The sequence below is a fragment of the Papio anubis genome, chromosome 2, assembly GCF_008728515.1.
Source record: "Papio anubis isolate 15944 chromosome 2, Panubis1.0, whole genome shotgun sequence".
Lineage (NCBI taxonomy): Eukaryota > Metazoa > Chordata > Mammalia > Primates > Cercopithecidae > Papio > Papio anubis.
In genome coordinates this window covers 91,350,111-91,489,816 of record NC_044977.1, presented here as the reverse complement: position 1 = coordinate 91,489,816, position 139,706 = coordinate 91,350,111, and the positions used below count along the sequence as shown (strand labels likewise).

Below are 139,706 nucleotides of genomic sequence, written 5' to 3'. Positions count from 1 at the left end.
GTCACTGCCTCCCCCACTAGTCACTACGGTAAGTAGGCACGAGAAGTGCTGCCTGTTTCCCAGTATGGAAATAGGCTCTGGGTGGCGGACCCTGGACCAGAGCTACGGCGAGCGACTCCGGATCTTGTGGCTATTTGTCCGCTCCAGACTTTTTGGCCTGCCGGGATCGCTAGAGCCCGGGATTGGAATGTGCGCGGCGGCGTAAGGGGGGGAGAGGAGGAGGAAAGTGGGTGGGAAACATGGGGCGCGCCCCACCCAGGGCCCTGGGAACGGGAAGTTGGGGGAACCGTGGGGTCCGCCGGTCGTTAGGGCTGGGTCTGGCCTGCCGCCTCCGCAGTCATGGCAGGGAGTGCCCTGAGCTGCCATCCAGGGAAGAAAGCTGGTGGGAGGTCTCCAGTCACCCTGAGGATCATGTAGTCAACCTGGGGGATCAGGGATACTAGAGATTACTGATAATTCTAAATTTTTAATTATTTATTTATTGATTTATTGAGACGTAGTGTCGCTCTGTCGCCCAGGCTAGAGTGTAGTGGTGAGATCTCGGCTCACACAACCTCCGCCTCCCAGGTTCAAGCGATTCTCCTGCCTTAGCTTCCCAAGTAGCTAGGATTACAGGCGCCCACCACCACACCCAGCTAATGTTTGTATTTTTAGTAGACATGGGGTTTCACCATGTTGGCTAGGCTGGTCTTGAACTACTGACGTCAGGTGATCCTACTGCCTCTGCCTCTGAAAGCTCTGGGATTACAGGCATGAGCCAGTAAATAGCGCCAGGCCCTGTTTGTTTATTTTGAGTGGAGAATGCCAGCACTGTAGTCTCACAATTTTAGATCACTCAGAGATAAAGTTGTATCAGGGTCTGGGACACTAGATAGCCTCAGGGAGTTACATGATCTGTCTGCTTTCTCAAGGTCAGAAGGCCGTGGGGCCACATGGGGGGGTCACTCAGGGTCAGTGGGCACTCAGGATCTTTGGTCTCCCAAGGCCAGGAGATTCCTGGATCACTTTGAGTTGCCCAGGTGATCCCACAGTCCTTCTTGCTGGCTTCCATAGACAGTAATCAGCAGATGGTGTACTTACTGGTGGCAAAGCACATCATGTGCCCAAGCAGCTCAGCTGCCTGCTGCTCCAGGGCCTGCAGGGTGGCTGCCTTCTTGCCCAGTGCCTGTGCATTCTGTGTCAGGTGGCACTCCAACCCTGGGGTCAGGTCATCTGAGCCAGGCTCTGACCCCTGGCTCTAACCTCCGATCCTGGCCCCAGTCTCTATCACAACCCTGACCCTGACCCAACCCTAACATTAAATAAACTCTGAACCTAATCAACACTTGATCCCTGGTCTAAACCTTGACCCCAGCCCTGATCCCTACATGAGTCAAGACCTGATCTGGACCCAGCCTTAACCCTTCCACAACATCCCTGTTCTGGCCCTGACCTTTCCATCTGACCCTAAACCCTTCCCCGTGCCTGCCCTACTGCAGGCCAGCCACGCACCATGCAGGCAGCTGAAGCTGCTTTACGCCTTCTTCAGGAGCTCCTGGGCCTCAGCTCAAGCCTGCTGCACCCATTCTTTTGCATCCTGCACAGTGGCTACCAGGCCATATGTGTCCTCCTGCAGCTCACCACAGGCAAAAGGGCCAACTGCAACTCCTAGGGCAGGGCTGGACCTGAAACCCCACCTCACCCAGAATATATTGCCCCAAATATATTACTGCCTAAGGTTCCTGGAGGAAAGGAGAATTTAGAACTGAGATCCCGCCTCAGTCCAGTGTAGCCCAGCCCCAGCCCAAATCCCACTTTCCACTGTTCCAGAGGGGGTCCCTGAGACCCCAGTGCCCACTCTTCTCCATTTCATCTTGCCCAGGCCCTCAGCCCTGCCTACGACTCATGCTGCCCATTCTTCTGCCTCCTGGGCCTGCTGCTGACTCAGGACAAAACATGCCCTGAACACCTTAGCTACACTGGACAGACGCCCTGGGACTGGGGTACCTCAACTGCCAGTGCCATCTGGGCCAGGCACCCTGCCACCTGGGGCAAAGGTTAGGGGGTCACAGAGAGGACACAGTAGCAACTAGGCTGAGTATTATCATGGTCAGGGTACTTGGTAGCACTGTGGTATCATAGTGAGTCAAGGATCTCAGGGAGAATGGAAATCACAGCAGTCATTGAACAAGGGATGTAAAGGAGCTGAGGGTACAAGTGGGGGTATCACCTCCTGTACAGTGGCCTCCAGGCCTTCAAGTGCCAACTTCACTTCCTGTAGCCCTTGCTCTGCGGCCCTGCATGAGTTCCATTCCCCCCTCAGCCAGCACCCCCTAAATATCCAGTGCTTGATGCTGGGCCCAGGCCGTACCCTCCTTGAAGAACACAGGTGTTCAGTTAGGCATCCCTTTTCTTTTTGAGGCAGTCTCACAAGCTGTATCTCCCAGGCTGGAGTGCAGTGGTGTGATCTCGGCTCTGCAAGCTCCGCCTCCGGGTTCCGCGCCATTCTCCGCCTCAGCCTCCCAAGTAGCTACAGACTACAGGCTCCACGCCACCACGCCCACGGCTGGTTTTTGTATTTTTAGTAGAGCCAGGAGTTTCCTGTATTCCAGCCAGGATAGTCTCACGTCTCTGACCTCGTGATCCACCCGCCTCGGCCTCCCAAGTGCTGGGATTACAGGCAGCCACCCGGCAGCCCGGCCTAGGCATCCCTCTTCTGCCCAACCTCTGACTTCCACCTCCAGCCTCCTGGCTCTTCACCTGGTTCATTCTGCCTGATGGAGGATGCCTTCAGCTTCAGGCAGCTTCTGGCTCATGGCATCCAGTACAGGGAAAGCACCCTGGATGTGACCCAGCAGAAGAGCAATGCCTACTGCCCCCACCCTGGGGAAGGGGCACTGACAGACCACACCATAACACCAGCTCCACACTTGTGGTGTCCACACCTTTGTCTGTGGGGAAAAGAGTAGGGATCTTAGACCTGAACCCTGAACTCTGACCCAACGAACCCTGACCCTAATCTCTCACTGATCCTGCCTCAGACACAACTATCCAGTGGTGTGCTGGAGGCTTACAAGAGCCAACTGTTGGCCGGGCGCAGTGGCTCACACCTGTAATCCCAGCACTTTGGGAGGCTGAGGCGGGCAGATTGCCTGAGCTCAGGAGTTTGAGACCAGCCTGAGCAACACGGTGAAAACCCATCTCTACTAAAATACAAAAAATTAGCCAGGCGTGGTGGCATGTGCCTGTAGGCCCAGCTACTCAGGAGGCTGAGGAAGGAGAATTGCTTGAACCTGGGAGGCAGAGCCCGCAGTGAGCCAAGATCACACCACTGCACTCTAGCCTGGGCAACAGAGCAAGACTCTGTCTATAAAAAAATAAGAAATAAAATAATAATTAAAAAGGGTAATCCCAGCACTTTGGGAGGCCAAGGCAGGCAGATTACAAGGTCAGGAGTTTGAGACCAACCTGGCCAGTATAGTGAAACCTCATCTCTACTAAAAATACAAAAATTAGCTGGGTGTGGTGGCGGGCACCTGTAATCCCAGCTACTCAGGAGGCTCAGGCAGGAGAATCGCTTGAACCCAGGAGGTGGAGGTTGCAGTGAGCTGAGATCGCGCCACTGCACTCCAGCCTGGGCGACAAGAGTGAGACTCTCTCTCAAAAAAAAAAAAATAATAATAAATAATAATAAGATAAAATTTAAAAAGCCAATTGTTAAATTTTCAGGAATTTTGCAAATAAGTTGTCAAATGGTATGGTAGACTGAAATCAATCATGATAGCATTACTTACATCATGGATATTGATAAATGCTACAAATTCAGTTTCCCCTGACTCACAGCCAGTTGTTAAAAATTTACCCACACACGAGTGTTCTCACTTGACCCCTGTCAGCCCCGATGAATATTCCTCATTCTGGAAGGAGTATCATGATAGTGTCCTGGATACCCTATTAACCCTGCCCTTGGCTGTGAACAGACATGCAACAAGCAGATATGTACCCATGAGGAAGCGCTGCATGATCTGCACGGCTGCTTGCATATGGGTCATGGTAGTCATGCCCCAAGGTCTCCTTTCCCAATGCCATGTCTCCTGGGCCTGGATACCTGTGGAGCTTACTATGGCCTGGATTTGCTGCAGCTGGTGGGCGTGGGTCAGATGTGGAGTATGTCTCCTACAACCCCACGTCCAAGCCATGGTTTCCTGTGACTCCCCCATGGCTCCCACCCACAGTCCCCCTGGCTCTGTACCTGTTGCTGATGCTGCTCCAAGGCTGTGACTGTATGTCCAAGCTATGGGAGGAGTTGTGGAATGCCAAGACCAGCTCGGTGGGGGAGACCCTAACCCAGTGGCGCTAGAGAAATTAAAGACACACACACAGAAATATAGAGGTGTGAAGTGGGGAATCAGGGGGTCTCACAGCCTCCAGAGCTGAGAGCCCCGAACAGAGATTTACGCACATATTTATTAAAGGCAAACCAGTCATTAGCATTGTTTCTATAGATATTAAATTAACTAAAAGTATCCCTTATGGGAAACAAAGAGATGGGCCAAATTAATTGCAGCAGGAACATGCCCTTAAGACACAGATCACTCATGCTTTTGTTTGTGGCTTAAGAATGCCTTTAGGCCGGGCGCGGTGGCTCAAGCCTGTAATCCCAGCATTTTGGGAGGCCGAGGCGGGTGGATCACGAGGTCAGGAGATCGAGACCATCCTGGCTAACACGGTGAAACCCTGTCTCTACTAAAAATACAAAAAACTAGCCGGGCGTGGTGGCGGGCGCCTGTAGTCCCAGCTACTCGGAGGCTGAGGCGGGAGAATGGCGTGAACCCGGGAGGCGGAGCTTGCAGTGAGCCGAGATCACGCCACTGCACTCCAGCCTGGGTGACAGAGTGAGACTCCGTCTCAAAAAAAAAAAAAAAAAAAAAAAAAGGAATGCTTTTAAGCGGTTTTCCACCCTGGGCGGGCCAGGTGTTCCTTGCCCTCATTCCGTAAACCCACAACCTTCCAGCTTGGGCGTTAGGGCCATTAAGAACGCGTTTTAAGTGCTGCAGAGATTTTGTTTATGGCCAGTTTTGGGGCCAGTTTATGGCCAGATTTCAGGGGGCTTGCTCCCAATAGTGGAAGGCAGCAAGAGCCCACTGAGCAGTGGGCAGGGTCCCAGGTTGGAGGGAGCAGCCTGTGCCTGCTTCAATACCTGATCTAGGACCTGCAGGTGTCCGCCCTGGCCCCTAACACCCCAACCAGGCATCCCCTAGCATAGGGTGGCCACCTCTTGGGCCACAGCTTCCAGCTTCGGCAGGAGCAGAGCCAGGAATTGGTCTCAGAAGGTGAAGCAGGTGGGACAGGAGGTGTAGTGTGGGAAGGCACCTCTGGTGCCATGAGCACATGCCTGGCACCTCAGCCCTAAGATGCCCTCTCTGCAGAAGCAGGTGCCCATAGGCCGGGCGCGGTGGCTCAAGCCTGTAATCCCAGCACTTTGGGAGGCCGAGATGGGCGGATCACGAGGTCAGGAGATTGAGACCATCCTGGCTAACACGGTGAAACCCCGTCTCTACTAAGAAATACAAAAAATAGCCGGGCGAGGTGGCGGGCGCCTGTAGTCCCAGCTACTCGGGAGGCTGAGGCCGGAGAATGGCGTGAACCCGGGAGGCGGAGCTTGCAGTGAGCTGAGATCCGGCCACTGCACTCCAGCCTGGGCTACAGAGCAAGACTCCGTCTCAAAAAAAAAAAAAAAAAAGAAGCAGGTGCCCATGTGTGAGTCACAGCTGGGCAAGATGGAGCCCTGTGGGTCACAGGCACAGGCTGCAGAGGAGAGATAGGGTCAGGATGTTGCAGGAAGTCAGGGACCCCGAAGGGAGGGACTGGCTGAAGCTGCAGCAGAAGAACATACATTGTGAAGATTTGATGGACATTTATTTGTTCCCCAAATTAATACTTTTATAATTTCTTATGCCTGTATTTACTGCAATCTCTGAACATAAATTGTGAAGATTTCTTAGACACTTATCACTTCTCCAATCAATACCCTTGTGATTTCCTATGCCTGTCTTTACTTTAATCTCTTAATCCCATCATCATCTTCGTAAACTGAGGAGGATATATGTCGCCTCAGGACCCTGTGATGATTACATTAACTGCAAAAATTGTTTGTAGAGCATGTGTGTTTGAACAATATGAAATATGGGCATCTTAAGAAAAGAACAGAATAACAGCAATGTTCAAGGAACAAGAGAGATGAGACTTCTGGCCACCGGTGAGCCAGAGGGAAGAGCCATATTTATCTTCTTTCAAAGGCAAATAGGAGAAATATGGCTGAATTCTTTTTCTCAGCAAGGAACATCCCTGAGAAAAGAATGTGCCCTGAGGGTAGGTCTATGAACGGCCCCCTGAGGGTGGCCGCCTTTTACAGTAGAAGCTGGAGGGATGAAATAAGCCCCGGTCTCCTGTAGCGCTCCCAGGCTAATTAGGATGAGGAAAATTCCCGCCTAATAAATTTTGTCAGACAGGTTGTCTGCTCTCAAACCCTGTCTCCTGATAAGATGTTATCAATGACAATGCCCAAAACTTCATTAGCAATTTTAATTTCGCCCCATCCTGTGGTCCTGTGATCTCGCCCCGCCTCCACTTGCTTTGTGATATTTTATTACCTTGTGAAGTATGTGATCTCTGTGATCCACACCCTATTCGTGCACTCCCTCCCCTTTTGAAAATCGCTAATAAAAGCTTGCTGGTTTTACGGCTCGGGGAACATCACGGATCCTGCCGACATGTGATGTCACCCCTGGACACCCAACTTTAAATTTCTCTCTCTTGTACTCTTTCCTTTTATTTCCCAAACCAGCTGAGACGCCTAGAAAATAGAAAAGAACCCGTGTTAACCATCGGGAGTGGGTTCTCCCGATATCAGGGTAGAAAGCAGATGACACTAGTTTTAGCCTTACCTTCGAGAGACCTGAAGGATGGGCCAGGTGCAGTTACTCACACCGGTAACCCCACCACTTTGGGAGGCTGAGGCAGGAGGATCACAGGAGTTTGAGACCAGTCTCAGGAGTTTGAGACCAGTCTGAGCAACATAGGGAGATCCTGCCTCTACAAAAAAAATTTGAAAATTAGCCAGGTGTGGCGGCGCCTGCTGTAGTCTTAGCTACTCAGTGGGATGAGATAGGAGGATCACTTGAGCCTGGGAGGTCGAGGCTGTAGTGAGCTAAGATCATGCCACTGTACTCCAGCCCAGGTGACAGGAGACCCTATTTCTTTTTCTTTTTTCTTTTCTTGTTCTTCTTTTTTTTTTTTTTTTTTTTTGAGACAGAGTCTCTCTCTGTAAGCGATCTCGGCTCACTGCAACCTTTGTTTCTCAGGTTCAAGTGATTCTCCTGCCTCAGCCTCCTGAGCAGCTGGGACTACAGGCACCAGCCACCACACCTGGCTAATTTTTTTTTTTTTTTTTAGTAGAGACGGGGTTTCACCATATTGGCTAGGCTGGTCTTGAACTCCTGACCTCATGATCCACCCTCCTCAGCCTCCCAAAGTGTTGGGATTACAGGTGTAAGCCACCATGCCTGGCTCATGAGACCCTATTTCTGAAAAAATAAGAGGTCTGTGAGAGGCTCAGGTGGGTGGATCACTTGAGCTCGGAGTTCAAGACCAGCCTGAGCAACATGGAAAAACCCATCTCTACAAAAAATACAAAAATTAGCTGGACATGGTGGTGCACATCTGTAGTCCCAGCTCCTCAGGAGGTAAGGCAGGAGGATCCCTTGAACCTGGCAGGTTGAGACTGCAGTGAGCCAAGATCATGCCACTGCACTCCAGCTTGGGTGACAGAGTGAGAGCCCGTCTCAAAAAAAAAAGTCTGAAGAAGCTGAGTGTGTGGCTCACGCCTGTAATCCCAGCACTTTAGGAGGCTGAGGCGGGCAGATCACAAGGTCAGGAGATCGAGACCATCCTGGCTAACACGGTGAAACCCCGTGTCTACTAAAAATACAAAAACAAAATTAGCAGGGAGTGGTGGCAGGCACCTGTAGTCCCAGCTACTCAGGAGGCTGAGGCAGGAGAATGGCATGAGCCTGGGAGGCGGAGCTTGCAGTGAACCAAGATTGCACCACTGCACTCCAGCCTGGGCAACAGAGCGACACTATGGATCAAAAAAAAAAAAAGACTGAAGGATGAGAATGGCCCTGTGCAGGTGCGAGGGTGCACACCAACCCTTGCCTAAGCCACTGCTCAGAACTGCCATGGGCACTGGCATTCACTCTGGACAGAGAGGCCATACTGCATGGCAGTATTTGGGCAGGAAAACAGCACAGGGTTTCAGGGGCTCTACAGCCCCGTCAGGGGTCAACCAGGGTCAAGGGCTGGCAGGCAGGGTGAGGAAAGAGCCACCTGATGTGTCCTTTCTACAGGCATCCCTTGCCTAGCCTTGCTGTTTCCCTTCAGCTGTTTTCATGAGTATTTCTTTAAGTTCTTTGGGGAAACAGCAATAAATATGCTGTGTTCTCCCTCAGGAAAACCCCTACCACTCCCTTGCTATTCCACATTGAGCAGCCCCTGCAGGGCAGCCCCACCCCTGGCTGTGGAATGTGCAAGTGCCCCTCTCACCTCTGCACTCCTGCTCAGGGTCACCCCAATTCCCATTATGCAACCGGGAGCATGTGCAGCTCCCAGACCCTGTCCAGCAGGGGCACTGACCTGTGACTTGAAGGAAGAAAGCATAGGCTAGTGAGCAGGGCCAAAGACCCTTCTTTGGGAGAGGGAAAAGGACATGAGTGCTTAGACATGCGTGGCACACACATACTTGTATTTCCTCCCAGCTGTGTTCCTGCCCAGGGCAGCATCCACACTTGCATTTGGCTGAGAGCCTCTCCCTTTCTGCTTTCTCTGGTGTTGTGGGAAGTCAGGGACCCCGAACGGAGGGACTGGCTGGAGCTGAGGCAGAAGAACATAGATTGTGAATATTTCATGGACATTTATCAGTTCCCCAAATTAATACTTTCATAATTTCTTTTTTTGTTTTGTTTTGTTTTGTTTTGGTTTTGTTTTGTTTTGTTTTGTTTTTGAGGCGGAGTCTCGCTCTGTCCCCCAGGCTGGAGTGCAGTGGCCAGATCTCAGCTCACTGCAAGCTCCACTTCCCGGGTTCACGCCATTCTCCTGCCTCAGCCTCCCGAGTAGCTGGGACTACAGGCGCCGCCACCTCGCCCGGCTAGTTTTTTTTGTATTTTTAGTAGAGACGGGGTTTCACCGAGTTAGCCAGGATGGTCTCGATCTCCTGACCTCGTGATCCGCCCGCCTCGGCCTCCCAAAGTGCTGGGATTACAGGCTTGAGCCACCGCGCCCGGCTAGCTTTTATAATTTCTTACACCTGTCTTTATTGCAACCTCTGAACATAAATTGTGAAGATTTCATGGACATTTATCACTTCCCTAATAATACTCTTATAATTTCTTATGCCTGTCTTTACTTTAATCTCTTAATCCTGTTATCTTTGTAAGCTGAGAACGTACGTCACCTCAGAACCACTACTGTACAAATTGATTATAGAACTTGTGTGTTTGAACAATATGAAATCTGATTGTAAAACGTGCGTTTGAACAATATGAAATCAGTGCACCCTGAAAAAGAACAGAATAACAGCAATTTTCAGGGAACAAGGGAAGATAACCATAAGGTCTGACTGCCTGTGGGGTCAGGCAGAATAGAGCCATATTTTTCTTCTTGCAGGGAGCCTATAAATGGACGTGCAAGTAGCAGAAATATCGCTTAATTCTTTTCCCAGCAAGGAATATTAATAATTGATTCCCTGGGGAAGGAATGCATTCCTGCAGGGAGGTCTATAGATGGCCACTCTGGGAGTGCCTGTCTTATGCGGTCGAGATAAGGACTGAAATACACCCTGGTCTCCTGCAGTGCCCTCAGGCTTACTAGGATTGGGAAATTCCAGCCTGGTAAATTCTAGTCAGACCGGTTGTCTGCTCTTGAACCCTGTTTCTTGTTCAGGTGTTTATCAAGACAATGCGTGCGCAGCGGGACATAGACCCTCATCAGTAATTCTATTTTTGCCTTCACCTTGTGATCTTTATTGCCCTTTGAAGCATGTGATCCTTGTGACCTACTCCCTGTTCATACACCCCCTCACCTTTTAAAATCCCTAATAAAAACTTGCTGGTTTTGCAGCTTGGGGTCGCCATCATGGTCCTACCAATATGTGATGACACCCCCAGAGGCCCAGCTGTAAAATTTCTCTCTTTGTTACTCTTTCTCTTTACTTCTCAGACCAGCTGACACTTAGGGAAAATAGAAAGAACCTACACTGAAATATTGGGGCTGGTTCCCCAGATACTCTGGCCTGCTCCCTTGGCCAATCTGCACCTTCCCACATTGCCAGCCCTTGCTTCCCATGGACCCACTCGTTCTCATCTCCTGACCTGTTGCCCTTAGTTTCCTCATGTCCTGAGTTGCATACCCACTGTTTCCATGCCCCTCCTCCTATGCCTCCCTCACTCCCTGAGTCTGACTCCCACCCTTCTCCTTGCCAAAGACACAAGAACACGCTTCAGGCTTCATCTCATTCAGTTTCTGACCACTTTCCTCCTGGAAACACTTGCTTCCCATGGCCATCTTTCTCTGCCTGCACCAGATCTCAATCCTAATCCTCCACCTGTACCTCCTCAGTCTCCTTCTCCTTCCAGCCCCACTCCGTCTCCACCCCTCATCACGCTCACTCTGCTTGCCATGACCTACTCACAGTGGTTCACTCACACACTAGTGCATGGCTGCATGTGGGATTGGGCACATGCAGCCTCGCGTCCATACTCCCCCTACACCCTGACACCACCTCATAGTTAACGTCACATGAGAGCAGAGACACACACAGCTATTTGCAGCCCCATGTACCAGTACTGGTGCTGGTGGTCACATTCACTCACACCAGCCAGAAGTCACATTGTGTCACAAACAAGTGCAAGTTCACTCACACCTGGCTATGACCACATGCTATGTGCAATATGGGCTTACTCACTGGGTGGCACATTGGTTGCAAAGTGTGTTGAGCATGGCAGCCACAGGGCTCACAGCCCCAGGGATCTCCCAGGTTCCAGAAGAGGGGGGCACAGTGGCTGCAGTCTTGCCCCAGAGTGCAGGGGCAGCACAGGCTTCAGCCCCAGATGGTTACCACATGAGGACATTGTTTCAAGGGTCACAACTGCAGCCTGGGGAGAGGAAGGCTTGGCCAATCTGGGGAGTGAAAATCCCACCCAGTCACCCTGGGATGTCCACACCCACAAATTCATGCTGGCAGCCCTCTGAGCACAGGTCACTGCTGTGGAAGCCAGGCCTGCAGCAGGCACAGCCAGGGACATGGCTGTAGTACACAGAATGCTGGCAGTGCCCACTGTGGGGGTCACAGGCAGCAGGATTATGGAGATTGATATTGCTGCACTGGAAATACCAGTATGGATTCTTCTGGGGTCTCCTCCTGGCCGGGTGCCCAAAATAGTCACAGAAGTGGTCACAGCTGAGGCCTGGAGAGGACTGGGGTATATGTGTCTTCCTGTACCCTGGGGGCCTGTGGGTCTCAGATACGCAGTCAGAAAGTCTGAGGTCTGGCTAGGAGGGACACAATAGGAAATTATAGCCCATCCTCTTGGCTTTCAAGGTCTATACCTGTAATTCCCCCCATTCAGCCCTCCTTCCTCAGAACAGGAACTCCTTGAAGATGGTGCCCAGCTCAGCATATGGGTAGCATTGGGAAAATTTGTCATGTGGACCTGACGGGATTGTGAACAATTGACCAAGGCTGTGGCTTTGTCACTGCCAACCATGCCTCACCTGCATAGCCAGGTAAACAGAAGAATAGGACATGCCCATCATGCTGTCCACATGGCAGGAACTCCCATGATAGAGGCAGGAATCAGGGTGCCCAGGACAAAGGCAGAGCCAGCACTGCTGGCCCAAGCCTGGAGTGGGGTCTCCATAGTAGTCATCCAAGCACCTGGGAGCAGTAGCACGTGGTATGGGGCCTGTTGAACCCATCCAATGACAGTGCTCACTTTTTACAGTGCCAGTCTGTATAGTGCCAGTCTGGCAGGCCTGACAGATACATATAAGTGGGTGGCACAACTCAGCATGCCCATTGCAAGCAGAGGACTGGCAGTGCCAAAAGCCTCAGTAGCCAGGGAGGCAGCAGTCATGGCAGCAACCAGCAAGTCATGTCTGGCACATGCACTGCCCATTCACAGGGTTATAGATGGCACTGGTGGTAACTTCAGCACATCAGCGGCACTCTGTGGAGAGTGACAAAGCAATCAAGCCATGCAAGGACAGGAGATAGCTGGCCCCCAACCCCATGCCTACAGGCCCTGAAGGCTCATTACTGCAGCCAGAGGCCCAAAGCCTGCTTTCCAGGCACACAGGGGTCACAAATATGACTAATGATATGAAGATGGCAGGGATACTGCCCACACAGCAGGCCCCACTCAGTGCTCAGTGAACCTTGCAGACGGCACTCACATGCTGGTAGAGGAAGGAAAGATTAAATGAACCTCATGGTGCTCCTGCAACCCGTACCCTGAAGCCACTTCAAGCCTGGAACATACACTCACTGAGGCCCATCCCCATGGAGCAGGGCTGAGATGCTGCAGAACAGGCAGGCACAGCCTTCAGGCATGGTGCTGGAGAGGCCTGGCCTTGCCGCCTCCATGAGCCTGCCTGGTGGAACTCCTGTAAATGCCTGAGGCCCCAGGGTACAAAGACCCTAGCCCAGGCAACGCGTTCACCCATGGCAGGTGCACAAGCTAGCAAGAGGGTCAAGGGGAGCCAGCAAGAGGCAATCAGCCCCACTCATTAACACTTGCCACCTTTCTTGGATTGGCCCTCATCCAAGAGGAACATCCCTACCCCCACCCCTTGGCGCCCCTTCTGTTTTCTAATCTCTCTCTTTTTTTTTTTTTTTGAGACAGAGTTTTGTTCTAGTTGTCCAGGCTGGAGTGCAATGCTGTGATCTCGGCTCACTGCAACCTCCACCTCCCAGGTTCAAGTGATTCTCTTGCTTCAGCCTCCGGAGTTGCTGGGATTACAGACACCCACCACCACACCCAGCTAATTTTTGCATTTTTAGTACAGACGGGGTTTCACCATGTTCACCAGGCTTCTCTTGAACTTTGACCTCAGGCGATCCCGCCTTGGCCTCCCAAAGTGCTGGGATTACAGGCATGAGCCACCATGCCCAGCCCCTCAAACCCCTAATGTCTTTTGAGTCAATTTTTCCTCCATCTCCAGTGGCCCCAATCTAGTCGAGAGAATGCCATCTCTTACTCAGAATCATTTTGGCAGCTTCCATCTGGGCCTTCCGCCAAACAATACATTCTCCCCACATCTCTTCCCTGCTTAAATCTCTTCTGTGGTTCCCCACCTTCCTTGGGATAAAGGTTAAGCCCCTCTCCTGGCCCAAAACGTCTTGTGAGATCTGGCACGTGCCTCATTTTATCTTCTGTCTTTTGCATGAGCTGTTTCCCCTGCCTGGGCTCCTCTGCCTACACTCTCCATCTATGTAGGTCTTAATTCTCTTGCTGCAACTCCAGGCCTCTATGATCCCTGCCTCGCAGCTTCACTGCATCAATCTTGTCTTGCTGTAATTTATGTCTCTGAGCCCGGGCACAGTGGCTCACACCTGTAATCCCAGCACTTTGGGAGGCCGAGGCAGGTGGATCACCTGAGGTCAGGAATTCGAGACCAGCCTGGCCAACATGGTGAAACCCCGTCTCTACTAAAAATACAAAAAAAACTAGCTGGATGTGGTTGTGGTGGTGGGCGCCTGTAATCCCAGCTACTCCAAAGGCTGCAGCAGGAGAATCACTTGAACCCAGGAGGCAGAGGTTGCAGTGAGCCGAGACTGTGCCATTGCACTCCAGCCTGGGCAACAAGAGCGAAACTCTGTTTCAAAATAAATAAATAAATAAACAAACAAACAAGCAAACAGGCCAGGTGCAGGTGGCTCATGCCTGTAATCCCAGGACTTTGGGAGGCTGAGGCGGGCAGATCACCTGAGGTCAGGAGTTCAAGACCAGCCTGGCCAACGTGGTGAAACCCCCATCTCTACTAAAAATACAAAAATAAAATAAAATAAAATATAAATAAAATAAAATAGCTGGGTGAGGTGGCCGGCACCTGTAATCCCAGCTACTCAGGAGGCTGAGGCAGAAGAATTGCTCGAACCTGGGAGGCAGAGGTTGCAGTGAGTCAACATTGCGCCATTGTACTCCAACCTGGGTGACAAGAGCAAAACTCCATCTCAAAAAATAAAATAAAATAAAATAAATAAAATTGGCCAGGTGCAGTGGCTCACACCTGTAATCCCAGCACTTTGGGAGACCAAGGCAGGCAGATCACAAGATCAGGAGATGGAGACCATCCTGGCTAACACGGTGAAACCCTGTCTCTACTAAAAATACAAAAGAATTAGCCGGGCATGGTGGCAGGCACCTGTAGTCCCAGCTACTACTCAGGAGGCTGATGTAGGAGAATGGCGTGAACCCAGGAAGCGGAGCTTGCAGTGAGCCAAGATTGTGTCACTGCATTCCAGCCTGGGTGACAGAGCAAGACCTCATCTCAAAATAAATAAATAAATAAATAAAATAAAACAAAATAAAATTTATGTCTCTGAGCCAGGCGCAGTGGCTCACACCTGTAATCCCAGCACTTTGGGAGGCCGAGGCGGTCAGATCACCTGAGGTCAGGAGTTCAAGACCAGCCTGGCCAATATGGTGAAACCCCAACTCTACTAAAAATACAAAAATTAGGAGGGGGGCCCGGTGCAGGGGCTCATGCCTGTAATCCCAACACTTTGGGAGGCCAAGTTGGGTGGATCATGAGGTCAGGAGATTCAGACCATCCTGGCTAACACGGTGAAACCCCACCTCTATTTTAAAAAAAAATTAGCCAGGTATGGTGGCATGTGCCTGTAGTCTCAGCTACTCAGGAGGCTGAGGCAGGAGAATCGCTTGAACCTGGGAGACAGAGGTTGTAGTGAGCCGAGATCACGTCACTGCACTCCAGCCTGGGTGACTGAGCGAGACTCCGTCTCAACAACAACAACAACAAAAATTTAGCTGGGTGTGGTGGTGTGCACCTGTAATCCCAGCTACTCAGGAAGCTGAGGCAGGAGAATTGCTTGAACCTGGGAGGTGCAGGTTGCAGTGAGCTGAGATTGCGCCATTGCACTCCAGCCTGGGCGACAAGAATAAGACTCCCTCTCAAAAAAAAAAAAAAAAAAAAAAATTATGTCTCTGCCAGTTGTAGGGTGGAGCCCCTAGGACCTCACTAAATCCAGATGGATGAAGCTTCCCTCAGTCCTCCATACTCCCTTGGTCTACTACAGCCTGTGTCCTGGAGTAGCACATTCCTGGATCAAAGCAGAAAGTCTGTACAGAACCACAACCCTGCGGAGAATGGGGAGGGGAGAAGAGGTGAGGTGATGCTGAAATAATCATGTGATCCCAGAGATGCCTCCTTCCTTTTCTTTCTCTGCCTCCCTCCCTTCCTTTCTTTCTTCTCTTTCTTTTTTTTTTTTTTTTTTTTTTTTTGGATGGACGCTCGCTCTGTCGCCCAGCCTGGAGTGCACTGGTGGGATCTCGGCTCAGTCCCGCCTCAGCCTCCTGAGTAGCTGGGAGTACAGGCACACGCCACCACGCTCGGTTAATTTTTGTATTTTTAGTAGGAATGGGATTTCAGCCGGGTACAGTGGTTCACACCTGTAATCCCAGCAGTTTGGGAGGCTGAGGCGGGACGATCACAATGTCAAGAGATCGAGACCATCCTGGGCAACATGGTCAAACCCCATCTCTACTAAAAATACAAAAATGAACCGGGCATGGTGGCATGTGCCTGTAGTCCCAGCTACTCGGTAGGCTGAGGCAGGAGAATCGCTTGAACCCAGGAGGTGGAGGTTGCAATGAGCCGAGATCGCGCCACTGCACTCCAGCCTGGTGACAGAGCAAGACTCCATCTCGAAGTCTCAAAAGAAAAAAAAAAAAAAGGCCACGCGCTGTAGCTCATACCTGTAATCCCAGCACTTTGGGAGGCCGAGGTGGGCAGATCACCTGATGATGAGAGTTGGAGACCAAACTGACCAACAGGGAGAAACCCCATCTCTACTAAAAATACAAAATTAGCTGGGTGTGGTGGCACATGCCTGTAATCCTAGCTACTCAGGAGGCTAATGTAGGAGAATTGCTTGAACCCGGGAGGTGGAGGTTGCCGTGAGCTGAGATCCCACCATTGCACTCCAGCCTGAGCAATAAGAGAGAAACTCCATCTCAAAAAAAAAAAAAAAAGGAAAGAAAGAAAAATAAATACCCAGATGAGTGCTCATGGCAGTGGCAGCCACAGAGGTGGGGGTGGGATATGCAGAGACTCACCACTGCAGAATACCTGAGGTCACTGCCCAGACCCTAGAACTCGGGCTGTAGGAGACAGTAGTTGGGTTGGGGAAGGCAAGAAGATCTGGACAGGAAGAGGAGGGGAGGGGCCTGAGAAGTCTTATATTGGGTCTGCCTGTGGTGGGAAAAGTGGTGAGAAAGGGCCTGAATGTTCCTCTGACTGCATCTGAAAGTGAGAGAGGCCGGGCGCGGTGGCTCACGCCTGTAATCCCAGCACTTTGGGAGGCCGAGGCGGGCGGATCACAAGGTCAGGAGATCGAGACCATGGTGAAACCCCGTCTCTACTAAAATACAAAAAATTAGCCGGGCGCTGTGGCAGGTGCCTGTAGTCCCAGCTACTTGGGAGGCTGGAGGCAGGAGAATGGCAGGAACCCGAGGCTGAGCCAGTGAGCCGCAGATCGCCACTTCACCGCACTCCAGCCAGGGGACAGAGCAAGACCCGGCCTCAAAAGAAGAAAAGCAGAGAGAAGACCATGGTGCACTCCTGAATAAGTTCACAGAGAGACATAAGAAGGAGATGAGGACACAACCAGGGTTAAATAAAAGTTAAGCAAAGGCCTGGCCGCTGGGTGGCTCAAGCCTGTAATCCCAGCACTTTGGGAGGTCGAGATGGGCGGATCAATGAGTCAGGAGATCGAGACCATCCTGGCGAACACAGTGAAACCCCGCCTCTACTAAGAAATACAAAAAATAGCCGGGCGAGATGGCGGGCCTGTAGTCCCAGCTACTCGGGAGGCTGAGGCCGAGAACATGGAACCTCGGGAGGATGGAGCTTGCAGTGAGCTGAGATCCGCCACTGCACTCCAGCCTGCTACAGAGCCAGACCTCGGCTCAAAAAAAAAAAAAAAAAAAAAAAAAAAAAAAAAAAAAGTTAAGCAAAGAGGCCAGGCACAGTGGTGCATGCCTATAATCCTAGCACTTTGGGAGGTCAAGCGGTGATCACAGGTCAGGAGTCTCGAGACCAGCCTGGCCAAGATGGTGAAACCCCATCTCTACTGAAAAAAAAAAAAAAAAAAAAAAATTAGCCGGGTGTGGTGGCGGGCTCCTGTAATCCCAGCCACTTGGGAGGCTGAGGCAGGGAGAATAGCTTGAACCTGGGAAGCAGAGGTTGCAGTGAGCTGAGATTGCGCCACTGCACTCCAGCCTGGGCGACAAGACTCCATCTCAAAAAAAAAAAAAAAGTTAAGCAAAGAGTTGGTAACATTCCAGGCAAGGAGAGGATGGAGTCATTCCTTGGACTAAGTCTTCCTCTAAACATGTTTGCTGAAAAAAAAAAAAAACCTTTGGCCGGGGGTCATGGCTCATGCCAGTAACCCCAGAACTTTGGGAGAACAAGGCAGGCAGCTCATTTGAGGTCGGGAGTTGGAGACCAGCCTGGCCAACATGGTAAAACCTCGTCTCTACTAAAAATACAAAAATTAGCTGGGTGTGGTGGCACGTGCCTGTAATCCCAGCTACACAGGAGGCTGAGGCATGATAATCGCTTGAACTTGGGAGGCAGAGTTTGCAGTGAGCCGAGGTTGCACCACTGCACTCCAGCCTGGGTGACAGAGCGAGACAAGACTCTGTCTCAAAAACAAAAACAAAAACAAAACTCTTTAAATCCAGTGTATAATACACGTTTAATTGATTTCCCTTTTGTTTCCAAAACTCCCACCCGAGGGCATATGTTGGTTCAGCTAGCCAAAGTTATGCTGACCCTGGTGACCAAGTCAGTGAGCGGCACCCACCCAAGTACAAGGCTCAGTCCACAGTCATGATAACTACAGCCTTATACTCATTATAAGGCTATAGCTCCAAGAAGCTCAGTGCCCTAGGTCAAGGTTAAATCAGAAAGTGGGTCAAGCCTCACCAGACAATGGCGACAGTCCTGTCCAGAGACAAAGCATTTGCAGTGACAGGTACCACTGGAGGGATCACAGACATGAGTACCAGGGACATGACCCCTGGGGTCACACCTGCAGGTGCAGGCATAGGGCTCTCAGCTTGCTAATGGAACTGCAGTGGGGTGGGTAGGTGAGTGTGGCAGTAATTGGGGCAGAGCCAGAAGGACATGGAGGCGGGGGCCCCCCCTGAGTGTAACTCACACTGGCAGCTCTGAGGTTGGGTGGAGCTCAGGCCATAGCGACCAGGCCAGCAGGAGTCACAGTGCTGACCCCAAACATACACTTTGCAGCAACACTGCCCAGAGAGGAGGCCATGGGTCTCATTCACATGAGCATCACACAAATCCCCTTCCAGGACACCCACAGGGTCACAGTCACAGGCTAGATCAGAGGTCAGAGGTTAAGGATGGAATTTGGTCGGCGGTCACTATGGAGCTGAAGGATGAGAGTCAGTGTTGGGATCAGGGGTTGAAGGACTCATGTCTGCAGGACTGAGGGGAACAGAGATCCTCTCAGGGATGACAGTAGAAGAAGGGCCAGCAGAACTAACAGTGGCGCCCAGCTGTGTTGTGCTGACACGCATCACACACGCCTCCACTCACATAACCAGACACACAGCCGTGTCAAAGTCACAACTCTAGACATGCCCATGGCACTCACATTCTGAGGCAGAACCAGAAAGGTAAATATGGGGTGGGCGGACCTGTGGCAGGTATGGCCAGACAGAGTGGAGCATGGCATTCATCCCAGCAAGCATGGGGGTGCCCAGGCTCTGCTGCATGTCATGGATGATCCTGGTGCAGGTCTTGGCAGCACTCACAGTGGGCACCGACTGGTTGTGACAGATGCAAAGCCCATGTACCTGGTAGGGAGGAGGGCAAGGCAGGCCTGCTCTGGTGTCCCAGCTTGCCCACCCCACCGGCCACAGAATGCCCCTCTCATTGTCTTCACTACATTGGCTGGGGTCCAAGATGCAGACCTGCACTCAGAGGAGAGGTGTGCCCAAGGCACAGGCAACTGCCTCTGGCCACAAGCTCATAGAAGGCATAGTAGTAGAAGTGGTGTCCCTTGAGGCCTCCTAGGGGCCTGTCACCCAGTGTGTATAGTTTGGAGAAGTTTACACAGAGGTTAGTCACATGCAGGAGCTCTGAAGACACAGACGGTCAGACCTTGGGTGCCTTGGTCCTCACTTTCTATGACTGGGGAGGAGGGAAGGGGATGGGGGGAGTCTCTCCCCTCTCCACATCCTTGCATCCACTCCTCCTGCACTCATGCTATGGGCTCTGTCATCCCTGCTTCCCTGGGCATGTTGTCTTAGGATGACCACAGCCTTCCCCATGGTGATAATTCCACTTCTGTAGTGAGCATCCCCTTTCTCCAATCCTGATGTTACTCCTGAACTGAGACCTGCACATCCCACTACTTCCTGGACACCCCACCATGGTATCATCAGGTATCTGAAACCTGCTTCCCTAATTCAGTAAAGGATTCCACTTGCCAGCCCATAGTCCAAACTAGAAATCTACTATCATTCAGCTAAACCACATAGGTATTACAATCGTGCACCCATCAGATTACAATGGAGAGGAAAAATTCTTATTGCCTAGGGACATGGTGGTTGTCATAATGTTGTAGCACAATACGTTACTCATATTTGTGATGACACTATGTAAACAAACTTATTGCATTGCTAGTCATACAAAAGTACAGCACATACAATTATGTACAGTAGGCCGGGCACAGTGGCTCACAGCTCCTAGCACTTTGGGAGGCCAAGGCAGGTGGATTACCTGAGGTCAGGAATTCGAGACTAGCATAGCCAATATGGCAAAACCCCATCTCTACTAAACAAATACAAAAAATCAGCCAGGCATGGTGGCAGGCGCCTGTAATCCCAGCTACTCCAGATGCTCAGGCAGGATAATCGCTTGAACCTGGGGGGCGGAGGTTGCAGTGAGCCGAGATCATGCCACTGCACTGCAGCCTGGGGACAGAGTGAGACCCTGTCTCAAAAAAAAAAAAAAAAAAAAAAAAAAGGTACAGTACATAATACTTCATGATAATAAATGACTACTACTTGTTTATGTATTTACTATGCCATACTTTTAATCATTATTTTAGAGTGTGTGTCTTCTAGTTGTCTTTTTCCTTTTTTAATCTTTTAAAAACAATTTTTCAGATGGAGTGTAGTTCCATTGCCCAGGCTGGAGTTCAATGGGGCGATCTCAGCTCACTGCAACCTCCACCTCCCAGGTTCAATGGATTCTCATGCTTCGGTCTCCCGAGTAGCTGAGATTACAGGTGTGCACCCCACCACGCATTAATTTTTCTACTTTTTAGTAGAGACGGCAATGGCATTTCGGGCCACGCTGGGCTGTGGTTGGTCTTGAACTCATCATCTCAGGTGATTCGTCTGCCTCGCCTCCCAGCAGTGCTAGGATTACAGGGCCAGCCATCAGCCACCGCTGCTTTTTTTTTAGATAACAGCCCGGCCTTGCCTGCTGGACTGGGACTCCTGACCTACAGTCCTCCCATCTCAGCCTCTTGAGTAGCTGAGACTACAAGCATGTACCACTATGCCCAGCTTTCCATCTACTTTTTCTTTTTTTTTTTTTGAGACGGAGTCTGGCTCTGTTGCCCAGGGCTGGAGTGCAGTGGCCGGATCTCAGCTCACTGTAAGCCCCAGCCCCGGTTCACGCCATTCTCCTGCCTCAGCCTCCCCGAGTAGCTGGGACTACAGGCTCGCCACCCGCCTCCGCCCAGCTTAATTTTTTTGTCTTTTAGTAGAGACGGGTTTCACCGTTAGCCAGGATGGTCTCATCTCCTGACCTCGGGATCCACCCGCCTCGGCCTCCCAAAGTGCTGGGATTACAGGCTTGAGCCACCGTGCCCGGCCCCCTTCTACTTTTTAAAAAAAGTAATTGTAAAACATGGTCGAGCACTGTAGCTCACGCCTGTGATTCCAGAATTTTGGGAGGCCAAAGTGGGCACATAACTTGAGCTCAGGAATTCAAGACTAGCCTGGGCAACATGGTGAAATCCTGTCTCCACAAAAAAATACAAAAATCAGGCCAGGCACAGTGGCTCAGGCCTGTAATCCCAGCAATTTGGGAGGCCGAGGTGGGTGGATCACGAGGTCAGGAGATTGAGACCATCCCGGCTAACACGGTGAAACCTCACATCTCCCACTAAAAATACAAAAATTTGCTGGGCATGGTGGCGGGCACCTGTACTCCCAGCTACTCAGGAGGCTGAGGCAGGAGACGGCTGAACCCAGGAGGCAGCTTGCAGTGAGCCAAGATTGAGCCACGCACTGCAGCCTGGGCGCATAGAGCAAGACTTCTCGCCTCAAAAAAAAAAGGCCGGGGACTCACGCCTGTAATCCCAGCACACTTTGGGAGACCGAGGCAGGTGGATCACCTGAGGTCAGGAGCGAGACCAGCCTGGCCAACATAGCTAAAACCCCGCCTCTACTAAAATAATAAAATTAGCTGGGCATGGTGGCGGTGCCTGTAATCCCAGCTACTCTGGAGGCTGGAGGTAGAATTGCTTGAACCCAGGAGGCAGAGGTTGCAGTGAGCCAAGATTGCGCCACTGCACTCCAGCCTGGGCAACAAGAGGGAAACTACATCTCAAAAAAAAAAAAAAAAAAAGAAAAAAAAAAAAAGAGAAAAAACTTAGCTGGGCCTAGCAGCATAGGCCGGTGGTCCCAGCTACTCAGGAGGCCGAGGTGAGAGGATCACTTGAGCCTGGGAGGCATAGATTGCAGTGGGCAGAGATGGTGCCACTGCACCCCAGCCTGGGCAACATAGTGAGACCCTGTCTCAAAAAAAAAAATTAATTGTATAACAGTCTCAGGCAGGTCCTTCAGGCAGGAGGTATCCAGAAGGCGGCACTGTTATCATAGATGATAGCTCCATGCATGTTACTGCCCCTAACGATCTTTTTCAGTGGGTCAAGATCTGGAGGTGGAAGACGGTGATATTGATGATCCTGATCCTATGTAAGCTTAGGCTAATGTCTGTGTTTGTGTCTTAGTTTTTAACAAAAAAGTTTAAAATGTGAAAAAAAAAATTTTTTTTAATAGAGAAAAGCTTATCAAATAGGGATATAAAGGAAATATTTTTGTACAGCTGTACACATGTTTTAAGCTAAGTGTTATAAAAGCTGTAAAAAGTTAAAAGTCTGTAATGTAAAAAAACTTCAGAAAACTAAGGTTACTATTGAAGAAGGAAAACATTTGTTTTTATATGTTTGGTATAGCTCGTGTACAGTGTTTATAATCTACAGTAGTGTACAGTAGTATCCTAGGCTTTCACATTCACTCACCACTCCTCACTGACTCACCCAGAGCATCCTCCAGTCCCCCAAGTGCCATTCATGGTAAGTGCCCTAAACAGGTGTACCATTTCTCATCTTTTATACCATGTTTTTACTGTACCTTTTCTATGTTTAGATACACAAATACCATTGTGTTACAATTGCCTACAGTTTTCAGTACAGTCACATGCTGTACAGGTTTGTAGCCTAGGAGTAATAGGCTATACCAGATAGTCTAGAAGTGTAGTAGGCTATACCATGTAAGTACAGCCTAGATGTTTGCACAGCGAAGAAATTGTGTAATGACACATTTCTCAGAATGTATCCCCATCATTTAACAATGCATGGTCACAGATGGATTATTTATCAACTGTCTTTCTGACTTGATGCCTGCTCCAAGAAGGCAGATACTTTTTCTGTCTGCTTCTCATCAAACACTGCCCAGAAGATGCCCGACAGAGCGTACAGCTCAATGTGCTTGTTATATGAACACATAGATAAAGGAATGGGTCCATGGCTCCTCTCCCTGCTCCACACCTTAGGTCCCTTACTAGGATACAGGAGGTCCGCTACCTCCTGTATCTTTCCTCTGCAGGCCTCCCCTCTTTTCTCATCTGAGGTGAAAACAGCAGCAGCTTGCAGACCTACCACGAGGGCTCAGGGTGAGCAGCTGGTAATAACTGCAGTTAAGGGGGGCAGGGAGTGCCCAGTGGGTGTAGAGAAAAAACTAGTTCGGCGTTTGTCCTGCTCTGGTACCCTCTTGGCCTGATTCTGGGCTCTCCTACTAGGTTATTGTTATGTGGCTCTCTTATCCTTTAACAAAAGACTTCTTTGTAAGGAAGGTGTTACATCCAGAGATGCCCTGGTGCCACCTAGAGGCAGCTGCAGGGACAAAGGGCAGAGGTCAGGGTCATGAATGGAGTTGGAGGAGCAATGACAGGTAGACCATGACAGGGACAATGAGGAGGGCCCACAAAGTGAAGAGTTATAAGGGGCAGTGATAGGAGTGGAGATGGGGGACAGGTATGAGGAAATGAGGAACGATGATTGGGCCTCACAAAGGGATTCAATAATGGGGCAGAGACGGGAGAAATGGAAACTGTTCCCCATGCCAGTCCCTATACACTGGGTACAAGTATGGGGAACAGTGATGGGGCATAAATGGGAGGCCACAAAAAGGACCATGATGGGGCAGGGCTGGGGAATGGCCCTGGGAGACTGCGCTTGCCTACTTGCCCTGTCCCACCAGTGCCCACTCCAGGCAGGGCCTCTTTCCCCCAGTATCTACAAGCTCTGCCCTGACACACAAAGGATACAGGACTGCTGGGGATGATTACCCTGAATCTCAGGGTTGTTTGGGTCCTCTACTGGAATGGCTGGGTCCAGAATTTTGAAAATTACCTGGGACAAAGAAGCAGGTTTGAGCCTCTTATTTCACCCCAGGGCCCAACCCCCCTTTCTCTGGGCCTGACCTTGCCCTCAGTGGAAGGCTGGATGTCTGAGTAATGCTGGTCACAGACAAGGTCACTGACTCTGTGGCTAGGGGCAGGAGGGATCCCAAGAAAGAGGCTTGGGCAGTTGTAGACAAAATATCTGTATATGTGCCAGGAGCGGCATGGTCCACTGAGTGCTCAAGGAGCACAGCTGCTAGGTGGAATGTCTGGGGAGTCGCCAGGGACAAGCATCACTGGTGGCCATCAAGTAGGGAAGCACAGGGTCAGCACTTGCTAAGCAAGCCTTCAGGATGGGGCACTGGGTCACTGGGAAAGTCTTGAGGTGGGTGAAGTAGAAGGCACCCTCTAGGTCCAGCTGGATGGTGACGTTTTCTTTCTTTCTTTTTTTTTTTTTTTGAGACGGAGTCTTCAGCTTCTGTCACCAGGCTGGAGGTACACCGGCCGGATCTCAGCTCACTGCAGTTCGGCCCCGGGTTTACGCCATTCTCCTGCCTCAGCCTCCCGAGTAGCTGGGACTACAGGCTTCACCACCTCGGCCTCGGCTAGTTTTTTGTATTTTTAGTAGAGACGGGTTTCACCGCAGTTAGCCAGATGGTCTCAATCTCCTGACCTCGCGGATCCACCCGCCTCGGCCTCCCCAAAGTGCTGGGATTATGGCTTGAGCCAATCGCTGCCTGGCTGTTTCTTTCTTTTTTGAGATAGCCTGCTCTCTGGCTACCCAGTGGCTGGAGTGCAGTGGGAAAGGTATCTTGGTTCACTGGAATCTCCACCTCCCAGATTCAAGAGATTCTCCTGCCTCAGTCTTCTGAGTAGCTGGGACTACAGGTGTGCCAGCACGCCTGATAATTTTTAATTTTTTTCAGACAGACCACCTGTCGCCCCACGCTTGGAATGCAGTGATCTCGCTCACTGCAAGCTCTGCCTCCCAGATTCACGCCATCCTCCTGCCTCAGCCTCCTGAGAAGGCTGGGACTACAGGTTGCATGCTGCCACACCTATTAATTTTTGTATTTTTAGTAGAGACCAGGTTTCACTGTATTAGCCAGGATAGTCTCTCGATCTCCTGACCTCGCTTAACCGCCCCACCTGGCCTCCTGGAAGTGCTGATTAGCGTGAGCCACTGCTCCCCGGCCTTGATGGTGACTTTTTTGTTTTTTGAGACAGAGTCTCACTGCCGCCCAGGCTGGAGTGCAGAGGAATGATCTCGCTCACTGCAACCTCCGGGCCCCCGGTTCATGCCATTCTCCTGCCTCAGCCACCTGGAGTAGCTGGGACTACAGGCACCTGCCACCACGCCCAGCTGATTTTTTGTATTTTTAGTACAGACGGGGTTTCACCCTGTTAGCTAGGATGGTCTTGATCTCCTGACCTCGTGATCCACCCGCCTTGGCCTCCCAAAGTGCTGGGATTAAAGGCATGAGCCACTGCGTCCAGCTGATGGTGACATTTTCGACACCTGCAGCCATAGGGCTAGTGACCAGGCCCTGATCCCCACACCTCCACACATGGGCACACTGCACTGTCACTACTCTCTGCCTGCCAGGTCTTGTTGCCACCATGGCCACTACGGGAGATTACGTTCTTAATGTCATGGCCTCCCTGGTCGCAAGAGTCACAGAGGTAATTCTGAGTCCTGAGTTAGGACTCAAGGAAACTGACTAGACAGCTTAATGATCAGACCTCTACTCTAAAATTTCACAGCACAGGTTTCTCCTTCTAGCTCCCAGCAATGACCCAGACCCCCAACAGGGCTGAACCAGCCCAGGACACCCAAAGAAATCAGTCTCCAGAGCCCTCACCTGCAGGTGACTGCCAATGAAGTAGGGCTCAGGGCCTACTGGATGAAGTTCAAAGACTCTGGCTCTGGCCCCAGTCAACAACCAGGATGCTGATGCAGCCAGGTTGGGAAAGGATATCTGGCACTCCATAGGCAACTGCTCTAGGAGCCTGGACTAGGAGGGGCAGGGTCTGACCAGAGATCCCAGGAATACCCACCGCCCTCCACCCCACCCCACAGGGAACCTTGATTTCTTTTTTTTTTTTTTTTTTTTTGAGACAGTCTCACTCTGTCGCCCAGCCTGGAGTGCAGCGGCGAGATCTCAGCTCATTGCAAACTCCACATTCCAGGTTCAAGTGACCTTCTAGCCTCAGCCTCCCAAGTAGCTGGGACTATAGGCATGCACCACCACGCCCAGCTAATTTTTGTATTTTTAGTAGAGACGGTGTTTCACCATGTTGGCCAGGCTGGTCTCAAACTCCTAACCTCAACTGACCCACCTGCCTTGGCCTCCCAAAGTGCTGGGATTACACGCGTGAGCCCCAAGCTAGGCTGCCCTTGAGGAGCTGAGTGTGGCTCTCAGGTCATTCCCCATATTCACATCATTAATGAAGAGTTGTCAGAGGCAAGTAGCACGCAGGGTAGTGGGGCAATAGCACAGCTGGGAGCAAGGTCCCAGAGCTTGGAAAACCAAGGGAGGACACACCCAGGGGAAGCATGCCACAAGACGCAGAAGGGGCAGGAGGGCACCAAGAAGCACAGAGCTCCTCCATAGGTCCATCACCCAGGGCAGCTGGCAGGTTGTGGGGCCCAAACCCAGAAACAGAAACCATCTGATTCTCACTCAAATGATGTCCCTAACCCAGGGAGGGGAAATGTGTACCCCTCCCTGCCCACTCCAGGCACTGCCATTCAGCCTGGGCAGCCAGTGATGGACTACAGATGGGCAGGACAGTTACCTCCTTCAGGTCCCAGGACCCAGCCCCCTCTCTAAAAAGCAGGAAGGGTGACAATGTATTTTAACATATGGACCATGTTGGAGGGCATGAGGCTGGACCTAGGAATAGAGAAAGCTCTTCAAATCCAGACAGAAAGCACTGCTGATGAGGCAGTCATGGAAAACCTCACCCAATCAAGGAGAAAATTATTTGGTCATTGAGGGCAACCTCTGTGGTCCTGACTCAACCACCAGTACCTTGCCACCAATCAAAGTTCAGGATAGTTACTCTCTCCCAGGAGACCAGAGAGGGAGAAGCACCTCAACCCCTTTGGGCCTGGTCCCAAACCAGAAAAGCCCAGGCTAAGCCCCAAGATTTTTTTTTTTTTTGAGACGGAGTTCGCTGTAGCTCCGGGTTGGAGGCAGTGGCCGGATCTCAGCTCACTGCAAGCCCTCCTCCCAGGTTTACTTATTCTCCTGCCTCAGCCTCTCCCGAGTAGCTGGGATCCCTACAGGCTCAGCCACCACCCGTTTTTGTATTTTTAGTAGAGACGGGGTTTCACGGTAAGTTCGCCAGGATGGTCTCGACCTCCTGGATTCCTGATCCGGGCCTGTCTCAGCCTCCCAAAGTGCTGGGATTACAGGCTTGAGCCACCGCGCCCGGCCAGCCCCAAGATTTTAGCCAGGCTGTCTGTTTGGTCCCTAAGGAGAAGTACCACAAAGGCTCCATTCCAGGACCTAAAAACCCACTAGCTGCAAGGTTCCCCATGGAACCTACTGTCCTACACGGGGCCTGTCTGGATCACAAACCAGAGCAGCCTCAAAGGGAAGTGTCTTATTTCATAGTGGCTCTGCTCCTGTCTTCAGGGGATGCCTCTCAGACACCCACAGAAGCCAATTTCCCCTCATGTCTCCAAAGGGGCCCAGGAGCTGCCTCCTCCCACAACCCCCAGAAATAGGCATACCTATTTCTGGGACCTTTTTCCCTATACCTTCAAGCTGGCCTGCCAGCAGCCACACATACAAAAAAGACCATGGAGGGTGGGCAGGGAGACTGGAAGGTGGAAAGGTATAAAACGTGATAGATGGAACAGTAGACATACAATTTGAATAACAAGTCACAGTGCATCGCGCCATGAAAACACCCCTCCCACCCACCCACCCCACCCTAAGGTCACAAGGGCCCTAGAGAGGTACCCGGAGTCCTCAAGATTGTGGAGTCCACGGGCATAGCACACTGTACCACTGGCCACACAGACAGCTGGGCTCAGTTTCCCCAAACATTGCCGTGTGAAGGAATCAGACTGCTGAATGTGGCAGCAATGGCTGGAGCCGTATCTCAGGTGACAGGTTCACGCGGAGAATCCGCTGAGCCCGCTGCCGCACCTCATCATCGGAGGACCGCCTATCTACCTTTATGGCACGGAACTTGAGCAGCTTTGCTGTTCCAGGCCCTAGCCATGCCTTAGGAGATCGGGGCCCAAGCCGTGTTCTCTTCTTGGGAGGAAGATCTTTTGCCTCCTCAGCCCTTTTCCTCTTCTGCCCAACAGTCTCAGGGCGGTATTTCTGGACCTTCCTTGTAGTTCTGGTCTTAGCAGACCCCTTTGGCCTGCCCCTGCCCCTGGGCTGGGTCCGAGCCACCTTGGCCTTGGCCCGTACTGCCTTGGCTTTAGTCTTGGCCTTGGCCCGTGCTGCCATGACTTTGGCCTTGGCCTTGACCCGTGCTGCCTTGGCTTTGGCCTTGGCCTTGGCCTTGGCCTTGGCCCGGGCTGCCTTGGCCTTGGCCCGGGCTGCCTTGGCCTTGGCCCGGGCCTTAGCAGCCTTGGACTGTGTTCGAGCCACCCTGGCTTGGGAACGAGCAGCTTTGGCCAGTGTTTGAGCTACCTTGGCCTGGGCTGCTTTGGTGCCCAGGGCAGAGCCCCCTTTCATTCGCCGGACACTGGGGGACCCAGTGGCTCTGTTGGTTTTGCTCTGGTGCCCAGAGCCTCGTCGGGGTCCAGCCCCAGGGCCTTTGCGAGTCAGACACTTGGAGCCCTTGCTTGTGGTTTTTCTGGGAGCTTTGGGCCGGGGGTTCCCTGGACCCTTCCCTGAACTTTTCCGCAGTTTCAGAGGAGAGTCTGCAAGTGAGAGATGCAGTGACTGTGCCTTGTGCTTGGCACCCAAGCAGGGCATTGTAGTCTTGAGTGGAACCAGGGCCTCAAGGACAACAGAGAGCCGCATGGCAGGGTAGACACCTGGATAAAGGTGGGTGGGGAAGCCCACTGCTGCGCCCCGGGCATGGCTGGCACTTGATTGCTTCAGAGAGCTCAGCAGCAGGTTGGTGGTAGCATGCTTGGCAAGGGCTGGTGTGGACGCTTTAGCCAGCCTACCAGATAGTGGCATGGGAAGCAGTGTGGCCCGACCTGCAGGCAACCGCATGGCAGTTCGGGGAGCACTGGCTGGAGGTGATGTGGCAGTTGGGTTAGGGGCACGAGCTTGCAGTTTCGTCTGGCTTGGGGGATTAGCTGTGCATGAACTATAGCCATAGACATCACCACTGCGCAGAATGGTAGGTTGGAAGCCATCATCTCGCAGGCCCTGCAGGAAGGCCACAAGCTGGGCCTCTGTGGCACTGAGATCCTGGCTCATGGGGTTAAAGACAAGCAGCGCCTCTTCCAGGGCCTTCTTCCCAGCCGTGGAGATGCGCGACCAGGAGTGCACAGCTTTTTCCTCCACATGCTGAACCACCACACTCATGGCATTAGGCACTGCAGATCTGCCTGGGTATCCACAAACCAGCGCTTGGCACCTCCAAGACAAGAGGAAAAGAGTCAATAAGAATGGCACTAAGACAAGGGGCCAGAACACATAGACAGGTCAATCAGTGCCCCAATCTCCATGACACTGAGGAATCTGGCCAGAGTGAGACACTTCCTGGTGTAAAACACTGGTCTCCTGACCCTCTACCATGCTGGGGTGGGAGGAGAGGGTAAGGGTCAGGGAGCTTCTTCAAGATACACACCCAGAAACTCCTCAGAGCCATCCAACCTGCTGCCGGGTCCCTGAAAAGATTTGAGCCTGGTACATTTTAATTCAACTCTGTATTTTCCGAGGCCAGAAACCTAGAATTACTCAGCTCTGGGAATACAGGCAATATCCCTGTCCTCAAGGAACCCAGGCTAGAAGGCAAGAAAAATACACCATTAAGATTCTTGGGAGTGAATGCTGGCACTCAGCTCAGTTTGCCAATGGGTCAGGAAAGGATTCCTGAGTGAGTTAACACCTAGCTAGGATATGATGAATGAAAAAGGATCAGATGGAAATGGAGCAAAAAGGGGAATAGCTAAAGCAATGGCTCCAAAGTGAGAAAGAGTTAAGGCATACTTGGTGTGGGATCTGGGATCTAGGTGAAAAAACAGGCGAGGATAGAACAACAAAGAACCTTGAATGTTAGCCAAAGGGCCCAGACTTACACCCACTGCCCATGCCCATCTGTTTCTCCAGCTGCTGCTGTTCATGTGTGGAGCTGGACTGGGGTGGGGGAATCTCCCTGCCCACCAGAAGTTCTGTTTTCAGTCTCCAGACAGGGTACTCAGCAACCCATTTTCTAGCTCCAGAGGCATGGAGACCAAATCCAGGGAAAGAGTCGGATTTTTCTTCAACAGAAACTAGAAAGCTAACGAGTAGCAGGTGCCAATGACATCTCCCTAGGCAACCAGGCAGACCAGGGACCAGGCAGCCAGACGAAGAACCCAAGGTTTAAGGACAATGGGAGCCAAAGGCTGCAAGTAGGATGGTGAGTTAAGGGGACATTCGCGGTATGAACTGTCCTACCTAAGACTTGGAGGGCCACAGACCTCAGTACAGCCCAGATGGAGGTGACTGAGAACATCCAACTAGTTTCAGACTTCTTTAAGAAGCTGTGGCCATCAATCATAACATCTAATACCCAACCTAACACTGAGGGCTCCCAGAAGCAGGAGGCAGCTCCCCAGCTGCACCAGAGCATTAAAAGATCAGCCAGGATCAGGCAGGTCCCTCGGGCCATGAGGCCCTTCTGTGTAGTTTCTTCCCACCGCTCTAAGGCAGCAGATGAAGTCTTCAGAATACCCTGGAGGAAATGCCCTGGGGCTCTTTGTTTGGAGACATTCTTGGATCCTCAGGTGTCTTGGGCACTTCCCCACCCCAGAGACCGTTCTCCAAGCACAATCCTTGCACATGACTTTAGTTCTTTATTAATATTTTTTGAGGGGATGTAGTTCCCAGAGCTGTGAACTGTAGAAGAGAGAGGGACCTATTTCCCATCCTCACACGCTCCCCGACGCAAATATTTGGGGTGACCTGGGGGATCTTCCACGCAGGTTAGGCTGGGCTCTTGGGAGGGGTTTTCTGGGCTTTCGAGAAGCTTCGGAAACAGAGGCTGCTGCCCGGCTCCCGACTTCCCTTCACACGTGCCCCCGGGGGAGGCAGGAGAAGCTGACGGAAGATAGGGGGTGAGAGAGTGAGAGAGGCGCCATACAGGCGGAACGGGGGAGGGGGCAGATCGGGGCCCTCAGGCTGGGAGTGCGCGTCCTTAGGGCCCAAGCCGTGAGGCGGGGGTCACTGAGGCAGCGAAATGTACAGGGTGAACGATGCTAGCCCGACCGGGACCGCGCAGCCCCAGGGTGGGGTCGCTGGGCGCGGGGTGGGGGTGGGGTGGGGGTCTCGGCCAGGCCGGCGGAGGACGCGGGTCCGGGAAGGGTCGGCCGCTTGCCCGTCCGCCCTGCCGCCTCGCGGGCTACCCCTCCGCGGCGCGGCTAGGCCCGCGGCTCCAACCTACCGGCGCCGCCGCGGGGACCCAAGACGCGCCTCTGCGCCGCCTCCGCTGCTCCAACATGGCCGCCCGCTGCGCGCCGGAAGTGTACTGCGCTTCCGCTTCCGGGACCCAACCCGCCCTAATGACCCTTGACCCCCGAGACCCCATTTTCCCCCAAAGTCTGGGGGCGGAGCAGATTGGGTACCAAGGAGGACTGCCTGGAGGTGGTGGCCGCGGTGACCGCTCCAAACCCGTTCGGCCCTGTGCAGAAAGCTGAAGAACAGAGGTGCCCTCTGACGTGGCCCCAGGCAAGGACTCACTACAGCCCGGCTACGACTGGATTAGGGGTCATCTGACACCTTTTCTGAGGGGAGCTGGTGGTGCATTGACATCTGGGAGGGGCTCCTGGCAAGGTTCGGGCCATCTTCCACCCTCTGATCTTCCTTTAGCCACTGACAATGCCCACTTCAGTCCCAGACACCTGACCAGAGGGTGAAAGAGGAGTGCCTCCTGACAGGGAGTTTGTTTTGCAGTAAGGGTATCTCCTCCAAGGACAGCAGGCCTTCCTCTCTTCCTGAGAATAGGGCCCATGGCACATGGCATGAAAGGCTGGTGTGCACGTGATCACAAGTGGTGCATGCAAGCCCAAATGCATACCGAGTCTGGGAGCTCCAGTATACCACTGTGGGCCTGAGTATACTTGCTCAGGCAGGTCAGGGCAGGTATAGTCATTGGCCCAGCCTCAGCCCCTCAATGGAAGGAAGTCCTGCCTCCAGTCTTAACACTGCTCAGAACCCCTTTCCTTTTGCCTAGGAGTCTGGGACCTCAGTCTTTTTACCCGTGCTCTTGGGCTAGTACAGGGGTGGTGGTTATAGGATACAGGTCAAAATCAACCCTAGGGGTCTGTGAGTTCAATGAGAGGTCAGAGTGGTCTCCACAGCTCTGACTGAAGGTCCCATTAGTCACAGGTTCCCAAGTCCATGTTGGGAGCCATCCTGGGAGCCCTGGTTTCATGGATGAGGTAGTGGGAGCATTTGAACTAGGGTCACAGCATGAGCCAGGAGGCAGAAATATTGCCACAACTCTTGGACCTTGACCCTTGCAGTGGTGCCTTATTTGGTAGTTAGGGTCAGGTGGAAGCCTATTGGCAATCACAGGAGGGTGGTGGTATGCTTCATTTAGGGACTGGGTACTAGCCCTTTTTCCTGCCCATGTGACCCCAGGATCCTCTAGTTGCTCTGTATTTTCCCTGCTTATACAGCAGGGTCCAGGCACTCCTAAAGACAAGTGCCTAGTTCACCCAGCAGTGCCATAGGCCTCATCTGGTGCCTCTTAGCTTCCCAGAGCCTCAGCACTGATGGTGAGGTCCTTGGTGCCTTTAAGTGTAGCCAAGGTATCTAGCAGGAACTGCAAAATCTCCTGTTCCTCTGGGGTCAGTGCTTCTAGCCTTTTTTTTTTGCTGGTGGAAAGAAAGGAAGAGTAGGGTCCCAAGGGCCAGGGTCTCATGGGGTGCAGTCAGGAAGCCCCATCTTGACACCCCCAGTCCCCAGCTGTGGGTGAGTCCAGTCTCTGGCCCTGTCCATGGTTGAGGATTGACTGTTCACTCTCTCAGGACCGATTCAACCAGTTGCCTTGTACAGCTTCTCCAAAGCCAGCAGTGTTGGCCTCCTGTGTGCAGGTGGGCCATGGCTGTGCAAATAGGAACCCCTTCCATAGAGAGTGAGAGCCCATCCTCCAGGGATGACACCAGTGCAAGTATATCCAGACCTCCCTCTGGTGATGTTCAACTCAGAAGTTAGGGCAAATGGAGAACGAGGAAGGGTAGGTCCAATCCTCTGGCTCTGCTGTGTCCCTTCCAGACATGAGAACTGGGGAAATGATAGAGATTAGGGGTAAGGATCATGGGGTACCTAGCTCCCTTTGGGGGTGGTAGGGCCTGACTTTTTGCCTCCTGGTGCCCAGTATGCCCTAGATGGAACTCTTTGGGAGCACTCGTCAGAGTGCAGTCTGACTTGACCTGGACTCTAGTGGATGCTGAGCCTACAGGCACAACTGGGATCAGACGGGATGAGATGAGAGAGAACACAGGGTGATCCCAGAACCCAGTCCTTGCTTTCCATTTGGCATCTTATATGGTTCTTTTTTTCTTCTTCCTTTTTTTTTTTTTTTTTTTTGAGACAGAGTCTCTTTTGTTGCCCAGGCTGGAGTGCAGTGGCATGATCTCAGCTCATTGCAACCTCTGCCTCCCTGGTTCAAGCAATTCTCCTACCTCAGCCTCCAGAGTAGCTGGGACTACAGGTGCCTGCCACCGTGCCTGGCTAATTTTTGTATTTTTAGTAGAGGTGGGGTTTCACCATGTTGGCCAAGCTGGTCTCAAGCTCCTGACCTCAAATGATCCCAAATGATCCACTCACTTTGGCCTCCCAAAGTGTTGGGATTACAGGCGTGAGCCACTGCGCCTGGCCAGTGTTTTGTATTTTTAGTAGAGCCAGGGTTTCACCACGTTGGCCAAGCTGGTCTCGAACTGCTGACTTCAGGTGATCTGCCCACCTCAGTCTCCCAAAGTGCTAGTATTACACGAGTAAGCCACCTGCTCCTCCAGCCTCATATGGTTCTCAGTGGATCCTGGACCCACCTCTGTCTGAGCAGAGAGATCTGATGGAGATCTAGATGTGAATGAAGGCAGTAGCTTGGGAGGTATTGCCTCAAGAGGAAATATGTGTGCCAGGGAGAAAAGCCAGGGTTGAATCTTGAGGATCCAATTCCTGGTGATGGAGAAGAAGCAGAGCCTGCAAAAGATTCTAGGCCGGGTGCAGTGGCTCATTCCTGTAATTCCAGCACTTTGGGAGGCCGAGGTGGGCAAATCACGAGGTCAAGAAATTGAGACCATCCTGGCCAACATGGTGAAACCCCGTTTCTACTAAAAATACAAAAAAATTAGCTGGGCGTGGTGGCACGTGCCTGTAGTTCCAGCTACTCAGGAGGCTGGGACTACTCTGGAGAATCGCTTGAAACCACCGGAAGGCAGAGGTTGCAATGAGCCGAGATCGTGCTTAAAAAATATATATATATATATATATATATATATATTTATCTGAGAGGTGGGCCGGGCACGGTGGCTCACGCCTGTAATCCCAGCACTTTGGGAGGCCAAGGCGGGCGGATCACGAGGTCAGGAGATCAAGACCATCCTGGCGAACACAGTGAAACCCCGTCTCTACTAAAAATACAAAAAAAAAAATTAGCCAGGCGTGGTGGCGGGCGCCTGTAGTCCAGCTACTCGGGAGGCTTACGCAGGAGAATGGCATGAACCTGGGAGGCGGAGCTTGCAGCGAGCCAAGATCGCACCACTACACTCCAGCCTGGGCGACAGTGAGACTGTGTCTCAAAAAACAAAACAAAAACAAACAAAAAGGATTCTGAGAGGCAGGACAAGCAGCAGGAGGAAGTTGAGGTCACAAGGGGCAAAACTTTGAAGATGCTAGCAAGATTTAGTTAAGGACCACAGGCACATATAGTTTTAGCTCTATAGTATTCCATGATGACTTTTCCAAGAACAATTTTTTTTTTTTTTTTTTGAGACGGAGTCTGGCTGTGTTGCCCAGGCTGGAGTGCAGTGGCCGGATCTCAGCTCACTGCAAGCTCTGCCTCCCGGGTTCACGCCATTCTCCTGCCTCAGCCTCCCGAGTAGCTGGGACTACAGGCGCCCGCCACCTCGCCCGGCTAGTTTTTTTTTTTTTAGTAGAGATGGGGTTTCACCGTGTTAGCCAGGATGGTCTCGATCTCCTGACCTCGTGATCCGCCCGTCTCGGCCTCCCAAAGTGCTGGGATTACAGGCTTGAGCCACCGCGCCCGGCCTCCAAGAACAACTTTTGGGGAGGAGTGGCAGCACACTGAGGTGGCAAGTAACAAGAAGGTGGAGGCTGTGAGGACAGATGGCTTCAAGAGTTTGACTGGAGGGGAGGAAGGGGAGACTAGAGGGACTTGGGGTGTTGGGAGGTATCTAAAGGCAAGTGGCTTGTAAGTGCTTAATTGCTGGAAAGTAGGGGGAAGGAACTTGGAAAGGGAACAGTAGCAAATGTGAAGGGGACTGCAGGGCAGTGTGAGCCTCTTGGAAGCCTATTGGCAATCACAAGAGGGTGGCAACAGTGCCCCCAAGTGAGGGCACTGAAGAGCAAGTCCAGGATGAAGTGGGACAAGGAGAATTGAGGCCTTCAAGTCAGGGTCTGTGCAGTCTGTAACCAGTCTTGGCACCACCATTTCTGTGCAGGCCGACTGAATCCAACTGACAGTCCCTGAAAAGGGCGAAGGCTCTCTTCTCTGGTCATGGGGAAGGGTCTACCCATAGACTTCTGGGAAGGCCAGATGTGAGGTAGGCCAGGGAGTTAATAGGTAATGCCCCCAAACAGCTCTCAACCCATGACTAATGGAGACTTGAGAGTGAGTACCTCAGCTCCCCTTGCTCTTGGGGGCAGCAATAATGTAAGGCCTATGTTCTATGCTGGCTCCCAGAATCCCCAGCAGGATTTGGTCCCAATTGCCCACAGTGGTAGCTTGCTTGATGACACTTCCTTTATTGGCTGCTTTCCTTGTCTCCTTGCCACTGCTGGTGTTTCTTGGCCTCACCTCCCATACTAACTATATGCATGTATATCTTTGTCCAGGTCTACTTTGGGGGAACTAAGATAAGCACTGTCCATGAAAGGGGGACAAGGCAGTGAGCAGACACAGACAACTGCAAGGACCTCTTCCCACAGGTACCACTGACCTGTACAAATGGGCCCCCAGCTTGAAGACTTAGCTAATACTCTGAATGCTCAGAAGATAGGCAGGGCCAAGGTCTGGGCCTGATATAGGTGGGCCCCTGTCACACCAGTTTGCTCTTGCTTGACCCCAGAGTTGGTTAGAGGCAAGCCCAGGATCCTAAACATGTATAGTAGCCCAGGTCTCTCAGGCCCTACAGGATAAGGCCAGAGTGACCCACTTGGGAGGTCCCTGGTCTCTGACTCTTCCAGCACATCCTCTGCTCAGTATCACTCCCTCCAGGAATTCTCCCCACCCAGGTTTGTAGAAGGGTCGGTACTTTCTGTTCCTCCACCCCCGCTAGCCTCAGTGTACACTGTAAGACCTATTCCTGCTTTATGCCCAGGTAAGGGCGACCCAGGCTGCCCCCACGTGACAGAGGCCCAGGCCATGCCCCCAGTGGCCTCCAGGGGGCGCCGCCGGGAAGCCTGTCATTGGGCTCCTGGGAGCTCAGCGGAGGTGGGCAGGCGCCGGCCCCCCAAGCCCTCGGGCTGGGTAGGGCTCAGAACTGCCCCTTGCCATACACGTGTTGTGTCGCTCGCCGCTGCCTCATTTCTACTCCTGCCCGAGGTCGGACGCTAAATTCTGTCAGGCCCAATGTCCACGTGTCCGTTTATCTGTCCGTTTGCGTGTGACCGTGGATCCGCACGCCCTGCTCCAGCTGCGGCATGTGCAGGGTTAAGGCGGGCGGAGGTTTCTCTGAGTCGCAGGGGGAGGGGGGCGAGGGGCGGACCTGGCCCAGCCCCGCCCCGCGCCGGAGCAGTGCAGGAGCCCCACCAGAGCCCGACTTCAGCCCCAGCCAGATCCAGCGTCAGCGGAGGCCGAACGGCGGACCCCTTGCCCTAGCTGCATCGGAGCACCGGCGGGTGAGTCCCGCGGGAACCGCGCTCAGGGGAAGTTTGGGGCGCGGGGTGTAGCACCCCAAGCGCGTTAGCCCAGACCCGCCCCCCACATCCTTGAACTGGAAGTTTGGGGCCAGGAGGCCCTCCTGCCAGGGGTCCAGGAGTGTAGCCCCCAAGAGAAAGGGGTGGCTGGAGAACTTGGGGATCTGCTGCGAGGGAACCCAGAAGTCCAGCTGCCCATTCCTGCTGGAAACGCCCTGAACTCGGACCCTGGAGTCCTGTGGTCATGAGATTCCCCCAACGGCCCCCCCCATCCCACTTCTGGACACCAGGAAATCTGGCTTCTGGGGGGTTTGGAATGGGCAAACTCCTGTGGGGGACCTCCAGAGGAGAGTGTGGAACCCTGGTGTGCAGTCCTTCCCCTAGTCAGAAACACAGCCTGACTCTGGCCTTTTACTGGTGGGAATAGTTTAACCCTCTGGAATGGCCCCCAGGATGTTGTAAGGATACTCTGGAGTCTGACCCCTGACAGTAGGCGTGGGGACCCCTAGGCTGCCCAGGGCACTCTGGAAGCCAGTAAGGGGAGGATATAGTAGGACTCCCCTCATGCAGGACCAGTGTGAGGCTTGTTGAGGGGAAAGGAAGGGTCCTGGATGGAGAGTCCTGTTCTAATCACCTTACTACCGCCCGCCTAGACCCAGATTTGACCCAGTTGCTGAGTGGTTAGGGTAGTGGGTGGGAAGCAGAATCCTTCATGCCCCAGTGGGAAAGGGGAAAAGCTCCTGGGTACCTGGGGTCTACCCTCCTTCCCACTCCAGGAGGGCCTCCACAGTGATGTACTAGCCAGAGGGGTTGGGTTCTCCCCCTGCCTTTTCCACCAGTGATTTTGGGCTAGCCCTGCCCTCAGCTATGGGCTGCTTATCTGTTTCCTGAGGGGATGGTCAGTGGCCCTGACCCCTGTTTTCCCTGTTTCCTCCAGGTGAAGGCAAGGTCCCTGGACTGGTCATATACCTCTTGTGGCCCTGGCAGAATCAAGATGAGGCCCTGTCATGCCTCCCCAGTGAGGCCTACAGTCTGAGCAGACAGCATGGCCTGCCATTGGCAGTGAACACCATGTCTGCAGGAGGTGGCCGGGCCTTTGCTTGGCAGGTGTTCCCCCCCATGCCCACTTGCCGGGTCTATGGCACAGTGGCACACCAAGATGGGCACCTGCTGGTTTTGGGGGGTTGTGGCCGGGCTGGACTGCCCTTGGACACTGCTGAGACACTGGACATGGCCTCGCACACATGGCTGGCACTGGCACCCCTGCCCACTGCCCGGGCTGGAGCAGCTGCGGTAGCTCTGGGCAAGCAGGTGCTAGTAGTGGGTGGTGTGGATGAGGTCCAGAGCCCAGTAGCTGCTGTAGAGGCCTTCCTGATGGATGAGGGCCGCTGGGAGCGTCGGGCCACCCTCCCTCAAGCAGCCATGGGGGTTGCAACTGTGGAGAGAGGTGAGTGGCGTCCCAAGGAAGGCACTTCAGGTACCCTAACACCTTTTATTATTTCCTGACTTAGTCCCTTACCCTCAGAGACTGAACAAGAGCTGTAATTTTTACATGGGTGCCCAGGATGTGGTCTCATCCCCTGTATCCTTTCCAGCCTAGCTTTGAGCTAGGCTTTCAGCAGCCTTCTATTAACTGCCTTTTCTGGCTAAGGTGGGAGGCAGAGCCCAAGCCAATCCCAGGATGATGGGAGACCCTAGCCATGTTCTTGCCCCACTCCTCATTTCTAAGAGATGGGGGTGGGATGGCCTAATGACTCCCAGGCTTATAAATAGTCTGGGATTGGGGAGAGGAGTAGGGCCTCCGCTCAGAGCCTGTGCTTAGACTTCCTGCCCCACCCCCAACCCTTCCCACACACCAGAGAGCCTGATATGGACAAAGGCCAAATGACCTGGGATGGTTCCCATGGAAGCCCCCAGCTGACTGGCCCATTACCCCAAGGCCCCCAGACATATCATAGCTGACTCTGAGGGTTTAACAGAGGGTGAGAGCCTACTCTAATGAAAGAGTGTCACATACAGGTGCTGGCAGGGATCCTGGGGCAGAAGGCTTGTGGACAGTATCTTTACCCAGCAGACCCAAGCCATTCCTCTCCCAGCCCCATCTCCAACTCCAGCTGGTCCCCAATCCCCCTCCCCAGACTGAGCTCTGTGCTAAGCAGATTGATCCCCATGTTTCTCACCCCGGCTTAAGCCATCCCCCCATGTTCCTCCCCGAGGGGAGTCCCCACCTTCTGGCCTCCAGGTCTGACCACCAGCCCAGGCCAGCCCTGCTTGGATGCCAGACTCTGTTGCCATAGCATCTCCAGGGAGACAGAGTCGGATTATAATTAGATCAGCTGCCTCCTGCTCTTTACTCAGAGGGGCCCTGGCCAGAGTAGGAATCCCAGCTCTCCCAGCCCCCACTGCAGGCAGGTAGTAGAGTGTCTGTTCCTGGCGAGGGATGCCATAAACACATGGGTCTCCAGCCACCCCCAGGCCTTACCAGGGCAGCTGTCAGGGTGGGGTACCCTGGCAGGCTGGGGTACAATCTGAACTACTCTTTTCTATGCAGATGGTATGGTGTATGCTCTGGGGGGAATGGGCCCTGACACGGCCCCCCAGGCCCAGGTATGTGTGTATGAGCCCCGTCGGGACTGCTGGCTTTCGCTACCCTCCATGCCCACACCCTGCTATGGGGCCTCCACCTTCCTGCATGGGAACAAGATCTATGTCCTGGGTAAGGGCCTGGGGGATGTGGGAAAGGGGCTCAGAGTTTAGAAATCCTCATCCTCATAGGTTGGCTGGGATAGGGATCGGGCTCAGTCCAGGATGGCAGAACAAAATAAGCTTTGTTGGGGTGATCCATGCCTGCTCTGAGGCTCTGACCCCTGGTGGTCTTGCTGTGGTTGGAAAACCAAACCCCAGTATCTGAGGGACTGTAGGGTGGATGATTCATGTGCAAGTGTGCACACAGCAGGATGTGGGAGGCTGAGGCAGGCAGATCAGCAACCTAGTGAGGAGCACACCAAGCCTCCTAGGCTCCTTCCCAGGTACCCCAATTCCATTGACAGGGGGCCGCCAGGGCAAGCTCCCGGTGACTGCTTTTGAAGCCTTTGATCTGGAGGCCCGTACATGGACCCGGCATCCAAGCCTACCCAGCCGTCGGGCCTTTGCTGGCTGCGCCATGGCTGAAGGCAGCGTCTTTAGCCTGGGTGGCCTGCAGCAGCCTGGGCCCCACAACTTCTACTCTCGCCCACACTTTGTCAACACTGTGGAGATGTTTGACCTGGAGCATGGTGAGCAGTGGCTGTCCTGGGCTGTCCTGCCACTCTCTGTGGGATGGAGGGGCATAGTGCATACGTCACTAGATCTGACCTCCCCTCTCCTGCAGGGTCCTGGACCAAACTGCCCCGCAGCCTGCGCATGAGGGATAAGAGGGCAGACTTTGTGGTTGGGTCCCTTGGGGGCCACATTGTGGCCATTGGGGGCCTTGGTAAGTCTCTATGGGGCTGGGGAGAGGAGGGAGTCCCAAGACAGGCAAGAGTAGCCCCCAGCATGTGTGCCACCTTCTGCCCATCTCCAGGCACTCCAGGGGTCAGGGCTTTGTGAGCTCTTTTCCCTATCTGTGAAGCAGGCAGGATGTGGTCTCCCTGGCCCAGCACTCAGGGTGTTCCTCAGTGACTGGGGGCTCTGTCAAGCACCAGCAAGGGTCTACGAGACAGCAGCAAGAGAAATGACCACTGTATGCACAGTCAAGAGGACATATAGAAACATGAATGAATGAACAAATGATGAACACAGGCAATGAAGAGCAAGGCACTGATAGCTCATCCTGGAGTGATACCTACTGGGCTATTCTCTGGGCTCAGGGAGCAGAAGGGCCTGGAGTCCCTACAGCCTGTGCCTCTCACAGCCTTCTCTCTCCTTCTTGCAGGAAACCAGCCATGTCCTTTGGGCTCTGTGGAGAGCTTTAGCCTTGCAAGGAGGCGCTGGGAGGCATTGCCAGCCATGCCCACTGCACGCTGCTCCTGCTCTAGTCTGCAGGCTGGGCCTCGGCTGTTTGTTATTGGGGGTGTGGCCCAGGGCCCCAGTCAAGCCGTGGAGGCACTATGTCTGCGTGATGGGGTCTGAAGGCCTGGTGGGAGCTGTCCACTGGAGCAGCTCATTGCCAGAGGCAGCTATTTCTATGGCTCCTTTTGCTGCTGAGGACACTCACTGTGGCTCTGTCGGATGAGAGAGGCACAGGGGTGAGCACTTGAGACACTGCCTTGGGGCCTTGGGTTAGGGGAGCCTTTGCCTTTAGTGCAGGACACACATATGCTTACACCTACCTTTATCACCATTCTTTCATGAATCATGCCTAGCTCCATCCTTGCCCTGGGACCTACTAGGCCTTCCATCCAACTGGGAAATGGGGAGAAGGAAAGCTGGCCTCATGTTCTTCAGGGTCAGTTCCTATCTGGAGTTGACCAGGCCCACCCCAGGTGCCATTCCTGAAAAATCCCAGATGCCAGGCTGCCTTTAGGGTCCCTGTAAACCCAGGAGAGTTGAGAGGGTGGGGGACACAGAGAGAATAGAGAGGATGTGGGACCTGCCAGAGGGCCAGAGCGCAGGAGTTCAAGCAGAGGAATGCTGGCTTTGGGCCCTCTACACTGCTGGTTGTATGACCTTGGACAAGTCACTTCACCTCTCTGTGCCTCAGCATCCTCATCTATAAATGGGGATCTCTGAAACCTTCCTACCCTACCTACCTCACAGGGCTGTTGTGAGGACCCAGGGAGTTTGGATGTGGAAGTAAAAGTGCTGCTAAAACCTAGTGTGTGGAACCTGGTGTGAACTCCCTTGTTGCTTCCACTGCCCCTGCCTTCCTTTGGGGGTCTCAATGCTCCTAGGGATGAGGGTCCAGAAGGAGCCTCTTGGATCTGGTCGGTGTTCCCAAAGTGATTTGGTATTTCTGTTCCATCTAAGCCAGAGCTTATTCTTTGGCAACATGTGATGACAGCACCTCCTTACTGTCATGGGGGTTAGAGAGCACTAGGACAGTAAGGAAGGGCTGTCACATGTCACCAAAGGATGGCAGGATAGGATGACCAGAGAAGTGCTCAGAAAACAACAACAAAATACCACAGGGTTAGGAAGACCTCCAGATCCAAGTTACAGAGTGTCTCCTTAGGGTCTCTGCTCACCCCCACAGGGAGGGGTGGTTCAGTGGGTTTTGTGGCCCAGGGCAGTCTCCTTCTGCCTCAGCTGTGGGGCAGCCGTCTCTTGGACAGGACTGTGTGGCCATCCAACAAACCCCGCGAAGGCAGCTGCCTCCTGAGAAAGCTGCTAACTCTTCCTTCTTCCAGCCTTTGTTGCCTGCTAGTACAGGTCTCTGGGGTCTGCTTTCCCCATAGCTACACTGAATACTTGGCCTGCTTCCCCAGTGATGCCTTTCATTCTAGGGTGAAGCACCTAGAAAGTCAGCAGCCCACAGGATATTTGCACATTGTCTGGCAAGCTGGCAGAGGAGACCAACACAGAGACGTCTCTGTTTGGGGGAATAGGCTGTTTCCCAGAAGAGAAAGGTTGTGGGGAAGATAGTCACTCTGCTGCCTTCATAAGGAGCCCTCCCTCAGTGTCACCCCCTCCACCCTACCACCTGCTCTGTCCTGACTTCAACTTAGGCTGGGGACTGCCCTCTAATCTTCCTCTCTACAGCTGGGTTTGCTACAAGAACAGAGTAGTATTTGGGACCCTGGAACCCACCTGCTGTGGCTATGGCAACCCTCCTGGACTCTTAGCCTCCCCTTTCTCACTTAGTGGCAGGGATCCCAGAGCAGCACCTCCCACGCCCAGCACACAAACACCATGGGCACAAGTGCCATGGAAGACAGGCACAGGACCTGGCAGCCCATTACTACCTTTCATCCTCTTGGGCTGCATCCCATTGTGGGCTGCAAGCACAGAGAGGCTGCTGTGTCAGCTGTCCTTGTTTAATGCTCTGGACCAGTTTAGACACTCAGAGACCCCAGCATGAAGGTAGTGCTGCAGCAGCTTGGGTCTTGGGATCACTGGGAGGTCAGGCAGTATGTCTATGACTGGCGCCTGGGGCCCTACCTTGTAACTGCCACAGTGGCCACCCCGGGATGGGTAGCAGAAGTTCTGCTGGTAGGTGGTCCTGGCATGGGAAGGCTGGACCTGCACAAAGTGGACGAGGCGCTGGGGGAGGCCACTGAGTCCTGGGCCTGGTCGGAAATCAGCCTGGTAAGAAGATTCCAGGGGCCCTTGCTGGCGCAACTCTATCTCACAGGGTGCCCAGCGCAGGAAGGTGTGCCGCTGCCACAGGCGCTCCAGGTCCTTCCGCCTTCCAATTCCCTGCAGCAGGCAGTAGGGGCCCTCCTCAACGGTACGGGCCATTGGCCCATATTCCTGGCACCAAGCACCTTCTTGGACCCCTCCTAACCCCAAGTCTGCTTGGTGATGCCTGTCCTAGGCCGGGCTGTCTTGGCCTGTACCCTGGCCTCCTTGGCCTGTCTCCCCAGTGATGTCTTTCATTCTAAGGTGAAGCACCCAGAAAGTTAGTGGCCCACAGGATACTTGCACATTGTCTGGCAAGCTGGCAGAGGAAACCAACATAGAGATGTCTCTGTTTGGGGGAATAGGCTGTTTCCCAGAGGAAAAAGTTTGTGGGGGAAGATAGCCACTCCTCTGCCTTCATAAGGAGCCCTCCCTCAGTGTCATCCCCTCCACCCTACCACCTGCTCTGTCCAGACTTCAACTTAGGCTGGGGGACTGCTTGCCATTCTTCCTCTCTTCGGCACTCACTTTGTCAAAGGAAGTACGGTTGTCATGCTTGGAGAAGAAGTGTTGCTGCGCCGGCTCCTTGAAAGATAGTGAGAAAGAAAGTGAATAGGGAAAATGATGCTTATTTACCCGCCCTTACCCGGATCACTGCCTCAGGGTCCCTAATGGAGGGAAGTCGCCAGGAGCCACTGCCCCTAAGCTGCTAAACTGCCAACAGACAGAGGACAGAGACTAATTAAAGCAACACTTCAGTCCTGGGATATCTCAACCTGGGACTTTCCCTGAAGCAGAAGACCATGGAACCCTTATTGAGGAGGGTCCTCGATAAGGAGGCATCTGCCAGGACATCCTCCCATCAGGGGAGCAGTGGCTGAGTTTCAAGCTGGGCCTTAACTCTGATTGCCCAGCACTTGAGTCCTCTCCTCCCCTGCATCCACACTTACTCCCCCATCAACATACCCAGACTCTTGGCCCTAAATGCCATCTGAAAACTGGAATTTCTATCTCCAGCTCAAATTTTCTCCTGAACTCTGGGCTCAGTAGACAACTTCCTACTCCACATCTCCATGTAAATGCCCAATTGGGCATCTCCAAACATATGACTGAGCTTTGGGTCGTCCCAGACACACTCCACCTACAGCCTCCCCCAGCTCAGACTACGGCAGCCAGATCCTGTCAAACACCTTGAGTCCCCTAGATTCTCTTCTCTCATACCCCACGTTGAAAGTGCCAGTATCCTGTTGATACTGTGGTCAAAATGTGCCCAGGACCAGACCACGTCTCAGCATGCCCACTGTTTTCCCCGATCCAAGCCACATTCCTCTCTTGCCTGAATTTTTTTTTTTTTTTTTTTTTTTGAGACAGAGTCTCGCTCTGTCCCCCAGGCTGGAGTGCAGTGGCACGATCTCGGCTCACTGCAAGCTCCGTCTCCTGGGTTCAGGCCATTCTCCCGCCTTAGCCTCCCGAGTAGCTGGGACTACAGGCGCCTGCCACCGCGCCTGGCTAATTTTTTTGTATTTTTAGTAGAGACGGGGTTTCACCGTGGTCTCGATCTCCTGACCTTGTGATCCACCCGGCTCGGCCTCCCAAAGTGCTAGGATTACAGGCGTGAGGCACCGTGCCCGGCCTCTTGCCTGAATTATTGCAAGAGCTTCCTGCCTGGTGTCCCTGCTTTCAAACTTGCCCCTCCAGTCTGTTGTCCACTTTGCAGCCAGGATAATTCTGTTAGTACATAAATGAGAGCACATCTCATTTGCTGAAAATTCACAACAGTTCCTCCTATTTGTGGTAGCCAAAGTCATCATAGTGGTCTGTGAGACCCACACGATATTGGTCCTTCTATTACCTCCAGCCACACTGATTTCCCCACTGCTCCTCAGACATACCAGGTGCTCCCACTTAGGGCTTTGCACCACCTGTTCCTTCTCCTGGCCAGATAATTCCCTCACACCTCCCTCTTCCTTCCTTGAGCACTAGGCCAATGGTTCCATCACTCTAACCGTGCATTTTTCACCTGCTAACATACTATATTATTCTATATGATGTTCCCCCAACTGATGAGAACATCGCATGCCCCGCCATTAGAACATAAGCTTCTTGTGGGCAAAGGTAGTCTGTCTTGCTCATATTTTTAACTCCAGCACTGCTCAATAAATGTTGCTGTTAAATCAATAAACAGGCTGGGCACGGTGGCTCACACCTGTAATCCCAGCACTTTGGGAGGCCGAGGCAGGTGAATCACCTGAGGTCAGAAGTTTGAGACCAGCCTGGCCAACATACTGAAACCCCATTTCTACTAAAAATACAAAAATTAGGCTGGGTGTGGTGGCTTACGCCTGTAATCCCAGCACTTTGGGAGGCTGAGGCGGGCAGATCACTTGAGGTCGGAGTTCAAGACCGACCTGGCCAACATGGTGAAACCCCATCTCTACTAAAACACACAAAAAAATTAGCTGGGTGTGGTGATGTCTGGCTGTAATCCCAGCTACTCAGGAGGCTGAAGCGGGATAATTGTTTAAACCTGGGAGACAGAGGTTGCAGCGAGCCGAGATCGTGCTATTGCACTCCAGCCTGGGCGACAGGAAAAAAAAAAATTAATGAACAGGGACAGAAGGTCCTGGCCCAAGGGAATTTACTTTGGCTCAGTTGGAGCTAGAGCCTTGCTCCACTCCCAGGCAGAGAAAGACCATCTTTTAGGTCTGCAGGTTTCAGCAGGAATCTGTCCCAAGACCACCTTCTTGCCTTTGTGACTGGCTTCTGCCCTCAGAGCCATACCCAGCCACTCAGTTTCTCCTGCTGTAGACCTGAAGTGGCCAGATCTGGTGAGGTCAGGCTTGGCTGGCTTGGGAGTATAGGTAATGGCTGACAGCAGGTCCCCAGATAAAATCCATTCTAGGCCGGGCGCGGGGGCTCAAGCCTGTAATCCCAGCACTTTGGGAGGCCGAGACGGGCGGATCACGAGGTCAGGAGATCGAGACCATCCTGGCTAACACAGTGAAACCCCGTCTCTACTAAAAAAATACAAAAAACTAGCTGGGCGAGGTGGCGGGCGCCTGTAGTCCCAGCTACTCGGGAGGCTGAGGCAGGAGAATGGCCTAAACCTGGAAGGCGGAGCTTGCAGTGAGCTGAGATCCGGCCATTGCACTCCAGCCTGGGTGACAGAGCAAGACTCCGTCTAAAAAAAAAAAAAAAATCCATTCTAGATCCCTGAGCCAGAATCTTCAGGGTAGAACTTATTGTATATGTATTTAAGAGTTCCCTTTTTAGAACCGCCTGCCTTCGACAGTCCGATGGTAGTCTTCAAGCAGAATGAAAACTCCAAGAAGGTGGGAAGCTTTCATTCCTCAAAATGCAAGCTGAGGCTGGGCACAATGGCTCACGCCTATAATCCCAGCAGTTTGGGCGGCAGAGGCAGGTAGATCACTTGAGGCCAAGAGTTCGAGACCAGCCTGGCCGCATGGTGAAACCTCGTCTCTACTAAAAATACAAAAATTAGCTGGGTGTGGCGGCGGGTGCCTGTGATCCTAGCTACCTGGGAGGCCGAGGCAGGAGAATTGCTTGAACTTGGGTGGCAGAGGTTGCAGTGAGCTGAAATCTCGCCACTGTACTCCAGCCTTGGCAGCAGAGAGAGACTCTGTCTCCAAAAAAAAAAAAAAAAAAAAGCAAGCTGAGGCCGAGTGCAGTGGCTCACACCCATAATCCCAGGACTTTGAGAGGCCAAGGAGGAAGGATTGCTTGAGCCCAGGAGTTCAAGACCAGCCCGGGCAGCATGGCAAGGCTCCCAGATACTGTCTCTACAAAAAATAAAAAAAACGCCAGGCATGGTGTTGCATACCTGTGGTCCCAGCAACTAATAAGGCTGACGTGGAAGGATCACGTGAGCTTAAGAGGTCAAGGGTGCAGCCAGGCGCAGTGGCTCATGCCTGTAATCCCAGCACTTCGGGAGGCTGAGGCGGGTGGATCACGAGGTCAGGAGATTGAGACCATCCTGGCTAACACAGTGAAACCCCGTCTCTACTAAAAAATAGAAAAAATTAGCTGGGCGTGGTGGTGGGCACCTGTAGTCCCAGCTACTCAGGAGGCTGAGGCAGAAGAATGGTGTGAACCTGGGAGGTGGAGCTTGCAGTGAGCCAAGATTGAGCCACTGCACTCCAGCCTGGGTGACAGAGCGAGACTCTGTCTCAAAAAAAAAAAAAAAAAAAAGAGATCAAGAGTGCAATGAGCCATGATCGTGCCACTGCAAACCAAGCTACAGACTGGGAGAAAATATTTATAAACCATATATCCAACAAAGGACTAGAAAATATAAGGAACCCTCTCAACTCAACAGTAAAATCACAGTCTAATTAGAAAATTGGCAAACATGAAGACATCTAACCAAAGAAGATATACAGATGACAAATAACACATGAAAAGATATTTATCATTAAACATCAGGGAAATGCAAATTAAAACCACAACAAAATATCACTACACATCTATCAGAATGGCTCCAGTTGAAAATAGAGACAACACCAGGTATTGGTGAGAATGCAGAGAAACCAGATCATTCATGCATTGCTGGTGGGAATATAAAATGATAAAGCCACTCTCGAAAACAGTTTGGCAGTTTCTTTTAAAAACTAAACATGTGGAGAAGTCCAGGTCGAAAATGGCGGCAGTTGGTGTGTCCTGGGTTTCTTGGCTGCTGGGTCAGTCCGGCCCACAGCTGGGGTGGCCTATGTTGAGTGGTGCCCATGGTGAAGAGGAATCAGCTCGCATGTGGAAGACCCTCACCTTCTTCGTCGCGCTCCCCGGGGTGGCAGTCAGCATGCTGAATGTGTACCTGAAGTCACACCACGGAGAGCACGAGAGACCCGAGTTCATCGCCTACCCTCATCTCCGCATCAGGACCAAGCCGTTTCCCTGGGGAGATGGTAACCATACTCTATTCCATAACCCTCATGTGAATCCACTTCCAACTGGCTACTAAGATGAATAAAGAGAATCTGGACTACTACTCAAGAATTAGGACCACAGCACTGGTTTGGACCATTACTCTGCACATGATCAGAAAAATATACAACCCAAGCTCATCTTCTGTATCAAATGACGACTGGTATTGGTCTTCCATCCCTTTGCTTGTGGCAGGAGATGGCTTAAATAAATAACTTAAACTTAAAAACAAACAAACAAACAAACAGACAAAAACTAAATATGTGGCTGGGAGGAGCCATGCTCAGAGTCTCAGCACTTTGGGAGGTCATGTGGTGAATCACGAGGTCAGAGCCCAAGACCAGCCTGGCTGAAGATGGTGAAACCCCGTCTCCACTAAAAATACAGAAAAAAAAAAAAATTAGCCAGGCGTGGTGGCAGCCTCCTGTAATCCCAGCTACTCGGGAGGCTGAGGCAGGAGGGATTGCTTGAACCTGGGAGGCGGGAGGTTGCAGTGAGCCAAGATGGTGCCACTGCACTACAGCCTGGCTTACAGAGTGAGACTCCATCTCAAAAAACAAACAAACAAAACAACAACAACAAAAATACTAAACATGCAGCCAGCCTCGGTGGCTCATATTTGTAATTCCAGCACTTTGGTGGGCTGAGGTGGGTGGATTACCTGAGGTCAGGAGTTCAAGACCAGCCTGGCCAACATGGTGAAACCCTGTCTCTACTAAAATACAAAAATTAGCCAGGCATGTAAAGTGCACTGCAATTCCCAGCTACTCAGGAGGCTGAGGCAGGAGAACTGCTTGAGCCTGGGAGGCTGAGGTTGCAGTGAGCCGCGACAGCCATTGCACTCCAGCCTGGCCGACAGAGCGAGACTCTGTCTCAAAACAAAATAAAATAAAACAAAACAAAACAAAACAATAACACTAAACATGCAACTACTACGTGACCCAGCAATTGTATTCCTGGGCATTTATCCCAGAGAGACAAAAACTTATGTTCAACCAAAATTTATACACAAATATTCTTTAAAGCTTTTACTTAAAATAGCCATGCTGTGAGCCTGTTAGCCCAGCACTTTGGGAGGTCGAGACGGGTGATCACGAGGTCAGAGATCGAGACTATCCTGCTGGTCGACGTGGGGAAATTGCCTCACAGGGTCACAAAATTAGTCGGCGGGCGGGCCAGGTCCCAGCTGGCTGGAGGTTGGGAGGCCGGAGAATGGGTGCAAACCCCAGGAGCCAGTGCGAGCTGACTGCCACTGCACTCCAGCCTACGACAGACAGACCACCTCAAAAAAAAAAAAAAAAAAAAAAAGCTTTACTTGTATGAGCCAAAAACTGGAATCAGGTCAGATATCCTTGGTCAGATGAATGATTAAACAAACTGGTGTTATACCAAGGAATACTACTCTAGCATGAAAATAAATGTGCCTTATTGATAATACACAATTTAGATGAATCTCTTTTTTTTTTTTGAGACCTGAGTCTTGCTCTGTCCCCTTGGCTGGAGTGCAGTGAGACTATCTCGGCTCACTGCAGCTTCTGCCTCCCCCGATCATGCCATTATTCTCCTGCCTCAGCCACCCTGAGTAGCTGGGACTACAGCTCACCACTGCCTCCGGCTAATTTTTTGTATTTTTAGTAGAGATCGGGTTTTCATCAGTGTTAGCGATGGTGGTCTCATCTCCTGATCCAGGGATCTGCCCACCCCGCCCCCAAAGTGCTGATTACAAGTGTGGAGCTAATCGCATCTGGCCTAAATTTGGATGAATATCTAGGAAATTATGCCTGCAAAAAATAGTCTCCAAAAGGAGTGCATATTGTATTATTCTATTTACATAACTGTTTTTGAGACAGGGTCTCACTTGTTGCCAGGCTGCAGTGTGGTGACACAATCATGTCACTTCAGCCTTGACCTCCTGGGATCAAGCAACTCTTCTCTACCTCAGCCTCCCGAGTAGCTGGTACCACAGGTGCATGCCACCATGCCTGGCTACACTGTTTAACTGTTTTTTAGAGATGAGTTCTCATTATGTTGCCCAGGCTGATCTTTGAACTCTTGGGCTCAAGCAATCCTCCTGCCTTGCCTCCAAAGTGCTGGGATTAGAGGCATGAGCCACTGTGCCCAGCTTTATATAACATTTTAATTCTTAATTTAATTATACTTTTGCCGGGTGTGTGCCTCGCCTGTAATCCCAGCACTTTGGGAGGCTGAGACGGTGGATCAACAGGTCAAGAGATTGGAGACCATCCTGAGCATCAGAGTCCCAGCCCACGTCACAAAACTAGCCGGCGAGGTGGTGGGCTGATAGTCTCAGTTATCAGGAGGCTGAGGCAGAGAATGGCGCAACCTGGGAGTATGGAGCTTGCAGTGAGGCGGAGATCACACCACTGCACTCCAGCCTGGCACAGGCTAGACTTCTGTTTCAAAAAATAATAATAAAATACTATTTTTTTGGAGACAGAGTCTCACTGTGTCACTCCAGGCTAGAGTGCAGTGGCTTGATTTTGGCTTGCCGCAACCTCCACCTCCCAGGTTCAAGAGCTTATGCCTCAGCCTCCCAAGTAGCTGGGATGACAGGCATGTGCCACGACACTGACTAATTCTTGTATTTTTACCAGAGACGGAGTTTCACCTCATATTGCCCTGGTTGGTCTTCGAACTCCTGACCTCCAGCAGTTCGTTGCCTTGGCTTCCCAAGCAGTTAGATTACAGGCATGACCCACCACAACTGGCCTATGCACTTTTTTTTTTTTTTTGAGATGGAGTCTTGCTCTGTCACTTGGGCTGGAGTGCAGTGGTGTGATCTTGGCACACCACAACCTCACTCCCAGTTCAAGCGATTCTCCTGCCTCAGCTTCCTGAGTAGCTGTGATTACAGGCGTGAGCCACCAAGCCTAGCTAAATTTTTGACATGGAGTCTCGCTTCTGTCAGCTTCAGGCTGGAGTGTAGTGGCGCTGACTGCTCACTGCAAGTTCACCCTGGGTTCACACCATTCTCCTGCCTCAGCCTCCCAGTAGCTGGGATTCATGCCACCAAGCCCAAGCACTTTTTGTGTTTTAGTAGAGATGGGGTTTCACTGCATAGCTAAGATGGTCTCGATCTCCTGACCTCATGATCCGCCCACCTCGGCCTCCCAAAGTGCTGGGATTACAGGCGTGCGCCACCGCGCCCAGCCTAATTTTTTGTATTTTTAGTAGAGATAAGGTTTCACCATGTTGGCCAGGCTGGTCTTGAACTCCTGGCCTTAAGCGATCCACCCACCTTGGCCTCCCAAAGTGCTGAGATTACAGAGGTGAGCCACTGCACCCTGTCTGTAACATTTTTAAGTGACAAAATTTTAGAAATGGGAGATTGATTTAGAATGGGGCCAGGTGTGGTGGCTCACGCCTGTAATCCCAGCACTTTGGGGAGGCTGAGACGGCACCATGAGGTCAGGAGATCTGAGACCATCCCATAACACAATGAAACCCTGTGTCTACTAAAATACAAAAATAGCCAGGCGCAGGCGGTGCCTGTAGTCCCAGCTACTCCGGGAGGCTGGGAGGTGAGAATGGCGTGAACTCCCAGGAGTAGCTGCTTGCAGTGAGCCAAGATACGCTTTACTGCACTCCAGCTGGGTGAAAGAGTGAGACTCCATCTTTTTTTGAGACGGAGTCTCACGCCTGTCACCAGGCTGGGAGAGTGGCAAGGGCCGATCTCAGCTCACTGCAGCTCTGCCTCCCGGTTCACGCATTCTCCGCCTCAGCCTCCCCGAGTAGCGGACTACAGGCTCGCCACCTCGGCCTGCTAGTTTTTGTATTTCTTAATAGAGACGGGTTTCACTGCAGCAGCCAGGATGCATCTCCTGACCTCGTGATCCGCTTCCGCCTCGCCTCCCAAAGTGCTGGGATTACAGGCTTGAGCCACTCTACTGGTGGGGAGACTCTGAGTCTTAAAAAAAAAAAAAAAAAAAAAGAAGTGGGGCCAGGCACAGGGAAAGCCCGGCGCCTGTAACTTTGTGGGGCTGGGCAGGTGGATCACCTGAGGTCAGGAGTTCAAGACCAGCCTGACCAACATGGAAAACCCTGTCTCTCCTAAAAATACAAAATTACCTGGGTGTGGTGGTGCATACCTGTAATCCCAGCTACCAGGAGGCTGAGGTGGAATCACTTGAACCCGGAGGCAGAGGTTGCAGTGAGCCGAGATCACAACACTGCACTCCAGCCAGGTGACAGAACAACACTCTGTTTTAGAAGAAAAGCAATTATGATAGACTACAGGGACACCTGTAATCTCTGACACTTTGGGAAGCTGAGGCAGGCAGATCATTCTAGGTCAGGAGGCGCTGAGACCAACCAGGGCGGGCCATGGTAAGACCCCCCGCCTCTACTAAAAATGTATTAAAAAAAATTAGCTGGACACAGTGGTGGGCACCTGTAATCCCAGCTACCGGGAGGCTGAGGTGAGATTTGTTTGAACCCGGAGGCAGAAGTTTCAGTGAGCCGAGAGATCACACCATTGCACTCCAGCTCCGGCAACAAGAGCTTAAACTTGAGGGCAAAACAAAACAAAACAGAGCAGCACCAGGATCCCTTTGTGATGTTATTCACCACCACAGTCAACTGTGGTGTTAGATACACAAAACTGCTACTGGCGATAACATTTTAAAAGCTCTTTTTTTTTTTTTTTTTTCGAGACAGTGTGCTTCATTGTTGTTCGGCTGAGGCACAGTGGTTCGATCTCAGTCCACTGCAACCTCTGCCTCATGGGTTCAAGCTGTTCTCCTGCCTCAGCCTCCCAAGTAGCTTGGATTACAGGTGCCTGCCACCATGCCCTGCCAATTTTTTGTGTTTTTAGTAGAGATGGGTTTCACTCATGTTGGCCAGTCTCAAACTCCTGGTCTCATGGATCTGCCCAATTGAACTCCCAAAGTGCTGGGCTTCCAGCTAAAAATTTTATAGCCTCTTTTTTTGTTTGTTTGTTTTTCTTTTTTGAGACAGAGTTTTGCTGTTGTTGCCCAGGCTGGAGTACACAATGGAGCAATCTTGGCTCACCACAACCCTGCCTCCGTGTTCAAGTGGATTCTCCTGCCTCAGCTCCCAAAGTAGCTGGGATTACAGGCCTGCCACCACCCCCGCTACCCTGTATTTTACTAGAAATGGGTTTCTACTCATGTTAGTCAGGGTGGTCTTGAACTCCTGACCTCAGGTGATCACCCGTCTGGCTTTGGCCTCCCAAAGTGCTGGGATTACAGGTGTGAGCCACCGCTACCGCAAATTTTTTTTTTTTTTTTTTAATGAGTCTTGTTTGTCACCCAGGCTATGCAGTGGCCGGATCTCAGCTCACTGCAAGCCTCAGCCCCTGGTTCACGCATTCTCCAGCCTCAGCCTCCTAGAGTAGCTGGGACTACAGGCTCACCACCTCACTCGCTACTTCTTTTTTTGTATTTCTAGTAGAGACGGGTTTCACCTTGTTAGCCAGGATGGTCTCTCTGGATCTCCTGGACTCCTGCGGATCCAATTCGCCTGCCTCCCGCAAAGTGCTGGGATTACAGGCTTGAGCCACCGCTGGGCCACCAGCAATTCTTATAGCTCTTTTTTTTTTTTTTTTTTTTTTTGAGATGGAGTCATTTATCGCCCAGTTCGAGTGAAAATGCATCTCGGCTCACTGCAGCCCGCCTCCTGGGTTCACTCCATTCTCCTGCTCCCAGCCTCCCTCCCAGCTGGGATCTACAGGTGCCCCACCATGCCTACATCTTTGTATTTTTAGTAGAGACGGGGTTTCACCATGCTAGCCAGGATGGTCTCGGACCTCCTAACCTTTCTGATCCACTACTTTGGCCTCCCAAATGCTGGGATTACAGGCATGCAGCCACCACAGCCTCTGCCTATAGCCACTGTGCCCAGCCCATAGCCTCCAATACACACACACACACACACACACTCACACACACACACATGGGCAAAACTAGGGAAATTTGAATGAACCTTAGTAGATTATATCAATCAATGTCAATGTCCTGGTTGTGATATTATACCATAAGTTTTGCAAGAGGTTACCATTGAAGGTAACCAGGCAGTGTAGAAGAAATCTCTATTATTTTTACAACTGCTTATGAATCGATAATTATTATTATTATTATTTTTTTTTTTGAGACGGAGTCTGGCTCTGCTACCCAGCTGGAGTGCAGTGGCCGGATTCAGCTCACTGCAAGCCCTGCCTCCGGGTTCACTTCATTCTTTGCCTCAGCCTCCCGAGTAGCTGGGGAGGCTATGGCTCACCACCTCGGGCTAATTTTTTTGTATTTTAGTAGAGACGGGTTTCACCGTTAGCCAGGATGGTCTCATCTCCTGAACTCTCAAGTGATCCGCCTCTGTCTCTGGCTCTCCCAAAGTGCTGGGATTACAGGCTTGAGCCACCGCTACCTCGCCTAATTGGATAATTATTTCAATGAAAGTTTCAATTAAAATCTAGGAGTCTGGGGCAAGTTTCAATTGACCCCCAAATTTCTCCCGTGTCTATCCTCAGCTACCAAATTGCACTTAGCCCTAGAATGTATATGTCTTTCCTGTCGGAGGCACCTCTGACTGGAAATTCACTATTCCTACAGTGGCAGGATAATTTATTGACGCCCAGTGAGTTTTGTTCTCTCAAAACTGTGGGAGCTTGGTGAGAAGCACAATCATTTCCTCTCTACCCAGGCAATTCTGGGTATTCTTGCCCTGCAAAGAATGATCACTAGCATCTTTGTTTCTTAATCATTCAAGGCTCCTTTTCCATCGAGGTGGTAAAATCCATGGTTTCTGAACAGGTAGAGCTAGGATTGGGATTCCATCTTAAGAAGCCTTGGAAGAGAGGTGGGTTTCCTTGGAAGGGGCAGTATTTGCATGTGGTAGGGCTAAGGGCCCCTGTGCGGGCTGGGCAGTCTGCACTAAGAGAGGAGGCTCCTTGGTAAACTGAGGGATGGGATGGCAGCAGGGGCCTAGCAATCATGGCACTGCAGGTGAAGAAACTGCACCCAACCAGACAGAACTCTTGTCCAACCTGAGGAACTAAGAGGACCAGAATTATATTTCCCAAGAATCAGGCAGTTGAAGGCTGGAAAGAGATTAATCTGCTTTAGAAGAAAAAATGAAAAAAAAAGAAAAAATAATTTTCTTGCATCTGTATGTCATGGACAAAAATTTTACAAACCAAAGGAGAGTGGATGCTACATCTTAGAAAGGCTTTAAACAATAGCTAGAATCTGCCTGTAATCTCAGCACTTTGGGAGGCCGAGGCAGGCAGATCACAAGGTCAGGAGATTGAGACCATCCTGGCTAATACTGTGAAACCCGTCTCTACTAAAAATACAAAAAAAAATTAGCCAGGCATGGTGGTGGGTACCTGCAGTCCCAGCTACTTGGGAGGCTGAGGCAGGAGAATGGCGTGAACCTGGGAGGCAGAGCTTGCAGTGAGGAGAGATCGAGCCACTGCACTCCAGACTGGGCGACAGAGTGAGACTCTGTCTAAAAAAAAAAAAAAAAAAGAAAAGAAACGATAGCTAGAATCTGCCAGCTGAAACCTGGTACCTCTCAGTCAATGCAAAATGAAAATGTGCAACTTCTCTGAGCAGTCCTATTAATTAAAACAACTTTAGACCTAGGAAGAACCATGAGATTTGACATTTATGTAACCTGAATCCAAGACACAGATTACGCTACTTGGGGCTGCTGCTAATGCTAGTAAATTTTTTGTGTAGAAAATCCTTACATTGATCTGCAGCCAAAACATGTCCCTTACATGCCTGTTTCTCAGTAATGAGTTTTTTTTTTTTTTTTTTTGAGATGGAGTCTCGCTCTGTCGCCCAGGCTGGAGTGCAGTGGCCGGATCTCAGCTCACTGCAAGCCCGCCTCCGGATTTAGGCCATTCTCCTGCCTCAGCCTCCCCGAGTAGCTGGGACTACAGGCTCGCCACCTCGGCCCGCTAGTTTTTTGTACTTTTTTTAGTAGAGATGGGGTTTCACTGCAGTTAGCCAGGATGGTCTCATCTCCTGACTCATGATCCGCCTGCCTTGGCCTCCCAGTGATGGGATTATAGGCTTGAGCCACTGCGCCCGGCCTCTGGAGGAATGAGTTTACCAGATTGATAGGATGTTCCACTCTCTGGGAGGAGAGCTGCCACTGAGGGCAATGACAAACATACAACAGGAAGTCTCTGGGTTGCTTCTCTTTCTGTACTTCCCACATCCCATCAGTCTCAAAAGGGAGGTGGCCCTGGATTGACAGTCTGGAGCTGCATCTGGGCCTGGCTTGGTAGGCTGTAGCAGGCAGCCCTTGCAAGTGCATATGCTGAGGAAGTTCAGTTTCCATAAAATAGCAGCCTCCAGGACCCTAGTCTCAGCCTGGGAAAGCAATTCATAGAAAATCCAGATGGCAGATCAAATAGGACCTGGCAAAAGCCTGGGAAGCAAGAAGGTGCAGTGGGTGGTACCTGTTTCAGGCACCCCTTCACGTCCTTCTGGGCCTTCTTCTACCCAGCTGTTGCTCTGGAGGCTGACCTGACTGCACTCAACACTATGCTTCCTTTGTTCTGGCCACCAGGGAGCCCTGGGAGGAGATGGAGGAAAAGAGAGAGGAAGTGTTTCTTCTCTTGGCTCCCTCCTAGGCCACTTCCCACCTGGCTATGTCTCTCTACCTAGGATTACTGCTCCTGTCAGGGTGACCCTTTCCATACCTTTATCTCCTTCTCGATTCTAGAAGCCATGCCTCCCCCTTGTCCCTTTTGCTCAGTGGTACTAACCACTTGGTTGCTACCAGCCTGTGGGACTGCCTTTATCTGAGGCTGTCACAAGCAATCCTTTGTAAACATAACCTTCTGAGTTCTGCTGAGTATGCTTTTTACTATTATGACTCTGATTTTTAAATTTTATTTCATTTTTTCAGACCGAGTCTCACTCTGTCACCAAGGCTGGAGTGTGGTGGTGCCATCTTGCTTCATTGCAACTTCTGCCTTCTGGGTTCAAGCAATTCTCTCTACCTCAGCCTCCTGAGTAGCTGGGATTACAGGTGTGCACCACCATGCCCGGTTTAATTTTTTTTTTTTTTGAGATGGAGTTTTGCTCTTGTTGCCCAGGCTGGAATGCAATGGCACTATCTGATCTTGGCTCACTGCAACCTCCACCTCCTGGGTTCAAGCCAGCCTCCTGCCTCAGCCTCCTGAGTAGCTGGGATTACAGGCATGTGCCACCAAGCCAGGCTAATTCTGTATTTTTAGTAGAGATGGGGTTTCTCCATATTGGTCAGGCTGGTCTTGAACTATCAACCTCAGGTGATCCACCCCAGTGCTGGGTTTACAGGCGTGAGCTACTGTGCCTGGCCTATTTTTTTTTTTTTTTTTTTGTATTTTTAGTAAAGATGGAGTTTCACCATGTTGGCCAGACTGGTTTCGAGCTCTTGACCTCAAGTGATCCACCTGCCTTGGCCTCCCGAAGTGCTAGGATTACACGCATGAGCCACCTTGCCCAGCCATGACCCTGATTTATGATACACGGTGCCCCTTCCTTGTCTCCAGGCCTGTAAGTAGTAAAGGGCCTATGGCCCTGTATCCCTTTCCTGTTCTCCAGAAGCCTGTTATAGCCACTCCAGGCTACCTGTGCCATCACTCCTTTCCAGTATTCCCTGGCCAAATGTGTAGGCCAGTACCCAGCTGCCTCCTGTACTACTTCCCTGACCAGAGGAGGCCTCCTACTAATTTCCAAGGCCCTGGACTGTGAAGCTGGCTGTGGGATGGACCATGGGCTTTCTTAGCATTAAGGAATCTGAATGTGAAGATAGTTGTCAGCAAAATTCAAAGCTTACTTCCTGGGTTCTAGAGGCTGTCTGCCTGTAGCTACCCACCCCAGCTAGGCCCTTACCCTTTGTCCATCTAGAAAGGGCAGTGAGCAATACGGTTCAGTTTGGCACTCACTCTTTTCTACCCTGTCTGTAGGGGAAAGATCTGACATCTCCGAGAAGAAAGGTAAAGCTCGTCCCAGGGCTAGGTGTCAATACAGCCATGGAAGGGATGGGATGATGCTCTTGGGTTCTGGGAGAGGCAAGAACTGGTCCAGTCACCCCCACTGCCTTCAGGTCTGCCTTGTACCTGACATCGCTGCAGGAACACTGCTGGAGGCTGGGGCTTGGCTGCAAGGCGGTATTCTCTAGCACTTTCACTCTTGAATTGGCTTCTGTAGTGCCCATAGAAGCCATTGTTGTGCTATAACAAGACAGGAATGAGGATAACTCACTCAAATCTCGACCATGAGTCCTAGACCTCAGGTCCCCAACTGAGGGTTCCAGGAAAGCCAGACCAGAAGCCCCTTCTGGAAGTTCCTGACAGAATAGAAAGAATCTAAGGAGTTAGGACACTCCTGGAGATGGGCCAGTATAGAAGTGTCTTCATCCATCATTAGGACAGTTGAACTCAGCTGTAATGACCCACTTGGGCTATGCATGTGTAGGGAAGGAGTGCCATTCATTCAGAGGAGAGAGTTGTGGGCAGGGCCACTGATCAGGGGTGTGGTCCTTCCCTAAAGAGCCAGAGAAGAAATCCCCTTTGTTGTTCTCCCCACAGTTTTTTTTTTTTTTTGAGACAGAGCCTTGCTTTGTTGCCCAGGCTGGAGTACAGTGGCACAACCTCAGCTCACGGCAACCTCTGACTCCCAGGTTCAAGGCATTCTCTTGCCTCAGCCTCCCAAGTACGTGGGACTACAGGCGCCCACTACCATGCCAGGCTGATTTTTTTTTTTTTTTTTTTGAGACGGAGTCTTGCTGTGTCACCAGGCTGGAGTGCAGTGGTGTGATCTCAGTTCACTGCAACCTCTGCCTCCCTGGTTCAATCAATTCTCCTGCTTCAGCCTCCCGAGTAGCTGGGATTACAGGTGCCCACCACCACACTCGGCTAATTTTTGTATTTTTAGTAGAGACAGAGTTTCACCATGTTGGCCAGGCTGGTCTCGAACTCCTGACCTCGTGATCGGCCCACCTTGGCCTCCCAAAGTGCTGGGATTACAGGCATGAGCCACCACGCCTGGCCTGGAGAGGATTTCAGAGAGAGGAACTGTCAGGAGACAGAAATAAGCAACTATCAGAGGTTCAAGAAAGGGGCTGTACTGTGCTGATGTCATTACGTGGACACTCTGTGGATGATCATGTCTGGGAACTCCTATGGCCCAGCCTCTTTGTCCTAAGTTCTCCCTGGAGAGGATGGGTGTGTCTGGCCCTCTACAATTATAACCCTGAGCAGAAGAACCCGTCCTAAGCCTGCCCTCTGGCCATGACAATGGGCTATTTAACAGGACTAGAAAGCCTCATATCTTTCCATCCAAAGACATGGATCACTTTGTCTGTCTATCCTTCTCTGTCAGAAACCCCTCACTCTCTATTCAGGTTAGTTCAACAGTATTTATCAAACCTTTATTGTCTTCCAGGCATGGGGCTGAGCATGGGAAATACAGATGGACAAAAACACAGTATTTGCCCTCAAAATGTTCCCAGACTAGAGAGCAGCCAAACTCCAAAAGTTTGAGTGGCTCAAACAATTAACTAGGAATAAATGGGGTGGCTAGAGGACTAGGAGTTTCCACTAGCTTGCAGGAGACTATGATGCATGAAAGGGGGCAAAGTGTTAGGAAGACTAGGCAGCCTCCAGGGGTGACCTCAAGATGGTGGAGAGGAAGTGGGAAGCTCAGGGTCCTATTCCAGGTTAGATGCCAGATGAAAACCTCTTCACTTCACTGTCATGACTCAGTCAGATTTTGGGTACAATCAGAGGGCCGGGGCCAGGATTAACATAAAGTGCACTCTTACCCAGGAGCCTACTAACGCACTTTGCATCTTTCCAAGAAGGGAGCAGAAAAGGCAAACTTCCCTCTTGTCTTTTTGGAGGATGTCTTCAGGAAAGAGAATCTCTGGAGGTCAATTCTTTTGTTGCTTAGTGACAAGGGAAGGTTGTGACTGCATAATGCTGCTGCTGTTTGTTGAGGTAGCACATGGCCTGTTGCCCCTTTGTCCTTGCTGCCCGAGTTCTTCTCTATGAGAAAAACCTGCCCCTTGGCATTAACAGCCTGAAAGAGCCCTTATGTATAGAAACACACAGGGCTCCATGGTAGAGTCTAATGGATTCACAGCCAATGAAATATTCAAAGAACATTTTAAAGGCGGGCAAATCCTGCATTTAAAAACCTATGCATTCATACTGCCAGGAATATAAATTTAGAAAGCATTCCATGGAGTCAGAAGAAATGTTAAAGAGTTTGGTGGCTTTTAGGATAAAATTACTGCTTCAGAATAGGCTTTGCCAATTTATCTCTTAGGAGTTTGTGGTGACTGGGAATGCTAATCATGACAGGTGAATGTTTCAAGGGCCGAGTAAAGGAATAGAGTATAACAGAAGAACAGAGAAGGAACTTGCAAAGATTTGACATTATGGTTCCATTCTGAGCTACCCTTGGACGAATTATTATTATTATTATTATTATTATTTTTTGAGACAGAGTCTAGCTCTGTCGCCCAGGCTGGAGCGCAGTGGCCAGATCTCAGCTCACTGCAAGGTCCGCCTCCTGGGTTCACGCCATTCTCCTGCCTCAGCCTCCCGAGTAGCTGGGACTACAGGCGCCCGCCACCTCGCCCGGCTAGTTTTTTGTATTTTTTTAGTAGAGACGGGGTTTCACCGTGTTAGCCAGGATGGTCTCGATCTCCTGACCTCGTGATCCACCCGTCTCGGCCTCCCAAAGTGCTGGGATTACAGGCTTGAGCCACCGCGCCCGGCCCCTTGGACGAATTATTGACTGAATTCTCTCTTATTTGTAAAAGAGGGACTTAAACAGTTCACCCCCTTTAGTAACCATGGTGGCTCATGCCTGTAATCCCAGCACTTTGGGAGGCTGAGGTGGGCGAATTGCTTGAGCCCAGGAGTTAAAGATCAGCCTGGGCAACATGGTGAAATCCCATCTCTACAAAAAATACAAAAATTAGCCAGACGTGGTGATGCGCTCCTGTGGTCTCAACTATTCAGGAGGCTGAGGTGGGAGGATTGCTTGACCCCAGGAGGGCGAGGCAGCAGTGAGCCATGACTGTGCTACTGCATTCCAGCCTGAGAGACAGAATGAGACCCTGTCTCAAATAAATAAATAAATAATACAAATATACAAAACAATGCTATGATTTATGGATACAAACATATGAACTGGCTGGGTGTGGTGGGTCACTCCTGTTATCCTAGCACTTGGGGAGGCCAAGGCGGGCAGGTTGCTTGAGTACAGGAGTTCAAGACCAGCCTGGTCGATATGAGACCCTGTCTCTATTTTTACATAAATAATTTTTAAAATATAATAATTAAAAATAAAAAGCATGGGCTGGCTGCAGTGGCTCACGCCGGTAATCCCAGAACTTTGGGAGGCCAAAGCAGGCAGATAACCTGAGGTCAGGAGTTCAAGACCAGTCTGGCCAAGATGGTGAAACCCCGTCTCTACTAAAGATACAAAAAAAATTAGCTGGGCATGGTGGCATGTGCCTGTAATCCCAGCACTTTTGGAAGCCAAGGTGGGTGAATCACAAGGTCAGGAGATCGAGACCATCCTGGCTAACACGGTGAAACCCCATCTCTACTAAAAATACAAAAATTAGCTAGACGTGGTGGCACACACCTGTAGTTCTAGCTATTCGGGAGGCTGAGGCAGGAGAATCGCTTGAACCCGGAAGGCAGAGGTTGCAGTGAGCCGAGATCATGCCATTCCACTCCAGCCTAAGCGACAGAGCAAGACTCCATCTCAAAAAAAAAAAAAAAAAAAAGCATGCATAGGAATGATGGGAAACAAATATAGGATATAAATCGACTGGCGGCTGGGTGCAGTGGTTCACACCTGTAATCCCAGCACTTTGAGAGGCCGAGGCGGGCGGATAACAAGGTCAGGAGATCAAGACCATCCTGGCTAACACGGTGAAACCCCGTTTCTGCTAAAAATACAAAAAGAAATTAGCTGGGTGTGGTGGCGGGCACCTGTAGTCCCAGCTCCTCAGGAGGCTAAGGCAGGAGAATGTCAGGAAAAGAAAAGGACTCACCTGGGGAGGGGAGCAAGGGGAACGGTATCAGGGAGGACAGAATGGAGCTTGAACTCTGTCTCTAAAGCTTTTTTTTTTTTTTTTTTTTTTTTTTTTGAGACGGAGTCTCGCTCTGTCACCCAGGCTGGAGTCCAGTGGCTGGATCTCACCACTGCAAGCTCCACCTCCGGGTTTACGCATTCTGCCCCAGCTCTCCCGAGTAGCTGGGACTACAGGCACTCCAAGCACCTCGGCCTGCTTTTTTTTTGAGATCGAGTCCTTCTGTCACAAGAGAGGCTGGAGTGCAGTGGCGACCTCGCCCACTGCAAGCTCACCGGCTTACGCCATTCTTCCTGTTTCAGCCTCCCGAGTAGCTGGGACCACAGGCGCCCGGCCACCTCGCCTGCTAGTTTTTTGTATTTTTTAGTAGAGACGGGTTTCACCGTTAGCTACAGGGATGGTCTGACCCTGACTCCTCGTGGATCCTTCCGCTCGCCTCCCAAAGTGCTGGGATTACAGGCCCGCTAGTTTTTTGTAGTTTTAGTAGAGATCGGGTTTCACTGGCTAGCCAGGGATGGTCTCTCGACTAAGACCTTGGTGTGATCCTGCCTGCCTCGCCTCCCAAAGTGCTGGGATTACAGGTTTGAGCCACCGCGGCCCGCCTTACTTCTTTTTTTTTTTTGAGGACGGAGTCTGGCCTCTGTCGCCCCAGGCTGGAGTGCAGTGGCACGGGTTCCGCTCACTGGACTCCACCTTCAGGTTCACTTGCAGACTCTCCTGCCTCAGCCTCCCGAAAGCAGCTGGGACTACAGGGCGCCACCACCATGCCTGGCTAATTTTGGTATTTTAGTAGAGATGGGGTTTCACTGTGTTAGCCAGGACGGTTCCCCAATCTCCTGATCGCCAGGGATTCACTCCGGCCAATCTCCCAAAGTGCTGGGATTACAGGCGCGGGAGCCACCGCCCGCCTTTTTTTTTTTTTTTTTTTTTTTGAGACAGAATGTTACCTGTCATCCAGGCTGGAGAGAGCAATGGCTGACCTAGGCTCACACTGCAACCTCTGCCTCCTCCTGATCTCAAGCCATTCTCCTGTCTCCAGCCTCCCAAGTAGCTGGGACTACAGGTGTCCACCACCACACCCGGCTTCTTTTTTTTTTGAGGTGAAGTCTTGCTCTGCTCCCAGGCTGGAGCGCAATGGCATGATCTCTGCTCACTGCAACCTCCGCCCTGGGTTCAAGTGATTCTCGCATCTCAGCCTCCCAAGTAGCTGGGATTACAGCCGCAGCCACCTCACACCTGGCTAATGCCTCAGATTCTTTTTTTTTTTTTTAGATGGAGTCTCATGGTTCCCTGGCTGGAGTGCGGTGGCGAGATCTCGCTCACTGCAACCTCCGTCTCCGGGTTCAAGCGATCCTCCTGGGGTTCACCTATTCTCCTGCCTCAGCCTCCTGGAGTCAGCTGGGACTACAGGCCCACTCACCATGCCCGGCTAATTTTTGTATTTTCAGTGAGACGGGATTTCACCGTTAGGCAGGATGGTCTCCATCTCTCCTGACCTCATGATCCGGCCTCGGCCTCGGCCTCCCAGAGTGCTGGGATTACAGGCGTGAGCCACTGCTTCACACAAGCTTTTTACTTCTTTTTTTTTTTTTTTTTTTTTTTTGAGAGGGAGTCTCGCTGTGTTGCCCAGGCTGGAGTGCAGTGGCGCGATCTCGGCTCACTGCAACCTCAGCCTCCCAGGTTCAAACGATGCTGTACTAGCGTCTTCAAGGAGAGCTTTAGGGAGATGGGATTTCCATCCTCGGGGAATTTAAAAGCCTATACAGGTAGCATGGAGATAAATACAGCCTCGGCAACGAGAGTGAAACTCCGTCTCAAAAAAAAAAAAAAAAAAAAGAAGAAGATAGTAAATAAGTCCATCCCCCCAGTTTCCTTCTGCCTAGTCGCAATCTTTCCTTATGGCACTCATTTGCCTCAGGCAACGCCACACCTCTGCTTTCTGTCACTATAGATTAATTTGCATTTTCTTGAATTTTATGTAAATGGGATCATACAGTATGTGTTCTTTTGTGTTTGGCCTTCACTCAACATAATTATTTTGAAATTTATTCATGTTGTTGTATCCATTGTTCATTCCTTTTTATTGCTTAGTAGTTTTCCATTGTATGGATATGCCAAATCTCTCCTCCTGATTTTTTGAATCCAAACACAAATCAGGTTTTTATTCTCACTACATCACTGTAACTGCTCCTACCAAGGTCACCCAACGTTAATTCTAACCAGTCTTTCCTGAACACATCCGCAGCATTTGTCATAGCTGATCTCTGCCTCGTCTTTGAAGCAGTTCCAGGTGCCTTCCAGAATGCCTCATTCTCATGGTATTCTTTCCCCGTCTCCCGACCAGTCTTGCTCCAACTCCTTGGCTGCTTTTCCCTCATCTCCAAAGGCCTCTAAACTGGTGTGTCCTGGGGCTCAATCCAATCTCTTTTCCATTTATACTCCATTGGTGATCGCACCGTGTTTTTTGAGGCAGGGTCTCATTCTGTCGCCCAGGCTGGAGTGTAGTGGCGCGATCTCGGCTCACTGCAGCCTCTACCTCCCGGGTTCAAGCGATCCTCCCGCTTCAGCCTCTGAGTAGCTGGGACCATAGGCACGTGTCACCACGCCGGACTAATTTTTTTGTAGAGCTGGGGTTTCGCCATGCTCCCCAGACTGGTCTCAAGCATGTTTTTTGCTTTCAAAGTCATCTAATAAGCACCAGAGGCAGAGTTTCATAGATCCTTCCTGCCTACCCGCACTGTCCCTGCCCTCAGGCCACTCCAGCATCCAGCGGGCCAGAAACCTCAGACGATTTCTTGACTCTTTTCTCTCTCCTCCAGGGGCCCCGGTCGATGTCCCCATCTGCCCACAGCGCCTCTCGTCCCAGCTGCTTCTCCTGTCCTGCCCTTGCTCAGACCACCCGAGCATCATCCGTGCTCTGGCCCCTGGCCACCAGGTCCACCCCACATGCTGTCCTCACAGGTGGCGCCTTGCCATTCTTGGGGACCAGGGCCTCCTTGTTCTGGTCATACACAATGGGGTGTAGATCGAGCGACAAGTGAGCAGGTCTGCACGCCAGGTGGGCCGAGGGTGGCCATTCCAGTGTGAGTGTGGGGGTGTGAGGGAACGCTGCATGGGGTGCATGTGGGCTGGGTGTGGCATGTTGCGGTGTGGCACCAGGCAGGTGGCTTGGCGGGGCCCACGATCAGCGCATTTGAGACCATTAGGACGGTTAAAACCGTTAACTGCCTGTCGCGGCGAGGGCGGGGCCCTGGGGAAGGGACGGAATCCCAGTTGGTCGAGACACCCGGGGCGGGGCCGCGCGTGCTGCCATTAGGACAGTTAAAACCGTTAGCTGCCTGTCGTGGCGGGGCGGGGCTCTGGGACGGGACGGAATCCCTATTGGTCAGAAGAGGACCTGGGGGCGGGGCCGCGCGTGCTGTGGCAGCTGCAGCTGGACGCGGCCACCTCGAAGTCACGTCAGGGCAGCCCCAGGTCGGGCGCGCGCCAGCAGCAAGAGGTGGGGACAGAAGGGGTTTGGGTAGGGTGGGCTGGGGGAAGGCGGGGGGAGGGGCTGAGAAGCCGGATGGGGCCGTGGGTCTGGGTTCAGGATTCCAGGGGTCCTCCCGGGCTTTCCCGGGACGTTGGTCTTATAGTCCCTCCCCTGCCGTTTTTTTCCGAATGGCGATGGCAGCTCTGGCTCTTGAAGGAGGCTTCACTTCCGCGCTTATCTTTGGAGAGCAGTTTTCATTCGATTCACAGGGTTCTGCGACCTCCTCTCCAGATCCCCGCCTGGAGTTGAGTGAGACCGCGTTGGCCCGGGTTGGGGCCAGAGTGAGCGGAAACCCAGAGAAGCCCGCTGGGATTTCTCTTTGATTATGAGTAGGGAAAACCCTGTGAGGCCTCTGGAAAGACATGAGAAGGATTTGGTCTAGGAGCTCAGAGCGTGTCTCCAGGTAGAGAAGAGGCGGAAAATTAGAGAGGACTGCCGGCCATTGGTGTTTGATGCGGGCCTGGCGGGGGCCACAGGGGGCCTGACGTCTGAGTAAGAGACCTGCTTTATTCTGCTAGAACTTTCTGCAGTGGAGGAATGGGAGGGGCACCTGGAGGGCCTCATATCGCAGCCTCAAGATTCTTGCAGTAGGCCGTCCGCGAAGGCTCACGTCACGCTTTGGGAGGCTGAGGCAGGTGGATCTCCTGAGGTCAGGAGCTCGAGACCAGCCTGGCCAACATGGCGAAACCCCGTCTCTACCAAAAATACAAAAATTAGCTGGGCGTGGTGGCGCATGCCTGTAATCCCAGCTACTTGGGAGGCTGAGGCAGGAGAATCACTAGAACCCGGGAGGCGGAGGTGGCAGTGAGCCGAGACCGCGCCACTGCACTCCAGCCTGGGCGACAGAGCAAGACTCAGTCTCAAAAAAAAAAAAAAAAAAAATTAGAAAAGATTCTCACCTTAGAGTTGACGACGGTGGTCAGATGGGGTAGTCCATGCCACTGGGGGTGATTCTCTCCCCCTCACGTGTTCCTCCCTTGTTACCCACCCTGCCAGGGCCCTTCCCTTGTACGCAGTTCCATTCCTTCTATGCACTCAACTTTTTCTCCCCTTTTATGCTTCCTTTAATAGGAAAGTGAGTGAGAGGTGAAAGTTTTTAATCTGTGCATTTCAGTTTTCATTTACCTTGGAATGACCGGTGTTCCACCTTAGAATGAATACCTCTTACTAGTATCTTCAAAGAGAGCTTTAGGGAGATGGGATTTCCATCCTCTGGGAATTTAAAAGCCTATACAGGTAGCGTGGAGATAAATACATGCACAAAAGAACTTGAGTTTCAGTACATTAAGCCCCAGCTGGTTCTTAGACATATTGAGAATAAGGGTGTACTTACCATATTTTTTGTTGTTGTTTGTTTTTTTTTGAGACGTAGTCTCGCTTTGTTACCCAGCCTAGAGTGCAGTGGCACGATCTCCGCTCACTGCAAGCTCCACCTCCCAGGTTCGCGCCATTCTCCTGCCTCAGCCTCCCGAGTAGCTAGGATCACAAGGGCATGCATGCCACCACGCCCAGCTAATTTTTTGTATTTTTAGTAGAAACGGGGTTTCACTGTGTTAGCCAAGATGGTCTTGATCTCCCGACTTCGTGATCCGCCTGCCTCGGCCTCCCTAAGTGCTGGGATTACAGGCTTCAGTCACTGCACCCGGCCGCTTACTACAATTAAAAAAAATTGGGGCCCGGGCGCAGTGGCTCAAGCCTGTAATCCCAGCAGGAGATCGAGACCATCCTGGCTAACACGGTGAAACCCCGTCTCTACTAAAAAAATACAAAAAACTAGCCGGGCGAGGTGGCGGGCGCCTGTAGTCCCAGCTACTCGGGAGGCTGAGGCAGGAGAATGGCGGGAACCCGGGAGGCGGAGCTTCCAGTGAGCTGAGATCCGGCCACTGCACTCCAGCCTGGGCGACAGACCAAGACTCTGTCTCAAAAAAAAAAAAAAAATTGGGCTGGATTGGCCGGGCGTGGTGGTTCACACCTGTAATCCCAGCACTTTGGGAGGCCAAGGCGGGTGGATCATCTGAGGTCAGAAGTTCAAGACCAGCCTGGCCAACATGGTAAAACCCTGTCTCTACTAAAAATACAAAAATTAGCCAGGTGTGGTAGCACACACCTGTAATCCCAGCTACTTGGTGGGCTGAGGCAGGAGAATCACTTGAACCTGGCAGATGGAGGTTGCAGTGAGCTGAGATCATGTCACTCCACTCTAGGCTGGTCGACAAAGTGAGACTCCGTCTCAAAGAAAATTGGGCCAGGTGTGGTGGCTTATGCCTGTAAATCCCAGCACTTTGGGAGGTCGAGGCAAGTGAATCACTTGAGCTCAGGAGTGTGAGATCTGCCTGAGCAATATGGTAAAACTCTGTCTCTACCAAAAATATGAAAAATTAGCCAGGTATGATGGCGTGTGCCTGTGTCCAAGCTACTCAGGAGTCTGAGGTGGGAAGATTGCTTGAGCCTGGTACGTGGAGGTTGTGGTGAGCCAAGATCGCAACACTGCACTCCAACCTGGTTAATAGAGTGAAGCCCCATCTCAAAAGGAAAGAAAATCATATATTTTAAATTTGTGACTACTTGGCCTATTTTGCTCCACAAAATCTAGTTGTAATTTAGTTCTCAAGTTTTTAACTCATTAAACAATAAATGTTTTCTGAGCTATTATGTTCCAGGAATGATTTTCAGGTTCTAGGGCTATAGTAGTAAATAAAGCAAAAATTATTGTCCTCAGAAGAGCTTAATATTACATTCTAGTAAACATGGATATCTGTAGAGACAGAAAACACAAGTTAACAGAATATATAGTGTATTAGAATGATGATGTGTGGCAGAGAAAAAAGCACAGGAGAGCCATAGTGATTGGCAAGAGGTTACTTTTTCTTAATTTTTTTTTTTTTTGAGACAAGAGTCTCGCTCTGTCGCCCAGGCTGGAGTGCAGTGGCGCAATCTCCGCTCACTGCAAGCTCCGCCTCCTGGGTTCACGCCATTCTCCTGCCTCAGCCTCCCAAGTAGCTGGGACCACAGGCGCCCCACCACTATGCCCAGCTAATTTGTGTGTGTGTGTGTGTGTGTGTGTGTATACATATATATATACACATATATATATACACACACACACACATATATTTGTATTTTTAGTAGAGATGGGGTTTCACCGTGTTAGTCAGGATGGTCTCAATCTCCTGACCTCGTGATCCACCCACATAAGCTTCCCAAAGTGCTGGGATTATAGGCGTGAGCCACCACGCCCAGCCAGTTATTTTTATTTTTATTTTTTTCAGACAGGGTCTCGCTCTCTCACCCAGGCTAGACTGCAATGGCGCAGTCTCGGCCCACTGCAACCTCCGCCTCCTGGGTTCAAGTGATTCTCCTGCCTCAGCCTCCCAAGTAGCTGGAACTACAGGTGTGCGCCACCACGTCCAGCTAATTTTTTGTATTTTTTTTAGTAGAGATGGGATTTCACCATGTTGCCCAGGTGAGTCTCGAACTCCAGAGCTCAGACAGTCGTCCTGCCTCGCCCTTGCAAAGTGTTAGAATTACAGGTGTGAGCCACCATGCCTGGTCTAGAGGTTATAAGTTTGAATAAGTAATTTGAAGGAGATGGAGTTGTCTGTCATGCTGATATCTGAGGGAGGAGTGCACCAAAATGAGGGTATAGCGTGCAAAAGCGACATGAAACTGCTTGTGCCCAGCAAGGGAGAACAACAGTGAGGAGCCCCGTAAGAGGCATGCAACAGGGTATAGATGGGAATGGTGGAGGGCTATGGGGAGATTACAGATGCCCCTGTAGATAATCATAGAGAATTCTGGCTTTTATTTTGAGTAGGGTAAGAGCAGTGGAGGATTGGAGTAGAGGGACGATGTGATCTGACTTAGGGTTACTGTAACTCTGACTGCTTTGTAGGGAAGAGACTGATGTGGGACAAGGGTGAAATCAGGGAGAGTGGTTAGGAGGCCATTGCAATAATCCAGGCTGGTGGCAGTGGAGTAGGGTTGCCACATTTAGCAAATAAAAATACAGGACACCCAGTTAAATTTGAATTTCAGGTAAACAATATTTTTTGTATGTCTCATCCAACATTGGGAAATTCAAATTTTACTTGGTATTCTATTTTATCTGGCAACCCTCCAGTTGCCAGAAAGGAGGGAGTGAGGAGTGGTCAAATTCTAGATATATTTTGAAGGAATTAGTTTAGTATTTGCTGACAGACTGGATGTGAGACTAAGAAAAGGGAATTGAGGAGGACTTAGATTTTGGCCTAAGCGCCTGGAAGATGAAATCGTCCTTAAATAAAACGGGAAGACCACAGGAGGAAAGTGTTTAGGGGAAATTACGAGGATCTTGGCTTTGAACATTGTCTTAGTCCATTTTGTGTTGCTATAACTGAATACCACAGCTAGGTGACTTAAATAAATTTATTTCTCACAGTTTTTGAGGCTGGAAAGTTCAATATCAAGGTACCAGTATCTGGAGCTCACTTTTATAGCAACCCACTCTAGTGATAATGAATTCACTTCTGAATGCACTCCAGTTTACCCACTTACATTAATCTATTCATGAGGCTGGAGTACTCATGGCCTAATCACCTCTTAACAATGCTACCTCTTAATACTATCACAATGGTAATTAAATTTCAACATAAGTTTTTGGAGGGGACATTTAAACCATAGCATTCAGCTATGTGGATTCAGCATGTGAAAGCTGCATATACGGATGCCCAGTTTTTCATATATGCTAGTTCTGCAGGGCTGGCTTCTGGACTTGAGTGTGTGTAGATTTTGGTATATTGTTGGGATCGGGCTGTGTCCTGGAACCAATCCCCAACATATGCAGAGGGACAACTGTAGTTCCCTTAACTGAGGTTAATGACTACTAGTTGTATGAAGGGATCACCCCAAAATTTTATACTTTCCTTCTGAAAGAATTTTGGTGATGAAGAGCTATAATCTGAAAGGGGCTTTTTCTGAGAGTTTATGGAGGAAAGTAACACAGATGAAATTATGCTTTTTGGCCGGGCGCGGTGGCTCAAGCCTGTAATCCCAGCACTTTGGGAGGCCGAGATGGGCGGATCACAAGGTCAGGAGATCGAGACCATCCTGGCTAACACGGTGAAACCCCGTCTCTACTAAAAAAATACAGAAACCTAGCCGGGCGAGGTGGCGGGCGTCTGTAGTCCCAGCTACTCGGGAGGCTGAGGCAGGAGAATGGCGTGAACCCGGGAGGCGGAGCTTGCAGTGAGCTGAGATCCGGCCACTGCACTCCAGTCTGGGCGACAAAGCAAGACTCTGTCTCAACAAAATAAATAAAAAAAAAAAAGAAAAAGAAATTATGCTTTTTTGGGGAAGATGTTACCAGAAAGGGGTCCCAATCCAGACTCCAAGAAAGGGTTCTTGGATCTCTCACAAGAAAATTTGGAGCAAGTCTACAGAGTAGAGTGAAAGCAAGTTTATCAAGAAAGTCAAGAACTGAGCCGGGCGCGGTGGCTCACGCCTGTAATCCCAGCACTTTGGGAGGCCAAGGTAGGCAGATCACAAGGTCAGGAGTTGAAGACCAGCCTGGCCAATATGGTGAAACCCTGTCTCTACTAAAAAAAAGATACAAAATATTAGCCGGGCGTGGTGGCAGGTGCCTGTAGTCCCAGTTACTCAGGAGGCTGAGGCAGAAGAATCACTTGAACCCGGAAAACAGAGGTTGCAGTGAGCTGAGATCGCGCCATTGCACGCCAGCTTGCGCGACACAGCGAGACTCCGTCTCAAAAAAATAAATAAAATAAAAAGAACTAAAGGAATGGCTACTCCATAGAGCAGCCCCAAAAGCTGCTGGTTGGCTATTTTCATGGTTATTTCTTGATCATATGCTAAACGAGGGGTGGATTATTCATCAAGTTTCTGGGAAAGGGGTGGAGATTTCCAAGAACAGAGTTCCTCTTCCTTTTAGACCATATAGGGTAACTTCTGGATGTTGCCATGACATTTGTAAACTGTCATAGTGCTGGCTGGAGTGTCTTTTAGCATGCTAATGCGTTATAATTAGCTATGACATGTGGTCACTTTTTTTTTTTTTTTGATATTCTGTCACTCAGGCTGGAGTGCAGTGGTGCGATCTCTGCTCACTGCAACCTCGCCTCCTGGTTTCAAGCGATTCTCCCACCTCAGCCTCCTGAGTAGCTGAGATTACAGGCGCGTGCCAACATGCCCGGCTAATTTTTGTATATCTTTAGTAGAGATGGGGTTCCGCCATGTTGACCAGGCTGGTCTCGAATTGCTGATCTCAAGTGCTGGGATTACAGGCATGAACCACTATGCCTGGCCGTAATTTTTTTTTTTTTTGAGACAGAGTTTGCTCTGTTACAAAGGCTGGAGTGTGGAGTACAGTAGCAGGATCTCCGCTCATTGCAACCTCCACCTCCTGGTTCATGGTTTTCTCCTGCCTCGGCCTCCTGAGTAGCTGGGATTACAGGAGTGAGCCACCACACCTGGTCAATATATATATATATATTTTTTGTGAGATGGAGTCTCGCTCTGTTGCCCAGGCTGGAGTGCAGTGGTGGTGCAATCTCAGCTCACTGCCACCTCTGCCTCCTGGGTTCAAGCGATTCGCTTGCCTCAGCCTCCTGAGTAGCTGGGACTACAGGCACGTGCGACCACGTCCGGCTAATCTATCTTTCTTTCTTTTCTTTCTTTCTTTTCTTTCTTTCTCTCTTTCTCTCTTTCTCCCTTTCTCCTTCCTTCCTTCCTCTTTCTTTCCTTTCTTTCTCTTTCTCTCTTTTTCCTTCCTTTTCTCCTTTCCTTTCCCTTCCTTCCTCCCTCCCTCCCTCTCTGCCTCCTTTCCTTCCTCCCTTCCTTCCTTTCCTTCCTTCCCTTCCTTCCTTCCACGGAGTCTCGCTCTGTCGCCCAGGCTGGAGTGCAGTGGTACGATCTTGGCTCACTGCAAGCTCTGCCTCCCAGGTTCCCACCATTCTCCTGCCTCGGCCTCCCAAGTAGCTGGGACTACAGGCGCCCGCCACCATGCCCAGCTAATTTTTTGTATTTTTAGTAGAGACGGGGTTTCACCATGTTAGTCAGGATGGTCTAGATCTCCTGACCTCTTGATCCACCCGTCTCGGCCCCCCCAAAGTGCTGGGATTATAGGCGTGAGCCTCCGGCGCCTGGCCTCATTTTTGTGTTTTTAATAGAGACAGGGTTTCACCATGTTAGCCAGGCTGGTTTCGAACTCCTGACTTCAAGTGATCCACCCACCTTGGCCTCCCAAAGTGCTGGGATTACTGGTATGACCACTGTGCCGGGCCCAGAGGTCGCTTTAATTGCCATCTTGGATTTGTCAAATTTTGGCCAGCTACTTAATGCATTCTTTGTGATGAGCAGGGCCTTTGTGACTTGTATCGTTGATGACCTGTCTCATCCTGTGACTAAGAATGACTAACCTCCTGGGAATGCAGCTCAGGTCCCAGCTTCATTTTCCCTAGCTCTTATTCAAGATAGAGTTGCTCTGGTTCAAATGCCTCTGACACGCTGGGCGCAGTGGCTCACACCTGTCATCTCAGTACTTTGGGAGGCCAAGGTGGGTGGATCACCTGAGGTCAGGAGTTCAAGACCAGCCTGACCAACATGGTGAAACCCCATCTCTACTAAAACTATAAAAATTAGCCAGATGTGCTGGCAGATGCCTGTAATCCCAACTACTCGGGAGGCTGAGGCAGGAGAATCACTTGAATCCAGGAGGCAAAGGTTTCAGTGAGCTGAGATTGTGCCATTGCACTCCACCTTGGGTGACGGAGCAACACTCTGTCTCAAAAAAAGAAAAAAAAAATGCCTCTGACAAAAAATGTGTGGAATACAGGTGGACAGATGAAAGGGGGTAGGAAAAGCAAAGCTCATCTGCTTTAGTTTGTTACTTGATGACTGGTTATGTTATTACCTTGTTTCATGTTGAAACTAGATCATGCATCAGCCAGCCCTGTGTTCTCAGAGCATTTTTTCTTTCTGTTGAGGTTTTCCTTTTCTTTTCTTTTCTTTCTTTTTTTTTTTTTTTTTAGAGACAGGGTCTTGCTTTGTTGCCTGGACTGGAGTGAAGTTTTGGGATCATAGTTTACTGAAGCCTTGAACTCCTGGGCTCAAGTGATCCTGCCGCCTCAGCCTCCCGAGTAGCTGAGACTACAGGTGTATGTCACCATGTCTAGCTTGTTTGTTTATTTAAATTTATTTAAATTATTTTCTGGCTGGGTGCGGTGGCTCACGCCTGTAATTCCAGCACTTTGGGAGGCCGAGGCGGGCGGATCACGAGGTCAGGAGATCGAGACCATCCCGGCTAACACGGTGAAACCCTGTCTCTACTGAAAATACAAAAACAAAATTTAGCCGGGTGTGGTGGCAGGCACCTGTAGTCCCAGCTACTCGGGAGGCTGAGGCAGGAGAATGGCGTGAACCTGGGAGGTGGAGCTTGCAGTGAGCTGAGATCGTGCCACTGCACTCCAGTCTGGGCAACAGAGTGAGACTTTGTCTCAAAAAAAAAAAAAAATTTTTTTTTAATTTTTTGACATAGTTTGAGAGATAATTTTTTGAGATTTTTTTTTTTTCTCCGTCACTCAAGCTAGAGTACAGTGGCACAATCTTAGCTCACTACAGCCTTGACCTCCTGGGCTCAAATGATCCTCCCATCTCAGCCTCCCAAGTAGGTGGGACTATAGGCTTGTGCCACCACACCCTGCTAATTTTTTTTTTTTTTTTTGAGGTGGAGTCTCACTCAATTGCCCAGGCTGGAGTGCAGTGGCACAATCTCGGCTCACTGCAACCTCCGCCTCGCGGGTTCAAGCGATTCTCCTGCCTCAGTGGATCACTTGAAGCCAGGAGTTTGATACCAGCCTGGCCAACATAGCAAAACCCCATCTCTACTAAAAATACAAAAAATTAGCTGGGCATGGTGGCACACACCTGTAATCCCTGTAATCCCAGCTACTCGGGAGGCTGAGGCACAAGAATCACTTGAACTCAGAGGCGGGGTAGCGGTGAGCCGAGATTGCACCATTGCAATCTGGGTGACAGAGCCTGGGTGACAGAGCATAACTCTGTCTAAAAAAAAAAAAAAAAAAAAAAATTAATGGAACATATACACACAAACACACAATTTTTTTTTTTTTTTTTGAGAGGGAGTCTTGCTCTGTCGCCCAGGCTGGAGTACAGTGGCTCAATCTTGGCTCACTGCAAGCTCTGCCTCCTGGGTTCACGCCATTCTACTGCCTCAGCCTCCTGAGTAGCTGGGACTGCAGGTGCCCACCAGCATGCCTGGCTAATTTTTTTGTAGTTTTAGTAGAGACGGGGTTTCACCGTGTTACCCAGGATAATCTCCTGACCTCGTGATCCACCTGCCTTGGCCTCCCAAAGTGCTGGGATTACAGGCGTGTGCCACTGCGCCCAGCCACACACACACAAAATTCTGTATGCTACTTAAAAAGTGTGCCTGGTTGGCCGGGCGCGGTGGCTCAAGCCTGTAATCCCAGCACTTTGGGAGGCCGAGACGGGCGAATCACGAGGTCAGGAGATCGAGACCATCCTGGCTAACACAGTGAAACCCCGTCTCTACTAAAAAATACAAAAAAACTAGCCGGGCGATGTGGTGGGCGCCTGTAGTCCCAGCTACTTGGGAGGCTGAGGCAGGAGAATGGCGTAAACCCGGGAGGCAGAGCTTGCAGTGAGCTGAGATCCGGCCACTGCACTCCAGCCTGGGCGACAGAGCGAGACTCCGTCTCAAAAAAAAAAAAAAAAAAAAAAAGTGTGCCTGGTCAACATGGTGAAACCCTGTCTCTACAAAAAAAAAAAAAAGAGTAAAAAGGGGCTGAGTGAGGTGTCTCAGGCCTGTAATCCCAGCACTTTGGGAAGCTAAAGCAGGCATATCCCTTGAGTTTAGGAATTTGAGACGAGCCTGGGAAATGTGGTAAGACCCCATCTCTATTATATAAATTTTTTTTTTTTTTTTGAGACGGAGTTTTGCTCTTGTTGCCCAGGCTGGAGTGCAGTGGAGAGATCTTGGCTCACTGCAACCTCCGCCTCCCCAGTTCCAGCAATTCTCCTGCCTCAGCCTCCTGAGTTGCTGGGATTACAGGCACCTGTCACCACGCCCAGCTAATTTTTTGTATTTTTAGTAGAGACAGGGTTTCTTCATGTTGGCCAGGCTGGTCTCAAACCCCTGACCTCAGATGATCAACCTGCCTCTGCCTCCCAAAGTGCGGGGATTACAGGTGTGAGCCACTGCGCCTGGCTTTTTTTTTTTTTTTTTTTTTTGATGGAGTCTCACTCTGTCGCCCCAGGCTGGAGTGCAGTGGCATGACCTCGGCTCACCGCAACTTCGCCTCCCGGGTTCAAGCAATTCTCCTGCCTCAGCCTCCCAAGTAGCTGGGACTACAGGCACGTCCCACCATGCCTGGGTAATTTTTGTATTTTTAGTAGAGACGGGGTTTCACCGTGTTAGCCAAGATAGTCTTGATCTCCTGACCTAGTGATCCGCCTGCCTCGGTCTCCCAAAGTGCTGGGATTACAGACATGAGCCACTGCGCCCGGCCTCTCCATTTAGTTCTAATTTGATTTCTGTCATCAGAGTTTTGTAGTTTTCCTCATATATATGTTGTATATATTTTGTCACTGTTATACCTAAGTATTTCTTTTTTGGGGGTGCAAATATAAATGGTTTTGTGTTTCCATTTATTATTTAATTTTTTTGAGACAGTGGCATGATACAAAAATTAGCCGGGCATGGTGGCGGGTGCCTGTAATCCCAACTACTCAGGAGAATTGCTTGAACCTAGGAGGCAAAGGTTACAGTGAGCCGAGATTGAGCCACAGCACTCCAGACTGGGTGACAAGAGCAAAACTCCATTTCAAAAAAAAATTTTTTTTCCACAAATTGGATGGGAATATAGCTGCTGGAATGTCCTCATGTACACATAATAGTCACTAGTAATATTTGGAAAAAATTATTAACTTTCTTAATATTCATCTTTTCTTTCTAATAGGTATAACTGTAAGAAATGAATTTTAATGTCTGGAATATCAAAGAGATGCTCAGTATTCCTTCAGGCTCTGGGTAAGTTTTCTGGTTATATTCTCTGATCCTTAAGAGGATTTTCTAGTTTCATTGATTTCATAGAAAAAGCGTTCCTGGCCAGGCGTGGTGGCTCATGTCTGTAAATCCTGCACTTTGGAAGGCCGAGGCAAGTGGATCACCTGAGGTCAGGAGTTCAAGACTAGCTTGGCCAACATGACAAAACCCCGTCTCTACTAAAAAACTACAGAAATTAGCCGGGGGAGCTGGTGTGCACCTGTAATCCCAGCTACTGGGGAGGCTGAGGCAGAATTGCTTGAGGTGGAGTTTGTGGTAGACCAAGATTGCACCCCTGCACTCTAGCCTGGGCGACAGAGTGAGACTCAATCTCAAAAAAAAAAAAAAGAGGATTCCCTTCCTATTAGGTTATAATAATGGAGGTACCCTATACAGCCTCTTCTTCTCTTCCTCTTCTCTGTCTCTGCTGCATCTTCTTGTGCTTTTTTTCTGTCCATTACAAAAATGGTACCAATCCAGCTCTGTGTGTTAACTGAGTAATGACTTTGTATCCAGCATTGGGCCAGTTAGTGTCAGAGAAGGTTCAACATCTGGACACTCAGCCCAGTTGCAGCAACTGCTACTGAAATAGCAAGGAGCAAAATCGAGACAATGTTCAGATATATGTTCAGTTGTACAGTGCAATTTATAGGTACTGTGGAGATTAAGAGCCACTCTAGGTATTGACAAGGCTCATTGAGGTATTGCCCTTTCAACTACTCCACTAAGGTACTTAACATTGGTGTCTACCATCCTGCAATAAGCCTGTCACTGCTAACTTGGTGAGTATGCCTGAGAAGTAGTGTGTATTTAAGGGATTTGTAATTGCTTATGGTATGCTTTTATCACCGGATAGTTTCTTTCCTCTTTAACACCTTCCTGAAGTTTTATCAATTGATCAGAAACTAGAGCACTGCTTTTTTTTTTTAATTTCTGAAAAAGAAAAAAAAAATGCTTACAGTTGGTAGGGAGTAGTGAAAAACTATCTTTACTTCCAGATCATAGTTTTTTGGTTTTTTTTGTTTTTTGAGACGGAGTTTCACTCTTGTTGCCCAGGCTGGAGTGCAATGGTGTGGTCTCAGCTCACTGCAACCTTCGCCTCCTGGGTTCAAGCGATTATTTCACCTCAGCCTCCCAAGAATCTGGGATTACAGGTGCCCGCCACCATGCCCAGCTAATTTTTGTATTTTTAGTAGACATGGGGTTTCACCATGTTGGAAAGTCTGGTCTCAAACAACTGACAGGTGATCTGCCCTCCTTGGCCTTCCAAAGTGCTGGGATTACAGGCGTGAGCCACCATGCCCAGCAAATCTTCATTAAGTCCAATTATGTCTGTTGGACTTTTTTGTTTTTGTTGCTGCTTGTCCCTTTGGTATCATATCCAAGATTGCCAAATCCAGTGTCATGAAGTTTTTGCCTTCTGGTTTTTTTTTTTTTTTTTTTTTTTTTTGGCAGAGACAGAGTCTCACTCTGTTGCCCAGGCTGGAGTGTAGTGGCACGATCTCAGCTCACTGCAACCTCTGCCTCCCAGGTTCAAGCAATCCTCCTGCCTCAGTGCCCCCCAGTAGCTGGGATTACAGGCATGTGCCACCCAGCTAATTTTTGTAGTTTTTGTAGAGACGGGATTTCGCTATGTTGGCCAGGCTGGTCTTGGACTCCTGACCTCAGGTGATCCAATGGCATCAGCCTCCCAAAATGCTGGGATTACAGGTGTGAGCCACCGTGCCTGGCCTTCATAGTTTAAAGATATAAATCCTACATAATTTCAGTAGGCTCACAAAACTGTTCCTGGCCTACCAAGCCTAGCTAATTATTCTCTTTGGCCCAAAAGGAAAATCACAGAGAACAATTTTGAGCAATGATTATGTTACCCATATTATATGTTTGTAACCCATTTCTTAGTTTACCTCAGGAAATAGTTCTGTTACCAAAACACCAGGGGTTCAGTCTAGGTCCTGCTGCTCGACACACACAAAGCCAATCATGAGATGAGGAATATTACCAAGGAAGAAGGCTGTAATTGGCAGCAGAGAAGATGGGAACTTAGTCTCAAATCCGTCTCCCTAACTAAAATTAAGGGTTTATTTAGCTGGGAGGAAATGGAATAATTTGTAAGAAAACAAGAACTAGCGGGGAGCAAGGAGGCATCTGGTGTAGTGATCTGGTGAGTTTCAGTTATTTGATACTTTTTTGAGAGGCCTGAAAGTCCTTTCCTGAGGAAGGAACTCAGAAAAAACAAATGGGAGTTTCAAGCTTTAACAGGAGAAGGGTCAATTTCTATGCTTATCCAAAAACAACTGTGTATGGGACTGGGGCTGGTTTCATTTCTGAGTAAAAATAATCACCCTTCTCTATCCTGAACTATTAAGAGTTTCTTTTTGTTTTAAAAATAGTATGTTTATATCAAAATAGAAACAAGTAGTTTGTATTAATATTATAAAGGTTTCTTTGGCTCAGAATATGTACTTATATGTTATCTAATTGCTTTAAATTTAACATTTGATAAAGGAATGATTCGTGTGTGTGTTTTAATGCAGCAGTCCCTAAACTTTTTGGTAACAGGGACCAGTTTTGAGGAAGACAATTTTTCCACAGACCAGGATATGGAGAAATGATTTTGGGATGTTTCAAGTGCATTAAATTTATCATGTACTTTATTTCTATTATTACATTGTAATATATAATGAAATAATTATGATCGGACACAGTGGCTCACGCCTGTAATCCCAGCACCTTGGGAGGCCGAGGCAGGCAGATTGCTTGAGGTCAGGAGTTTGAAACCAGCCTGGCCAACATGGCAAAACCTTGTCTTTCCAAAAAATTACAAAAATTCGACGGGTGTGGTGGTGGGCTCCTGTAATCCCAGCTACCCAGGAGGCTGAGGCACGAGAATTGCTTAAATGTAAGGCCTAACACCATAAAAACCCTAGAAGGAAACCTAGGCAATACCATTCAGGACATAGGCATGGGCAAAGACTTTATGACTAAAACAACAAAAGCAATGGCAACAAAAGCCAAAATAGACAAATGGGATCTAACTAAACTAAAGAACTTCTGCACAGCAAAAGAAATTATCATCACGCAGCCCGCGATGCCTGAACCCCTCCCCGCGGTGGGCTCCAGCACCGCCTGAGCCTCCCCAACAAGCACCGCCCCCTGCTCCCTTGGGCTTAGTCCTGTTGACCGCCCAAGGGCTGAGGAGTGCAGGCGCAACTTGGGACTGGCGGGCAGGTCTGCCTGCAGCCCCTTCGCGGGATCCACTAGGTGAAGCCAGCTGGGCTCCTGAATCTAGTGGGGACTTGGAGAACTTTTATGTCTAGCTAAGGCATTGTAAATACATCAATCAACACTCTGTGTCTAGCTCAAGGTTTGTAAATACACCAATCAGCACTCTGTGTCTAGCTCAGGGTTTGTAAATACACCAATTGGTACTCTGTATCTAGCTAACCTAGTGGGGACTTGGAGAACTTTTCTGTCTAGCACTCTGTGTCTAGCTCAGGGATTGTAAATGCACCAATCAGCACCCTGTCAGAATGGTCCAATCAGCTCTCTGTAAAATGGACCAATCAACTCTCTGTAAAATGGACCCATCAGCAGGATATGGGTGGGGCCAGATAAGGGAATAAAAGCAGCCTGCCTGAGCCAGCCAGCCACTACCTGCTTGGGTCCCCTTCCACACTGTGGAAGCTTTGTTCTTTGGCTCTTTACAATAAATCTTGCTGCTGCTCACACTTTGGATCCACGCTGCCTTTATGAGCTGTAAGACTCACTGCAAAGGTCTGCAGCTTCACTCCTGAAGCCAGCGAGACCACAAACCCACCAGGAAGAACGAACAACTCCAGACACGCTGCCTTTAAGAGCTGTAACACTCATCACGAAGGTCTGCAGCTTTACTCCTGTCAGCGACACCACAAACCCACCAGAAGGAAGAAACTGCAGACACATCTGGACATCTGAAGGAACAAACTCCCAGACTACCATCTTCAAGAACTGTAACACACCGCGAGGGTCCGCAGCTTCATTCTTGAAGTCAGCGAGACCAAGAACCCACCAATTCTGGACACAATCAGAGTGAACAGGCAACCTATGGAATGGGAGAAAATTTTTGCAATCTACACTTCTGATAAAGGGTTAATATCAAGAATCTACAAAGAAATGAAACAAATTCACAAGAAAAAAACAACCCCATCAAAAAGTGGGCAAAGGATATGAACAGACACTTCTCAAAAGAAGGCATTTATGCAGCTGACAGACATATGCAAAAATACTCATCATCACTTGTCATCAGAGAAGTGCAACTCAAAACCACAACGAGATACCATCTCATGCCAGTTAGAATGGTGATCATTAAAAAGTCAGGAAACGGCCGGGTGCGGTGGCTCAAGCCTGTAATCCCAGCACTTTGGGAGGCCGAGACGGGTGGATCACGAGGTCAGGAGATCGAGACCATCCTGGCTAACACGGTGAAACCCCGTCTCTACTAAAAAATACAAAAAAAAACTAGCCGGGTGAGGTGGCGGGCGCCTGTAGTCCCAGCTACTCTGGAGGCTGAGGCAGGAGAATGGCGTGAACCCGGGAGGCGGAGCTTGCAGTGAACTGAGATCCGGCCACCACACTCCAGCCTGGGCTACAGAGCAAGACTCCGTCTCAAAAAAAAAAAAAAAAAGTCAGGAAACAACAGATGCTGGAGAGGATGTGGAGAAATAGGAACACTTTTACACTGTTGGTGGGAGTGTAAATTAGTTCAACCATTGTGGAAGACTGTGGCGATTCCTCAAGGATCTAGAATAGAAATACCATTTGACCCAGTAATCCCGTTACTGGGCATATATCTAAAGGATTATAAATCATTATACGATGAAGACAAATGCACATGTATGTTTACTGTGGCACTATTCACAATAGCAAAGACTTGGAACCAACCCAAATATCTATCGATGATAGACTGGATTAAGAAAATGTGGCACATATACACCATGGAATACTATGCAGCCATAAAAGAGGCTGAGTTCATGTCCTTTGCAGGGACATGGATGAAGCTGGAAACCATCATTCTAAGGAAACTATTGAGAGGTGACAACATGCTAGCAGCCCTCACTCTTGATGCCTCCTCGGCCTCAGCGTCCACTCTGGTGATGCTTGAGGAGCCCTTCAACCTGCCATGGCAGTGTGGGAGCCCCTCTCTGGGCTGGCTGAGGCTGGAGCCAGCTCCCTCTGCTTGCAGGGAGGTATGGAGGGAGAGGTGCTGGTGGGATCCGGGGCTGCGCATGGTGCTCACAGGCCAGCGTGAGTTCCGGCGGGCGCAGGTGCGGGCTTGGAGGGCCCAACACTTGGAGAGGCCAGCGGGCGCCACCAGCCCAAGGCAGTGAGGGGCTTAGCACCCAGGCCAGCAGCTGTGGAGATTGTGCTGGGTCCCCCAGCAGCGCTGGCCCACTGGCGCTGTGCTTGAGTTCCCACCAGGCCTCATCTGCCTCCCCGCGGGGCAGGGCTTGGGACCTGCAGCCTGCTATGTCCGAGCCCCCCCTCAGGGGTGGGCTGCTGTGCAGCCCGAGCCTCCCCGATGGGCACTGCCTCCTGCTCCGTGGCGCCCGATCCCATTGACCCCCCAAGGGCTGAGGAGTGCAGGTGCAGCTCAGGACTGGTGGGCAGCTCTGCCTGCAGCCCCAGTGCAGGATCCACTAGGTGAAGCCAGCTGGGCTCCTGAGTCTAGTGGGGACTTGGAGAACCTTTATGTCTAGCTCAAGGATTGTAAACGCACCAATCAGAACTTTGTCAAAACTGACCAATCAGCTTTCTGTAAAATGGACCAATCAGCTCTCTGTCAAAATAGACCAATCAGCTCTCTGTAAAACGGGCCAATCAGCAGGATGTGGGTGGGGTCAGATAAGGGAATAAAAGCAGGCTGCTGGAGACAGCAGTGGCAACCTGCTTGGGTCCCCTTCCACACTGTGGAAGCTTTATTCTTTCACTCTTTACAAGAAATCTTGCTGTTGCTCACTTTTTGGGTCCACGCTGCCTTTATTTGTATTTTTTTTTTTTTTTTTGAGACGGAGTCTCGCTCTGTCGCCCAGGCTAGAGTGCAGTGGCCGGATCTCAGCTCACTGCAAGCTCCGCCTCCTGGGTTCACGCCATTCTCCGGCCTCAGCCTCCCGAGTAGCTGGGACTACAGGCGCCCGCCACCTCGCCCGGCTAGTTTTTTGTATTTCTTAGTAGAGACGGGGTTTCACCGTGTTAGCCAGGATGGTCTCGATCTCCTGACCTCGTGATCCACCCGTCTCGGCCTCCCAAAGTGCTGGGATTACAGGCTTGAGCCACTGCGCCCGGCCCACGCTGCCTTTAAGAGCTGTAACACTCACCACGAAGGTCTGCAGCTTCACTCCTGAAGCCAGCGAGACCACAAACCCACTGGGAAGAATGAACAACTCCAGATGCACTGCCTTTAAGAGCTGTAACACTCATCACGAAGGTCTGCAGCTTCACTCCTGACAGCGAGACCACGAGCCCACCAGAAGGAAGAAGCTCCAGACACATGTGAACATCTGAAGGAACAAACTCCAGACACACCATCTTTAAGAACTGTAACACTCACTGCGAGGGTCTGTGGCTTCATTCTTGAAGTCAGCGAGACCAAGAACCCACCAATTCTGGACACACTATCAGGAGGACAGAAAACCAAACACCGCTTGTTCTCACTCAGGTGGGAGTTAAACAATGAGAACACATAGGCACAGGGCGGGGAACATCACACACCAGGGCTGGTTGGGGGGTGGGAGGCTGGGGGAGGGATAGCATTAGGAGGAATACCTAATGTAAATGACGAGTTGATGGGTGCAGCAAACCAACATGGCACATGTATACATAAGTAATAAACCTGCACGTTGTGCACATGTATCCTAGAACTTAAAGTATAATATAAAAAAAAGAAAAAAAATATACAGCTCACTGTGATGTAGAATTAGTGGGAGCCCTGAGCTTGTTTTCCTGAAACTAGATGGTCCCATTTGGGGGTGATGGGAGACAGTGGCAGATCATCAGGCATTAGATTCTCATAAGGAGTGCACAACCTAGATCCCTTGCATTGTGCAGTTCACAATAGGGTTTGTGCTTCTGTGAGAATCTAATGCTGGCACTGATCTGACAGAAGGCACAGCTCAGATAGTAATATTATTGAGACCAGCCTGGGCAACATGGCTGTCAGTTCCCGGGGTCTGGGTACAGCCCATGCTGAAGTCCAAGAGACTTCAGAAAGAATATTTTGGAGTCTGTAGACAGATGAATATGGTTTTATTCTGCAGCTTTCTGATTAGCAGCTTACTCTCACACTGGCTTTCTTATTAGCAGCTTACTTTCACACTGTCCACCCTGTCTTGTCTGCTTGAGCTGGCTGCCCCCATGCACAGCTGTGCAGCTGGCTCTCCCTTCCCTTCAGGGTCAGCAGCTTAACTCTTTCTCTTGGCACAAGCAAGCTGAGGTGTATCCTGGTTCGCTCCTGTCAGTCTGCAAAGGACAGCTCTGGCCCTCTCTCTCTTTGGGCACCAGCATGCCCACCATGTCAAGTCATGTTGAGCCAAGCCAAGCCAAGCCAAACCCCCAAGAGATCCCTGTACAATGTCAGCAGGACAGTTATACCTTTTTTTTTTTTTTTTTTTGAGACAGTGTCTTGCTCTGTCACCCAGGCTGAAGTGCAGTGGTGTGATCTTGGCTCACTGCAGCCTCCGCCTCCTGGGTTCTAGCGATTATCCTGCCTCAGACTTCCAAGTAGCTGGTATTACAAACACGTGCCACCATGCCTGGCTAATTTTTGTATTTTTAGTAGAAATGGGGTTTCACCATGTTGGCCAGGCTGGTCTCGAACTCCTGACCTTATCCTTATGATCCACCCACCTTGGCCTCTCAAAGTGCTGGGATTATAGGCATGAGCCCCTGCACCTGGCTGCGGTTATACCTTTTTCAGACAATAGTGGCATAGAGCCAAGTATGAACTTACACAAACAGGTTATATAACAAGTAGAGTTATGCGCTTGCACACCAAACTCACTGAGTCATGCAGGCCTGAATATCTGCCTCTTCCTATTCCTTGACTAAAGCACATCCATGTACCTTACAATGACAAAACCCCATCTCTACAAAAAATAAAAAAAATTAGCTGGGCGTGGTGGTGCATGCCTACTAGGGTGGCTGAGTTGGGAGGATCACCTGAGCAGAGGTTGCAGTGAGATGGGATCGTACCATGGCATTCCAGCCTGGGCGACAGAGCAAGATCTGTCTCAAGAAAAAAAAAAAAAAAAAAGAGGCTCATGCTTGTAATCCCAGCACTTTGGGAGGCTGAGGCAGGTGGATCACTTGAGGTCAGGAGTTTGAGACCAGCCTGGCCAACATGGTGAAACCCCATTGTTGAGAACAGACCCCCAAGTCTGGCCATAAATGGGCCCCAAAACTGGCCATAAACAAAATCTCTGCAGCATTGTGACATGTTCATGATGGCCTTGACGCACACACTGAAGGTTGTGGGTTTACCGGCATGAGGGCAAGGAACACCTCGCCCACCCAGGGCAGAAAACCGCTTAAAGGCAATACTAAACCACAAACAATAGCATGAGTGATCTGTGCCTTAAGGACGTGTTCCTGCTGCAGATAACTAGCCAGAGCCCCTCCCTTTGTTTTGGCCCATCCCTTTGCTTCCCTTAAGGAATACTTTTAGTTAATCTATAATCTGTAGAAATAATGCTTATCACTGGCTTGATGTCAATAATATGTGGATCAAACTCTGTTCGGGGCTGTCGGCTCTGAAGCCTGTGAGTCCCCTGATTTCCCACTCCACACTCTATATTTCTGTGTGTGTCTTTAATTCCTCTAGCACCACTGGGTTAGGGTCTCAACAACTGAGCTGGTCTCAGCAAGTGGTGCCCATACGTGGGGCTCGAATCCTGGCCAAAGGGTCGCCATAGCAACAGTTGGAGAATGTGGAACTAAGCTGGAGGACACCTGAGTACTCTTAAGCAATCCCTGTGGTGAGTAAGAAGGGGAGCTCGGAAGCATCAGGGCAACAATGGGACAAGTGTGGGCTCTGGTTCATTCCATCTTGGAACCTTTTCACACTAATCATGAGGAGTAACAGAAGAGGTAACAGAGCAGGTTTGTTTGCCAGCTAAAGCTAAAGTGGCAAAGGAGAAAGAGGTTCATCCCTACTCTTCTGCACCCCCTCCTTATTTTGAAGAAAAGGAGTGGCCTGACCCTCCAGATCTTTTTTTTGTTTGTTTGTTTTTTGTTGAGACAGAGTCTCGCTTTGTCGCCCAGACTGGAGTGCAGTGGCCGGATCTCACTGCAAGCTCCGCCTCCCGGGTTCATGCCATTCTCCTACCTCAGCCTCCCGAGTAGCTGGGACTACAGGCGCCTGCCTCCTCGCCCGGCTAGGTTTTTGTATTTTTTAGTAGATACGGGGTTTCACCGTGTTAGCCAGGATGGTCTCGATCTCCTGACCTTGTGATCCGCCCGTCTCGGCCTCCCAAAGTGCTGGGATTACAGGCTTGAGCCACCGCGCCCGGCCCCAGATCTTTCTTTTCCAGAGGACACTGGGTGAAAAGTGGTTGCCCCAGTGACTCTGCAGTGCCTTGAGCAACCCCTTTCAGTTCTATTCACGCAGGAATTCAGTGAGCTAGACACGAGTGTGATATAGAGACTTGGCAGTTACCTGTTAGGATACACCCCCTAGATCAACAGGGAAATATTATAGCTACATTTGAGCCTTTTCCTTTTAATTTTGGGAAATGCCATGAGGGTCCCATCCCAGGCTCTGTTCCAAACCGGGACATTTCTGGCTCAGGCCATTCCCTCATCCCTGTACAATGCCTGTCCCTCACCATACCCGGTAATGCCACAGTAGATTTGTGTGCAGAATTTATTCCTTCCAGGGAGTTCTTGGTCTTGCTTACTTAAGGAATGAAGCCGCCAACCTTTGCGGTGAGTGTTAGAGTTTGTTCCTTCAGATGTTCAGATGTGTCTGGAGTCTCTTCCTTCGGTGGATTCATGGTCTCGCTGACTTCAGCAGTGAAGCCACAGACCTTTGTGGCAAGTGTCACAGCTCTTAAAGGTGGTATGGACCTGGTTGGGCACGGTGGCTCATGCCTGTAATCCCAGCACTTTGGGAGGCCAAGGTGGGTGGATCACGAGGTCAGGAGATTGAGACCATACTGGCTGAGACAGTGAAACCCCATCTCTACTAAAAATACAAAAAATTAGCAGAGTGTGGTGGTGGGCACCTGTAGTCCCAGCTACTGAGGAGGCTGAGGCAGGAGAATGGCATGAACCCAGGAGACAGAGCTTGCAGTGAGCCAAGATAGCACCACTGAACTCCAGCTTGGGTGACAGTGCAAGACTCTGTCTTAAAAAAAAAAAAAAAATGGTGATGTGGACCCAAAGAGAGCAGCAGCAAGATTTATTGTGAAGAGCAAAAGAACAAAGCTTCCACAGTGTGGAAGGGGACCTGAGTGGATTGCCGCTGCTGGCTCAGGTGGCCAGCTTTTATTACCTTATTTGGCCCTGCCCACATCCTGCTGATGGGTCCATTTTACAGAGAACTGATTGGTGCATTTTACAGAGTGCTGATTGGTGCGTTTTTACAGAGTGCTAATTGGTGTGTTTTTACAGAGTGCTGATTGGTGCGTTTACAATCCTTTAGCTAGACACATAGTGCTTATTGGTGCATTTTTACAAAGTGCTGATTGGTGCATTTACAATCCTCTAGCTAGACACAAAAGTTCTCCAAGTCCTCACTCAAGCCAGGAAGTCCAGCTGGCTTCACCTCTCAATCCCTCCTCTAAACAGGATACTCCAATTGCTGTTGGGAATTGGGCAATGACTACTCTAGCTACTTCCTGCTGGTTAGGGGCAAAGAAGGGGCCCTGCAGCAGTAGTGTTCTCCAGAGGGGAACTCTCTAGGCCTGCCAAAGAGCCAGTGAGTTGATCTAGGGGTCCTCGGTAGAGGTTGTTAGTTGAGCTCATTTGGGGTTCCATTTGTGAGACCATCTGTAGCTTGATGGCTTCGATTCTAGAGGAAACAAATTTGACAAGGAGGTTAAAACACAGGTTCCAAAGGCGAGTAATAGCAAGACAGCTGTCATGGGACCTAGAAAGGGGAGAAGCCATGTCCCCCAACTCCAGAGGTTAGTATAAGAGTTTGAAAGGCATTGTCTGATTTCAGAAGCGTTTTCCTGTAAACGCTGGGTGGACCCATCTTGTACTATCCCTGACTGGTTGGTGTAAAAACAACACTCTTCCCCTAAGAAGGTGCAGAGTTCTCCTTTCTCAGCAGTGAGGAGGTCTAGGCCTCAGCGGTTTCGGAGAGTCACTGCTGCCAAAGAGTCTATTTGGGATTGTAGAGTAAGGATAGTTTTCATTATTTCTTGCAAACTGCCTGAGAAATCCTTTGAGAGTGTGTGGTAGTAGGATAATGAAGTAGATAAACCGGCTATTCTGGTTCCTATAGCAGTAGCCATTCCTAACCCTATAAGTAGGGGTATTAGTTTTATGGCTCTGTGCCGATAGATAGAGAGCTACAAAGCCAACAGTCATTTTCCAGGGAAGGATTGGACTGGTTTAACAGAGAGTGGGTTAAGTTGAGAATCTTGAAGAGGTAATTAGGAGCTAGTGTAAGGGGAGGGGCAATTGTATGAGGTGTCCGAGGAAGCAGGAGGGATGGATAGGCAAAGAGTAAATAGGAAGGTAAAGAGGGTGTTCCAGAAGACGAGATCATTTTATCTAGTCTGAGTTAAAGGTAGGAGTAAATTGCTGTCAGAAGGAAGGAAGATAGAAAAAAGGTTGATGTGATTATGATTTTCGTCCTGGCAGGAGCTACAGTATGTAGTTCTATCACAAAGAGTATAGTTAGTATGCTGCTTAATAATATGATGAAATAGTAAAAGGATTCCATTAAAGGGGCAAGGAGAGGTGTTAAAGATTATGTAGGTTTTCACTTAACTTTTTTTTTTTTTTTTTTTTTTTTGAGATGGAGTCTCGCTCTGTCACCCAGGCTGGAGTGCAGTGGCCGGATCTCAGCTCACTGCAAGCTCTGCCTCCCGGGTTCATGCCATTCTCCTGCCTCAGCCTCCCGAGTAGCTGGGACTACAGGCGCCCACCACCTCGCCCGGCTAGTTTTTTTTTTGTATTTTTTAGTAGAGACGGGGTTTCACCGGGTTCGCCAGGATGGTCTCGATCTCCTGACCTTGTGATCCGCCCGTCTCGGCCTCCCAAAGTGCTGGGATTACAGGCTTGAGCCACCGCGCCCAACCTTCACTTAACTTTTTTAAAGAGAAAGGGGTTTTTCCTCAGGATCAGCTGTAGGAGCCTTTTTAGTCTGGGATGTTTCCTTCTGAAATAGGAGATGCAAGTCCTCCAACGGTTTGCAGGCATATCGAGACTGATCTGGCTGATCTTGGGACTCCTGAGCTGACAGTCCTGCAGGTTCCTCAGGGGGTGTCCAAAATTTAACTCGGGTGTGGTGAATCTAAGATTCCACTCCTGCCACCTTAACTACAGTGAGGGTAGAGGGGATTACCGAGTATGGTCCTTCCCACAAAGAATCCATAGATGGGAAGGTAGATGGGAGAGATTTGACCAACACTAGATCTCCTGGTTGAAACAACTCTGTTCCCTTTTCTCTGTGACATCCTTCAGGTAGATTTTTAAGGTTTCATTGATATTTTGTCAAAGAAGTTATGTCTTTGACCAAGTTGGCCGTTTCCTGATCAAGTAGGAGGTCATTTGTGAGAAAAAGTTGTCCATACAGCATTTCGTATGAACTGAGCCCCATATTGTGAGGAGAATTTCGGATTCTCAACAGGGCCGTGGGCAAAAGAGTAGGCCATGGGAGATGAATTTCTTGTGTTAGTTTCCTTAAGTCCCTCTTGAGTGTTTCATTTGCCTTCTCGACCTTCCCTGAGGATTGTGGCCTCCAGGCACAGTGAAGGTGGAAATTCCATGAGTTATCGTGGCTTTAAAAGCTGGACCATTGGCTGGGTGCAGTGGCTCACACCTGTAATCCCAGCACTTTGGGAGACTGATGCGGGCAGATTACAAGATCAGGACGTTGAGACCATCCTGGCTAACATGGTGAAACCCCGTCTCCTACTAAAAATACAAAAAATTAGCCCGGCGTGGTGGCGGGTGCTTATAGTCCCAACTGAGGCAGGAGAATGGCATGAACCCGGGAGGCGGAGCTTGCAGTGAGCTGAGATCGCGCCACTGCACTCCAGCCTGGGCAACAGAGTGAGACTCCGTCTCAAAAAAAAAAAAAAAAAAAAAAAAAAGCCAGACCATTGTTGCTCTGTAAGCTTTGGGGAAGCCCAAATCTAGAAATTATTTCATGAGTTAGAACTTTAATCACTTCCTGAGCCTTCTCTGACTTGCAGGGGAAAGTGTCTATCCAATTTGTAAAGGTATCAACACAGACACAAACAAGTATTGAAATCCCTCTGACTTAGGCATATGGGTGAAGTCTAACTGCCAGTCCTCTCCGGGATAGTGACTTATTCTTTGTTCCCCCAAAGGAGCCTTATGATGGACCAAAGCATTATTCCTTTGGCACATCTCACAGGCTTTGACTACCTATCGGATGGTCCAGAGGAGATTTGGCTCTGTAAATAGGGATTTGGCCATCTGATGAGTGTTTTTAATACCTGTATGTAAAGTTTGATGGAGGGTTTTAAGTATTTTCCAGTGACTGGCTTCCGGTATAAGTACCTTTCCTTCTTCTGTTGTTAATCACCCTGAGAGGAGAAAACTATGCCCCCGTGAAAGTCCCCATTCTGTTTCAGTTGGGGAATACTGGGACTTAATCTCTTGGAGGGGGTTGTTCCATACCAAGGGTCCTTCCGTAGGTATTGCTTTTTTTTTTTTCTTTTTTTTTCTGAGATGGAGTTTTGCTCTGTCGCCCAGGCTGGAGTGCAGTGGCACAATCTTGGCTTATTGCAAACTCCACTTCCCAGGTTCACACCATTCTCCTGCCTCAGCCTCCCGAGTGACTGGGTCTACAGGTGCCTGCCACCACACCCAGCTAATTTTTTGTATTTTTAGTAGAGACGGGATTTCACCGTGTTTGCCAGGATGGTCTCGATCTCCTGACCTCGTGATCCGCCTGCCTCGGCCTCCCAAGGTGCTGGGATTACAGGCGTGAGCCACCGCGCCTGGCCCCATAGGTATTTCTAATGGGATGTTCCACCTGACAGCAATTTTGGCCTCAGCATCTGCCTGACAGTTTCCTTCTGTCTTTTCTCCTTCACCTTTCTGATGGCTTTGGCAGTGTAAGACTGCCACCTCCTTGGGTTTTTGCACTGCATGTAATAACTCCATAATTTCCTTGTGGTATTTAATGGGGGTTCCCTCCAGAGGTTAGGAACTCCCTTTCTTTCCATATTACAACATGGGCATGTAGGATTAGATAAGCATACTTGCTATCTGTATACACATTTATTCTTTTTCTTTTTCCCAGTTCTAAGGCTTGGGTAAGTGCGACTAGTTCTGCTGACTGGGCGCTGGTCCCTGGGGGAAGAGGCTTACTTTCAAGTACAGTTACATCACTAATTATGGCATAACCTGCCCTTCATATCCCATTCTCCACAAATGAACTTCCATCGGTATATAGGTTAAGGTCAGGATTAGCTAAGGGGACTTCTAAGAGATCATCTCGGGCAGTATAAATCTGGACTATAATTTGTTGGCAGTCACGCTTGATTGGTTCCCCATCCGCTGGGAGAAAAGTGGCAAGGTTGACGGCACGTACGTATTTGAAGCACTGTTCCCTCAAGGAGTAGCACCTGGTATCTAAGTAGGCAGTTGTCTGATAGCCATAAACTTCCTTTGGCATCTAGTATGCCATTTACATCATGAGTAGTCCAGACAGTGAGATTCTTTTCTTTTATTATTTTGATAGCCTCTGTCACTAAGACCGCCACTGCTGCAACTACCCGTAAACAGTGAGGCCAGCCTTTTGCTACTACGTCAATTTCTTTACTTAGGTATGCCCCTGGTTGTTTACTTAGGTATGCCCCTGGTTGTGGGGTTGTCCCGCGAGTCTGAGTAAGGACTCCAGGAGCTATCCCTGCTCTCTCTGATGTATAAAGAGAAGTTTTGTCTTGTGGGATGGCTTAAGGCTGGAGCTTGAGTTTGTTCCTTCCAATGCCCAGACTTCAGGGTTGATTCCCTCCTCAAGTAGGGGACAACAAATGGGTAACTTGTTCCCCACATTCATGTAGATAATAGCTCCAGCTTTGGCTAATATATCCCTCCCTAATAAGGGTGTGAGACTTTCAGGCATAACAAGAAAGGCATATGAAACTCTCAATTGCAACGGAGGAGGTGGGAGAAAAACCTAGTTACAGGCTGTCCCAGTATTCCTCGGATAGTAATGGACCTTGAGGACAGTTGCCTGGGACAGGAGATTAACACTGAGAAGGCTGTGCCAGTGTCCAGGAGGAAGTCAATTTCCTGGCCCTCAATGGTTATATGTACCCGGGGCTCAGTGAGAGTGATGACATGAGCTGGTGCTTGCCCCAGGCACCCTCAGTCCTATTGTTGGATCATCTGGTTGGGGGCTTCTGGCCCAGAGAACCTTTGTCCTCTGGGGCAGTGCACCTTCCAGTGATTGCCTTGGCATAGTGGACATGGGCGAGGGGGCAGTTTGTTTCTCATTGGACAATCTTTTTTAAAGTGTCCTTGCAAACCACACTGGTAACAAGTCCTACCAGGTGATTGGCCTGCTCCATTTTCTGTCCTCTCTGAACCACCAAGGTTTGTTTGTCTGAGGGCCATGACTAAGGCTGCGGCCTTTCTCTGATCTCGCTTTTCCTTTTGGGCCTGTTCCTCTTGGTCCTTATTATAGAACACTGAGATTGCCAGGTTTAATAATGCCTCCAGATTTTGTTGCGGGCTCAGGGCTTGCTTTTGGAGCTTTCTCCTGATATCTGTGGCTGATTGGGTAATAAACTTATCTTTTAGGATCAATTGACCCTCGAGTGAGTCAGGTGACAGGGGAATATATTTTCTTAAGGTCTCCCATAACCGCTCGAGGAAGGCAGAAGGATTTCCTTTCCCTGAGTTATGGTGGACATCATTGAATAATTCATGGGCTTTTTCCTAATTCTCCTTAGTCCTTCTAGAACACAGATCAACAGATGTTTGTGACTCAGTCCCCATGATCTAAGTCGAGATCCCAGTGGGGATCCATAGTGGGGATGGCTTGCTGACTGGTAGGGAATTTGTCCCTTTCTTCAGCTGTCATTCTATCATTTACTTGACTAAGATACCAGGTATCTCCAAACTCTCGGGCTGCAGCTAAAGCCGCATTCTTTTCATTAAAGGCCAGTGTTTGATCTAACAATAGCATGACATCTCTCCAAGAGAGATCAAAGGTTTGCCCTAGACCCTGTAGGACATCTATATCCCTATCAGGATCATCTGAAAACTTCCCTAGATTGACCTTGATCTGCTTTAAATCAGAGGAGGAGAAGCGGACATGTACCCGGGTTGGGCCAAATTTCCCTCCCCCTACAGCTTGAAGGGGACATAACCGATAGCCTGCGGATTTTTGTGGTCCTTTGGAGATTTTTTTACTTGTTTCCTTCTGGGCAGGGGAGATTAGAGGAGGCTTATCATTAATAGGAAGGGGAGCTATAGGCTAGGATATGGAAGTAAGCTGAGAGGTCCTTCTGTGGGATGCAAGCTTTGCATAGTTGTGTATTTTCCTTCAATGAAAAGAAAGCTTGGACAGAAGGTATTTTACTCCATTTTCCTTCCCTCTTACAGAAAAGGTCAAGTTGCAGGATAGTATTGTAATTTATACTTCCCTCAGGTGGCCATTTTTCCCCATCAAAGAGAGAATATTGGGGCCAGGCCATAGTGCAGAAAAAAATGAGCCACCTCTTTTTCAGGGTTTGCAGGTCAAATTGGTCCCCATGGCTTAGGATGCATTTGAAGGGTGAGCCTGTTGATGACTGAGTGTTTCCCATCTGAAAGACAAAACTGCCCATGGTTTTCGTTTGTTTGTTGCTACCCCCGGCCCAAGAACCTGCAATGGTCCCTGGACCCTGCTGATTGGAATAGTTGCACTCACCAGTGCACAGCAGAAACACCTCTTGCCCAAGAACGCACAACGGTCCCTGGACCCTGCTGATCGGAATAATTGCACTCACCAACGCAGCAGCAGAAACAGTAGTTTTCCTCTTAGACCATAAGGAGGATCAAGGAAGGTTGGATTTGGTGGCCCTTACCCACACATTCTTGGAAACTTGCACCCTTGCCTGTCCTCCTAGATCACAAAGAGGACTGAGAAAAATCGGATTTAGTGGCCCTTACCAACACATTCTCAAAAACCTGTTAGAGTCCTAAGCATTCTCCTGTTAGTACTGGGACTTTACCCCATTCTATAAAGATGTGAAGCCCTGGCTGGGCGTGGTGGCTCAAGCCTGTAATCCCAGCACTTTGGGAGGCCGAGATGGGTGGATCACGAGGTCAGAGATCAAGACCATCCTGGCTAACACGAAACCCTCGCCTCTACTAAAAAATGCAGCCGGGCTGGTGGCTCTCAAGCCTGTAATCCCAGCATCACTTTGGGAGGCCGAGGCGGCGGGATCACGAGGTCATCAGGAGATCGAGACCATCCTGGCTAAACATGGTGAAACCCTGTCTCTACTAAAAATACAAAAAAACTAGCCGGGCGCGGTGGCGGGCGCCTGTAGTCCCAGCTACTCGGAGGCTGGAGGCAGGAGAATGGCCTGAACCTGGGAGGCGAGGCTTGCAGTGAGCCGATCACGCCACTGCACTCCAGCCTGGGTGACACAGCCGGTGACCGCCTCAAAAAAAAAAAAAAAAAAAAAAATGCAAAGAACTAGCCATGCAGGTATGGCACCCATAGTCCCAGCTACTCGGGAGGCTGAGGCAGGAGAATGCATGTGAACCCAGGAAGTGGAGCTTGCAGTGAGCTGGAGATCCAGCCACTGCACTCCCAGCCTGGGCAACAGAGCGAGACTCTGTCTCAAAAAAAAAAAAAAACCCAAAGATGTGAAGCCTCCAAAATGAAGTGGAGGGCCATACCCTGAAGGAAGGGAGGGATCTCCAGGTTTGGAAGAGTGACGCCTTTTATCCTTACTTGAATAGAAAGGATATAATTTCTGAAGCTCCCCATATCCTAGCTTCAGGAATAGCTTTTGTTAGGCCTGCTGGTCTGAAGAGAGATCCTAAAATTCCAGATAGTACCCCCTATGGCAGGACTTTGGGCAAAAATTATGTCTTTCTGATTGGTGAGCCTGGATGCCTTAAGAAGGGAATAGAGTCCTGGAGTTTATACTAGAAATCATTCTTACAGGAGAAACTAGAAAAGCACCAGAGACAGGGAGTGGTTTTTAGAAGCAGGACTAGCCTCAGAGAAGAGAGGCTAGAGAAAGTTTATCTGACAAGCATTAGGACCCAGGAGGAAAGGGTCAGGATAGATAGGTTAGATGGGCGAGTCTTGCTTGGGCGACATGACTTTGAGAGTTCCACTCATGGCTGTTGGGTCAACCAACTTGTCAGGACCCCAGAGCTGAATGACTTTTATCTCTGTCAACTGTTGGCTCAGCCCAGAAGTACAGGAAAAGCGGAAGCTGGTTCCACACAAACCAATGTTCCCCACTCCAAAGAGTCAGGGGTTGTTAAAGAGCCCTTTCCTAGAAAGCCTGACACCCATGTCCTTATTCCGGTGGCCACGCTAGTCACCTTTAACTGGCAGACAGGTGCCTGGTATTTAGCCCCTGAATTCCAAGGAAAAATAGGACAGAGTAACAAGCGAAAGGGGTCTGATGGTACTCATCGCTTGGCGAAGGCCCCACATTGGGTGCCAAAATGTGTCCAGAATGTATTCCTTCCAGTGGGTTCTTGGTCTCACTGACTTCAGGAATGAAGCCGTGGACATTCACAGTGAGTGTTACAACTCTTAAAGATGGTATGTCCAGAGTTTGTTCCTTCAGATGTTCAGGTGTCTCTGGAGTTTCTTCTTTCTGGTGGGTTCATGGTCTTGCTGACTTTGGGAGTGAAGCCACGGACCTTTGTGGTGAGTGTCACAGCTCTTCAAGGTGGTGCAGACCCAAAGAGTGAGCAGCAGCAACATTTATTGTGGAGAGCAAAAGAACAAAACTTCCACAGTATGGAAGGGGACCCAAGCGGGTTGCTGTTGCTGGCTCAGGTGGCCAGCTTTTACTCCCTTATTTGGCCTCACCCACATCCTGCTGATTGGTCCATTTTACAGAGAGCTGATTGGTCCATTTTACAGAGTGCTGATTGGTCCATTTTACAGAATGCTGATTGATGCATTTACAATCCTTTAGCTAGACACAGAGTGCTGATTGGTGCATTTTCACAGAGTGCTGATTGGTGTGTTTACAATCCTTTAGCTAGACACATAGCGCTGATTGGTGCGTTTTTACAGAGTGCCAATTGATGCATTTACAGTCCTTTAGCTAGACACAGAGCGCTGATTGGTGCATTTATAATCCTCTAGCTAGACAGAAAAGTTCTCCAAGTCCCCACTCAACCCAGGAAGTTCAGCTAGCTTCACCTCTCAGATTTATGCTGCACAAAAGCTGTGAGCCTTCTGCCTGGGGAACCCCTGCAAAAAGTTCCAACGGGTCTGTGGACCCTTGCCAGCGGGGATGATAGGATTACTTCTAGGTAGATCTAGTTTAAATTTAAAAGGAGTGCAAGTACAAACAGGAGTCATTGATTCAGATTACAATGGGGAAATTCAAATTGTTGTATTTACTTCTGTTCCCTGGAAAGCAGAGCCAGGAGAGCATATAGCACAACTCCTGATTGTGCCGTATGCAGAAATGGGGAAAAGTGAAATTAAATGAACAGGAGGATTTGGAAGCACAAACAAGGCAAAGCAGGTTATTGGGTGAATCAAATTACTGTTAAACATCCTACCTGTGAAATAACTATTCAGGGAAAGAAATTTAAAGGTTTGGTAAATACAGGAGCAGACATTTCAATCATTTCTCTACAGCACTGGCCGTCCACGTGGCCAATTCAGCCCGCTCAATTTAACATAGTTGGAGTTGGTAAAGCCCCTGAAGTATATCAAAGCAGTTATATTTTGCATTGTGAGGGGCCCAATGGACAACCCGGGACTATTCAACCAATTATAACTTCTGTACCTATAAATTTATGGGGAAGAGATTTATTACAATAATGGGGAGCACAGGTTCTAATTCCTGAGCAATTATACAGCCCTCAAAGTCAACGTATGATGCATGAAACAGGGTATGTCCCTGGTATGGGACTAGGAAAGAATTTGCAAGGTTTGAAGGAACCACTTCAAGCGGAAAGGCAAAGTTCCTGCCAAGGTTTAGGATATCATTTTTGATGGCGGCCATTGTTAAGCCTCCAGAACCTATACCTTTAAAATGGTTAACAGATAAGCCAATTTGGATAGAACAATGGCCACTAAGTAAAGAGAAACTGGAGGCTTTAGAGGACTGACTTACTGAACAATTAGAAAAAAGGACACATAACTCCAACATTTTCCCCTTGAAATTCTCCACTCTTTGTTATTAAGAAAAAATCAGGTAAATGGAGTATATTAACTGACTTAGGAGCCATTAATTCAGTTACACAACCTATGGGGACATTACAGCCAGGATTGCCTTCTCCTGCTATGATTCCAAAAAACTAGCCTTTAATAGTCATAGATTTAAAAGACTGTTTCTTTACTATCCCCTTAGCTGAGCAAGACTGTGAACGGTTTGCATTTACAATTCCTGCAGTAAACAACCTGCAGCCTGCTAAGCGTTTTAATTGGAAAGTGTTGCCACAAGGCATGTTAAACAGTCCAACAATTTGCCAGACTTATGTAGGGCAAGCAATTGAACCTACTCATAAAAAATTTTCAGTGTTACATTATTCATTGTATGGACAATATATTTTGTGCTGCCCCCACTCAAGAAATATTACTCCAATGTTATGATCGCTTGCAAAATTCAATTTCTCACTCTGGTTTATTTATAGCTTCTGACAAAATTCAGACTAATACCCTTTACTCCTACTTGGGGACCTTAGCAAATGACACTACTATTGTGCCACAGAAAGTAACCATATGTAGGGATCAATTGAAAACATAAAATGACTTTCAAAAATTACTAGGGGATATTAATTGGGTACGACCTGCTCTAGGCATTACTACCTATGCCATGAGTAATCTATTTTCTACCTTCAGAGGAGATCCTAGTCTCACTAGCCCTCAACAATTAACAGAGGCTGAGACAGAGTTACAGCTGATTGAAAAGCAAGTCCATAAGGCTCAAATAAATAGAATAGATCCAGAGAAGACTCTAGATTTGCTAATTTTTCCAACTCATCATTCACCTACTGGTGTTACTGCCCAAGAGCACGACTTAGTAGAATGGCTTTTTCTTTCACATACTAATTCACAGACTCTAACTCCTTATTTGGATCAAATCGCTACTATGATGGGAAATGGGAGAACTTGGATTGTTAAATTACATGGATATGATCCTGGAAAAATTATTGTCCCTCTCACTAAGGCACAAATACAGCAAGCTTTTATAAATAGTCTTACTTGGCAAACCCATTTAGCTGACTTTGTGGGTATTCTTGATAATCATTTTCCTAAAACAAAACTGTTTCAATTTTTGAAATTAACTAATTGGATTCTCCCTAAAATAACTAAATTTAAACCAATTGAAGGTGCTGAGAATGTTTTTACAGATGGGTCTACAAATGGTAAAACAACTTATTCTGGCTCGAAAGGTAAAGTTTTTCAGATGCCCTATACTTCACCTCAAAAAGCGGAGTTTGTAGCTGTAATTGAGGTATTGACTGTTTCTGATATGCCTATTAATGTGATTTTGGATTCTTTGTGGTTCATTCCACACAATTAATTGAAAATGCTCAGTTACGATTTCATACAGATGAACAACTGATAACTTTATTTACCCAATTACAAACAGCAGTTAGGAGTAGGAGGAACCCTTTTTACATCACTCATATTAGGGCTCATATGCCTCTCCCAGGACTTTTAACTGAAGGGAATCAAATGACTGATTGCCTAGTTGCTACTGCAATATCGAATGCCAAACACTTTCACAATTTAACCAATGTTGATGCCTCTGGTCTCAAACACAGATACAGCATTACATGGAAAGAAACGAAAGCTATCATGCAGTGATGCCCAACTTACCAAATGGTACATTCCTCATCTTTTACAAGAGGAGTTAATTCTGAAGGATTGGAACCTAATTCTCTTTGGCAAATGGATGTCACACATGTTCCCTCATTTGGGAGACTATCTTATACACATGTATGTGTGGACACCTTTTCTCACTTTGTCTGGGCTACATGCCAATCAGGAGAGTCTTCTGCCTGTGTTAAACGTCACCTTTTGCAGTATTTTGCAGTGATGGGCATTCCAGCTTCTATTAAAACAGATAATGCCCCAGGCTATACTAGCCAAGCTCTAGCTACATTCTTCTCTCTATGGAATATTAAACACATTACTGGCATTCCATATAATTCTCAAGGACAAGCCATAGTAGAAAGAATGAATCTCTCCCTGAAGCAGTAGTTGCAAAAGCAAAAGGGGAGAAACAGGGACTATGGGTCACCCCATATACAATTTAATCTAGCATTATTGACTTCAAATTTTTTTGAGCCTGCCTAAAGGCCAGATGGTATCAGCAGCTGAACAGCATCTACAGAAACTAGCTGCAAAGACAGAAGCAGAACAACTGGTTTGGTGGAGAGATCTGATAAGAAGAAGTTGGGAAATAGGTAAAATAATAACTTGGGGTAGAGGTTATGCTTGTGTTTCTCCAGGACAGAATCAACAGCCAATTTGGGTGCCATTGAGACAGTTGAAGTCTTAACTATGAGCCAGATACCCAGGAAGAGGTTTGGGGAGGATCCCAAAACCCACCAGTTGCAGCCATGTTGAGACTGATGCTGAGGAGGACCCCAAGTGTCACGAGCAACACCTGTTGAACACAGCCACCTACCTGGGGACAGATCAAGAAGCTGTCACAGATGGCGGAAGAAAACCTTAGGAAGCAGGACACCAGTCACAGTTAGTAATTCAATGATAGCTATGATAGTGGTGATCACCATTGCTGTGAGTATTCCTTCAACAAGGGCTGACACAGAACAATTATACTCATTGGGCATATTTATCAGTTTTGGCTGGCAGTAATGCCTGGATGTGATCACTCTATGACACATTTACACATACTTTCTGGTCTCAGTATTTACCATAATAAATCTGCTCCTATAATTGAGGCATACTGCCCTCAAAAACCTATTTGTAAACAGAATTGGACCTGGCCAGAAATAATGAATGTACTTATTTGGGAAGATTGCATTGCAGAACAGGCAGAGGTGCTGTGCAATGATTCCTATGGAATCATTATTGATTGGTCCCCTAAGGAGATGTTTAGCTTGAATTGCACCTCTCAGTCAGCATGCCATGGCCACACTGTGTTCAGCTGGTTTAAACAAAATGGTCAGATGGTAGAAATGGGTAAGAAAGATGGCAAGAGTTCCTATTATCTGTAAACATGGCGCTATCGTGGCACCTCAACCTCAAATGATATGGCCCACTGTAGGAGCTAAACATAAGGATTTGTGGAAACTATTAATGGCTCTTAAATAAGATCAAAATTTGGAAAAGAATAAAAAAGCATCTAGAAGGACACTTTACAGACTTGTCTTTGGATATTGCAAAATTAAAAGAACAAATATTTAAAGCTTCCCAGGCACACCTGACCTTAATGCCAGGAACTGGAGTGCTTGAAAGAGCTGCAGAGAGATTAGCAGCTATTAACCCATTAAAATAGATAAAGACACTTGGAGGCTCTGTGATTTCAATGATGATTGTGCTTTAATCTGTGTTGTTTATCTTTGTATAGTCTGCAGATGCGGGTCTTAACTCCTGCAAGAATTAGCTCACCATGACAAAGCTGCCTTTGCTTTTATTGCTTTGCCAAACAAAAAAGGGGGACATGTTGGGAACAGGCCCCCAGATCTGGCCATAAATGGGCCCCAAAACTGGCCATAAACAAAATCTCTGCAGCACTGTGACATGTTCGTGATGGCCATGACACCCATGCTTAAGGTTGCGGGTTTACTGGAATGAGTGCAAAGAACACCTGACCCACCCAGGGCGGAAAACTGCTTCCAGGCATTCCTAAGCCACAAACAATAGCATGAGCAATCTGTGCCTTAAGGACATGTTCCTGCTGCAGATAACTAGCCAGAGCCCATCCATTTGTTTCCCGTAAGGAATACTTTTAATCTATAAGCTATAGAAATAATGTTTGTCACTGGCTTGCTGTCAATAAATATGTGTGTCAAACTCTGTTCAGGGCTGTCAGCTCTGAAGGCTGTGAGTCCCCTGATTTCCCACTTTGCACTCTATATTTCTGTTGTGTGTCTTTAATTCCTCTAGTGCCACTGGGTTAGGGTCTCCATGACTGAGCTGATCTTGGCACCCCATCTCTACTAAAAATACAAAAATTAGCCAGACATGGTGGTGCATGCCTGTAATCCCAGCTACTCAGGAGGCTGAAGCCAGAGAATCGCTTGAAACCAGGAAATGGAGGTTGCAGTGGGCCAAGATCACACCATTGCACTTCAGCCTGGGCAACAAGAGTGAAATTCTGTCTCAAAAAAAAAAAGAGGAAAGAAAGGAAAAGTGTGTTTTCTCAAGTTATGCAACAATGTTAAGTAACACAAATTGTTATAGAGATATCTTTCTTTTTTTTTTTTTTTGGAGACGGAGTCTCACTCTCTTGCTAGGCTGGTGTGCAGTGGCACAATCTCACCTCACTGCAACCTCCAACTCCCTGGTTCAAACAATTCTCCTGGCTCACCTCCCAAGTAGGTGGGACTGTACAAGTGCACACCACCATGGCCAGTGGGTGCCTTTTTTTTTTTTTTTTTTTTTTTTTTTTAGTAGAGATAGGGTTTCACAGTGTTGCCCAGGCTGGTCTCAAACTCCTGAGCTCAGGTAGTCCTCCCACCTCAGCCTCCCAAAGTGCTAGGATTACAGGCATGAGCCCCCGTGCCCAGCCTCTGGTGTCCCTTTTTATGAGGACACCAATCCTATCATAAGAGCCATATCTTCATGACTTCATCTAATGCTCATTACCTCCTAATGAACCCATTTCCAAATATTGTCATATCAGGGTTGTTATGATGATACCATCATAGCAACATGTGAATTTTTGGGGGACACATTCAGTCCATAACAAGGTCTATCTGTGATTGTTTTATTATGGCTCCTTCTCTCCCTTCAGCCCTGCTCTGTTCCTTCTCTGTAGGCACACACTCTAGAATTAATGTGTACCCTCCAGTTACCTTCTATATACTCAATTACATAATTGTTTGGTGTGTATAATGTAGGTTTAAAAATTTATATAAATGATCTGTAATAGAGTAAATTCTTTTTGTTGTTGTTGTTTTTTGAGACTGAGTCTCGTTCTATTGCCCAGGCTGGAGTGTAGTGGCGCAATCTCAGCTCACTGCAACCTCTGCCTCGCGGGTTCCAGTGATTCTTCAGCCTCAGCCTCCCAGGTAGCTAGGATTATAGGTGCCTGCCACCACACCTGGCTAATTTTTGTAGTTTTAGTAGAGACGGGGTTTCACCATGTTGGCTAGACTTGTCTCGAACTCCTAACTTCATGATCTGCCCGCCTTGGCTCCCAAAGTGCTGGGATTACAGGCATGAGCCACCGTGCCTGGCCAAGTTCATTAGTTTTCACCTTTTCTTGTACTCAAAACTATGTTTTTGAGAAGTCTCAAAATCCCATGTGATTATATATAAATCTTTTTTTGTTTGTTTGTTTGAGAAGGAGTCTTGCTCTGTTGCCCAGGCTGGAGTGCAGTGGCACAAACTCGACTCACTGCAAGCTCTGACTCCTGGGTTCACGCCATTCTCCTGCCTCAGCCTCCTGAGTAACTGGGACTAGAAGCACCTGCCATCACTCCTGGCTAATTTTTTTGGTATTTTTTAGTAGAGATGGGGTTTCACTGTGTTAGCCAGGATGGTCTCGATCTCCTGACCTCATGATCTGCCTGCCTCGGACTCCCAAAGCACTGAGATTACATGCGTGAGCCACAGTGCCTGGCTGATTATATATAAATCTAACTTAATACTCATGGCTGCTGAATCAGCTAATGCATGTACCTTATTTTATTTATCTATTTTAATGATGAACAGATTGATCTTTTAAAAAGATAACATTCTTGGCCAGGTGCAATGACTCATCACTGTAATCCCAGCACTTTGGGAGGGTAAGGTGGGCAGATCACCTGAGGTCAGGTGTTCGAGAGACCAGTCTGGCCAACATGGTGAAACCCCGTCTGTACTAAATATACAAACATTGGCCAGATGTGATAGCAGGTGCCTGTAATCTCAGCTACTCAGGAGCTCAAGCAGAAGAATGGCTTGAACCTGGGAGGTGGAGGTTGCAGTGGGCCAAGATTGCACCACTGCATGCCAGCCTGGGCAACAGAGCGAGACTCTGTCTCAAAAAAAATTAAAATAACATTCTTGGCCCTGCACAGTGGCTCACGCCTGTAATCCCAGCAATTTGGGAGGCTGAGATGGGCAGATCACCTGAGGACAGGAGTTTAAGATCAGTCTGGTCAACATGGTAAAACCCCATCTCGACTATAAATACAAAAATTAGCCAGGCGTGGTAGCACACACCTGTAGTCCTAGCTGCCCAGGAGGCTGAGGCTGCCATGAGCTGAGATCACGCCACTGCACTCCAGCCTGGGCGACAGAGTAGGACCCTGTCTCAAAACAATAAAATAAAATGATAACATTCTCTTAATCTCTACAATTTTATGAACTGTAATTTCCAATATGGTGTTGTAGCCTAGAATGCTGTTATACAAAGAATGACGATGTCAGTCTTTTCTGTTTGAGTTTCCATCTGGTTGTTCCCAGATTTTAATAAAAATGTGTGGTACTCAGAATTTCCTTGTGTTTCTTTGTGTTTCATTGTACTGACAATATACAGGGGACTTGAAGGTCAGAACAAGCTATCACTCTGCCCAAAATATTCCCAAATGGACAGCTGTGAACTATGATTTCATTTGTTCAGGATATTTGTCCATTTGATACACTTTTTTTGCTTAATTTCAGGAACAAGAAGTTATCCAACTGGAATACTAATCAAAATGATTATTCCAGTCTCAGCGATTCCCAGTTCCTCTTTGGATCTCAGTTCTGTCCAGAAAATTCAGAAACCCTATCAGCACCCTTGGACTTCGGTGCCCACTTGAGACATTCAAAACAGTCACAACAGAATTCTCTGGAGGTGAGTCTGGTTTCCAGAATTGCTCTGCACATATTTCACAGTTATTATGGAGATAAACTATAAAGGATACTTATTCTGGCCTGGTGTAATGGCTGACACCTGTAATCCCTGCACTTGGGAAGGCTGAGGCGAGTGGATCCCTTGAGCCCAGGAGTTTGAGACCAGCCTGGGCAACATGGCAAAACCCCATCTCTACAAAAAGTACAAAAATTAGCTGAGTGTGGTAGCTGAGGTAGGATTGCTTGAGCCCAGGAAGTCAAGCCTGCAGTGACCCAGGATTCTGCCAGTGTACGGCAGCTTGGGTGACAGAGTGAGACCCTGTCTCAAAAAAACAAACAAAAAAACAAGGCCAGGCGTGGTGGCTCACGCCTGTAATCCCAGCACTTTGGGAGGCTGAGGCAGGTGGATCACGAGGTCAGGAGTTCAAGACCAGCCTGGCCAAGATGGTGAAACCCCGCCTCTACTAAAAATACAAAAATTAGCCAGGTGTGGTGGCAGGCACCTGTAATCCCAGCTACTCGGGAGGCTGAGGCAGAGAATTTCTCGATCTCAGGAGGCGGAGGATGCAGTGAGCCAAGATCAAACCACTGAACTCTAGTCTGGGAGACAGAGCATGACTCTGTCTCAAAACAAACAAACAAAACAAAAAAACCCAACAGCCAATACTTATTTTCTAGCCTTAAAAAAATAACTTATTCTGTTGGAGTATATTTTAAAATTGTACATCTGTAAGGATTAGTCTTCTAAAGGGATTTGTGCTTGATTAGTGACTCATTTGACTTAATAGTCTGAAATGGCAACATTTATATTTGCAGTTTCTTCTATTACAAAGCAACATAAAATAGCGTCAATCCCTTGGCCACTTCTAGAATATGTATATATACATATTCTATATACGTATATATACATATTCTATATACGTATATATACATATTCTATATATGTATATATATTTGCCTAAGGCTAGTCATACTATTGTTTGTGATAATTTAATAAGTAAAAAGAGTTTTCATAAAATAGAAATAAATAACATTTTATTTTAGACAGACCTTTTAAAATAATAAACTTCATGTAATTTGTATACTTTAGTGAACTATACTACATTATGTCCTTGAAGAAGGAGATAAGGATTCTGAGGCCTAGGTTAGTGAGTAAAGGCCAGAATGAGGAACAGAGTCTCTTGAATCCTTGATTTTTTGAGATTGATCTTTCCTTCCTTCCTTTCTTTCTTTCCTTCCCTCCCTCCCTCCCTCCCTCCCTCCCTTCCTTTCTTTCTCTCTCTCTCTGTCTCTTTTTTTCTTTCCTTTTTCTGTCTGTCTTTCTGTCTTTCTTTCTTTTGAGACAGAGTCTTGCTGTGTCACCTGGGCCGAGGTCCAGTGGCATGATCTCGGCTCACTGCAACCTTTGCCTCCCAGGTTCAAGCAATTCTCCTGCCTCAGCCTCCCCAGTAGCTGGGATTATAGGTGTGTGCCACCACACACAAAAATAGGTGTGTGGTGGCACACACCTATAATCCCAGCTACTGGGGAGGCTGATTTTTGTGTTTTTAGTAGAGATGGGGTTTTGCCATGTTGGCAGGCTGATCTTGAGCTCCTGACCTTAGATGATCTGCTCACCTAGGCTGCCCAAAGTGCTGGGATTACAGGTGTGAGCCACCATACCCAGCCTGATGTTTTGAGATCAACCTGTCTTTTTTGTGAGTCAAAAACATTTTTTATTCTGGAGACACCTATAACTAAATGTAGGTTTGTTTTGTTTTGTTTTGTTTTCGAGACAGAGTCTCACTTTGTCGCCCAGGCTGTAGTGCAGTGGTGCTGTGGCAGGAATCAGAGGACCAGAGAGACCAAATGGGTGAAACAGGAGGATTTTATTAAGGTGTGCACTGGCTCAGCGGATTCGCATCCAAAAGGCTGAGACCTGAACAAAACAGGGCTTGACTTTTATACACACTTCTGAAAGGGGATTGGCCAGTTTGAATGGCGTGGTGGGTATTTGGTGGCATGAAGTTTATAGTGCAGGCAAGTGGGCATACAGAAGCAGAACAAAGGCAGTTAATCAAACAGTGATGGGTTTCGTCACCCTAGCATAGCTCATGACCTTGCAGCTGCATTGGAAAGAAAACAGGAACTTATCAAACTAAAGCAGGCTTTGCATCTGGTACATATCTTACTCAAGCTCGTCTTGTGACCTTGTTATGTTGCACAGAAGAGAAACAGGAATTGTAAAACTCTGTGAAGTAACCTTGAGTATCACTAAGGAAGGATTATCAAAGGGGAGGGGGAAGTTAGGAAAAGAGAAAAACCTGCTTTCCCACCCTTGCCTGGGAATGAGAGGAGAGGGGGCTCTGGAGCACGTTCCTTGAGGGCTCTGGTTTTGCAGATAGTGTTATCAAAGTCCCGTCAGAGCTCTGCTTCCTATTGCCAGGTCTTGGAGTGAGTCAGCTCACCAAGAGAAAACTTGTTTTTCTCTTTACATCTCCTGCTTCAGTGCAATTTCAGCTCACTGCAACCTCTGCCTCCTGGGTTCAAGCAATTATCATGCCTCAGCCTCCTGAGTGGCTGGGATTACAGGTGCCTGCCCCCATGCCCGGCTAATTTTTGTATTTTTAGTAGAGACAAGGTTTCACTTTCTTGGCTAGGCTGGTCTTAGACTCCTGACCTCAAGTGATTCACCTGCATTAGCCTCCCAAAGTGCTGGGATTACAGGTGTGAGCCACTGTGCCCGGCCACACCTGGCTAATTTTTTTTTTTTTTTTTTTTTTGAGAGGGAATCTGACTGTCGCCAAGCTGGAGTGCAGGGGCACGATCCCAGATCACTGCAACCTCTGCCTCCTGGGTTCAAGAGATTCTCCTGCCTCAGCCTCCTGAGTAGATGGGACTATAGGCGTGTGCCACCATGCCCAGCTAATTTTTGTATTTTTAGTAGAGACGGGGTTTCACCATGTCAGCCAGGATGGTCTCGATCTCCTGACTTCATGACCCACCCACCTCAGCCTCCCAAAGTGCCAGGATTACAGGCGTGAGCCACTGTGCCCAGCCGCACCTGCTAATTTTTATATTTTTTGTAGGCATGGGGTTTAGCCATGTTGCCCAGGCTGGTCTTGAACTCCTGGGCTCCAAGGTTTTTTTCTTTTTGAGACGGAGTTTTGCTCTTGTTGCCCAGACTGGAGTGCAATGGTACAATCTCAGCTCACCGCAACCTTTGCCTTCCAGGTTCAAGCAATTCTCCTGCCTCAGTCTCCTGAGTAGCTGGGATTACAGGCAAGCACCACTGTGCCTGGCTAATACCATATTTTTAGTAGAGCCGGGGTTCTCCATGTTGGTCAGGCTGGTCTTGAATTCCCAACCTCAGGTGATCTGCCTGCCTTGGCCTCCCAAAGTGCTGGGATTACAGGCATGAGCCACTGTGCCCAGCCTGGGCTCAAGTTTTATGTACAGACTTACGTGCATCAAATAAGGACTTAACAAATAAGATTAAGTTGGTGCTTTTTTTTTTTTTTTTTTTGAGACAGAGTCCCTGTCACCCGGGCTGGAGGGCAGTGGTATGATCTCGGCTCACTGCAACCTCCTCCTCCCGGGTTCAAGCGATTCTCCTGCCTCAGACTCCCGAGTAGCTGTGATTACAGGCGTGCGCCACCATGCCCGGCTAATTTTTGTTTTTGTTTTTGTTTTTTGAGATGGAGTTTTGCTCTTGTCACCCAGGCTGGAATGCAGTGGCACAATCTCGGCTTACTGCAACCTCCTCCTTCTGTGTTTAAGTGATTCTCCTGCCTCAGCCTCCTGAGTAGTTGGGATTACAGGCGCCTGCCAACATGCCTGGCTAATTTTTTGTATTTTTACTTGAGACAGGGTTTTGCCATGTTGAGCAGGCTGGTCTCAAACTCCTGCCCTCAGGTGATCCACCTGCCTTGGCCTCTCAAGGTGCTGGGATTACAGGAATGAGCCACCACACCTGACCAATTTTTGTATTTTTAGTAGCGACGGGGTTTCACCATATTGGTCAGGCTGGTCTCGAACTCCTGACCTTGTGATCCAATCCGTCCACCTCGGCCTCCCAAAGTGTTGGGAGTACAGGCGTGAGCCACCGTGCCCAGCCAGTCGGTGCTTTAAGTTAGTAAAGTATTGTCTGAAATAAGTTTTTCAGTACAAAAATTGGTATCTAGTGATATGAAGGAATAAATGACCTCCCTGAATGTTTCAGAGTTTTGCCTAAGAATGCAGAAAGTGGCTCACCATGTGTCAGCATGCCCACTGTCCAGTCCACATCAAACTTACCAATATGAGTTTAGTTCACTAGCGGCTGAGCAACAGCAATTTGAGTTAAAATTATGATTCTGAAAACTTCAGCACATCATCTCAGCAATAGCATAAATGGTTCTCTGTTCTTGCCTGTAAATTTATGCAGTTGATTCTAAGCTATTTTAGTTGACATTTAAAATCTCTCTGGGCTGGTAAGGCAAAATCTATATTAATAAAATCAGTTGCTTTATTTTAAATATAATTTTCTGGTATATACAAAAATAAAATGGAAATACTACTTGCTATATTACGTTATAGCAATATGGTTTGCACTTAAATGTGACTCTGCATTGTACAGAAAATAGTGAATGCTATACATATTTTTGTGTGTCAAATGCTATATATATTTTCATTTAACAGGGTGAACCTAGCATTTTCACAAAGTACCAGACAAAGCCCCAGCTGTTTGGAGGAGATATAAAAGATGGAGGTTTATTTCCTCCTCCTTTGTCAGTTGGAAAATCAAAAGGCCTCTTGGAACAGTTTGAGGAGAAAAAGAAAAGGGCAAAAGACAAATATGACAGGTATGTAAACCTTTCAAATGGATGAGACAACTCATCTTTTCTGAGTAAAACAAGACATAGAGTGTCAGTAATTAAATAATTCAATTTTAGCATAATAGCACAACAATAGAGTTCTCCAGAGAAACCAAAACATAGGACTTACACACACACACATGCACACGCAGACACACACAGACACAGACACAGACACAGACACACCGAGAAAGAGGGAGAGAAAGAAGAAGAGAGAGAAATACAGATTGATTTTTTTTTTGTGGTTTTTTTTTTTTTTTTTTTTTGAGACGGAGTTCTTCTGTCACCCAGGCTGGAATGCAGTGGTCGGATCTCAGCTCTCACTGCAAGCTCCTGGGCCTCCCAGGTTCACGCCATTCTCTGCCTCAGCTCTCCCGAGTAGCTGGGACTATATAGGCCTCAGCCCACCTCGCCCCGGGCTAGTTTTTGTATTTTTAGTAGAGACGGGTTTCACCGTTAGCCAGGATGGTCTCTGATCTCCTGATCTCATGATCCGCCTGGCCTCGCCTCCCAAAGTGCTGGGATTACAGGCGGAGCCACCGTCAGAGCTTTTTAAGACAGAGTCTTGCTCTGTCACCTGGCTGGAGTGCAGTGGCACAATCTTGGCTCACTGCAACCTCTACCTCCCAGGTTCAAGCAATTCTCCTGCCTCAGCCTCCTGAGTAGCTGGAACTACAGGCTTCGCCACCACTCGAGTAATTTTTGTATTTTTAGTGAGAGGAGTTTGGATCTCATGCTGGCCAGGATGGTCTCGAACTCTTGACCTCGTGACCTGCCTGCCTCAGCCTCCCAAAGTGCTGGGATTACAGGTGTGAGCCACCACGCCCAGCCTATAGATTGATTTATTGTAAAAATTTGTTCATGAGATTATGGGGGCTAAGAAGTCCCATAGTCTGCCATCTGTAAGCTAGAGAACCAGGAAAGAGAATGGTGCAATTTAGTCTGACTCCAAAGCCCTGAGAACCAGGAGCTCTGATGTCCAAGGGCAGGAGAAGTTGGATGTTCCAGATGAAGAAGAGTGAATTTGCACTTCTTTTGCCTTTTTGTTCTATTTGGACCTTCGCAAGATTGAATGATGCCCACCCAAACAGGTGAGGGCAATCTTCTTTACTCAGTCTACCAATTTTTGGGTATTTTTTTTTAGTATTTTGGGACAGGGTCTCACTCTTGTCACCCACACTGGAGTGCAGTGGCAAGATCATGGCTCACTGCAGCCTCAACCTCTTGAGCTCAAGTGATCCTCCCACCTCAGCCTTCCTAGTACATGGGACCATAGGCATGTGCCACCATGCCTGGCTAATTTTTTATTTTTTGTAGAGACAGGGTCTCACTCTGTTATCCAGGCTGGTCTTGAACTCTTGACCTCAAGAGATCCTCCCATGTCAGCCTCCCAAAGTACTGGGATTATAGGCTGAGCCACTGTGCCCAGCCTAAATGCTAATCTCTTACAGAAGGACTCTCACAAACATACCAACTATCTGGGCATCTCTTAGCCAAGTCAAATTGACACATAAATTAACCATTTCATAGCACTCTTCCCTTTGAAGTTCGTCTGTATTACTATCATTTTTTTGTGTGTGAGATGGTATTTTGCTCTTGTTGCCCAGGCTAGAGTGCAATGGCGCAGTCTCAGCACACTGCAACCTCCGCCTCCTGGGTTCAAGCGATTCTCCTGCCTCAGCCACCCAAGTGGCTGGGATTACAGACACCCGCTACCACGCCCGGCTAATTTTTGTATTTTTAGTAGAGACAGAGTTTCACCATGTTGGCCAGGCTAGTCACAAACTCCTCACCTCAGGTGATCCACCCACCTCAGCCTCCCAAAATGCTGGAATTATGGGCATGAGCCACCACGCCCGGCCATTATTATTATTATTATTATTATTATTATTATTATTATTTATTTTATTATTTTTTTTTTCTGAGATGGAGTTTCAATCTTGTTGTCCAGGCTGGAGTGCATTGGCACAATCTTGGCTCGTTGAAACATCCGCCTTCTGGGTTCAAGTGATTCTCCTGCCACAGCCTCCTGAGTAGCTGGGATCACAAGCACATGCTGCCATGCCCAACTCATTTTTGTATTTTCAGTAGAGACTGGGTTCGTCATGTTGGCCAGGCTGGTCACAAACTCCTGACCTTAGGTGATCTGCCCACCTCGGTCTCCCAAAGTGCTGGGAGTACAAGCATGAGCCACCACAGTCTTCCCACCTTAGCTTCCCAAGTAGCTTCGATCAGAGGCACACACTACCGTGCCCACCTAATTTTTTTTTCCAGAGATGGTGTCTCACTATGTTGTCCAGGCTGGTCTTGAACTCCTGGGCTCAAGCAATCCTCCCACCTCGACCTCCCAAAGTGCTGGGATTACAGGCATGAGCCACCATACCTGGCCTTCTAGTTATTCTTAATTGCCTTCTTGTCAGTGTGATTTGCATATAGTCTACCACATAGTGGTAGTGTGGTAGATTTGCATATAGTCTACCACAATTTTTTTCTCTCTGAAAAATAAAAACTAGAGGATTTGTAAGAGAAATGTAATATTCAAGTAAGGTTACACTTATTTTTCCTAAACATCTGCCCCCTGATTTTTCTTTTCAAATCATCAGGATTAGGAAGTTGGACAACTTTATTTATTTTAGAGTCTAGAATAGAATGCGGCCAGGCACAGTGGCGGGTGCCTATAATCCCAGCTGCTCGGGAGGCTGAGACAGGAGAATCACTTGAACCCAGGAGGCAGAGGTTGCAGGGAGCCTAGATTGCACCATTGTACTACAGCCTGGGCAACAAGAGTGAAACTACATCTCAAACAAACAAGCAAAAAAACAAAACAACAACAAAAAAGAATAGAATGCATGAAATCTTTTAAATTTTACATTCAAAAATTTTTTTTGAATTTTTTTAAACTTTTAGGTTCAGGGGTATATATGCAGGTTTGTTACATAGGTAAACTCTTGTCACAGAGGTTTGTTGTACAGATTATTTCATCACCCAGGTACTAAGCATAGTACTCAATAGCTATTTTTTTTCTGATCCTCTCCTTCCTCCACCCTTCACCTCAACTAGGCCCCAGTGTCTGTTGATCTTCTGTTCATGTCCGTGAGTTTTCATCATACAATGTATGAATTCTTTGGTTTTTGTTTTGTTTTGTTTATTGAGATGGAATCTCACTCTGTTGCCCAGGTTGGAGTATAGTGATACGATCTTGGCTCACTGCAACTTCCACCACCTGGGTTCAAGCGATTCTCGTGCCTCAGCCTCCCAAGTAGCTGGGACCACAGGTGCATGGCACCATGCCCGGCTAATATATTTTTATTTTTAGTACAGATGGGGTTTCAGCATGTTGGCCAGGCTGGTCTCAAACTCCTGACCTCAGGTGATCCAACGGCCTTGGCCTCCCAAAGTGATGGGATTACAGGTGTGAGCCACCATACCCGGCCCCTGTGCGAGTCTTTTTTTAAGAGTTGGATGTGGCCAGGTGTGGTGGCTCACGGCTGTAATCCCAGCACTTTGGGAGGCCGAGGCTGGCAGATCACAAGGTCAGGAGATCGAGATCATCCTTACTAATACAGTGAAACCCCGTCTCTACTAAAAATTCAAAAAATTAGCCAGGCATGGTGGCGGGCGCCTGTAGTCCCAGCTACTCGGGAGGCTGAGGCAGGAGAATGGCATGAACCCAGGAGGCGGAGCTTGCAGTGAGCTGAGATGGCACCACTGCACTCCAGCCTGGGCAACAGAACGAGACTCAGTCTCAAAAAAAAAGGAGTAGGATGTATAGTTGAGGAATAACTGTGATAGCTTCTTTTTCATTAGAAATTAATATTTTCATATTAATATTTACATATAAATATGTATATGAATATGGACTTTAAAAAGAAAAATGTGATTTGCCTTAGCAGTGGTCATAGGAAGTCTGTGTTCCTTTTTTTTTTTTTTTTGAGATGGAGTCTCGCTCTGTCACCCAGGCTGAAGTGCAGTGGCATGATCTCGGCTCACTGCAAGCTCCGCCTCCCGGATTCACGCCATTCTCCTGCCTCAGCCTCCTAAGTAACTGGGACTACAAGCACCCGCCATCACTCCTGGCTAATTTTTTTTGGTATTTTTTAGTAGAGACGGGGTTTCACTGTGTTAGCCAGGATGGTCTCGATCTCCTGACCTCGTGATCCACCTGCCTCGGCCTCCCAAAGTGCTGGGATTACAGCCGTGAGTCACTGCCCCCGGCCCTCTTTTTACTTTACTATTTTATTTTATTTTATTATTTTATTTTATTTTGAGGTGGAGTCTCGCTCTCTCTCTCAGGCTGGAGTGCAGTGGCATGATCTTGGCTCACTGCAACCTCCGCCTCCCAGGTTCAAGCAATTCTCCTGTCTTAGCCTCCCGAGTAGCTGGAATTACAGGTGCTTGCCACCACGCCTGGCTAATTTTTCTATTTTTAGTAGAGACGGGGTTTCACTATCTTGGTCAAGCTGGTCTTGAACTCCTGACCTCGTTATCCACCCGCCTTGGCCTCCCAAGGTGCTGAGACTCTCTTTTTTTATTTCCCTGCTGGATACTAAGGTTTCTCAGGGTCAAGTCTTCAAATCTAATCAAGCAATGTTTTGATGCTATGCTAGGTAGAGATCTGCCATGTTTGTGGAATCATTTATGTTACTTATCACTTCAATATTTCACAAAGATTTGTTTTCTTTTTTCCCTCCTATTCTAGTGAGACTCTATACAACTTTGTTTCTAATGTTAGAGAAAGCATTCACAGGGTAAGTACAGCTACTTTTCAAGGAGTTAGAACATCTTATATTTTAAGAAGTTTAATATTTATATTGTATTGACTTTAGTTAATGTAGAATAGCAATATTTTAACTACCCCTATTTATCATGAAATGACAATTCTCTAAGATAGTAAAATAAGGCAACAGCCTGTGAATTATTTCATAATTTTGGGTTTCTTAGTTGCAGACGTCTGTGGAAAAGTCTGAGGAACATCTCAGTTCAAGAAGCCAATCTATTTTGGATTCTTTGGAGACTGTGGCCAAGACATGTGAGTGCCTCATGTTTGAGGTATCAGCAGAGGGCACTGGTAAATGATGAACATGAACTTTCTGACCCTAGCCTGGTTTCCAGTGGTGAGGTTCCTCACAGGGTTTCAGATGAGAGGATGGGTACATAGGGTTCGTCCTGAAGAGATGTGGAGCACACTAAGCCGGGTAGTGGGGCCCACCTCTATGTGACAATGTTCTGGTCCCATGATGCCTTTTGTGAAGCGCTAATCCCCCACCTGGTAACCATGCTGCCTCAGGGCAGGTAGCTCTGCTGGGTTTCTCATCTCACTGCCTGAAGTGAGTCAGCAACATCCTTGAGTCCCAAAGGAGTTGCTGCCTGTGCTGTCTATAGACACTGACTGCCCCCTAAGGAGTCAGAAATACTGTAGTACCTACTGCTCTTCTTGCTGCCTTGGTTTCAGTGAGAGCTGTATTGTGAATCACAGCATCATTCTCTTTTTTTTTTTTTGAGACGGAGCCCAGGCTGGAGTGCAGTGGCGCAATCTCGGCTCACTGCAAGCTCCTCCTCCTGGGTTCACGCCATTCTCCTGCCTCAGCCTCCCGAGTAGCTGGGACTACAGGCGCCCGCCACCATGCCCAGCTAATTTTTAAAATTTTTTAGTAGAGATGGGGTTTCACTGTGTTAGCCAAGATGGTCTCCATCTCCTGACCTCGTGATCTGCCTGCCTCAGCTTCCCAAAGTGGTGGGATTACAGGCGTGACCCACCACGCCCGGCCCCATTCTCAATTTTACTTATAGTTTGTGGTTTATAAAATCCTATGCTCCACCAATTAGTGGTTTACATTTAGATGAAAACATGGCCCTTGCCCTATAAAGAGAAGACAGCGAATATACAGTTCTCCTTAGGTGAATACCTCTCTAAAACCACCTGTTTCCTAGCAAAATGATGAGCTGATGACTGTGCATCTGCACTTGTTTGCATTTGTCTGTGCGTTTATTTTATAAACAAGTTGAAATCAAATGCCATGGGGTGGACTGCTCATAATTTACGAAAATTAATGTCTTCGTGTGGCCTAAAAATTAATCCGCAACTGTCTGCATAGAAGCACTGTACTGTCTGCTGGATTTCAACCTGGGCATCCCACACACAGGGCAACTATGCATCTGTTTAGAAACTTGTTCTGGGGCCGGGCACAGTGGCTCACACCTGTAATCCTAGCACTTTGGGAGGCCAAGGCGGGCAGCTCACAAGGTCAGGAGTTCAAGTCTGGCCTGGCCAATATGGTGAAACTCCATCTCTACTAAAAATACAAAAATTAGCCGGATGTGGTGGCAGGGCCTGTAGTCCCAGCTACTCGGGAGGCTGAGGCAGAAGGATTGCTTGAACCCGGGAGGCGGAGGTGGCAGTGAGCCGAGATGGTGCCATTTTACTCCAGCCTCGACGACAGAGCGAGACTCTGTCAAAAAAAAAAAAAAAAACAACAAAGAAACTTATTCTGGAAGCCTTAAGACTGTTATCCCCACAAGAAGTAGCAAGACAGAGAGCAGAAGCAAATCAGGGATGCTTCCTTTGTATAACATGATAGAGTAACTCATTTATAAGTACCCAAGGAAAGTACTCTGTTTTTGTTTTACATTTAAAACTGGGTGGGCCAGGCGCGGTGGCTCATGCCTATAATCCCAGCACTTTGGGATGCCAAGGCAGGAGGATCACCTGAGGTCAGGAGTTCGAGACCAGCCTGGCCAAAATGGCGAAACCCTGTCTCTATTAAAAATATAAAAAAAAAATTAGCTGGGCGTGGTGGCAGACACCTGTAATTGCAGTTACTTGAGAGATTGAAGCAGGAGAATCGCTTGAACCCGGGAGGCAGAGGTGGAAGTGAGCTGAGATCGTGCCACTGTACTCCAGCCTGAGCAACAGAGTGAAACTCCCCATATCAAATAATAATAATAAAACTGGATGAAGTACAGAAAACGAGGATTGCAGCAAAAGTATGGCATTTAAATCCCAGAAAAGGGAAAGGAAATGCCTGTGGCCCAACACAAGATCAAGGCAGAGACAGAACTAAAACTGGATCTGGCTTAGAGTAGGCAAAGGGATCCTGATCCTTTGCTCCAGTGGTTCCTTAATTTTCTTTTTCTTTTCTTTTCTTTTTTTTTTTTTGAGATGAACGAACTCTCGCTCCTGTCCCCCAGGCTGGAGTGCGATGGCACAATCTCGGCTCACTGCAACCTCCGCCTCCCGGGTTCAAGAGATTCTCCTGCCTCAGCCTCCCGAGTAGCTGGGATTACAGGCGCCTGCCACCATGCCTGGCTAATTTTTGTATTTTTAATAGAGGTGGGGTTTCACCATGTTGGCCAGGCTGGTCTCGAACTCCTAACCTCAGGTGATCCACCCCTCCCCGCCCGGCCTCCCAAAGTGCTGGGATTATAAGCGTGAGCTACCCGTGCCTGGCTGGTTCCTTAATTTTCAAAGGGTAAGACTCAGAAGAGAGGCCCTGTGTGGTGGCTCCCGCCTATAATCCCAGCACTTTGTGTTTTTGTTTTAGTTTTTCTGAGATGGAGTCTTGCTCTGTCACCCACGCTGGAGTGCAGTAGCATGATTTCAGTTCACTGCAACCTCTTCCTCCTGGTTCAAGGGAGTCTCCTGCACGAGTCTTTCCTGCACGAGTCTCATGCAGGTGCACACCACCACACCTGGCTATTTTTTTTTTTTTGTATTTTTAGTAGAGACAAGGTTTCACCATGTTGGCCATGCTGGCCTTGAACTCTTGACCTCAGGTGATCAGCCCGCTTCGGCCTCCCAAAGTGCTGGAATTATAGGTGTGAGCCACCACGCCCAGCCTAATTCCAGCACTTTGGGAGGCCAAGGTGGGTATATTTGCTTGAGTCCAGGAGTTTGAGACCAGCCTGGGAAACATAGGGAGACTTCGTATCTACAAAAAATAAACAAAACCAGCAGGGCTGGGCATATGCCTATAGTCCCAGGTACTAGGGAGGGGGAGGTGGGAGGATAGCTTGAGCCTGGGAGGTCAAAGCTGCAGTGAGCCAAGATGGTGCCACTGCACTCCAGCCTGGAAGCTAGAGCGAGACCCTGTCTCTAAACACTAAAACTAAAACTAAATAAATAAAATGAAAAAAAAAGAAAAAAGAAAGACTCAAGGGTGGACGTGGTGGTTCATGTCTGTAATCCCAGCACTTTGGGAGGCCAAGGCAGGTGAATCACTCGAGGTGAAGAGTTCGAGACCAGTCTGTCCAACATGGTGAAAACCCGTCTCTACTAAAAATACATAAATTAGCCATGCATGATGGCTGGCACCTGTAATTCCAGCTACTTGGGAGGCTGAGACAGGAGAATTGCTTGAACCCGGGAGGTGGAGGTTGTAGTGAGCCGAGATGGCGCCACTGCACTCCAGCCTGGATGCTAGAGTGAGACTTCATCTGGAAAAAAAAAAAAAAAAAAAAAAGGCCGGGCATGGTGGCTCACGCCTGTAATTCCAGCACTTTGGGAGGCCGAGGTGGGCAGATCATGAGGTCAGGAGATCAAGACCATCTTGGCCAACACGGTGAAATCCCGTCTCTACTAAAAATACAAAAAATTAGCCGGGCATGGTGGTGAGCCCCTGTAGTCCCAGCTACTCGAGAGGCTGAGGCAGGAGAATGAGGTGAACCCGGGAGAGGGAGGTTGCAGTGAGCCAAGTTCACGCCACTGCACTCCAGCCTAGGCGATAGAACCAGACTCTCTCTCAAACAAACAAACAAGAAAAGCCCAGGCGCAGTGACTCATGCCTGTAATCCCAGCACTTTGGGAGGCCGAGGCGAGTGGGTCACTTGAGGTCAGGAGTTTGAGATAAGCCTGACCAACATGGTGAAAACACATCTCTACTAAAAAAAAAATACAAAATTAGCCAGGCGTGGTGGTGCAGGCCTATAATCCCAGCTACTTGGGAGGTAGGAGAATCACTTGAACCCAGGAGGCAGGCACTCCAGCCTGGGCAACAAGAACGAAACTCTGTCTCAAAAAAGAAAAAGAAAAAAAAAAAAGACTCAGTAACAAACACAGTAGCATCATATCAATTAGAAGGACAGGTCATTCTTGAAAACGGGCACAAGTAGCCTATGCAGAATAATTCTCTTTCTTGGTAGGAAATGATGAGGAGTAGAAAATCATTGAGAGAGGAACCAGACAAATCCTATAGCATATGGCCAGGTCCAGTCCAGCTATCCTAGAGCATTGAACTCCACCTCAGTGCATTCTGCAAGCTTTCAGTCTCACTGCGCTCATCAGGGAATAGGGAAGTAAAGATACTGTGTGAAAGTGCTGTCTTGCATTGTTATGTAATTGGTGCCTTCACAGATGAGGTCATTAAATATTTTCCCAGTCAGCCTGCCCAGCCAGAAGGGTCACTGTGACCATCTAATCTAACTCTTCCTGTTCTTCAACTGAGGACACTAAGGACCAGAGTAATAAAGTGAATTACCAAAGCCTCTTGTATACTACTTTACCTCATATGTTAAGTCTGGTGACTAAATTATAAAAAGAACTAGAAGAAAACATGGACAACTTTTTTTTTTTTTGACACGGAGTCACGCTCTGTCACTAGGCCGGAATGCAGTGGCATGATCTCGGCTCACTGCAATCTCTGCCTCCCGGGTTCAAGCGATTCTCCTTCCTCAGCCTCCCAAGTAGCCTGGACTACAGGCATGCACTATCACGCTCTGCTAATTTTTACATTTTTAGTAGAGACGGTTTCACCATGTTGGCCAGGCTGGTCTCCAACTCTTGACCTTGTGATCTGTCCGCCTCAGCCTCCCAAAGTGCTGGGATTATAGGCATGAACCACCACACCCGGCCAACCAAATGGACAACATTTTTATAATTTTAGAATGTGAGAAGCCTTTCTAAGCAAAATAGATATAATTGTTAAGAAGAGTGAGATCCATCTATATGAAAATGGTAGAATGGAAATATCTGTTCATTGTTAAATTAAAACAACAAAAAGGTGCTCTTCACATGCTCCAGGATACATCTTGTCAGTAAGTGTGACCAGCCAGTGAAAACTAGGAAGAGTATTCCTAAAAAAGTTGGAGGAGGTCTCATCTTATACAAGGAGGCTGCCAGATCTTTCCTTAGGCTCTCATCAGCACCTGAGGGAGAATAAAACTACAGAGTAAAAGGAAAATCACTGGCCATCTGGGGAAAAGCATTCATTTCTAAGTTGCATCACAATCTGATCTCATCTCAATTGAGGCCTTGTCAAATTTCTAAATAAAAACAAATTGTTTAAAAATCATCTTAACAGGAAAACAGATATTGTCCAGAATATGGAAATGGATTTTAAATAGCATTTTTACATAAAAGCTAAAAATATCTAATGTTTATAGTCAAAGCAAAGAAGAATACTCTTCTAGACACACATACACATACAAACACAGGACCTATAATGTATATATAGATACGCACACGTATTAATGTAAAATTCCAGCAACCAGTGATAATGTTAAATCCAGGAAGTGAGACCAAGGTCTGCAGAGAAGAGATTCAGTCATTTTTTCATTGTATGCCTTTTTATACTTTTATGGTTTTCAGTTATTTTCATAACTAAATTTTTTAAAAGAAAAAATATGGATAGACTTTGGAAGTAATGAGTCTGATACAAAAGCTCTTATAAAAGAGAAGACACTAAACATACGTTGCCCTGGGGACAAGAAGTGAACGTATGGGACCTCAGATGGATGTTTTCTGAGCACTTAATCCAGAATCAAACACTTTGCTTGCCTTTCTCATGCTCTGCTTTTGTGAGGGTCGGTAATGTCTACTGTTGCTAAGAAACATTACTATTTAGGAACTTCTCTATGGAAGGATAATTACATTTGCTCTCTACTATAAATATCTACATGGATGTCTGAAGAATATTTGACTAATTGAGTTTAGGAGCAGGAATCCAATACCTAAGTAAATAGCCTCTTTCTAATTGATTGACACATGGAATTGAACTTGCACCTGTGGTGAGAAATATGGGAAAATTTGCTTTCTAAAAAAGTATTTGGGCCAGACACGGTGGCTCACGCCCATAATCCCAGCACTTTGGGAGGCCGAGGTGGGCAGATCACAAGGTCAGGAGTATGAGACCAGCCTGACCAACGTGATGAAACCCTGTCTCTACTGCAAATACAGAAATTAGCCGGGCGTGGTGGCATGTGCCTGTAATCCCAGCTACTCAGGAGGCTGAGGCAGGAGAATCACTTGAACCCTGGAGGCGGAGGTTGCAGTGAGCCCAGATTGCGCCACTGCACTCCAGCCTGGGTGACAGAGCGAGACTCTATCTCAAAAAACTAAAAAAATAAAATGAAAATAACTATGCTGGATTAAATTGTTTCATGTTAGTTTAGGGGTTCCATTTTCACTTCTCAATATATTTTACTTAGTTTTTGTTTGTTGGTTGGTTGGTTTGTTTTGAGACAGTCTCTTGCTCTGTCACCCAGGCTGGAGTGCAGTGGCACGATCTCAGCTCACTGCAACCTGCCCTTCCCAGGTTCAAGTGGTTCTCCTGTTTCAGCCTCCCAAGTAGCTGGGACTACAGGCACATGCCACCATGCCTAGCTAATTTTGTTTTTGTTTTTGTTTTGAGATGGAGTCTCTCTCTGTCACCAGGCTGGAGTGTAGTTGGCGCAATCTCGGCTCACTGCAACCTCTGCGTCCCAGGTTCAAGTGTTTCTCCTGCCTCAGTCTCCCGAGTAGCTGGGACTACAGGCGTGTGTCACCATGCCCAGCTAATTTTTGTATTTTTAGTAGAGACAGGGTTCACCATGTTGGCCAGGAAGGTCTCAAATCTCCAAACTTTGTGATCCGCCAGCTTCGGCCTCCCAAGGTGCTGGGATTACTGGCATAAGCCACTGCACTCGGCCTTAGTTTTTTGTTTTTGTTTTTTTTTTTTTTTTGAGATGGAGTTTTGCTTTTGTTGCCCAGGCTGGAGTGCAATGGCGTGATCTCAGCTCACCGCAACCTCTGCCTCCCGGGTTCAAACGATTCTCCTGCCTCAGCCTCCTGAGTAGCTGGGACTACAGGCGTGCGACACCACGCACGGCTAATTTTTATATTTTTAGTAGAGATGGGGTTTCTCCATGTTGGTCAGGCTGTTCTCGAACTCCCGATCTCAGCTGATCTGCCCGCCTCGGCCACCCAAAGTGCTGGGATTACAGGCGTGAGCCACCATGCCTGTCCTACTTAGTTTTTATATACTTCTTCACTCATTAGTTCATGTGGTTCTGAAGGGTTACTTAGTGTCACCTTGATCAGCCAACCATCTTCATAAGAAGATTTGTTTACAAGTCCAGTATGTTCTACAAGAGCTTCATTAATTTTGGTTACTTCTGCTATTTGAGAATAGAGTTCTTTAGCAGCTTTCACACTTTTCAAAGCACCAAATTCATCTTTTTTTTTTTTTTTTTTGGGACAGAGTTTCACTCTTGTTGCCCAGGCTGGAGTGTGATGATGTAATCTCAGCTCACTGGAACCTCCGCCTCCCAGGTTCAAGAGATTCTCCTGCCTCAGGCTCCCGAGTAGCTGGGATTACAGGCATGTGCCACCTGGCTAATTTTATGTTTTTAGTAGAGGCGGGGTTTCTCCATGTTGGTCAGGCTGGTCTTGAACTCCTGACTTCAGGTGGTCTACCCTCCGTGGCCTCCCAAAGTGCTGAGATTACAGGCATGAGTCACCACGCCCTGCCACCAAATTCATCTTGTTTGTTCAATTTTTTCCCAACTGTAGGGAGACTACAGTAAACATTTCCCAAAACTTCCTGTGCAAAATTGCTGATTCCTACTGTTTTCATGCCATTTTCTGTTGTTATCCATTAGTGTTTGTTAATTTACACACTGAGGGAGTGAGGCATATGCAGTTTCCAGAAGGCAGCCAGCATTGCCAGTGGGGTGGTGCAACCCTGGACCCACTTTTTAAAAATTGTGGTAATTGAACAGTGAGAACACTTGAACACAGAAAGGGGAACATCACACACCGAGGCCTGTTGTGGGGTAGGGGGAGGAGGGAGGTATAGCATTAGGAGATATACCTAATGTAAATGAGGAGTTAATGGGTGCAGCACACCAACATGGCACATGTATACATGTGTAACAAACCTGCACGTTGTGCACGTGTACCCTAGAACATAAAGTATAAAAAAAAATTGTGGTAAAATACACATAACATAAATGTACCATTTCTTACTGCTTTCTTCTTTCTTTTTTTTATTTTTGAGATAGGGTCTCGCTTTGTCGTCAAAGCTGTAGTGCAGTGGCACAATCACAGCTGACTGTAGCCTTGACCTCCTGGGATCAAGCAATTCTCCCGCCTCAACCTCCTGAGTAGCTAGGACCATAGACACATACCACCCCATCTAGCTAATTTTTATTTTTCATTTTATAGAGACAGGATCTCACTATGTTGCCCAGGCTGCTCTAGAACTCCTGGGCCCAAGCAATCCTCCCACCTCAGTGGCTTCCCAAAGTGCTGGGATTATAGGTGTGAGCCACTGTGCCCAGCCTGTTTATTATTATTATCATTTTTTTTGAGACGGAGTCTCGCTCTGTCGCCCAGGCTGGAGCGCAGTGGCTGGATCTCAGCTCACTGCAAGCTCTGCCTCCCCGGTTTACGCCATTCTCCCGCCTCAGCCTCCCGAGTAGCTGGGACTACAGGCGCCCGCCACCACGCCCGGCTAGTTTTTTGTAATTTTTTTAGTAGAGACAGGGTTTCACCATGTTAGCTAGGATGGTCTCGATCTCCTGACCTAGTGATCTGCCCGTCTTGGCCTCCCAAAGTGCTGGGATTACAGGCTTGAGCCACCGCGCCTGGCCAGCCTGTTTATTATTTTTTCCCTCTTCTAGACTGTAGAATTATTCGGCTGGGTGTGGTGGTTCACGCCTGTAATCTCAGCACTTTGGGAGGCCGAAGCCGGTGGATCGTGGGGTCAAGAGATCGAGATCATCCTGGCCAACATGGTGAATCCCGGCTCTACTAAAAATACAAAAATTAGCTGGACGTGGTGGCACGCACCTAAAGTCCCAGCTACTTGGGAGGCTGAGGCAGGAGAATCGCTTGAACCCGGAGGCAGAGGTTGCAGTGAGCCGAGATTCCGCTACTGCACTCCAGCCTCACAACAGAAGGAGACTCAGTCTCAAAAAAAAAAAAAAAAAATTCATGTAGGTAGACAGTTTTGTTCAAAATTGTTTCCTATGCTCCTAGCACAGTGTCTGACAATAAACTTTCAGATAAAGGTGTGTATCTCTGCCAGGCGTGGTGGCTCATGCCTGTAATCCCAGCACTTTGGGAGGCTGAAGCAGGTGGATCACCTGAGGTCAGGAGTTCGAGACCAGCCTGGTCAACACGGCAAAACCTCGTCTCTATTAAAATACAATTAATAGTTGGGCATGGTAGTGCATGCCTGTAATCCTAGCTACTCCGGAGGCTGAGGCTGGAGAACTGCTTGAACCCAGGGGGCAGAGGTTGCAGTGAGCTGAGATCATGCCACTGCACTCCAGCTAGGTGACAATGAGATTCTGTCTCAAATTAAAAAAAAAAAAAAAAAAAAAAGAAAGAAAAAAGAATGAAGCCCACCAATCTTGCCATGGCCCATACACCCCTCTGTGTAGCTGTGACCTGCCTCCCCTCAGCTGTGGCCTGCTCTGGACCCCTTGCTCACCATGTTTCAGCCATGCTGATCTCAATTCCTCTGTTTGGAACATGCTCTTTCTTCTGCTGGTAATATTCTTTCCCTTACAGTTTTATGATAATTCAGCTAAATAACAGTTTCTTAGGGAAATCTTACCCCTGAGAGTGACTAAGTCTACATGTTACATGGTCTCAAGCACAATATACTTTTCCTTTAGAGCAGTTATTACATTTATAGCTATTTGTATAATCAGTCATTAACTACCTGTTTTCCCTAAGATTGCAATTTCAAGAGGGCTTCATCTTTTTTTTTTTTTTTTAGATGAAGTCTCGCTCTGTCACCCAGGCTGGAGTGCAATGGCGGGATCTCAGCTCATTGCAACCTCTACCTCCCAGGTTCAAGCAATTCTCGTGCCTCAGCCAACTGAGTAGCTGGGACTACAGGCACCTGCCGCCATGCCTGGCTCATTTTTCTATTTTTAGTAGAGACAGGATTTCACCATGTTGGCTAGGCTGGCTTCGAACTCCTGACCTAAGGTGATCTGCCCGTGTCGGCCTCCTGAAGTGCTGGGATTACAGGCGTGAGCCACCACGCCCAGCTAGCTTTGTTTTGATAACTGTTATATCCATAGTGCCTGGCACATAGTATATGCTCATTAAACATTCATTGAATAAATATAAAAGCATCTTCATATGACCTGTAGTCTAGCAAGATAGCGGCAATAAATTGCAACACATTGTGTCATTAAATGTGTGTGTGTGTGCGCAGAATCTCACTGTGTAAAAGAGGGAAATCAGTATCAGTCCTGATACAGTTAGCACCTAGGTCCCCAAGTCTATTTGGGTCCAAGTGTAAGTATGGGATAAATAAATGGAGGGCAATAAATGATGGTAGGGCACATACACGGTGCTACCAGCAGAGAGAAGCAACACCCTAGCCGAATGGAAATGGTATTTTCTGAGGAGGTTACTGCTGAAAGTAGATGGAAGAACAGGAATTAGCTGGACTAAGGTGGCGATTGGTGGGTCGGGGGGATGACAGGGACAGAAGCAGGGTACTTGAAGCTAAGGGAAGACTTTGCACAAAGGCCAATGGTGAGAGAGAAAACAGAGTCCAGTGATGTGGAGGAGGACAAATGGGTAAAGGGAAGTGAGCCCAGATCTTGTTAGCCAATTTAAAGATTTAGATTTTGTTCAGTGGCCAGTGGGGTGCCATTGAAAGTTTCAATGGGCTGGGCACAGTGGCTCATGCCTGTAATCCCAGCACTTTGGGAGGCTGAGGCGGGCAGATCACCTGAGGTCAGGAATTCAAGACCAGCCTGGCCAACGTGGTGAAACCCCATCTCTACTACAAATACAAAAATTAGGCCGGGCGCGGTGGCTCAAGCCTGTAATCCCAGCACTTTGGGAGGCCAAGACGGGCGGATCACGAGGTCAGGAGATCGAGACCATACTGGCTAACACGGTGAAACCCCGTCTCTACTAAAAAATACAAAAAACTAGCCGGGCGAGGTGGCGGGCGCCTGTAGTCCCAGCTACTCGGGAGGCTGAGGCAGGAGAATGGCATAAACCCGGGAGGCGGAGCTTGCAGTGAGCTGAGATCCGGCCACTGCACTCCAGCCTGGGCGACAGAGCGAGACTCCGTCTCAAAAAAAAAAAAATACAAAAATTAGCCGGGTGTGGTGGCACACGTGTGTAATCCCAGCTACTCGGCAGTTGAGGCAGGAGAATCGCTCAAACCTGGGAGGTGGAGGTTGCAGTGAACCAAGATCGTGTCACTGTGCTCCAGTCTAGGTGACAGAGCTAGTCTCTGTCTCAAAAAAAAAAAAAAAAAATGTTTCAATGAAGGTTTCAGAGGATGCATGACGATACCTACATTCTACAAAGATCACTCTGATGACAGGGCCAAGAAGGAAGGCCACAGAGGTTTGTGCTGTTGTCTCAGAGTCCCCATTCTCAGAGTCCCCAGCAGGTGCTGAGGTTAGGTCTGCCCTAGCCAGGATCTTGTCAAGGAGGGAGGGAAAGAGAACCTGGAGGAACCACTCTGGTCTGCATCCAGTTCCTCCCTTTTCACTGCTGTGGTTCTGTGGTTTGGGCAGATGCATACATAGTCTTCAGGAGGTAAATTGTCATTGTTTTGTATTCAGTACAAGAGACTGTGCAGGCCCAGAATGACCTGGTGTTTGAGGCAGTCCAGGACAAAGGCAACATGGAGCAGGCCATCCTTGAGATGAAGAAAAGATCTGAAGCTGTAAGTGTAAACCCCAACCTCTTTCCAAGTGTGTTTTGGGCTTTGTAACCAGATCCAGAGAGAAACTTTTTTTTTTTTTTTTTGAGACGGAGTCTCGCTTTGTCGTGCAGTGGCACGATCTTGGCTCACTGCAACTTCCACCTCCCGTGTTCAAGCGATTCTCCTGCCTCAGCCTCCCGAGTAGCTAGGACTTATAGGTGCGCACCACCACACCTGGCTAATTTTTGTATTTTTAGTAGAGATGGGGTTTTTCACCATGTTGGCCAGGATGGTCTCAATCTCTTGACCTCATGATCCACCTGCCTCAGCCTCCCAAAGTGCTGGGGATTGCAAGCGTGAGCCACCGTACCCGGCTGAGAAACCTTTAAAGTTGCAAATTTTCAGCTAAGACCAGAGGCCAGCACAGGCCACTTGGAAAGGGGCCAGCATATAGGCTAGCTTCCTTTCCCAAGGTTCCTTGACATGATGTGGGCCCCAGGGGTTCAACTCCAGAGTGTAGTTTTGCTTACCCTGGGAGGTTCCCTACAGGGAGCAAGCCGTGGTTCTGCGGTCACATCCAGTGGTCTGTTCTCATGTTTATTGTGCTTTCTGACTTGCACTGTCCATCACTGTCTTTCTCACTGCCTCTCTCCCCAGAGACAAGCAGAGTTTATAGAAATGAAGTCCAACCTGAAGCATCTTGAAGTTTTAGTTGCTCAACAGAGTCAGGAATTCCAGCAGCTGTGTGAGCAGCTAGGCCAGCTGAATGTGCCCAGTGTCCTAGCAGAGCTGAAGAGATTGATCTCAGTGCCTCCAGTACCTGGGCATGTAAAAGACAGCGCTTCTCAGACGTCGCCACCTTTGGCCCAGAGCCTCAATCTCACCGGGCAGGAAAAATACACCTTTGAGAAGCCAGTTTTATGGCAGGCCCAGGCCCTCCCTGCTGCATGGAATCCTGGTATGGGTTCCCTACAGCCTGGAGAATTTGGTGTCTGGGGTGAAGGAGCAAAGAATGATGCTCTCCAAGAAGAGGCTGCACTGCCAGCATTTGGGTCCCATGAAAGAAATAGGCATGTAAAGGACAAAGCAGTGCAGACTAACTGCAAGAACTGGGCTGTTATTAAAACAGATGCCAAGAACTGTGGTTCCAGCATCCAAGGCCATAAGATTCCTAGTGACAGGGACCTGGTTTCCCAAGGAGCCTCACAGCTCACACCACTGGAGATAAACAACTTTTCAACCAGCATTAAGAATGCCTGCCAAAAATATCAAGCCCAAAGTATGTTTTTGTGTGACCCACGTGAACATTTGGTGACTAAACAGAAAGATGGGACTGAAGAAATGCAGGGAAAAGACAAGAAGCAGCAGCCCAGGAAGGCCCACAGGGCCCACAGAGGCAGGCTCCTAGCCAGGAAGCAGAAACAAATCCCAAACCAGACCTCTAAATTGAATTCCAAATATCAGAGTCCTCAGCCTGCAATTTCTGTCCCACAAAGGCCCTTCCTGGGGCAGCAGGAACCCCATGCTCAGCCTCTGCATCTGCAGTATCCCAGGAGCCCCAGAAAATCAGTCTTCCCTATTCTGGGAGGAACAGTCATGCCCGATAAGACAGCACGGGCAGTGCAGGGAAGACTCTTGCAGTTCAGCAGATGCTCTTCCCAAGACAACAGGCTACTTTCCAGCAGTTCCCAGGGGGACCACCAGATGAGCTGGTTCAGTGACCTCAATCTTGGATGTTCAGAGACCCCTCTATGCAAGGAGGCAGGAAAGAATTTGCTTTATGACCTGGGTTTTGATAGCAGTGATGATGATGGCTTCTGACCAGCCCACAGTTAATTTATTGGTCTCAGCTAGAAAGACAAATTGCAGGACATTTGGGCTGGCCAAGAGCAGAAAGTCCCTGAAGCCTGCCAAACACCCTAGGGTCAGAGGCCCTGCTGAGGTGGGGTCAATGGGCACGAGGGGAGGGAAGGTCCAGCACTCTGGGTACCAGGTGCTGCCCATGACAAGGATTAAGTGCATCCTTATTTGTTGGAATGAAATGTGAAAATGGTGGTGATGAGAGCTGAGGCAGCAGCCTGGTTGTGGTGCATCTGGAGCCCCTGGGTGCCTGTACTTGGCGAAAGGCGGGCAGGCCTCCTTATGGAATACTGTGTAGCAGAAGGGCTCTCATAAAACTTGCTGTGGCAGCATGACTCCAAACAACACTTTTGGGTCTTTAAAATATTCCCTACACATGACCAATACATTTTCAGGCCTCAGGATTTTTTTCTTTCTTATTTTTAGCCACTTATGCTGTCAGAGTGTTTGCATTTTTTGATCAGTAGACATATTACAGGACACCCTAAATCTTCTTGTGAACAGAGAAAATGATAAGCCTGACAGTAAAAGAGGTGACATGCACTAGCAAATGTCCAGAGCATCACTGCCCACAAGCCATTTTTCTTCCTGGCTGCTTTTTCCCTTGTCCTGTTTTTCAAGCACTTTCTTAAAACTAATAATAATGTAGACCTTGTATTATTTCTGAAGAGCAGTGGGCTTATATGGGACTTTGGCTTTCCATTTATATCTTGCTGAAGTTTTTTGAATTTTTGCAACACATACGTATTTTTTGTTATCAGAAATAAAACATTTAAAAGCATTTTTTTTTTTTCTTTTTTTTCCCCCCTGAGATGGAGTATTGCTCTGTCACCTAGGCTAGAGTGCAGTGGTGTGATCTCAGTTCACTGCAACCTCTGCCTCCCAGGTTCAAGCAATTCTCCTGCCTCAGCCTCCCGAGTAGCTGGGATTACAGGCACCCACCACCATACCCAGCTAATTTTTGTATTTCTAGTAGTAGAGGCGGGGTTTAACCACATTGGCCAGGCTGGTCTCGAACTCCTGACCTCATGATCCGCCTGCCTCAGCCTCACAAAATGCTGGGATTACAGGCTTGAGCCACTGCGCCTGGCCTATTTTTTCTTTCAAGTTTATCAAACTGATATCCTACTTTAATTTTTTAAGTTTACTTATGAAATGAAATAGAAGCCAGGCGCAGTGGTTCACACTTGTAATCCTAGCACTTGGGGAGGCTGAGGCAGGATTGCTTGAGGCCAGGAGCTCAAGACTAACCTGGACAACATGGTGAGACCCCATCTCTTTTTTTTTTTTTTAAGAAGGAGTTTCACTCTCGTTACCCATGCTGGAGTGCAATGGCGCGATCTTGGCTCACTGCAACCTCCACCTCCCGGGTTCAAGCGATTCTCCTGCCTCAGCCTCTCGAGTAGCTGGGATTACAGGCATGCGCCACCTCGCTCAGCTAATTTTGTATATTTAGTAGAGATGAGGTTTCTCTGTATTTGTCAGGCTGGTCTTGAACTCCCAACCTCAGGTGATCCGCCCGCTTCAGCCTCCCAAAGTGCTGGGATTACAGACGTGAGCCACTGCGCCCAGCCTGTGAGACCCCATCTCTACAAAACAAAAACAAACAAACAAACAAAAACAAATTAGCCGGACGTGGCAGCATGCACCTGTGGTCTCAGCTACTTGGAAGGCTGAGATGGGAGGATCACTTGAGCCCAGGAGTTTGAGGTTACAGTGAGCTATGATTGTGCCACTGTACCTCCCCTCTGAGTGACAGACCAAGACCCTGTCTCTTAAAAATGAAAAATCAGAGACCAGGAGTGGTGGCTTACGCCTGTAATCCCAGCACTTTGGGAGGCCGAGGCGGGTGGATCACGAGGTCAGAAGATCGAGACCATCCTGGCTAACACAGTGACATCCTGTCTCTACTAAAAATAAAAAAAAAAAAAAAAATTAGCCAGGCATGGTGGCAGGTGCCTGTAGTCCCAGCTACCCAGGAGGCTGAGGCAGGAGAATGGCAAGAACCCGGGAGGGGGAGGAGTTTGCAGTGGGCCGAGATCGCGCTGCTGCACTCCATCCTGGGCAACAGAGCAAGGGAGACTCCATCTCAAAAGAAAGAAGGAAAGAAACCCCGTCTCTACTAAAAATACAAAAAAAATTAGCCGGGCGTGGTGGCGGGCGCCTGTAGTCCCAGCCACACGGGAGGCTGAGGCAGGAGAATGGCCTGAACCCGGGAGGCGGAGTTTGCAGTGAGTGGAGATTGCGCCACCGCACTCCAGCCTGGGCGACAGAGCGAGACTCCGTCTCAAAAAAAACAAAAAAACCAAAAAAAAATAAAAAAATTAAAAAAAAGAAAATCAGGGCGCCCACCTGTAATCCCAGCACTTTGGGAGGTCGAAGCGGGTGGATCACGACGTCAGGAGTTCGAGACTAGCCTGGCCAATATGGTGACACCCCACCTCTACTAAAAATACAAAAATTAGGCCGGGTGCAGTGGCTCAAGCCTGTAATCCCAGCACTTTGGGAGGCTGAGGCGGGCGGATCACGAGATCAGGAGATCGAGACCATCTTGGTTAACACGGTGAAACCCTGTGTCTACTAAAAATACAAAAAAATTAGCCGGGCGTGGTGGCGGGCGCCTGTAGTCCCAGCTACTCAGGAGGCTGAGGCAGGAGAATGGCATGAACCCTCGGGAGGCGGAGCTTGCAGTGAGCCAAGATTGCGCCACTGCACTCCAGCCTGGGCGACAGAGCGAGACTCTGTCTCAAAAAACATAAATAAATAAATACAAAAATTAGCTGGGCATGGTGGCACGTACCTGTAGTCCCAGCTATCCTGGAGGCTGAGGCAGAAGAATCACTTGAACCCGGGAGTTAAATGTTGCAGTGAGCCGAGATCATGCCACTGCACTCCGGCCTGGGTGACAGAGCGAGACTCTGTCTCAAAAAAAAAAAAAAAAAAACAAACATGAAAATCAGATACCATCTTTTTAGTTCCTAAGGCTCTCACAAGATGATTTTGAATAAACGTAACCCATTCAAACTGGTTTTTCCCTTTCCTGTATTATATGAAGGGGAAAATCCTCATGAGTTGGATAGTTTCCAGAATTTGCCCATTTCCAAGCCAGTACAGTAAATAACATTGGGGCCACTGAGTGGACCACTGTAGAAAGCAATGGTTCTTGTTTCTTATTTTTTACATTATTTTCAGGGATGTGTGTCCCATCAAAATCTCATTATGGAGGAGTTGAATTTTCCTGGGACACCTATGGCAGGGCTGCCAGACACCAGCCTAAACTGCTCTCACTCATTTCCAGACCAAGGGCCTCCTGTGGCCTGTAGGGAGCCATGGGCAATCACAGCAACCCTCTCTGAGGCCAAGGAAGTTAAGGTATGAGCTGTACCTGAGGCTGCCCTGGCCTCTCCTCTCCCTTCAGTCCTCACTGGGTGTCTTCTCACTCTGCCTTCTGCCAGCTCCACTGCTTTCCCTGCTGGGTTTCATTGCTTGTGCAAGGAAGATATGGAAGGAGCCCAGCCACACAAAGGGTTGGTTCTTTCTAACCCTTCCCAGACTGACTATAGGCCAGAGGGGTCTGTATCTACACATCTTTTATTACTCTAAATTGAACAGTTTAATGATTAGTCATTTTAATTTAGAGTTGAGACTCCATAAGTATTTGTGGCCTTTTTGAGAACTGTGTCCAACTTTGAAATGCGAAAGCAGGACCCTTTGTTCTTTGATCCTGCTACGAGTTAAGAAATTCTGTATTTCTTCAGAAGTATTTCATTTTGTGTAATGAAGTCAAGGGTCAGAGTGACTCAGTGTTCCATGAGTTAAGTGTCTTTGTAGAATGAAGAGTAAACTTATCTCCTAATAAGACTGGGTTAATTAAAATTACACTGCCTGTCTCTGGGGATCATCAGAAAAAGATATCAGTTCTTAATTTATTCCTAAGGTTTAAAAAAAAAAATTAGGCCAAGTGCAGTGACTCACGCCTGTAATCCCAGCACTTTGGGAGGCCGAGGTGGGTGGATCACGAGGTCAGGAGATCAAGATCATCCTGGCTAACACGGGGAAACCCCATCTGTACTAAAAATACAAAAAACTAGCTGGGCATGGTGGCGGGTGCCTGTAGTCCCAGCTACTCTGGAGGCTGGGGCGGGAGAATGGCATGAACCCAGGAGGGGGAGGTTGCAGTGGGCTGAGATCACACCACTGCACTCCAGCCTGGGCGACAGAGGGAGACTCCGTCTCAAAAAAAAAAAAAAAAAAAAAAAAAATTAACTACTATGTTCCTGCCAGGTTTGGCAAGGGTGTCACAGCCCAAGCATCCAAGCATGTCCCTAGGAAATCAATATCTTTGGCTCTTTAGATGTTCCTGGAACTGTATGTGGCTACCCAGGGGCAGATGTGGTGGGAAGCCTATGGTCCTGGGGCCTAAAAAGCCACACAGGGCTGGGCGCGGTGCCTCATGCCTGTAATCTCAGCATTTTGGGAGGCTGAGGCAGGTGAATCACGAGGTCAGGAGTTCAAGACCAGCCTAGCCAACATGGTGAAACCCCATCTCTACTAAAAATACAAAAAATTAGCTGGGCATGGTGGCAGGTGCCGTAATCCCAGGTACTTGGGAGACTGGGACAGGAAAATCGCTTGAACCCGGGAGGCAGAAGTTGCAGTGAGCCGGGATCACACCACTGCATTACAGCCTAGGCGATAGTGCGAGACTGTCTCAAAAAAACAAAACAAACAAAAAGCCACCAGGGGTTTCTCCCTCTGATACAACTCCAGCTACAGCCCAAGGATGGAAATGAAGCTGATTGCAGTACCTAATTTTCTTGACATTCACAAGTTATCTATCTATCTATCTATCTGTCTATCTATCTATCTATCTATCTATCTATCTATCTATCTATCTATCTATGTATTATTTGAGATGGTGTTTCGCTCTTGTGGCCCAGACTGGAGTGCAATGGTGCAACCTCAGCTCACTGCAATCTCCGCCTCCCAGGTTCAAGCGACTCTCCTGCCTCAGCCACCAGAGTAGCTGGGATTACAGCGCCCGCCACCACACCAGCTAATTTTTGTACTTTTAACAGAGATGGGGCTTCACCATGTTGGCCAGGCTGGTCTTGAACTCTTGACCTCAGGTGATCTGCTCACCTCGATTTCCAAAATGCTGGGATTATAGGCATGAGCCATCGTGCTCAGCCAATTTCTCCTTTTCATGTTTTGCCTCAGAAGCTCCAAAGGGCTCCTGTCAAGGTGCTTTCTCTCCCAGATCAGTTCCCAGCAACTCCTCTCACCCAAAGTGCCCAGAAAACAGCCTGTCTGCTCTCAAAAAAGATAGTTGCAGCCTGGCACGATGGTTCATACCTGTAATCCCAGCATTTAGGAGGCAGAAGAGGGAGAATCTCTTTAGTCCAAGAGTTTGGGACCAGCCTCAGCAACACAGTGAGACTCTGCCTCTTTTTTCTTTTTTTTTTTGAGACAGAGTTTCACGCTTGTTGCCCAGGCTGGAGTGCAATGGTGCAATCTCGGCTCACTACAACCTCTGCCTCCCAGGTTCAAATGATTCTCTTGCCTCAGCCTCCTGAGTAGCTGGGATTACAGGCGCCTGTCACCACACCCAGCTAATTGTGGTATTTTTAGTAGAGATGGGGTTTCATCACGTTGGCCAGGCTGGTCTAGAACTCCTGATCTCATGATCTGCCCGCCTTGGCCTCCCAAAGTGCTGGGACTACAGGCGTGAGCCACCATGCCAGGCCTGACTCTGCCTCTATTTTTAAAAATGATAGTTGCTTCCTAGAAGTTAGTTTTGACATTTTTTTTTTTTTTTTTTGAGACAGAGTCTCACTTTGTCACCCAGGCTGGAGTGTAGTGGTGCGCTCTCAGCTCACTGCAGCCTTGACCTCCTGGACTCAAGCCATTTTCTTAGCCTCCAGAGTAGCTGGGATTATAGGCACCCATCACCACAACCCAGCTAACTTTTGCATTTTTAGTAAAGGCAGGGTTTTGCCCTGTGGGCCACACTGGTCTCAAACTAAACTGACCTCCAGTGATCTGCTTGCCTCAGCCTTACAAAGTGCTGGGATTACAGGCGTGAGCCATTGGGCCTGGCCACACCCGGCTAATTTTTATATTTTTTGTAGGGATGGGGTTTCACCATGTTGCCCAGGCTGGTCTTGAACCCCTGGGTTCAAGTGATCGGTCCTACTCAGCCTCTCAAAGTGCTGGGATTACAGGCATGAGCCGAGTTTATGCCAGGCCTGAGGCCAAAACTCTTTGTCAAATCAGGCATTTTCCAGACAGTCTAGAACACAGAGTCCTTCCCCACTTCGGCTGGGATCCATTGTCAAATAGATTTCCTGAGTAAATCTTTGTTCCCTCTAGATATTTAGTTGGAACCTAAAATATTAATGTTCTCCCACACATTCCAAGAAGAATGCAAATAATATGAGCCTCAGATTATTTCTGGATGACAGAGCCTTTTTCTTTTTCTTTTTTTTTTTTTTTTTTTTTTTTTTTCTGAGACAGAGCCTTGCTCGTCGCCCAGGCTGGAGTGCAATGGCGCAATCTCAGCTCACCGCAACCTCTGCCTCCTGGGTTCAAGAAATTTTCTGCCTCAGCCTCCCAAGTAGCTGGGATTATAGGTGCCTGTCACCATGCCCGGGAAATTTTGTTTTTAGTAGAGATGGAGTTTCACCTTCTTGGCCAGGCTGGTCTTGAACGCCTGACCTCACGATCCACCCGCCTCAGCCTCCCAAAGTGCTGGGATTACAGGTGTGAGCCACTGCACCCAGCCTTTAATTTTTTTTTTTTTTTTTGAGATGAAGTCTTGCTCTGTCACCCAGGCTACAGTGCAGTGGCCTGATCTTGGCTCACTGCAAGCTCCGCCTCCTGGGTTCACTTCATTCTCCTGCCTCAGCCTCCCGAGTAGCTGGGACTACAGGCGCCCACCATCTCGCCTGGCTAGTTTTTTTGTATTTTTTAGTAGAGACGGGGTTTCACCATGTTAGCCAGGATGGTCTCGATCTCCTGACCTCATGATCCACCCATCTCGGCCTCCCAAAGTGCTGGGATTGACGGCGCCGCTGGTGTAGTGGTATCATGCAAGATTCCCAAAGTGCTGGGATTACAGGCTTGAGCCACCACGCCTGGCCTAATTTTTTTTTATAAAAAACTTTTTAAAAAGGGCCGGGTGCGGTGGCTCATGCCTGTAATCCCGGCACTTTGGGAGGTTGAGGTGGGCAGATTGCCTGAGGTCGGGAGTTTGAGACTAGCCTGACCAACATGGAGAAACCCCATCTCTACTAAGAATACAAAAAATTAGCCAGGTGTGGTGGTAGCTGCCTGTAATCCCAGCTACTCGGGAGGCTGAGGCAGGAGAATCACTTGAATCTGGGAGGTGGAATTTGTAGTGAGCAGAGATCGCACTATTGTACTCCAGCCTGAGCAACAAGAGCAAAACTCCGTCTCAAAAAAAAAAAAAAAAATTAAATATAGGCTGGGCATGGTTGCTCACGCCTGTAATCCCAGTATTTTGGGGGGCCAAGGCAGGTGGATCGCTTGAGGTCAGGAGTTCCAGACCAGCCTGGCCATGTTGGCAAAACTTCATCTCCACAAAAAATAAAAAATTAGCCGAGTGTGGTGGCAGGAGCCTGTAATCACAGCTACTTGGGAGGCTGAGGCAGGAAAATCACTTCAACCTGGGAAGCGGAGGTTGCAGTGAGCCGACATCACACCATTGCACTTCAGCCTGGGTGAAAGAGTGAGATCCTGCCACACACACACGCACACAAAATTTAAAAATAGAGATGGTGTCTCCCTGTTTCCCAGACTGATCTCAAACTGCTGGGCTCAAGTGATCCTCCCGCTTTGGGCTCCCAAAGTACTGGGATTATAGGCTTGAGCCACTGCACCTGGCCCAGAGCCTGTTCAATAATCATCTATAATCAGGTGTATTGGCTTCCCAAGGCCTCCCACAGTTTGCATGACTCATTGGTCTTTGCTACCACATTAAAACATCTTGTGGCTCAATCAGAAGTACCACTCTGAAGCTGGGCACAGTGGCCCATGCCTATAGTACTAGCACTTTGGGACGCCGAGTGAGACTCCATCTCAAAAAAAAAAAAAAAAAGTACCACTCTGGGCCGGGCACAGTGGCTCACGCCTGTAATCCCAGCACTTTGGGAAGCCAAGGAGGGCAGATCACTTGATATCAGGAGTTCAAAACCAGCCTGGCCAACATGGTGAAACCCCTTCTCTACTAAAAATACAAAAATTAGCCGGACGTAGTAACGGGCGCCTGTAATCCCAGCTACTTGGGAGGCTCAGGCAGGAGAACTGGTTGAACCTAGGAGACAGAGGTTGCAGTGAGCCAAGATCTTGCCACTGCACTCTAGCCTGGGCACGACAAAGTCTCTATTTTTTTTTTTTTTTTTGAGACGGAATCTTGCTCTGTTGCCCAGGCTGGAGTGCAGTGGCGTGACCTCCGCCTCCTGGGTTCACACCATTCTCCTGCGGTGAGCCCCTGGTCTAGCCATTTCAGGGGGGAGATTGGCCTGAGCTAGGCCCCTTTTACAAATCTCCATTGACCTTTGAACATTGACAACTCACAGTTTCACCAGTTGGCAGAATGGTGTTACTCTATCACTGCATTCCTGAGTGAAAAGGTGCGGGATATAGGCCCCCAGGTTGTCTGTCTCCTTCCTTCTGGTCTTCGGATGCTGTTGGACATCTCTGGGATTGAAAGAGATGGTGGTGGGGTGGGCCCAGGAGAATGCTAAGGAGTCAGGGCAGGTGTGCCAGGAGTTAGATCCCCTAGCCTAAGAGTGAGGGGCACAGCAGGCAGATGGGTAAGGGGAACCCTGAGTCCTAGAGATGAGAAGGTACATCCCAGTGCCAATTGTGGTGGCCTGAGCCTCACAGAGGCAGAGGTGTGCTAATGTAAGTGCTCCCAGAGCTCAACTGGCAAGAGTTCACAATCTAGAACCCGATCCATGTGACTACACAGGCAGTGATGCCTGTGAGTGTGGGGAACACAGGAATCGGAATGAACTGAGGGCCGGGTCATCATTTCCAGTCTGCAGCCAGCCCTTTTTAATGTCCTCTTTGAAAGAACTGCTGGCCGGACGCGGTGGCTCACGCCTGTAATCCCAGCACTTTGGAAGGCTGAGGCAGGCGGATCACGAGGTCAGGAGTTCGCGACCAGCCTGACCAACATGGTGAAACCCCATCTCTACTAAAAACACAGAAATTAGCCAAGAGTGGTGGCGCACACCTGTAATCCCAGCTACTCAGGAGGCTGAGGCAGAAGAATCCCTTGAACCTGGGAGGCGGAGGTTGCATTGATCCAAGATCACGCCACTGCACTCCAGCCTGGGCGACAGACCAAGACTCTTGTCTCAGAAAAAAAAAAAAGAATTGCTGCTTTTCTCCCAGGCCTCGGCTGTGACTCTGTGCTCCCTGCTGGAACTTCACTCTGCCATTCACTTATCTCTCTCCTTGTTCCTGCCCTGTCTTCTCAGCCTTCCCCTCCAGCTCTTAAATCTCTCCTTCTAGAAGCTTCTAAAGACCAGCTCCTCCCTTAAGTATTGTTACAAAGTTTATCATCAGTTGGCTTACAACCCTGGTTTCTAGTGGCTTTGGCATTAACACTGGTGGGATGCAGCCATAGATCCTGGAAACCCTTTTGTCATAGGGTTGGATGGGTCCAGCTTCTCATATGCCTTGTGCTATGGCTTCAATTTGCAGTTTGCAACTAGCAAGTTCCAAAGCTATTTATTTTTGAAGCTGTCTTGTTTCTATTTTGATTCTGGTAATCCAAATTGCAGTTTGGTGTTTCCATGGAAACAATTCAGTGATTGTTTGGCTTGCCAAGATGAACTGTGGGGGAGAGAACTGAATGATGTAAAACATTTAAAGTTTCTCAGTCACGAACAAGGTCAACTAGCAAGTCTGCCTGAGAAATATTTGGTCCTAGCTCCTTACAAACCTGAGGAAGTTTTATTAAAATTCTGGGCACCTGTTCCCCCTCCAACTAAATCCCTGGAGAACAGCTCCCCAAACCCTGTTCTGAGCAAATAAGCATGTATCTGCCCACTGTATAGATTCAGATGACGAAGGCGGGAAGTTCTTCTTGGGCACCTCAGGGTGCCAGAGATGCAGAGACAGATCGTGTCACCAGGGAAATGAGGAGGCCTATGTGCCCACTCACTGCTAATCTGGGACTGCCATGGAGAGGCTCAGGGCTCACCTGCTTGACTGTACAGCTGCATTTCTACAGTGAGGAAAAGTTCCACATTCAAGGATTCCAGGACGAATTGCCTGTTTGGCAAATCTGAATTTTTACATAAAGGCTTTGCTTAAGCAAAGACATACCTGTCTCTCTGGCCAGGGAGAGCCTGTATTCTCCCTCATTCCCCATTCTCACCCTGTGCTGGGCCCTCATTCCCATCTCTACTCCAGGTAGGTAAAAAAAAATAAATTTCAAAGTCTTCTAGAGTTAGGGATAGATAGATCCCCATTTAAAAAATTTTTTTTGAGACAAGAGTCTCACTCTGTCACCCAGGCTGGAGTGCAGTGGCACGATCTCAGCTCATTGCAATGTCTGCCTCCTGGGTTCAAGCGATTCTTCTGCCTCAGCCTCCCAAGTAGCTGGGACTACAGGCATGTGCCACAAGGCCGGCTAATTTTTGTATTTTTAGTAGAGACAGGGTTTCACCATGTTGGCCAGGCTGGTCTCAAACTCCTGACCTAAAGTGATCCACCCACCTCAGCCTCCCAAAGTGCTGGGATTACAGGCGTGAACCACCCTGCCCGGCTAGATCCCCATTTAATACAGCCACGCCTGCAAAGCCCCACCTGAGAGGGGCCAGGCCCTGACCAGTAGTAAACCAGTGAACTAACTAAGCTCCTGAGACCTAGAGAATCCAGCTCCTGAGGATCTAGCTCCCCCAGAAAAGGACTGCCCTTGTGTCAGGGTCCTGCCAAGCCCTCCTGTTGTGGCCCCTAGACTCCACTTCAGAAACTGAAAGTTGGGTCTGGACAGGTACTTTGTGAAGGATGTCCATGGCTAGTTGACTAGAGATGAGGATTTTAAAACTAACTGCTTTTGTCTTTAAAGAAGTGATTGATACATATCCACTGCAGATAAATTAGAAAATGCAGATGACAAAAAAAGACTATACCCTCACTCCCAAAAGTTTTTTTTGCACATGAGCTCATACACATTTTCACAAACTTGAGATCAACTGCACTTGATCCAAAGTGCAATTACATGCATTTTAAGTTTGGGGATAACTTTAGATTTACAGAAAAGATACTTCATATATATCCTTCACTCAGCCTCTCTAATGTTAACATGTTACATAACTCTGATACATTTGTCAAAACTGAGAAACTGACATCAATACATTAAACACTAGTTTTTATTCAAGTTTTATCAGTTTTTCCAATAATGTTCTCTTTCTGTTCCAGGATGCACTCCAGGATTCCATGTTGCATTTAGCCATTCTGTCTTCTTGGTCTTTAGTAGTCTGTTGATAGTTTTTGAGTCTTTCTTTATTTTTCATGACCTCAACAGTCTTTTTTTTTTTTTTTTTGAGGTGGAGTCTCACTTG

At 48.9% G+C, this 139,706-nt stretch overlaps 4 protein-coding genes and 1 pseudogene across 9 annotated transcripts; 3 read left to right on the top strand and 2 right to left on the bottom strand.

Moving 5' to 3' along the window:
- Nucleotides 1–27,961: 27,961 nt before the first annotated feature.
- Nucleotides 27,962–31,691, bottom strand: CCDC71 (coiled-coil domain containing 71). Of its 2 annotated transcripts, none has more exons than XM_003894444.3 (2): nucleotides 31,588–31,673; nucleotides 27,962–29,577 (listed from the first exon to the last, which is right to left on the bottom strand). In XM_003894444.3, the coding sequence occupies exon 2, from the start codon at nucleotides 29,523–29,525 to the stop codon at nucleotides 28,089–28,091; it is 1,437 nt and encodes a 478-aa protein (XP_003894493.1). In that variant the 5' UTR covers nucleotides 29,526–29,577; nucleotides 31,588–31,673; the 3' UTR covers nucleotides 27,962–28,088. The 2 variants fall into 2 exon arrangements, 1 of the variants encoding a protein (XP_003894493.1); XR_643752.2 differs by lacking the exon at nucleotides 27,962–29,577 and adding an exon at nucleotides 30,981–31,244 and having other exon boundaries at nucleotides 31,588–31,691.
- Nucleotides 31,692–31,732: 41 nt separating this feature from the next.
- KLHDC8B (kelch domain containing 8B) lies at nucleotides 31,733–42,045 on the top strand. Of its 2 annotated transcripts, XM_017955451.3 has the most exons (7): nucleotides 31,734–31,976; nucleotides 36,228–37,232; nucleotides 38,188–38,697; nucleotides 39,802–39,966; nucleotides 40,301–40,525; nucleotides 40,621–40,722; nucleotides 41,164–42,045. In XM_017955451.3, exons 3-7 carry the CDS (start codon nucleotides 38,322–38,324, stop codon nucleotides 41,358–41,360), a joined length of 1,065 nt encoding a protein of 354 aa, XP_017810940.1. In that variant the 5' UTR covers nucleotides 31,734–31,976; nucleotides 36,228–37,232; nucleotides 38,188–38,321; the 3' UTR covers nucleotides 41,361–42,045. The 2 variants fall into 2 exon arrangements, with proteins under 2 accessions (XP_017810941.1, XP_017810940.1); XM_017955452.3 differs by having other exon boundaries at nucleotides 31,733–31,976; nucleotides 38,188–38,727; nucleotides 40,621–42,045.
- A 1,143-nt stretch (nucleotides 42,046–43,188) lies between these two features.
- On the bottom strand, nucleotides 43,189–60,846 carry C2H3orf84 (chromosome 2 C3orf84 homolog). Of its 2 annotated transcripts, XM_031663345.1 has the most exons (4): nucleotides 60,255–60,846; nucleotides 58,549–58,662; nucleotides 44,037–44,093; nucleotides 43,189–43,607 (listed from the first exon to the last, which is right to left on the bottom strand). In XM_031663345.1, the coding sequence occupies exons 1-4, from the start codon at nucleotides 60,279–60,281 to the stop codon at nucleotides 43,191–43,193; spliced, it is 615 nt and encodes a 204-aa protein (XP_031519205.1). In that variant the 5' UTR covers nucleotides 60,282–60,846; the 3' UTR covers nucleotides 43,189–43,190. The 2 variants fall into 2 exon arrangements, with proteins under 2 accessions (XP_031519205.1, XP_031519206.1); XM_031663346.1 differs by lacking the exon at nucleotides 58,549–58,662.
- LOC100999764 lies at nucleotides 48,131–48,488 on the top strand (annotated as a pseudogene).
- A 4,419-nt stretch (nucleotides 60,847–65,265) lies between the features above and the next one.
- Nucleotides 65,266–128,884, top strand: CCDC36 (coiled-coil domain containing 36). 3 transcript variants are annotated; one of them, XM_031663344.1, is made up of 8 exons: nucleotides 65,266–66,045; nucleotides 77,073–77,143; nucleotides 104,346–104,520; nucleotides 109,179–109,342; nucleotides 114,054–114,102; nucleotides 114,302–114,383; nucleotides 126,161–126,264; nucleotides 126,901–128,884. In XM_031663344.1, exons 2-8 carry the CDS (start codon nucleotides 77,088–77,090, stop codon nucleotides 128,062–128,064), a joined length of 1,794 nt encoding a protein of 597 aa, XP_031519204.1. In that variant the 5' UTR covers nucleotides 65,266–66,045; nucleotides 77,073–77,087; the 3' UTR covers nucleotides 128,065–128,884. The 3 variants fall into 3 exon arrangements, with proteins under 3 accessions (XP_031519204.1, XP_031519202.1, XP_031519203.1); XM_031663342.1 differs by having other exon boundaries at nucleotides 114,296–114,383; XM_031663343.1 differs by lacking the exon at nucleotides 65,266–66,045 and adding an exon at nucleotides 66,086–66,570 and having other exon boundaries at nucleotides 114,296–114,383.
- Nucleotides 128,885–139,706: the final 10,822 nt, after the last annotated feature.

What these genes read in the sequence shown, in the direction of transcription:
- C2H3orf84 (XM_031663345.1), bottom strand. Translation starts at nt 60,281, where the DNA reads ATGCAAAGTGCGTTAGTAGGCTCCTGG. An exon ending in GTGCGTTAGTAGGCTCCTGG is followed by an intron (nt 58,663 to 60,254) that starts GTAAGAGTGCAC and finishes GTCTTGTTATAG; the next exon opens with CACAACAATGGCTTCTATGG. An exon ending in TGTTCCTGCAGCGATGTCAG is followed by an intron (nt 44,094 to 58,548) that starts GTACAAGGCAGA and finishes CTATCTTTCAAG; the next exon opens with GAGCCGGCGCAGCAACACTT.
- KLHDC8B (XM_017955451.3), top strand. Translation starts at nt 38,322, where the DNA reads ATGTCTGCAGGAGGTGGCCGGGCCTTTGCTTGGCAGGTGTTCCCCCCC. An exon ending in GGTTGCAACTGTGGAGAGAG is followed by an intron (nt 38,698 to 39,801) that starts GTGAGTGGCGTC and finishes TTTTCTATGCAG; the next exon opens with ATGGTATGGTGTATGCTCTG. An exon ending in GATGTTTGACCTGGAGCATG is followed by an intron (nt 40,526 to 40,620) that starts GTGAGCAGTGGC and finishes CCTCTCCTGCAG; the next exon opens with GGTCCTGGACCAAACTGCCC.
- CCDC36 (XM_031663342.1), top strand. Translation starts at nt 77,088, where the DNA reads ATGAATTTTAATGTCTGGAATATCAAAGAGATGCTCAGTATTCCTTCA. An exon ending in TTAGAGAAAGCATTCACAGG is followed by an intron (nt 114,103 to 114,295) that starts GTAAGTACAGCT and finishes TGGGTTTCTTAG; the next exon opens with TTGCAGACGTCTGTGGAAAA. An exon ending in TGAAGAAAAGATCTGAAGCT is followed by an intron (nt 126,265 to 126,900) that starts GTAAGTGTAAAC and finishes CTCTCTCCCCAG; the next exon opens with AGACAAGCAGAGTTTATAGA.
- CCDC71 (XM_003894444.3), bottom strand. Translation starts at nt 29,525, where the DNA reads ATGAGTGTGGTGGTTCAGCATGTGGAGGAAAAAGCTGTGCACTCCTGG.